At 35.9% G+C, this 144,179-nt stretch overlaps 2 protein-coding genes across 3 annotated transcripts in view; both read right to left on the bottom strand.

Moving 5' to 3' along the window:
- ST7 (suppression of tumorigenicity 7) overlaps window positions 1-9,039 on the bottom strand; it is a 330,306-nt gene extending 321,267 nt beyond the window's left edge. For both annotated transcript variants that reach the window (XM_044679523.1, XM_044679522.1), the window contains exon 1: window positions 8,601-9,039. In XM_044679523.1, coding sequence (XP_044535458.1) covers window positions 8,601-8,751 — 151 coding nt within the window. In that variant the 5' untranslated portion in view covers window positions 8,752-9,039. The remainder of the gene's footprint in view (window positions 1-8,600) is intronic.
- A 43,516-nt stretch (window positions 9,040-52,555) lies between these two features.
- On the bottom strand, window positions 52,556-109,676 carry CAPZA2 (capping actin protein of muscle Z-line subunit alpha 2). Its single transcript, XM_044677372.1, has 10 exons — window positions 109,604-109,676; window positions 79,118-79,181; window positions 71,601-71,652; window positions 67,284-67,347; window positions 64,703-64,909; window positions 64,071-64,150; window positions 59,121-59,199; window positions 58,126-58,197; window positions 55,611-55,673; window positions 52,556-53,962 (listed from the first exon to the last, which is right to left on the bottom strand). The coding sequence occupies exons 1-10, from the start codon at window positions 109,640-109,642 to the stop codon at window positions 53,822-53,824; spliced, it is 861 nt and encodes a 286-aa protein (XP_044533307.1). The 5' UTR covers window positions 109,643-109,676; the 3' UTR covers window positions 52,556-53,821.
- Between the last annotated feature and the right edge of the window lie 34,503 nt (window positions 109,677-144,179).

The following is a 144,179-nucleotide window of genomic DNA, read 5'->3' on the forward strand; positions in this document are numbered from 1 at the left end:
CTCAAAACCTAATTTGAAATGATCTTCCCAATTTTTCTCTGGTAAGAAATTCCCTCTTCCTTCCAGGAAATCAATTTGATTTTTCACTCAAACATTTATTAGGCCCTAAATACATTCAAAGCATGGTACTAGGCACCACGAAAAATACAAGAATAAGTGAGACTTAGTGGACACCCTCAAGGAATTTAAAATCTAATAATCACACAAAACTTTAAATGTGTTTCTCTTTCACAATTTTATATTGATTGTCAATCTATTTCCCCAATTATACTGTATGCTCCTAAAAGTGGATGCCACAGTCTTATTTAACTTTTCATCCCCTCTAGGGCCTCCCAGCACAATACTTTCTATATAATTAATATCTGCCAAATGAGTGAATGAATGAAAAATGATATTCAAAATGGACTCCACTCTGCTTGAAAGACAGTGAAGAGGAGGCCTTCTTTGAAGAAGAGCTAAGTTGTAGTTCCAGTTCTGCCCCTCCAAAGTCCCATTACCCAGTGCCAGTCACTTACCCGGCTGTGCCCCAGGATGCTGAGCTACAAAATAGGGATGATAATCTGTGAATGATGTACCTCAAAGGGTCCTGGGAGCCACGACTCTGAGAAGCCCTCTAGACAAACGCTATGTTCTTGTTGCAGAAAAAGATTCCTCCCCTGTAAAGGAAATGTCAGGAAGAGCCCCCAAATCACTTCACAAATGAGGCGGCAAAACTCCTCAGAGAGGTCCCTTTCCTAGAGAACCGGAAGGAGGAAAGCGCGAAGCCCGGCACGTGGGGCGGGCCAGTGTGCGGGGAGCGAAGGGTTTCTTTCCTTCCTTCCGTCACAGCTTGGGTTGGAATGACTTTCTAAGTGACTTGATAAACCATCGGTTTATTCACTGTCGTGGCTGCAGATGGCCTCGCAAAGAAGCTCCCACCTCATTCGGGAGTCTCTGAAGGTCTGGGAGGTGGGTGAGAAGCGGGTGAGAAGCGGGTGGAAGCTGGAGGCTGTCCCGGGTCGTGAACACATCAGTTTATGAAGTGGTGGCGGGGCCAGAGCTGGGGATGGACGCCAGAAATACTGAGAAGTCAGACTGCTGTCCTTCCTCATGTTTATAAAAGGTGGATTATAGGATGATGGAAACTGGTAAAACTAGTCCTAGTCTGGCAAACGGACCTTAAAAAAAGATTAAGTTTAAAAAAAAAAAAGATCGAGTACATCGACTTCCTTCATTTAACTCCGCATAAATTAGTTGCTGGGGCATGAATGTCTCCACCAGCCATGGCTAGGGCACAGGGGGTCAGGATCATGGCAGGAGCTCACTTAGCCTAGAAATATCAAAACGTTTATTTCTTTGATGCAAATATATGTATATATATGCATATATATGTGTGTGTGTGTGTGTGTGACACACACACACACATATACACTCTCCTTCCTTCCTATGCACGGGTTCCAAGACCTAAGAGTGGTAAGCGCAGTGGGGGTTATTTGCCCAGGGTTACACGGCTAGGAAATGCCTGAAACTAAACTTGAATCCAGGACCTCTGGTCTCTAGGTCTGGCTCTCTATGAGTGAGCCACGTTGCTGTCTGTACCAGAACATTTTTCAATATGTTCCTAGAGATCCTGAGCTGGAGGGCCTCCCATCAATAAAAGTGCCTTGCACAGTGATTTGCACAGATGAGATGCTCAATAAATGTTTGCTATTGAATACAGCAGAAACGAGCCCTTTGAACCAAGATTTAGTTTAACAAACTTTGAGTAGTCTTCTACCCCAAATGGCAAGAAATGGAACACTGACTTGATGCTGAGCAGCCTAATAGTCAGATATGGCTCTTTGTTATTAAAGTAGCCTGGACCCCAAATGAATTTCTTTGTAGATGCCAGAGTACTGGTTCAGACTGACAATTCACAGACTACCTGGTAAGGGCAGGGATGCACACTGACCAGCCCTGCCAAAAGGGACCACATTCTCCAAAGGCATGAAACCTCTGTGGTAATCATGCTTAAAGTTCATCTAAAAAAGGAAAAAAAAAAAAAAAAAAAAGACCATCCTGGAATTCCTCCTTCCCATTCTAGGCAAAAGAAGGGAACTTGCATGTGTGTATAGACAGAAAGACAAATAGATATCTAGACAGACACTTAAACAGATAGATAGATAGACTGACAGATAAATAGACTAATAGTCACATAGATAGAAGGATAGATACCTATACAGACTGACAGACATTCAGAGATATGTAGCTAGACAGATATATATATATACCCTTACCAGAAATATGAGAAATGTATAATATTTTTTGCCAAATTTCTTTAGTGAAAGGGAAAGGGAATAAGTATGTGTATAGCACCTATGTGCCAAGGGCAGCTAGGTGGCACAGGGGAGGGGACCCTGGGTCTGGAGTCAAGAAGACCTGAGTTCAAATCTGGCCTCGGATACTTACAGCTGTGTGACCCTGGGCAAGTCCCATAACCCCATTTGATAATGATAATAATAAGTTCAGTGTATAAACTACTAGCATACCTCCCCAACTCTGGAGACTTGTTTCCAAAAATGTATTTCAAGACCTAGAAAATTATTTGTCATTTAGTATTAAAAAATCATAATTTTTTTCAAATTGCATTTAACTTATTTTTATAATTTAATTATATAAATGATCATATGATCAGCCATTACAACCCTCCAGATAGTGATAAAAAAAGACTACCACCTAAACAACAGTAGTATGAAGTTAGTTATATCACTGGTTTTTCAGAGCCAATACTACTCTATTATTTTTCTTATTAAACAAACTCCTATTTGAGTCTTCTTACCTACAATTAGTTTTCTATATGATATAAAGTTGACCTCTGGGCTACTGTCTTTGGAAAAAATACGACATAATAAAATGGTTGGCATTTTTTTTAATCTTGTTAAAAGCTTAGTCTACTGTATTTTCAATAAAACATAAAATCATATTAACCACCATTCTCCATCTAAGCAAAGACCCAGTATGCCACAAGCCTAAACACATGCTGTAGTGTTTAACATCAAAGCTGAAGTATGAAAGCTGACCTTTGTATTCTATTGGCCTTTCCCCCCACACACCCTTCTTTTTAGCTCATTTTTCATTGCAAGGTTCAGGAGCCCCTGCAACAGAGTTATCTCTGTATAGTCTAAAGCAAGGGATGCTGGGACTTTTCCCATTTTTAACCTCTCTACTTTAATTGGCATTAGGTCAGTTCAATAAAAATACATCAATTCCTTAAAGGAGGTAGGGAAGAGGAAAAGAAGAATAACTCAAATAAGAGTAATAAATAAATAAACATTAAGCGTACACACATATATAATAATATACAAATAATATAACATATTAATAAACAATACATAATAACAAATACAATAAAACTAATATAAAAAAGCAGTGAGACTCTTAACTTTCAATATATTCTCTAATTTTCCCCAAATCAGTACTGTCATTTCTATGAGTGAAACAAGGATGGCTATTATTGCTACTACTATTCAATACTGTACCAGAAATGTTCAACTATAGCAATAAGAGAAGAAGAAACAGGCAATGAGGAAATAAAACTATCAACCTTTGCAAGGTGATATGATGGTGTATCTAGAGAATCCACCAAAAAACTAATTGAAAAAATTACTAACTTTAGCAAAGTTGTAGGATATACAATAAACCCACATAAATCATCAACCTTTCTTTATACAACCACTAAAGCCCAACAGCTTGGGAGAGATAGAGAAATTTCATTTAAAATAACCATAGATAATATAAAATGCCTGGGATTCTACCTTCTAAGACAAAGTCATCAAGTATGTGATGCAAACCACAAAAACACTTTTTAAATGAAGTCAAATATAAACAATTGGAAAAATATTAAAAATCACTCATGGATAAGCCAAACCAATATAATAAAAAGTCCTATTTTACCTAAATTAATTTACTTATTCAGTGCCATATCAATTAAGCTACCAAAAATTGTTTCATAAAGCTGGAAAAAATGTAATAACAAAATACACCTGGAAGGACAAAAGACCTGGAACATCATGGGAATTAATGAAAAAAAATGAAGGAAGATGGTTTAGTTGTACTGGATCACAACCTATATGATATAGTACCAATTATCAAAACAACCTGATGCTGGCTAAGAAAAAGAAAAAGAGTGGTAGACCAATGGAATAGATGAAGCACTCAACAGGAAATCGTAAATGATCCTATTAGTAACCTAATGTGTGACAAATCCAAAGATCTAAGCTTCTGGAGGAAGAACTGACTGACAAAAACTGCTGGGAAAACTGGAAGATAGTATGGCACAGACCAACACCTTCCTTCAAATAAGTGCTGCCATTTCTATGAAGAAACAATTAAAATTGCATAAAGGTGTTAAAAAATGTAAAGGTTACATTTTTTGCTATAAAATTTGATCTAGAAATGTAAGAATGCCGGATTCCAAAATGGCAAGGTATATAAACCAAAAAGGAACACTATTGGCACTATGCCAGGGAGACTTTCAAGAAAAAGTGACATTTTTTTGCATATTTTTTTATCACCTAGAAATAGCAGAATTGGTCCTGTTTGAAGCAGTCCTAGACAAGCTCAGATGATTTCCTTCTCAGCCAGACAGTGCTTGGAAAAGCCAAGTAGAGATAATGTTCTCAGTCTCCCAAAGAGGCCTGCATACAGGGGTCACTCCTCTCCCCCTAGAAATAGATCTCAGAAGAGAACAGGCTCTCAGGGGAATATTGGCCTTCTCTGTCACAGGAAAAGAACAACCACCAGGGGAATTGTAAACAGTAAAATTACCCATGTTGAAAAGAAATGGGGAAGGGATTTCTATCTCTTCCCATAGCAGCTTTTTCAAGAATAAGGAGATAGTTACTGTCTCAGAAAGCTAATAGATCCTTTGACATTTGTCCTTTGGAACTGAGCCTTTGGAATCAATCGCTTGAACTTAGAGACCTTTTCAAAAAAAAGAAAAAAGTTGGAAAAAATTAAATTTGAAACACATTTTTGGCAGTTTTCTCACTATTTTCTCATTTTAATTTAGGTAAAAAAAATAAATGGTCTCAGTGCTTCCCAAAGCACTCATAAAAAAATAAAATTATAATGAGATAGACTAATTTAAATCTCAAAAAATAGAAGCATCCTTAGAAGTTATTTGACCCTTTGCAGATATCTCAGTATATGATCACTAGAGCTAGGCCTGAAAGATCATCTGGTTTAAATTCATTGTACAGATGACAAAGCATTAAATTATTCACCCAAGATCATACTAAATGGCAAAGCTGGGATCACAAACCCCAGTCTCTATCTCAACTGAACAACCTTATTATTAAAAAAACAATTTATTCCAAAGTCTAGCACAATACCTATAGGAGCACACAGGAGGTGCTTATTAAATGCATGTTCATGTATTAGACTGAAATCAGCCTTCCAGTAACTTCCACTCTTGGTCCTACCCTTTGTAAGAAGAAAACAGCTTTCTTTTAGCATATTCCTTCAAATATTTGAAAACAGTATGTTCCCATCCCTTCTGGATTCTTCAAGCTAATCCTCTCCAATTCCTTCAACCAATTCTCCTAAGATATAGTTTCAAGGAATGGTGGAAGAAAACTTATTTTCAAATCATTTTTGTTTTGTTGAGAAATGCCAGGGGAACTCAATTTCTCTCTGTCCCTATCTTTTCACCTCAAATACCTGCTTCTAAACACAGGTGAAACTAATCTGTGTTAAATTGTTGCAGCCTCAGGGACAAATAAGTACTCCCCACCTTGGTTTCTATTCTAGTCCTTGTCATTCCAAGATGGGAAAAATCCACACACAAACTGCCAGAGCTATTCAGTAAAAACAGTTTTTTAGTTATTAGAAAAATAGGGCAGTTGGGTGGCTCAGTGGATTGAGAGCCAGGCCTAGAGACCAGAAGGTCCTGGGTTCAAATCTGACCTCAGACACTTCCTAGCTGTGTGACCCTGAGCAAGTCACTTAACCCCCATTGCCTAGCCCATACTGCCTTGGAACCAATATACAGAATTGATACTAAGTCAGAAAGTAAGGGATTTTTTAAATTATACATCTAATATGTGCTAGACCAGTGATGGGCAAACTACAGTCTGCGGGACTGATGCAACCCCCTGAAATGTTCTATCAACCAGGTGACATTATTCCTAATCTGACGAATACAATGAGTAGGATACAATGAAACTTCGAAAGAGTTGCCTTAGAAATAAACTGACAGATGAACATTTCCTTTCCTTTGGCCCCCTCTTTAAAAAGTTTGCCCATCACTGTGCTAGACACACTGCTAACTTCTCTGGCTACAAATGCCAAAGTAAAGCCATTCCTGTCTTCAAGGAGCTTACATTCCAAGTTCGCATAAAGTAGCAAACAAAATAATTTAAGTACACTACATATTTAGGACCAAAACAACTATTTTAAAGGAGGTTTGTTTTTTTTTTAAATAAAGGGGTTTAATATAACACACAGAAATATATGTCTTGGCCCCACCAGTTCACAGATCATTCAATTATAAAAAAAAAAAATCCACATGTTGTATAGGATTCTCAGAATTCTCAGACTGCTAGTAATCAATAGAGAACTTGTTAAAAAAAAAAAAAAAGAACTAGTGGGGATGGAAAACTACAGTACATTACAAGCCAAATTTTTCACCACTTTCTAAAATGCATCTCATTTTTTGGTGTGTGAGGCATCTGCAGGATGTTTCTGTTGCTGTGTTTTGGAGGACTGGCTGGCTAGATAATTTTCCATTTTCTTCTACCATGGCAAACCCTGAGATTTGACATTAGGACACATTTCTTTCCTCCATGGGGTGACTACATTTGTTTATGCTCCAGACTCAAATTCAGTCAGCTCTTAAAGACTCCATGCAAATTGCAGAGCTGTGGCTGATCCTCAGTGATAGAGGGAGTTTCCTCTTCAAGATTTCCCTCTACCAATGAAATCACAGGTCTGCTCTTAAAAAAAATTAAAAAAAGAAAGTCTGGACACTAATAACAAATGCCTTATATTCTGCTGAAGGAAGTGGAGGAGAGAAAGTTAGAAATTTCTTTAAAATTCCCAGTAAGAGCCCTGTAAATTCCAGATTTCCTGTCTTTATTTTTGTTCCTTCTCCATCTGCTTTAGAGATCTGTTGCTTCATTCATACTCCCTAACTCGATGAAAAGCAACTGAGGAACTTTGTCAAAACAGAGTTAGAAATCCACCAACCCATTCAGCGGTCTCTGATTTAAAGGTCGAAAGGGAGTTAGCAGAAAACAAACTTCAGGCGCTCTGGCTCACAGCGACTCACATTCACACACACGGACCTTCGAGGTGGACATGGCCATTTCCTTACACCCACCCCGCAAAACTCTACAAGTGGGGGCAAGCGGTCCTGCTCCCAAGCCGGCAGAGCAGGCCCACCCAGACTCCCTTCTCCCTGGGGTCTAGTCGGCTTGGCTGGGCACGGTTCTCTCCTCCCGTGCCTCAATAAGCCCATCTTCACCCCCACAGTCTCCTGTGGCAACACAACAACCGGGCACCACACCAGCGAGTGTCAAGCCACAACTTTCTGACAGCGGGCCAAGTAGGTGGTGGAGCCTAGGCAAAGGCGACTTATTTTGCCCGCTCTTCTGTTCCCTTTTGAATTTGAAAGGGGCAAAGTAGGAGAAAGATTAGGCGGAGATAAAGTGGGAGAGGGGGTTCACTTAGCAGCTTTGGGAGAGGGGACAGGTATTTTATCAAAGTGTCTGGATGCTCCAGGACCAACCCGAATAAATTGGGGGTTGGGGGGGTGCGGAAGGGAAGGAAAAGCTGGGATGATTCCCTTTTCCCCGAATCACCTCCCACCAGCCTCCTTCCCAGCGGAAAGTGGCAAACACTTGGAAGTGGCTGCACGCAGCTTGGGTAGGTAGGGCATGTGCTGGGCCCGAGGGGTGGAAAGGGAAAATCGGCTGGGATGATTCCCCCTCCAATGAACGGATCTCCTTCTCCCTCCCCAGGGAAAGTTGCAAACTCTTGGTCCTAGCTGCTGCTGCATGCACGCTCAGGGGGGATGGCATATGCGGGGGGCAAAGGGGGTTCCTTAGGGGCGCTTGAGTCCTGACACCTTCGGGTGCTGGACCCGGGGGAGCAGAAACCCAAAGGCTCCTAACTCTCCCATACGTACGTGGCTCCCGCGATCCCCACTCCCTCGCCATTCCCTGACCACGGGCCCTCGCACAGTACTCCTTGCCAACAGCTTCTCTTAACCAGAGGCTACAGATGAAGTTGGGAAAGGCCACCCCGGGGCAGTCCCAAGCTCCGGGGAACCCCACGCGGCCATCACCCGCGTGGGCGCCGGAGACCCGCAGGCGGTAGGACCCGGGGGGAGCCGCCGCGATGCTCATTACCAAGCTTCGCCAGAAGCCCCCACCCCACCCCCTCTGGTAGATCCCCAAGCACCCCCTACCCCCCTCTAAGCTCAAGGTCGCTCTCCTCTACCCTCTACCCCCACCCCAGCCCATGAGGCGGCCCGCAGGGACAAGGGGGACAGGCGGGCGGCGGGAGCCAGGGCCCCAGCACGAGTTGCAGGAACTTTGGCGAGTGGGGCCCGGGACTCGGGACTCCCGCCTCCTTCCTACCTGTGCTCAGGTTGTCGTTGATTTTCAGAGGCACCCGCAGGATGTAGACAAGGAAGAGCATGATGAAGAACCACACGGTCCAGAGATAGGTCCAAGACCACACGATGCAGGACTTGAGCTGCTCCAGGAACCCCGGCCCCGCTTCAGCCATGTTTTCTGGCTCACTCGCCAGGGCTTTTTTTTTTTTTTTTTTTTTTTTTTTTTTTTTTTTTTTAATCAAGAGTTGCTCCTGCTGTTGCTGCCGCTGCCGCTACCGCTACCGCCCCGGCCTCTCCGCGAGGGCTGCCCGGCTGATTCATGGGCCCGCCGGGGCCAGGCCTGCCCAGCAAGAGCACGACGGGCGAATACGCAAGGGAGGCAGGAGCGCGGGCGCCCAGGCTCAACCTCAGCCCGGGCCCCGACTTTCTCCACCCTCCCTGCTCCTTCCCACCTCGGGATCCCGGTCCCCCGCCTTCTCCTCTCCTCCTCTTTCCCCTCCCCCAGCCGAGGTCGCCGAACTAATCCCGTACACACACACACACACACACACACACACACACACCGCTTTTCTCTCTCTCTCTCTCTCTCTCTCTCTCTCTCTCTCTCTCTCTCTCCTACTTAATAGGATACTAAGAGTTATCGAAAAAAACTGCTGGTGCCACAAGAGTCTGGCAGGAGCCCCAGCTCTGGGACAAGCGCCCCCCGGGGGGACCCCGCGGGCTAGGGCAGCCTGGCCACTGACCCCTGCTCTGTCGCACGGTTTTAAAGCCTAAAACACGTCGCGGTACAAAGGAAGCCCACTGTATAGAAAAAGAGGCACATCCTCACACATATATTTGTGTGTGTGTGTTCATGTTACGAGACAGATAGAAAGACAGACAGACAGCGAGCCTGTGTTCCAAAAAGCAACCAACCTCTAGGATTACAAGGAGACTAGTAATATGGAAACACAGAGATCCACATTCATAGGGAGTTAAATAATTATACCTATATTGGGGGAATACCGTGTGTCTATATGTGTGGGTATAGAGATAGGTAATTCCAAAAAAGCATCCATTATGTAGGATTACAAAGGAAACCAACTGCATAGAAATGTAGTGCTCAGCACACAAACATACAAACACACAGGGATGCTCCAGAGGCATAAAATACCTAGAATTACAAAAGAAACCAATTCTACATAGTGAAAACTATATTTATATAAATATATATTCTATTTTGGGGACATATGTACCTTTATACATATATGCCTACACACACAGACAAGGTGTTCCTAAAGTATATTAGACACTCTGTAGATGTGTATTTATTGCTATGCATACATGTGTCAGATGTTCCAAAAATCTCTGCAGTTCATCAGTGGTAGGTTTTTACAGATCAACTAGCATTAAGAGCCTCCTCTGTACATAAAACTAAGGCTAAGCTCTAAAGAATACGGGAGCCCAAATTTCTTGTCTCTTCCAAATCATCTACTTTTTCCATGACATCATGTCCCTTCTTTTCATCCTGTAGACTCTTGCCCATGTTCTTCAATAAATTTTCTGAACTTTCTGTGTAATAGGGACTTCTTCTAAGTCTTTTTACATTTGTGAGTTCCAAGGGAGCTCTCAAATGGCTATTTCAATATATAACTAGCTCACTTTTTTTTCCAATTGTACATTTATTTTACAATCTCTCTTATACTAGCAATTTCCATATTTTCCAGCCTACCTCCTATCCACAATAGAATTAACCCATTTTCCCTGAAATGTTAAGGGAAAAAAAAATCAGAATTGCTATATTGGGGGCAATCTGGAATAAGTAAATCTTCAAGCTCAGCCAGAGTTGGAAGGCATGCACTACTTCCCTTTATTTTACTTTTTATTTTTTGTTTTACTTATTTCCTTTGGGGTTTTTGTTTTATTTGTAGTTGATGCCATGCAAGTTTTTTTGAAACAACACGCCCACCCAAAAAAAAAGTCAAAGATAACTAATATTATTTGCTTTTTCTTCACTTTCTATATCACAGATTAGATGTTTTCTGATCTTTCTTTCTTGGTCAAAGTGGCCCTTTTTAAATACAAGTATTAACTTGTGTGGATTTGGCTCATTAGGCTATAAGCCTGCTACTTTATATCCATTAAGCCAATTATGAACTTTCACTTATGCCTGTGAAATGAAACAGTGGATTGAGCACTGGATTTCCAGAGTCAGAAAGAGCTGTGTGTAAATGCTGCCTCAGACATGTATGACCTTAGACAACTCTTCTTGCTTCTTCTTGCTTCAGTGTTCCCCTAGCTTCTTGTGAGATTTAAATGAGATAAAATTTATAGAAAGCTAAAGTGCCACATAAATGCTAGCTAATGTTATTATTATGTCCCCTGCCTAAAACATTGCTACATCTCCGGGGATTTTGAAAATCATGGTGTTTTAAGCCATCATCATCATATCTGGTAAAGAAATCGTTGCAGTGTTTCTTCCAACTACCATTCAAGATGTTAGGTCATTTAGAATTCCAGTGGGGATATTTCATTTTCAGTATCATTTAATTTCTTTTTTATTTTCTCTATAATAAAATAGTGTTTTATGCTTCCCCCTGTCAAAATGAGCTTATATTACTTTGGTGCTTTAATGAATTAATGAACTCATCATTATGAATATTCCTTTCATTAGTGCAGAATGTAAGCCATCTATGATTTTTTTTTATTATTTTAAACCCTTAACTTCTGTGTATTGACTTATAGGTGAAAGAGTGGTAAGGGTAGGCAATGGGGGTCAAGTGACTTGCCCAGGGTTACACAGCTGGGAAGTGGCTGAGGCCGGATTTGAACCTAGGACCTCCCATCTCTAGGCCTGGCTCTCAATCCACTGAGCTACTCAGCTGCCCCCTCCATCTATGATTTTTAAATAAAACTCCCTATGTTCAGAGGAATATGCTAAGCACTGGAGAATCAAATACAACCAAGCAAACCAGTATATGTCTTGTGAATGTGCAATTGGGGAGAAAAAAGAAATGAATGTACAATAGAAAAAAAAATGGTGAACTAGTCAGGTATTGAGAGAGAGATAGCTATTTGTGGGCTCTCTTAGAACCCACAAAATGCTTTTTAGAAAAAAACCTAGAAAGCCTAGAGCACTCTGGAAGAATATGGGCAAGAATCCTACAGAATGAAAAATCGTACCCCTACTACATGACAGGCTGCTAGTTGGACAGTGGATATAGTGCAAGGCCCTTAGTCATGAAGAACCATCTTTTTTAATTCAAATTTGGCCACAGATACTTACTATGTGACCCCAGACAAGTCACTTAATCCTGTTTGCTTCAGTTTCCTCATCTGTAAGAAGAGCTGAAGAGGGAAATGACAAACCACTCCAGCATCTCTCCCAAGAAAACCCCAAAGGAGGTCACAGAGTCAGACTTGACTGAACAACAATTACAAAATGCTTGGCAATCAGCCGGTCAGTCAACTAGCATTTCTTAAGCACCCACTATATGTCAAGTACTATGCTAAACCCTGGGAGTAAAAAAAAAAAAAAAAAAAAAAAAAAGCAAAAGACAGTCCTTGTGATCAAAAAGTTTACATTATAATAAAAGAGCTATCATTCATTTCATTATTAAACAGCCAAAAAGTGTTTATCACTTTCTAGAATGATTTTTGCAATGAAGCTCCTTGGGAGCAATATTTTTTGCTCCTGCATCCCCAAGTGCTTTGTACCCTACCTGGTACCTAGTAGATGCTTTGAAAATGCTAGGTGACAGTTTGCTGGGCACTGGGATAAGAAATAGAGACCCAACTTTTCCTCCTGTAAGATTCTTGTCTGTGTTCCTCTGTGGATTTTTGCAAAAGATTCATCCCCTGTGTTTGGAGGCCTTCTTCTTGGTATTTTTTTACCTATGGGTTCCAGTGGCATCCATAAATTGCTTTCTATTTCTAACCTATCATTCTCAGTATTTATATAGCCTACCTCTTTTTTTCCAGATGCACCTTCTCTCTCTTTTTTAAAAGTCCTTACCTTCTGACTTAGAATCAATATTAGTATCAGTTCCAAGGCAGAAGAGAAGTAAGAGCTAGACAATTAGGGTCAAGTGACTTTCCTGGATTCCCATAACTATTAAGTATCTGAGGCTACCTTTGAACTCTGGTCTTCCTGATCCATCTTTCTCTCCACTGTCATCCAGCTTCTCTGATTGATCTTTTACTAAAGGAGCAGTTTGGCATTCTTAATAGTTCTGCAACATTTCCCAAATAAAATCCAGCCCGCTTTCTTTCTCCTTTACTAACATTAATCGAATAGACAAGCCAACAAAACTATGATGGCATAATCTGGACAACCAGACAACAACCTTTTAATTTTTCCTCTATAAATCGTTACCATGACTTTTTTTTTTAAACCCTTATCTTCCATTTAAGAATCAATACTATGTATTGGTTCCAAGGAAGAAGAGTGATAAGGGCTAAACAATAGGGGTGAAGTGACCTGCCCAGGGCTGAACCACTAGGAGGTGACTGAGGACAAATTTGAACCCAGGACCTCCCATTTCAGCGTCTGGCACTCAATCCAATGAACCACCTAGTTGTCCCAATCAAGACCTTTTCTTAGTAATTTTGGCTCTCACAGAGAACTCAGTAGTGTTTTGAGGTGCAATAAGATCACCATAAGGACATCTGCAAACAAAAGCCTCTGAAGGACCTCATCACCAATAGCATTAATTCTATGGATAGATTTCAGGAAACTCTGAACTTGCATAGAAAAAAATAAATTCTACAGCTTTGTTTTAAATATAACTGGTTCCCTTTATAATCAATGTATTTTATTTTTTACATGTTATGCTAAGAAGGGGGCCATAGGTGTAACCAGATTGCCCAAGTAGTCCATGACCCAATAAAGATGAAGAATCCCTGACCTAAAGAAGATCTCTCTGTGTAAAACATCCTCTCTAGGACAGAGGCTAGCACCTGCGGCACTATCTCCACTTGAGATATTGCCTCTTATTATTGACAATAATCCAAGGGTCATTGAACAAACTTATCTCCATGATTGCATTCGTCAAGGAATATGACATGCTCTTAGCATGTACATATTTATAATCAGATACATGAGAAACTTTTTTTTAAAAAAATGTTAAGGCTGCTTCTTATTCTACAAGCCAAATGCTTTAGACACAGCTTTAACTTGTATATATCTTTGTAAGACTACTAAGATATAGTAGGCTAAAGAGAATCATTTATAAAAGTCTGCTTGCTCCCTTCTAATATTTCCTTCTTTTAATATCTTCAATTTACATATAGATCATTCTCATAAAGATTTTATGAGATGAGAAAGTAGATGTATGGGGCAGTAATTATTGATGTTCTCCCAATTGCTTCTATTAGATATTAATATCATTCATATTTTTCCATTCTTTTGTTATCTTCCTCTCCTTTACATCTTATAAAGAAGACACATCAGTGAACAACTTGTGAATGACTAGCTCTTCTCAACAATTTAAAGATCCAAGACAATTCTAAAGCTCCTATGAAGAAAAATGCTATTCACCTTCAAAGAAAGAATTGATGGAATCTGCTTCTCAGAGTGTGCTATTTTTAACTTTCTTCATATTTCTTGTGGTTTTTTTGTTGTTTTCTTTTGCAACATTATTAATATGGAAATATGTTTACATGTTAAATATGACCTTTATATATTAAATATGTATAGCCTTTATATATATATACATATATTTATTTACATATACATATAACCTTCAAATATTCAAATTATTTCCAAATAAACAAATTGCTTGATTTCTTAGTGAGGGGGAAAGGGAGGCAAGGGAAAAGAGATTTTGGAACTGAAAATTATTTTTAAAAGGAAGTTAAAATTGTTTTTACATGTAATTGGAAAAATATTTTTAAAAATTAAAAATTAAAAAAAATTAAAATCAATGCTGTCAAGATCCTGTTAGCTGCAACACAGATTTCTTCCATGTGCTCATCCAGCATCTCTGATTCATCTTAAGTACTTTTTTTACTCTTTCCTAGAGAACATCAGAGAATAAGGTGTCAGTATCCAAATGTCGTGGTCTGCTGAGGCAAATACCTCATTGAAACATTGACAAATACATTCCATTTTACTTCTATTAGTTACCCTGCCAATTTCATCTATGAATGCTTTTGAGATTCTATGTCTTAGCTGAATCTCATGCCAACCTTTCTCTAAATTTGTCTTTGCTTCCACTGTTTTTCACTGTTTTATGAGGTGATACTACTCATAATCTTCTCCAAAGTATTTTACAAATGTGTATGATTTTTATACTTGTGTAGTCTTTGCATGCAATCTTTCACAGATAGGCAGAGATAAAGTGTTTCCTGGCTTGGGAGGTTTCTGGACTCTTGACCTCCTTGTTTTGAGGAAATTTATAACTACTCAACTTTGTAGGACATGGTGATAATTGAGATCAGTATCTTTTTTTCTGTTTTATCACTTCCCACTTTGGAATACTGGCAGGTCTTTGAACTAATGCTTTGAAGCTGCAGCCATTGTTTTCAATATTTTCAATATTTTAATTTCTTATCCTGTCTTCTAATTTGATGCTGAATTTTATTTTTGCTCTAATCAGGTATGCAAATAGTCAATTCCAAAATCAGGCAATCAATAACATTTTTAAAGCATTTAGTAGGTGTCAGATATTGGGAATTTAAAGACAAAAAGGAAATAATCCCTTCCACAAAGAAACCTACCTCATAAGGAGAGATACAATATGCATAGTTGGAAATATGGTCCAGGGGAAAGAAGAGGCAGCTACGTGGTGCAGTTGAGTGTTGGACCTGGAGTCAGGAAGGCTCATCTTCCAGAGTTCAAATCTGGCCTCAGACTTTTACTAACTGTGCCTCACTTTTCTCATCTGTAAAATGAGCTGGAAAAGGAAATGGCAAATCTTTGCCAAGAAAACCCCAAATGGGGTCACGAAAAGTCAGACACACTAAAAGGATTAAACAAAAAAAAAATAATAATCTAAAGAGTACTAGATTCAGAGTAAAAGAACCGGGGTTCAAAGACCATTGAATATCAATGGATAAGACTTTCTGGGTTTCAGTTTCCAAAAGTGTAAAATGAAGGAATTGGATTAGAAGATGTTAACGGTTTATTGTATTTCTAAATCTATGATAAATAAATACAAACTGTATATAAGGAAATTTCATGGTAATTTTAAAGGAGAAGGGTGAGCACTAGCTACTGAGAGGATCAGGGAAGACTACATTCTGGAGATGGTACTTGAGCTGAGCCTTAGAGGCTAACGTTTCTAAGAGAGGGAGATGAGGAAACATAAGAGTCAGCCTAGGCAAAGGAAAGTAATAAATGTTGGAGGGGATGTGGCAAAATTGGGACATTAATGCATTGCTGGTGGAATTGTGAATTGATCCAACCATTCTGGAAGGCAATTTGGAACTATGCCCAAAGGGCTTTAAAAGACTGCCTACCCTTTGATCCAGCCATATCACTATTGGGTTTATACCCTAAAGAGATAATAAGGAAAAAGACTTGTACAAAAATATTTATAGTTATGCTCTGTGTGGTGGCAAAAAAAATGGAAAATGAGGGGATGTCCTTCGATTGGGAAATGGCTGAACAAATTGTGGAATCTGTTGGTGATGGAATACTATTATGCTGAAAGGAATAATGAACTGGAGGAATTCCATGTGAAAATCCCCAGGGCCAGATGGATCCACAAATGAATTCTATCAAACATTTAAAGAACAACTAATCCCAATACTATACAAACTATTTGACAAAATAAGTGTAAAGATGGGATTAACTCTCCCCTTCTTACTTATAAATTTAATCAGGAAAAAACAAGATACCCATACTTAACACTTAAGTATAGGAAGTCCACAAACTACTTACTAAAGGGGTTTACCTCCAAAATATGGAAATAGGTCTTGATCAATGACACATGTAAAACCCAGTGGAATTGCTCATTGGCTATGGGGGGGGGGGATGAGGGGAGGGAAAGAACATGAATCATGCAACCATGGAAAAATATTCTAAATTAAGTAATTAAATACATAAACTTAAAAAAAAGAATTTTAGGACATGAATTTATTTTCCTTAACCTCTGTGGTTGTTTGTTTGTTTCTTTTTTTATCTTAAAAGTATAATTTGCTGAAATGATGTAGGGGACCAAAAGCATTTAAGAGGATGTGACATATATACTGTCAGACAGGATCAATGACTTGGTTAATTGCCAAACTTTTTTTTAATAAACTTTTTACAAGGAATGACTCACTAAGTAAAATGTGGAAGAGGAAAAATTTTGGAAATTAATTTGATATAAAAATAAAATACATCAGTGAAACCAAGACATTTTAAAATCATTAAAAATATGTATGTAGGAAAATTCTATTTATATGTATTTCCTTATCTGTGACAAACCAATTGATTTTTGCATTTAGTAATCTATCTAGGGTCTTGATGGAATAAAACTATTAGAGAAAGCAGTAGAGTGAATTAGAAAGACCTCTGAATATTAGTTAGGGAATCAGCAGAAAGAGCAGTTATCGAAGTAGCGGGATCTGGGTTTTTAGCCCTGATACCTATTACTTTGAGCAAGCTACTTAACCTTTCTAGGACTTTGTTTTCTCATCTGTAAAATAAAGGAGTTGAACTAAAGTATCTTAAAGGTCACTACCCTGTCTAGATCCTATGTCAAGTCTATTGCAAGTTCCTAATTTCCTGTGACATTTTATTAAATGGCATGCTAGGCATTGAATAATTCATATACCAAGAACATCAGCCAGTTAAATTATGTGATAAAAGACTGCTTTGCTATTGCTTACTCTTTACAATCATTAATAGCTGTCTTTGTTATAGACATGAAGATGTTTACCTTATGATCAGCATATCAGATATTAAAATTACTTCCCAACATACCAAGCTCTTCTTAAAGGAACAGTAATTTAAACAGATTTTGTTTTTAACAATGATTTAATGTTTTGTACATCAGAAATTGTGTGTGCTAATCTTGTAAAGACTTCCAAAGAATTTTAGTCCATAGGAGTTTTCATTAACCATTTCCATCTTTGTCTAAAGTAGGGATTCTTCATCTGTGGTCTGTGAACATGTTTGTTTCAAATATTCTGCTACTGCATTTAAATAAAATTGGTTTCTGTTTTTAATTCTATGTATTCTATTTTATGATTTTGAAAAATTATTTTGAGAAAGGATCCTTAGGCTCCACCAGGCTACCAAAGGCTTCCTTGATTTACAAAAAATATTATGAATGCCTCATCTAAAGGTCATAGACATAAATGTTTTTAGATCTGATCAATCTCTCACATACCTGTGTAAATTTTATTCATCACAAGTTATCATAACTACTAAATATTTTAATATATGCACATATTTAGACTTGAGAAACTCAGAATGCTATTTCAATGGATAATGTTTAACTATTAATATTGCTAATGCATACCTTTTACACTTGACAAACATTATGATTTTACTTTCTACCAAGTAGTGGACTTGATTTAAAACTTTATTTCAAGGCAAGTAATTATTTTTTGATAAAGATAAGTAGTATTGTAGAGTTCAAGTTTAAAGGGAGCTCAGAGATGGTATCCCCCCTCTATTGTCCTTAAATAGTGGCCATTCAGCCTCTCCTAAAAGACCACTTACCAGTAAGGGAACAACCCACCATATTTCAACACAGCCTATTTTTTTTCCACTTGGGGCTGTCATTACCAGAACATTTTTCCTTTTAATAAGATAACATATGCCTCATTTATACTCACTGCTCCTAGTTCTGCCATTTGTGGCTAAGCAGAACAATTCTAATCTTCTACCAGGTGAAGGCTTTTCAACTACATTAAAACAGGTGTCATGTCCCCTCTAAGTCTTCATTTTTCTAGGCAAAGAATCCCTACTTCCTTCAACTAGTTCTTGGTTGGCATCCTCTCAGGTTGCCTCCCTGGTGTTCTTGGCAGCTTATCAATGTCTTTCCTAAAATGTAGTCCCCAGAACTGAACATAATGCTCCATAGGTAGTCTGTCTTAAGCAAAGTAAAGTAAGAATCTCATCTCTTAGTCCTAAGCACTTTGCCTTTTTAATGTGGCTTCAATGTTTCTTGAATTATGTAGTCTGTTACGTTCTGAGGGAATATCTACATCTAGGTGAAATTCCTCAAGATCTATTATTTCTCTTCAAATTAAGGTACCTAAAATAAGATTAAAGAGCTATGTTGCTCCACACAACAACCCTGACTGGATGCCAGATAGAGAACAATGAGAGCTTTATTAAAAGAAGATGGTGGCCAGCCCTACCTCCTCCCTAAAGAACCTGCCATTTACAATGCCATGGTGAATCCTACCTTCCATTAGGAAAACAAAAATCACTAAGCTCCCCCAGAAAAGAAGTGGAAAAGAAGTAGGACCAGCGACCCTTGTGAACATATAGGAATAGTTTCTCCTTCAGAACATATAACAATTTTATTTATTTATTTAACTATTTAAAAATAAGTTCATACATGTTAACACAACATACTTTTATAAAAAATAATATTTTCCAAAAAAATGTATTGAGAAGTGACATTATTTCACATATTTTTGCAAACCTCCTCTGTGTCTGACTTCACAGAGGATAGCTGAATCCTTCTGTCTGCTATATTCAGACTCAGTGATATAATGTTTTAGTTGAAGTATATGAAGAAAATCCAGTCTCACACAGATATGAAGCTGGAAAATAGAGGTGTATTTTAATAGGCAAATAACAGCTTAGTTGATTATGAAAATAATCTTGATTTCAAAGGCCCCCTGAAAGAGGGACTTTCCCCCCAGGAGTCAGGGGTATAGCTGTCAAGTTCTGCTGGATCTACAGCTCCTTCCTCAGTCCATCCACCAGGTCAGAAGACAAGGCTTACTGCTGGACTCCTATCCCGGCTCCTCACACAGGACACAACCTCAGGTCTCTGGCATTGATCTTCAACCCCATTCTTTGCCCTGAGGTATAGCTCTATTTGCCCTGAACTCTGAACAGGACTTTTCTAGGGCTTGACCCCTTCTCCATTGCTTGCAGGCCTCTGGCAGTCTGACCTGGGCTGGAAAAATTACTGTGGCTTCTCTTTTGATTTCCTAATCCACTACACAACCTACCTTGATTTTTTTTTAAAACCCTTAACTTTTGCGTATTGGCTCCTTGGTGGAAGAGTAGTAAGGGTGGGCAATGGGGGTCAAGTGACTTGCCCAGGGTCACACAGCTGGGAAGTGTCTGAGGCCGGATTTGAACCTAGGACCTCCCGTCTCTGGGCCTGACTCTCAATCCAGACCTACCTTGATTTTTGTTGGACTAATTGTGGGAGAGAGATAGACTGTATTGCTTTCTTCTAAGCTGCTATCTTTGCTGGTTTCCCCAGAGACATTTCTGTATTTTTTTCTCCTAAAGTGACTGTAATTCCAGAAGTATTTCACATTAATACAAGATGAATAGAAAGGAAGATTCTCTACAGATTTCTATTATCTTGCTTGTGTGGTTCCAGACAACAAGTTTACCTATATCTATACAACTCTAAAACCACCAGCATTAATTTAGTAAAACAGTATGCCAGCTAGTAAAATAGATCATATTAAATTAACTATTTATTTCTCTAGTCCTCCAGATTAGATTTTAGGATTATTAAAGGACGTTCCAGTTCAAACATTCTATAATTTTGTGGCTGGTAAAATGGTAGAATTAGCCAATAGAGTCAAACTCTAATTCTACATGGATTACTTTGTTTGGATATGGTCATTCTTAGACTTTAAGTGGAATTAGTTTATAGTATTTTTATTAATTAGATATTATTCCTACTAATAAATCTGTTTCAGTTCTTTTTTATCAAAATACTTTGCTTTGCATTATAGGAATCAATTTTTCTTTCATTTACATTTCTAAAATCCAAGACTGACTGTGCAAACATACAAAAAAGAAGAAATGTATTAATTATCTGATTTATTTGACCAGTGTAGAAAAATAAGACAACTACTCAAAACTCAAACTGATTTTCTGGGCTAGGATTACATAAAATGACTATCCACAACTCTACATAACCCTTTAGTTGAATTCTGTACAAATTGATTCCTTCATTTTGGGTCGTCAATTCATTGTCAGTGACTTTTATTATTTACTGTTAATTACTAAGTACAATCCTGCCCTAGATAACATCATATAAAAATTTAACCAATAGATTTTACTTCCTTGTTAAAAAACCAGTAAGTAAATGATTAAAACTGAATAAACAATTTCCCATTGGTTGTTAATTCCCTGTCATCATTACCAGATGAAACACTTAAAATTAGCATTTGTCCCTTTGTCAAAGCCATTTGTTCAATTTTTTTATTTGAGGATGAAAGCACAAAGGAGTCTAGCTGATTAGAATAAAGTTGGGAAATAGGAGTGTCTTATATTGCAAACAAGTGCCTATCACCTACATTTAATCATATGTGCTGGATTTCCATTTACTGAGGATGTTTTACTAGTTTATTCCAAAATTATACATAGTTTTGTCTAACATGTACAAACATATTTGTCTGGTATTCTTTACACATTTATTGACAGATGCATGCTACATTATTATATAATTTTTATCTCAGCCTGATTCCATTATTTGAAAACCCAAGACGTGCGGTAATGTAAATTCACATGGGGATGCCACAATGGGAAAATTGGATTTTATTCTCTCTATAAAAAGCCACTGGAGGATTTTCCTCTCCTGTATGACTTTAGAGAGCATGTTGAGAGAGTCTCTCAAGAGAGAACCTTTGTTTCAAAATTATACTCCCGGCCTCCCACATGGATATCTGTTCTCACTGATTAGGGATTCTCCCCAACAATACAGATTGAAACTTATCTATGCTTACTCAGCTAACTAACTTTTCCAATCAGTGAGTATTGATTCTAACATGGAAAGTAAATGTTTTCTTTTTCAAAATTGAATTTAAAAAACTATGGCACTTCCTCCTCCAATAATAATCTAATTTTATTCTTATGTAGCGTACTATTCTTTTTTTTTTTTTTTTTAATTTTAAACCCTTAACTTCTGTGTATTGACTTTTATAGGTGGAAGAGTGGTAAGGGTAGGCAATGGGGGTCAAGTGACTTGCCCAGGGTCACACAGCTGGGAAGTGTCTGAGGCCAGATTTGAACCTAGGACCTCCTGTCTCTAGGCCTGGCTCTCAATCCACTGAGCTACCCAGCTGCCCCCCGTGTAGCGTACTATTCTTGATCTTCAGCCTCTTCCCCACTCTGATGAATGGCAATGTATATAGGCTCTCCAATGGAGACCAAGACTATGTTACCTGTGGTTAGTTTCGTCTAACATATGTAGGCATATTTGTCTAGTTTTGTTCGTAAATTTATTGATGGCTGCATGCTATATTATTATATATCTTTTTTTTCCTCCTTTCAAATATCCTAATTCTATCATTTTAAAATCTGAGACCTTGGGTAATATAAATCCACCTATGAAAGCCAACTGCATATTTCTACATTTAGTATCTACATGTCTATTCAAGTTCTTCCAGGAACAAAAGGAATGTGATAAACTTTTCCATTCCCAGAAAAGTGGAATGTAAAGTTGAAAAGTTAGAAAGAAAACAAGGCAGAAAGTCTGTAGCAAGCTTTGACTGGTCCTGACATCGAACTTACTCTATTTTATAAGTAATGAGCTACTCCTCACAAGATTTAGACAAAGATCTCTGATGGTGACAAGATATTAGGCAGAAAAGCAAAGTCTTAAGACCATGCTCTCTCTTAGCTTCAGAATTCCTCAATGTTCATCTAATGATTAGCCTTAAAGAAAATTTTAAGTTTAATATCACCTGGGAAATGTGTTTTAATCTATACTTCTTTGCCTTCTTGCTGGAAGAACAGCAGGGGAAAGTTAAACAACTAAACTTTTTCCTTCCTAGAATTCCTGTATTTAGTGTCCCAAATTCTGCATAGATTCCTGGCTTTAGGAATTATGGGATCATACATGAAAGATATTTTATAATGTATTGTTTTTATTGTTTCTTTACAAAGAATAAAATATTTTCTCCTTTTTTCCATTTGGATTTTTTATTTTAATAACAAATTTCTACATAAGTTTTCTGGAATTATATGATCTATATCATTTCCCTCCTTTCTTCCCTCCCCGACAAGCAATTTAATCTGCGTTATACAGGTATTATCACACAAAACATATTTCCATATTATTCATTTTTGTAAGTGAATCATCTTATAAAACCAAAACCCCAAAACATATACCCAAATAAATAAGTGATAAATCGTATGTTTGGATCTGCATCCCTACTCCAGCAGTTCTTTCTCTGGAGGTAGATGCCATTCTAAAAATAAAATAGCATAGAATGTCCAAGTATTTCTGCCTGTTCCTGTGGGGGGTGACTCTATTATGCCAAAGACACTTGACTCTTGGTGGTCAAGTTGAGTCAGTGGTCAATGGTCAAGTTGAGATTGGGCTCAGGGCTTTTCTGATTGAATAATCCAGAGTCACACTCCTCAGACTCCTGGAATCGCTCAGCCAGTAAAAAAGGCCAGAGATGGGGATTGGAACTCATTTTCTGAGAATCATAGAAAGCTTGGTACTTCTTAATCACTTCTCCCAGGAAGAAGCCCCATCACCACCAGAATGAATATGGAACTTACCCAATTTCTGATCCTTCCTACTCACTGCAATCTGGTTAATGACTAGCATGCCACCTGGTGGCAAAACTTCTATGTAAAACTTGGATGGCATAATTAAGTCGAAACCTTTTATTAATAAATCATCTTACTTCCTCCATGAATAAGTTCCTCATTGATTTCAGACTTCCTGGAGATGATGAGAATTATTTTTGGCCCTGGTTTCTCTCTTAAGTTATCTATCACTTTTCTCTCTCAACTTCAATAAATATTTGCTAAACACCTAAAACAGCTTTAGAATATTACTACTTATATTATTGCTTGCTATATGGTTTTTACAAATCAAGTTAATGCTTAATAAATTCATTCTGACACTCAAGACTCATTTTCTTTACTTCATCTGCCCTATTGGTCTACTTCATTTTGTAAAAATTTAATCTAGAGAAGTCATGTGTAAATAAATGTTTTTTCTTGGTAGACTGAATTATATTTTTAACTTGAGGAGGGAGGAGATTTGCAATTAACAGGAAGGAAAGCTGGCTGACCTATGTAAAAAGGGGAAAATTATATATATATATATGTATATATATATATGCATTAGCATTGAGTCACAATTGAAAATGCTTCCTTCACGCATTTTAAGAAAATGAAAGATCTTAGAAAAATGAACTTTTCATCTACCAAGTGCCAACCAAATGATATCCTTGTAAATGGCTATTCCTTACTTGCAAATGGATCCTAATCTCCTCCTCTTCCACTATACTGACCTGAATACAATCAAGGAATAAACTGCTTACAATTTTTCATTCAAATAGTAATTTTCTATGGAGGCAATTGGGTAGTTCAGTGGATTGAGAGCCAGACCTAGAGACAGGGAGGTCTTAGGTTCAAATCTGACCTCAGACACTTCCCAACTGTGTGACCCTGGCCAAGCCACTTAACCCCCAGTGCCTAGCCCTTACCGCTCTTCCACCTTAGAACCAATTGGTTCTAAGTCGAAAGGTAAGGATTATTTAAAAAAAATTTTTAAGTAGTAACTTTTTAAAGTGTTATAACAATATAAGTGAACAATGCCATCTCAAACTATATCCTGTCAAACAAAATTGAAAGAGCTTTTTCTTTTATATTTTAAAGGCAATGAAATTTACCAGTTTGGCTGCATAGGAAACTTTCTTTTTTGGTTTTGATTTTTGGATAGGTACATTCTAGAAATTATAGACTGATGAGTTTTATATCAATGACCAGGATCAAAAGGATTATTAAAAAGATGACTTTTAAGTGCTTTAAAAAGAATTAAATAATTAAGTACAGATTCACCATGAAAAGGAAGCAATATGGCAAACTAGAAGCAATAGAGAGGAAAGAGAACAGAACCAAGAATCAGAAAGGCTGAGTTCTAGTACCAGTTCTGCCCCTAAAAAGATGTAGCTTTAGACAAATCATTTAACCTCTAGACTTCAATTTTCTCCTCATTATAATGAAAGGGTTGAAATAATTGATCTCTAAGGTCATCCTTCCCTAAAACTTGTAGTACTCTACCCTGAATGAAAATGTCTGATGGTCTTCCCACCTCACACCCAGAAGATTGGCAAAGTTGACCACATATGAAAATAAGAAATGCTGGAAGAATTACAGGAAGAGGCCAAGCCATGCTGAAAAGCAGTTTAGTACTCTATCCAAAGCCATGCTCTGAAAGCTTTCCACTATAACATTTATACCCCAAAGAGAGAAAATAAAGAGGAAAAGGACACAAAAATACACCTGGCAGCTCTTTTCATAGTGGCAAAGAACTGGAAGTTGAAGGGGTACCTATCAATTGGTAAATGGCTGAACAAGTCATATTATATGGATCTAATGGAAGGCTGTTGTGTTGTAAGAAATGATGAATGGGGTTGGTTTTAGAAAAACTTGGAAAGATTTGTATACATCGATATAAAGTGAAGTGAACAAAACCAGAAGAAATTATACAATTACAATAATACTACAAAAACAAAGAATTTTGGAAGATTTGAGAGCTAAGATCAATACTGTGGAATCGAAAGTCACAGAAGATCATAATGAAACATCTACCCACTGTCATATAGAGAGCTGATAGACTCAAAGTGTAGGCTGAAGCACATTCTTTGGAGGTGAGTAATGCAGGTATTTGTTTTGTTTGACAATAGATTTTGTAAGGGTTTTTTTCTTGCTTTATCAATGAAAATAGAGGAGGAAGAGTTGAAGGAAAGAGAAATCAGAACTGAAAATGAACTAAAATTCAATTGCAAAATGCTTTAAAAAGAAAATGTACAGATAAAATACAGATAAAATATGATAATAAAAGAATCTTTAGGTAAAAAATTGGGAGAAGTTGTGGCCTGAAAATTCAGTAAGAGCCCAGAATGATCCCTGTCTAAACCATAATACAGATTAATTTGGCATTAATGGAAGTACGTTCAGAATATTAAGTCAATAGTAAATGTCTAAAGTAAGGGAGGAGTTCATTCCATTCTACTCTATTAGTCAGATTGAGTTCAGGGATATTATGTTCATGCTCATATATCATATTTTATGAGTGGCATAAGCAAACTGGAGCGTATCTGGGACACGATAACAATTTGGCTAAGGAATTGGAAACCAAGTCCTGAGAGAAAGGAGTAGAGAAACTGGGAATATTTGCCCTGGAGAAGAAGATGATTTTGCCTACTGGGGAAGAAATGGTTGTTGGTAAAGAATGATCAGAATCTTCAATATTTGAAGGAATACCGCCTGGAAGAGTGATTAGACCCATTTTATGATGCTCCAAAGAGTAGAATTAGGATGTGGTAGAAATTATAGGGAAGTAGATATAAGGCATCTGAAAGAATTTCCTAATGATCAGAGAATTACTAGAATAGGGAGGCAGCTGGAGGTGTAGTGAATAGTGCCCAACCTGGTGTTAGGAAGACTATGTTCATCTTCCTAAGTAATTCTGTGGCCCTATGCACATCTTATAACCCTGTCTGCCTCAGTTTCCACATCTGTAAAATAAAGGCACTGGCAAATCACTTCAGTCTCTTTGCTAAGAAAATACCAATTGAGATTACAGAGTCAGACATTACTGAAACAACTGAACTGAAAGGAAAATAATTCAAAATATTCAGGTGGAGACTGGACGATAATCTCTGGTCACCTAGCTGGCCCCAATATTCTAGTAAACCTCTAATTGTTAGGAAATTCTTCCACATATCTTATATCTGCATCCCTGTACTTTCTACCACATCCTAATTCTACTCCGTGGAGCATCACAAAATGGGACCAATCACTCTTCCTTCAAATTCCTTCAAATATTTGAAGACATTGATCATACTTCACTACCTACCATTCCTACTATAGGCAAAATGCTGCTGCAGCCAGCCAAGAAAATGCTCTAAAACACTTTTCATTCTTCCTGCCCTGAAAGCCATTGGAACCGTTTTTATTAACCAACCTAGTTTCTCTTGGTGTGATCTGGATTTGGATATTTAATTCTGTGCTGGTGGCAAAAAGTTGCTCCTGGGGTGGTTTTTCCTACTCAGCAGATTGTCTTCCTTTATAGTGTATCTTTTTTATGTTGCATGTTGCTTTGGGCATCAGCCTGACTTTTTGTCCAGAGTATGACAGTTCAGCTGATGCTTTATTGTTTATTGGTGAACACATCTTCATTAAGAGATTTTGGAAAATTAATCTAACTCAGTAATGAATTAGTTTCTTCATAATCCCCTTGAAATTATTCCTAATAAAATGATAAAATATTTTTTTAAATTCCACTTTATATCTCAGGTGATGCTCTACATGAAAAAATAGTATTCCAAATTTTCCTGGGATCTGATATGGAATCCCAAGCCTCTTGGGCCAGTGAGGCATTGATAAAGATGCCTGATGCTATGAACTTCTGGCTGGGGTGTCATTAACAACAGCGACATCTTTGCACAAGGATCACTGTGAGAATCTCTACTCTGAGATATCCTTACTTTCTCCTGTTCCCACCCAGTGACCAGCCTTTCATTTCCTATCGACCACACACAAGGAGGGACATTCTGAACTTCTTGCGATAGCAGGAAATTTCAGTAGTTGCCTTTTCACTGTATCTAGTGCCTCCCCCACTTGTCTTCTCCTACTCAAGACTACTATCTGGAAGTGGTTGGGTTGTTTTTATTTTTTTAAACTTCCAATATACAAAAAAAGATAAAAAAGCATAATCAATTTTAAAGTGGCACAAAAGCCAAGTGGCACGGTGGATAGAACATAGGATCTAGCATTGGGAAGACCTAAATTCAAATTTTGCCTCAGACATTTACTTGTTGTATGACCCTGGACACCTCATAGCTCTGCCTCAGTTTCCTCATCCATAAAATGAAATAGAGAAGGAAATGGCGAACCACTTCAGTATCTTTGCCAAGAAAACTCCAAATGGGGTCACAAAGAGTTGGGCATGACTGAAACAACTGAACAACAACATTTTTAAATGGAAACAATCTCATTGTTAAAGTTAAAATCTACTCAGTGGAACAGGAGAATGCTATGTTCCTAGTATATCTGGATTTCAGCCCCAAATTTAACAAAGTTAAACTCCACTATGCCATACTGAATTCTTAATAATTACTCACATTCTTCAAGGTTTGCACAGTGCTTTCAGCTAGAATTCCTCTCATTTCATAAAATCTGAAAATTGGAAAAAGATCTCAAAAGTTAGCTAATCTGACCCTGACTTAAATTATGAACTCTGCCTGTAACAATCACAAGTATTTATTCAGCCAAGTCGAATGACAAGGAACCCACTGCTCTCCAAGGCATCTTGTCCTTTCTCTAGCTCTCTGGAAGTTTTTTTTAGTTTAGTTTAGGTTGTTTGTTTGTTTTTATGTAGAGTTGAAATCTACCTCTGTGTAGCTTCTATCCACTGATCCTTGTTACTAACTGGACCACACGGATTAGGATAAATTCCACATTAAAGTCCTTTAGGTATTTGAAGAAAAATAGTATATTCCCTCAAGTTTTTTTCTTTTCTAAGTTGAACAATTTTTCCTTCAACTGATGCTTATGTGACATTGGTTTTGTGATATCGAATTGTTCTGTTTGCCCTCCATTAATGTACTCTGACATCACTAATTTTTCCCATGGTGCCCAGAAGTATGCTTAATTTACTACAGATGTGTTCTGTCCAGGACAGTGGGCAATAGGACTACAACCTTCTTTGCCCTGGATGTTGTTAATTCTGTTCACACAATTTGAGACTCGCTTTTTTGGCATTTACATACATAATAATGTTGACAATGTTGAACTGCATTCCATTAGAATCTGTAGGTCTTTTAAGCATTCTGTACTTATCTAGTTGATTTTTTTTAAATTCAAGTGCAGACTCTTACATTTATCACCATTAAATTTCATCTTATTAATTTCAGTTCATTATTCTAGTCTATTGATATCTATCCATCAAGTTCAGCTCCTTCAATTTTGTCTTATAAATCTGGTAACTGCCTTCTATAGTTAAAATGGGCAGTTAGGTGTTGTATCAGATAGAGTGCCAAAACTCATCTTTGTGAGTTCAAATCTGACCTCAGATATTTACCAACTGTGTGATCTTGAGCAAGTAACTTAAGCCTATTTGCCTTGGTTTTCACATCTGTAAAATGAGCTGGAGAAGTAAATGGAAAAATCATCCTCTTATCTTTACCACTAAAAACCCTAATGGGGTCGTGAAGAGTTGGACACAATTGAAAAATTACTGAATGATAACAATTGATAAAAAATATATATATGTATATATATATGTATACATATATGTGTATAAAATATAGAGCCAAAGACAGGTCTCTGAGGTAGACTATTGACAACTTCCCTTTTTGATGATATCAATCTGTTCATCACCAATCTTTGAATTCATTTAATGAAATAGTTTCTGAATCTACCTCTCTACTCTTATCCAGACAAAACCTCTCCATCTAGTCCAACAAGATATTGTGATGGATTTTGTTAAATGTTATGCTGAAAACCAGTTATTCTGTGGTACAACCATTCACATGATCCACCAGTCTAATTACCCTGTTTGAAAACAAAATGTTGGTGTGAGAATTGTTGCTGGGATAAGGCAAGATAAGACATGAAGGAAATGTATTTAATCTGACACTTTTTCCTTAATGAATCAGTTCTAGAATTTTGCTCCAAATTGAGCTAAGTATTTTACCCACCTTCTCCTTTGCGAACAATCTAAATAGCATTTGCTTATCTGTATTGTAATACTTCACCAATTCACTACATCTGATCTTTGGAAAGCCACTTAACCTCCTTTGGTCTCAGATTCTTTATCTGTAAAATGAGAATGATAAGGGCACCTTACAGAGCTGTTATAAGAGTCAAATGAAATAATGTATATAAAGCAGGATACAAACACTATACAAATGGGAGTTATTAGGAAAAATAGAAACCAAATAGGTTTGAAGAGTTTTATTTTGTGTTGTGTATTTTCATCTCTCCATAACAAACATGGATCTTTCTTTTATTAACTTCTTATTCTAAAATAGCTTTAAAAAACCTTTTCTATTTTCTTCTGCATTTGCTGAAAGTTCCATTACATGGTCTTCACAATCTTATTCTACCAAAATCTTACTCCCTTTTTTAGAGTAATTTCCAGTGACCAATCCTTGTTTCCAGGTCATCACATACGCTTTCAAAATCTGACTCATTCCATTTTCAAACACATTCTTGTCTGTTTCTGCCAAGCCTTCTCCCTTTTCTTCTTCATCAGAGTCGATTGTAACTGCGTCATCGGACTTGAGTTCTTGAGATTCTTCCTTCCCTCTTAATCTAGCTTCCTTAAGAAACAATAGCCAAAAAACCCCAAAGCAAACCAGCACATGAGTCCATAGGATCCCACCATTGCTTTTTTTTAAAAATAAATTATCCTAAATTCTAAAGTACATTCAGACTCGACATGGATTCCTATCTGTTGCATATGTCAAGATGGCTTGTTCACTCATCTTCCTGAGTTCAAACCTGGCTGTATGACCCATGGCAAGCACTTAACCCTGCTGGCCTCAGTTACTCATCTGTAAAATAAACTGGAGAAGGAAATGGTAAATGCAGAATCTTTGCTAAGAAAACCCCAAAATGGAGTCACAAAGAGTCTGACTCAGACTGAACAAAAACCAAAATTAACTCATTCATCTTCATTTAAAAACCGAAACTGCGATTTTGATTAAATGCTAGAACAAAGAACCTCATGATCAGTCCAGCAAGCATTCCAGAGATGAGTTCATACATTTCAAGGACAACCTAAAGGGAGCAGAGCTCCTCCTATGGTTGCAGACCAGCATTCAAGTGGCTTCATATTAAAAAATCTTACAATTTGTTACATTTAATTCCTCTCTCCCTCCCTTTTTAACTAAAAGACCTTTAAACATGCACAGAGCTCATTCATTTTAAAAGACCTCAAAAGACTTTAACTTATTAAGTTATAGTTAAACTGATATGTTCAATTTGGCACCTTGGAAAGACTATAGTTCTGAGATTGGATAAACTGGGTTCAGGTCTCCCCTCTAATGTCTATTACCTGTGATCTTAGGCAAGTCATATATCTTCCCTGGGTCTAAGTAAAGTTCCTGTTAAATGAGGGGCTTCTACCAATGGCTTTAGAGATCTTCCTACTTCTAAATCTACGATTATATAACCTGATGCTTTGTTCTATGCTTTAACCAAGTCAAAGTTTTTGCCATATAAGATCCCACTGATTGGATAGTCAATGTGTGAAAAGTTCTTATTGCTTAAAATACTACCTCAACTGAATTTTTACCCAATAATTATATGCTTGTACTATTTATTAAAATTGATGAAAGACCTTAGTAAATGGAGATCTTGATTATGTCTATTATTTTTCCAATAACAAGCCACATGAAATGTGCAATAGCAAGGAATTTCATCTTTAGGGAATAGTCAATTTTAAAAACCTAAAATCTAATTTTAATATTTAACAATCCATCATTGATTGCTGACAACACTTAAACAGTACATCACTGAAATAATCTTCAAATAAATGACAAACTATCCCCTGGGGAAATTAGATCTTATTCCAGGGTCTTCATCTCCTCATTATCTAAGCAAGATTTAGTCAAACAAAATTTGCCTCTTAGGAATAGACAGGCTCAGACAGAAACAAGTTTTACTGGTTAGGTCCAACTCCACCCAACCTTCATTAAGTGAGTAAGAAGCAAATCCTGCCTGTAGATTTGGGTTCTCTTTCCTGCTTTATAAGCAACTGTCCTAAGATCTGAATGCAGTTTGCAAGGGCCATTATCACCATGACAGTGAACAGTGTGGAATAAACCAAATTAACTGATGAAGAAATTGTTCTCACTAGAAACCTATCCAGATTTTCCACTTTGATCTGCGTGGAATGTACTTTTTCCTCACCTCTGACTCTTGGTATCCCTAGCTCAAGGAATAAGCTGAAATGGCACCTCCTGGATATAACCTTCCCCTCCTCAGACACCCATTTAGTATTTTTCCTCTCAAAAATTACTTATTCACTTTATATGAAATTTTTACTTACCTCTTTGTGTTTTTGTGATTTCCTTTTATCAGAATAAAAGGCTGCCGAGGACCACTATATTTTTTCTTTATAATCTTTGTTTTTGTAATGCCTGATATAGACACAAAGTGTGTTTTTTACATGTTGAACTGAAAAAAAAAGTATCTTAACCCAAAGCCCATGTATTCTAGCAACTAATGTATTTCAAATTAACAGAGGAAATCTCTTCCAGAACTATAGCACTTTTTGGTCTTAGTGCCACCTTGTTGAAATTCAACTTGCCATTAGAACCACACAGAAGAAGAAAGAGAAAGCATAGACCTAAGTTTAAGAAAAGACCGATGAGGCAGAGGTCTGAGAATCCTGGCTTTGCTGACCCCAGATGAAGTGGCAACAGAGATATGTAATGCTAGATCCCTATTTACACCTACTAAGCTTGTATCCCACCGATCTAGAACTCTTATCACTACCATCTAATACAAGACTCTTTGTTGTTGTGTTGGATTTGACTCTATATGACTCCACTTGGGGTTTTCTTGGCAAGTTGAATTTCAACAAGGTGGCACTAAGACCAAAAAGTGCTATAGTTCTGGAAGAGATTTCCTCTGTTAATATTTACAGAAAAGACATAGCAAGAACAAAAGGACAAACATTTCCCCCAAAGAGTAGGGGCATGCTTCCCCCTCTACCACCTTGTTTGTTGGGAAGAATGGAGTCAGATTTAAAATCACTTAATTTTGTGTCTTATTTTCCTCACCTGTAAAATGAAGCAGAGAAGGAGATGCCAAATCTCTCCAGTATCTTTGTCAAGGAAACTCCAAACATAGTTATAAAGTCAGACATGACTGAAAACAACTATACAACATCACTAATGAAATGTGCTGGGTCTGTCTGTGTTGAGATATAGATTTCAAACTAAAGTGTTATGAATTGGGGCAGTTAAGGTGGCTCAAGAGCTGGAGAGACAGGTCTGGAGGTGGGAGGTTCTGAGTTCAAGTATGGCCATAGATGTTTCCTGGCTTTGTCACCCTGGGAAAATCACTTAAGCCCAATTGCCTAGCCCTTACCTCTCTTCTGCTTTGGAACCAAATATAGAATCAATTCTATGACAGAAGGTAAGGGTTAAAAAAAATTAGGAGTCAGTGTTGCTGAAAGAGCAATGGGAAAGTAAGACATGAGTTTAGTTCCCATATTCCCACTAGTCTCAGGTGTTTGCTTTCCCAACCTGCCCCCCCCAGAGCATTTTCTTATGAAACAGATTTAGAAATAGTTTCCATCACTTTCATGATTTCTATTAGGAAAACTTTATTGATATGCTGACCAGATTCTCTCTTCTTTAATATGAGCCAAAGGCTTCTTCTTACTCAGCTCAACTAATAGAACTCTTCCATCCCTTATGATCCCCATTTTGCCCAGAAAGCCCCACTTTACGCACTTTACGCACATGACAGTATCCAAGGAAATCTGATTTAACTTTCTCAGTAAACCTCTGCTTGAACCAAAATATTACATACTCTGTGGCACTTGTTATGTTCCTTTTTAAATGTTTAGGGGCACCCTAAGGCTATGGAAAGAGTTGCCGTGAAAATGGACCAAGTAAAAATAAACTCCCCATACTCAAGCTTATTTATAAAACTTTGAAAGAATTTTATGAGACCACAGATGAATAAAATTTTATGACATAACATGTGATAATTAGTAGATATAAGATGGCTGAAGAAAAAATGTTGAGGGCTCTCCTTTGGAGTAATGGTTTTCGAACTTGTTTGCTAATGTTTCATAGTGTTCTGTGCATACAGAAAGAAAACTAAAATGAAGCACTGTGTATGTACTTTTAAACTGATCGTAGCTCTGTACCGGGTCCTTTCAGCTATTCAAAGAAATGAAAGCGATGATATATAAAAATACATATTTATATGTCTATGCACTCATTTTTTTGGAGACAACAGAAAACTCTTTTCATGACACACTAGCAATTGCTCAATTATTTCTTCTTTTAGAGAGATGCCCAGGACACTGAGAGGTAAAACAATAGGCCAACAACTACAAACAAGCAAGATATATGCAGGCTAAATTGGAGATAATCAACAGAGAGAAGGACTATCATTAAAAGGGATCAGGGGGTCATTAGGTGGCTCGGTGGATTTGGAGCCAGACCTGGAGCAAGAGCTTCTGGGCTCAAATATAGCCTCAGACATCTCCTAGCTGGGAGACCCTGGGCAAGTCACTTTACCCCCATTGCTTAGCCCTTACTGCTCTTCCTTCTTGGAACCAATACAAATTTTTAATTCTAAGATGGAGGATAAGGGATTTTTTTAAAAGCAGGATCAGAAAAGGCTTCTTGTGGAGTATGGGATTTTGTAAATGATATTAGAATCATAGGCTCTCAGAGTTAAATGATGCCTCTGTGACAAGTAAGTATAGGGCAGAGAAGAAGGTTCTTCAATTCAGAGGAATTGGCTTTGAATCCTAGGGAATCCACTGGCTGCTTGTGTGATTTTTGAGCAGATCATTCCATTTAATCTCTCTAGGTCTCCATTGCCTCTTCTGCAAAACAGGGAGGTCAGGGAAGTTCAGCCTAGATTATCTATAAAGTACTCAACAGCTCTAAAGCTATGGTCTAATTCAACCCATACCTGAAAAGGGAATCCCTTTTACAAAAGGCTTGCCAATATCTTAAGAGGGGAGTTAGGGGGTAGAGAGAGGGAGGGAAGGAGAGAATTTGAAATTCAATGTTTTTTGAAAAATGCTGGAAATTTTTTTTACATGTAATTGGGAAAAAAATAAAAGTTTAAAAAAAAAGGCCTGCCAAATAACTCCCCCACAAATAGATAACTTCCTGAGGTGTTCGTTTTACTTTTGGGTGGTTTGCATTGTTAAAGAGGCTTTTTCCTGGTATTGAACTGAAACCTGATTTTCCTACTTCTAAGTCCTATATTTATATAAACCAAAACTTTAGAGACAAAGTAAACAAAAGGTTTCAGTTTTAAAGGGAACATGTGGGGCTATTTTTCCTATTCCCTGTTATTTCTGCTTCTCAAAGTACTTATCAACAAAACTTTCCATTCCCCTTGCTGAAGTAGAAACTGTAAAGGTTATTTCTTCTTTTAGAGAGATGCTTCAAAATGACTAGAAATTCCCTTCAACATTTTAGCTGGGTCCATAAAGAGTGAAGGCATATGAGTATATTTGGGAATAGCTCATATCTACATAGGAGAAGGAAATATCAAACCACTTCATTATCTCTGCCAAAAAACCCAAAAACAAAAACAAATGAAATCACAAAGTCAGACATGACTGAAATGACACAATAATAACAAAGCATTTATATAATATTTTCTGATTTGTAAGACATTTTACATTTTAACTCATTCAATCCTTACAACAACCCTGACATAGATGCTATTATTATCCCCTAATATATATTGGGCTAGTCTCCCTTTATAATAGGTGCTGTTATTCTTCCTTATCTGTAATAAGGAAGCTGAGGCTATAGTTAATGGACTTACAAAGGGTCACATAACTAGTATGCCTGAAGTGAGATTTGAACTCAGGTTTTCCTGATTCCACTATAAACTGATCCTACAGAGGATCAATCCAGACAGAAAAGTTGAAGTGTTCATTTATGGGATGGGGCATAAGAATACAGATATTTTATAAACAGCATCGGGAAAACATTGTATACAGTAACAGCAATATTGTTGAATGATCAACTGTGACAGACTTTGCTACTCTCAGTGATACAGTGATCCAGGACAATTCTGAGAGACTTCTGACAAAGAATGTTCACCTCCTCCAGAGAAAGAACTATTGAAATTGGAATGCAGATCAAAGCATACTATTTTTCACTTTAGTTTATTTGGGTTTTTGGTTTTATATGATTGTTCTCTTACAAAAATGAAAAATATGGGGATATGCCTTGCATGATAATATGTATATATATATATATATATATAAAACCCAGATTGAATTGCTTGTCAGCTCTGTAAAAGAAGAGAGAGAAAAAAGGAGGGAAACAGTTTGGATCATATAACTTTAGAAAACTTATGTGGAAATTACCTGTACTTGATAAAAGAAATAAATATACAAATGATTCTCAAAAAAATACAAATTATTATTCCTTTGAGCACAATAGTATTCCATTACCAGCATATACTACAATTTGTTCAGCCATTCCCCAATTGAAGGGCATCCCCTCATTTTCCAGTTTTTTGCTACCACAAAAAGTATGGCTACAAATATTTTTTATCTTTTTATCTATGATCTCTTTGGGGTACAAACCCAGCAATGGTATGGCTGGATCAAAGGGCAGGCATTTATTATAGCCCTTTGNTTGCATGATAATATATATATATATATATATATATATAAAACCCAGATTGAATTGCTTGTCAGCTCTGTAAAAGAAGAGAGAGAAAAAAGGAGGGAAACAGTTTGGATCATATAACTTTAGAAAACTTATGTGGAAATTACCTGTACTTGATAAAAGAAATAAATATACAAATGATTCTCAAAAAAATACAAATTATTATTCCTTTGAGCACAATAGTATTCCATTACCAGCATATACTACAATTTGTTCAGCCATTCCCCAATTGAAGGGCATCCCCTCATTTTCCAGTTTTTTGCTACCACAAAAAGTATGGCTACAAATATTTTTTATCTTTTTATCTATGATCTCTTTGGGGTACAAACCCAGCAATGGTATGGTTGGATCAAAGGGCAGGCATTCTTTTATAGCCCTTTGAGCATAGTTCCAAATTGCCAGCCAGAATGGCTGGATCAGTTCACAACTCCACCAGCAATGCATTAATGTCCCAATTTTGCCACATCCCCTCCAACATTCATTACTCTCCCCTTCTTTCATTTTAGCCAATCTGCTAGGTGTGAGGTGATACCTGAGAGTGGTTTTGGTTTGCATTTTTCTAATTATTAGAGATTTAGAACACTTTCTCATGAGCTTATTGATACTTTTGATTTCTTTATCTAAAAATTGCCTATTCATGTCTCTTGCCCATTTATCAATTGGGGAATGGCTTGATTTTTTATACACTTGATTTAGCTCCTTGTATATTTGAGTAATTAGACCCCTGTCAAATTAAAAACCAAACAAAACAATCTCTACACTCAAGGAGTTTGTATTCTTCTAGGGAGTATGTACACAAGATTAGGAGATTCACACTGACTCAGGCTCATTTTGGCGACAGGCTTCCATTGGGAAGATGAGAGGGCTGGCTATGATCCTGATCATTAGTTTCCACAAAGCTAGTGTGCAATTCAAGAGAAATCCAAAGCTGGGCTTCCTGTTTGGTACTGAGATAGAGGTAGTGTTGGGGAAATCATATTTCTTTAATAATGACAAGGTAGATCTGGAATTCTTAATAATAACCCCTTTTGGAATAATAATAGTAGTAATTATCATTACTAACAATAATTTATATATTTTAAAATACAAAGATATATAATAATTACATATTTTGAAATATGGTTATTATTTGAAATATGATTATTATTACTAATATTTATACAGCCCTTTAAGGTTTGCAAAGTATTTGTTATCTTCCATTATCTGATCTTCTCTATAAACTGGGGTGGGGAGGGTGAGATAAATGGCTTTATGATCATTTTACAGATGAGGAAACAGGCTGAGAAACATTAAGTGGCTCGCTCAAGTCTCAAAGCTAGCAAGCATCTACCTTAGGGGAGGCTGAGAAGCTTCACTAATGGGACAAGGGTGATTGGGAGCAGCAGAAGGCTACAGGAGCCACCTGCTGAGAGTCATGAGAAGGCAGGAGTCCAGGAGATGACTTTGGATGCCATCTCCTGAAGAATTTATGAGCAGAGAGATCAACATGAACTTAAATACCAACAAAGGTTACTCTTAATGAAGCTGCAGAAAGCACCAGCAGGAGACAAGTCCTGAGGAGTTACACTGGAGTTCTGAACCATTTTTGTGTATTTTTAGGTTCCTTTGGAAGTCTTGTGAAGCCTGTGAACCTCTTCTCAGAAGAATATTTTTAAATGCATTGAATAAAATGCAGAGGATTATAAAGGAAATAAATTATATCGAAATGATTATCCAAATATCTATTTATGTTGTTTAGTTGTTCTTCAGTCAGGTCTGAGTCTTTGTGACCATATATGGGTTTTTGGGGGGTAAAGGTACAGAAGTGATTTGGCATTTTCTTCTCTAGCTCATTTTACAGATGAGGAAACTGAGGCAAACAGGGTTAAGGGACTTGTCCGGAGTCACACCGCTAATGTTTAAAGTCACATTTGAACTCAGGAACATGAGTTTTCCTGACTTCAAGCTCAACATTCTATTCATGTTGCCATGCTGTCACTAGCTACCCTATATGTGTATGGGTGTATATATGTGTGTAAACACATACATATATACAAATATGCACACACAAACTCATAGACCTCACAGGTTAAGAATCTCTGCACTAAGATTGAAGAATGCTTTTTAAAAATTGTGTGTGTGTGTTTTTTTTACAACATAGTTAATATGGAATTGTTTTGCATGACTTTGTATGCATAAATCAATATCATATTGCTTGCCTGGGTGAGAGGTGAGGAAAAGAGAACTGGGAACTCAAAATTTTTAAAAATGAATGTTATAATTTCTTTTCATGTAATTGGGAAATATAATAAAATAACACTATTTTTAAAGAACTTCTGCACTTGAGGCAACCTCTGACGTCACTAGGGCACACAGGACCCCAAATGACTAATTATACATTTCTCTAGGGAAGGGCTGCTCTTAGGTGGATGTTGTTATTTTCCATGAGTTCTGTGTTGAGGTATATTTTTCTTTGGTCTCTAAATAGATGTTTGTTTTTGAGGATCACAAACTGTGAACCATAGGAAGATGTCAGAGAACAGAAAAAGTTTCTTTTAGTTAATGTTGTTCCTTCTTAATTGGAGTACAAGTAATGAGCTCGAGAAGGGAGAAACTCCATAAACGATAAGCCTACAGTTCACTACACCAGTGAGTTTGACTCTAAAATTACTATGTAAAATAGAATATGCACCATTCTTATGCAAACCCCAGGGGTTCTATTTGACCTCTATTTGATAAAAAGGCAGATAGTTTTATATTAGTTGTCTGTGTAGCTAAATAATGAGTAGGGGCTCTCAAACAATACTGAAAAACCACTGGTTACCTGCATTATAAATAAAATTATTTAGATCACGTTATGGTAACTGGTCATGAAGGCTAAACAAAAAGTAGTAGATGAAATGAATTGGAGAGGTTATTTTTCTGTTATCTGATCTCAAGATAAATGTTCCCTGTCAGATTATTAGTGCCACAGCTTCCTGTAATACTGGTGAAATGGTGTTGTAAAGCTTATATGGTTTTTATGATGTCCAAAATTAATCTTTATTTTGTTATGCCAAAATCAAACGTTAGCTAGAAGATGGCAGCTCTCTTTGTGATTTGTGTATTACTAAGACAACAATAAAAACTCCAAATCTCTTAGGAATGATTTTTAAATGCCAGTTTTCAACAAACTGCTTCTCATATAATTTGTGACCAGATACAGTCACTTATCCTTTCTCTCTAAGCAGACTTTGGAGTCTTCTTTTGCTAAGATGAACACTTTCCTTTGCATCAGGTTCCTCTTTGGGTGGTAGTGTAAGGACCAGAATGTAAGGGGTAGAAATAAAAGGGTTGGACTAAATTTATGAGTGTGGTCACCAGGAATTATTATTCAATTCCAAATAATTTTTATGGTAGTTTATTTACAAAAAGAGAAAGAGTGAAAGTAAGAAAATCAGAGAGTAGATATTTACTCTGGCCTGGTCCAAACCAGGCAGGGCTTAGGAGGCCCCAGCAAAGGGGGTCCTAGAGGTAAATTAAACAGGGGATTTAGCCACAAGGCCTCCTCCAAGACGAGGGCCCTCTCCGGAGGCTAGTACCTCCAGAACAAGTAAGGAAAAGGAGTCAGTCTTTTTCACTCACCCAGGTGGTAGTTCTAAGGGAAATAGAAAAGCAGTCCAAGGTCCTCAGCTGGAGCTCCTCCAGGGTCAAGTTGAAGGTAAAAGATCTCCTCACAGGAAGTTCATACCACTTATAAAGACCATTCCTTGTGTCACTTCCTGTGCCTTCCTCCCACTTTATGTGGACCAATTACAGCTAAAGTTTTGCTTAGGACTTCCCAGGGGGGCAGTTAGTCAATTCTGATTCATCATCCACTATTGCACATGTGGATCACAGACCTTCCCTACTTAAGGATAAGTGGGATATATATGCTTCTGGTGATTAAATCTAAAAATGGTCAGGAGAGAGTTAATTCCATCTTCACAGTAGAAGGTATGGGTAGCTCAGGATAAAGCATGAGGTTGGAAGATTGTATAAGGTGAAGAACTTACAATGGTGATTTGGTATATGAAGGACAATTATATGATTGCTTTAATGAAGAACAGGTATGTTCCATTTTGGGTGAAAACTATACTCAAAATGAAGGAAAAATTTTAAATGGAATTATTGCTCATTATTATGGTTCTAAATCTTTTCTTGCATGTGGCTTTATGTGGTTTTTGTGCTTTAACCAAGCAATTCCATATTGTGTATGAGACTTGAAAAGCAGATCCCCTATTTTCTACAAGAAAATATTTAAAAATGAAGCTATAGATACCTACATCATAGGAAAATGATTGCCCTAACACCTAATATATTTACTCCTTACCTTTGACTTAGAGATTCTCCAAGTTGTCTGTACTATTTCTGGTAATGTAAAAAGATTGTCTTAATTAATTCTATGCCTGTTTAAGCTTCCATGAATTCTTAATTGAGAGAATTAATCATAATCATAATAATAATTCACTAGAGTTGATTTAGCAATTTAAGGTTTACAAAGTGTTTTTCATATGTCTTTGGAACCTCCCAATAACCTTAAGAAGTACTTCAATTTTATAGATGAGGAAACTAAGGCAAGTAATGGCCAATAACTTGCCCAGGATCACAAAGTGTTTGAGATAGGATTTTAACTCAGGTTTTTCTAACTCTAAGGCTGGATCTCTATGCATTGTACTAATTATCATGAAGATTATTTGGGATTATTACATGATTTAGTGGAAAAAACTGAATTTTAGAGTACCTAGATTGCCATTTAATGCTGTGAAGATAGTTTTTTTATTAATTTCTACTTTCTATATTTAAGAGGCAAAGGAATAATATCTTTTTTCAGTGGGAGACACTCGGCTATGCAGGTTGGCAGTTAGAGACCCCCTGATGTGCAAATTGTCAGTTGGTGACAGAAGGATGTGGCTGAGTGTAGTTTCTAAGTTGCAGACAATTGGAAAGGGCTTTTTGTCTCTGGGTCCCCTGAAGAGAGGAGTGTGTGGCTTGCTTTCTCGGGGACTGTTGGAGATAGAGAACTGAATTAAGGCCTTAATAGCCTTATTGATTATTGATAAACTTGGGTAGGTAAGGTATATAGTGGATATGTTATCAGATAGAGAGAGTAGTGAGAGTAGGCAAGGGTTTTGGCCTAGCAGAAGATACTGCCCTAGGAGGCAGATACATGTAGGGTTTTCTAGAAAAATTTATGTGATCTTATAATCTATTATAAGATTACTTTCACTTTCCTCCTTCCTATTGCCTATCCATATTTACTAATAATAAACTAAGTGTTTTGCATTTAATGAACTGTGCACTGGCTTTTGATCAAACTCCTTCCCCCAAAACTAACCCTTTATTCTGCCTATCTGGCAGCTAAGTGGTGGAGTGGATAGATGACTGTGCCTGGAGACAGGAAAACTTATGTTCAAATCTGGCTTCAGACATTTGCCAGTTGTGTGACCCTGGACAAGTAACTTAATCTTTGCTTTGGTTTCCTCATCTGTAAAATGATAATGATAGCCCTCACCTCCTAGAGCTGTTGTGAAGATCAGATGGGTTTGCAATGTTCTGCAAACCTTAGAAGTGTTATGTAAATCCCAGTAGCTTTTGTTTGTTATAATGCTATTGTAAAGGTGGGGCACCAGGGATGTTAATCATTATTATTAAAATGTAACTAAATGGTTTGTGGGTACACACTGGGTTGAAGGAGAGACAGGACCAACCAGGATAGGGAGACTAGGATTCACTGCCAAGCTTTTAACTGACACAGGAATGGCAGTTGGCCCAATGGTCACCTAGCTCACCCTAGGCCAGGGTCTATGGAACCAGCAAGCAAAGGTAAAAGTTTATACGGTTTAATTAAGGGTAACTAAATAAAGGATAGGATAGGGGATTCTACAACTTGAAACCTAAGGGCAAACCACAGGGGCAGGGAAGGACTTAACTATACTATCCTATTGACCTAAGCCAGGCAGGGCCCAAAGGAAGCACTACTGAAGTCACAGGGAAAACTCCTTCAAACCTGGTTCCAGCCAGGTTTGGTCAGCTCAGCTAAAGGGCCTGAGGGTGGCTTTGGGGTCTCACGATAATCCAAGGATGGTCACAGGATGCTAAGAGCCAACTCCACCAGGTGATCCAAGGTACCCAGGTAGGGAGAGTGAGTTTGAAATGCTGTCCACCAGATCCCAAACCACTTCCCCACTTGGTGTAGCTCGGCCGGTCTGTTGTCCACTTGCTGAAAGCCTCCTCCTCTCAGGATCCCAGGGAATCTGGATGCAGTTTTTCCCTAACTCTGAGATCTCCCAGGGTTAGCAACAGTTATGTTCCCAACCACTATTGAAGTCCCTCTCAGAGCACAAACCCCACTTCCTGCTCCTTCATTCCATCTTGGAATCCTCCAGCCCTTCCTGCTAGGTCCAACACTATTACTAAATTAATTGCTAAATAAACCCTCACAACACTATGCACCTCTTGAAGAAGCCTTGTTTTTCATCTATAAAATCAAAGAGTTGGACTAGGTGACCTTTAGGGCTTTCCAACTCTTTAAAATCATATACTACTATGAACTTTAGTAATCTCTAACTCTTTGAAGTGATTTGTATTTCTCTTCTGAAAATAAACAAACAGAGCCCATGGATTAACTAATTTATGGGAATGCCAAGAATATCTGATTTTAAACAAGATATTTTACAGTTTCTCACAATATCTTTATAAATAAGGAAAATAAATGATTAAATGACAGTATGGCTAGGTGGATTTTGAACTAACTAAAGAGTAGTATTTAATCCATTGATGTCAAACTCATATGGCTCCAGTGATCATTTTGGTGTAGAGAAATTTCCCAGTCCATTCCTCCATTCCAGATACCTTTCCTCTAATGTTATCCTTCCTTTTCCCTTAGCTCTTACTCTCTGTAATTATTCCTATTCCATTGGAGTCTTCTCTCTCTTAACCATTTGGGGAAAAGAAATATGGTAGAATTAATTTACACTAAAATGTTAATAAGTAACAAAATAGCTTTTATTCCCTATAATAAACAATAAATAAGGGTGATGGTGGTGGTGGGAAGCAATTCAGCAAAACTAACAAATTCATCAACCAAGCCTAACAGTATATATAATTGCCTACACCCAGCATCTCCTACTTTTGCAAAGATGGAAAATGAATACATTCTCATCTTTTGGGGGCTAAGCTTGAAAATAATTTTCCAGTAACTACTTCAAAGGGTTATTGTGATGATCAAATAAAACAAGGTTTTCTATTTATTTGTTTAAATAAAATATAGATCTGAAATATAGTTGTTGAGCAGTCCATAGGTATTGAGTGGACTTTCCAATCCTTTAAGACTCCAGAAATCCTACTCCTTCGGAGTATTCAATTGGAGTTTTAGTTGCTATTCCTCTTCTGAATTTGAATCCAAATATCCTTAACAAGCAGCTCTCACTGATCTTTTTTTTTCCTTCCTGACCTTCCAGAACATTTGTCTACCATATATATTGCACAAATCACTTTATCTTTTGGGATTTGTTTCCTATCATAAAAACGAAGGGGTTGGACTAGATTTGTCTATGGTCACTATCAATTATAATAGGATATGATTTTGTGATATCTGCTTTTCTCGGCAAGAATATAAGATTTTTTTCAAGTAAAGCCTGTGCCTTACATTTATTTTGTATTCTCCTATGACACAAGGCACATATTTGTTGGAAATTGAACTACTACAGTATTTTAGGGATAATGTCTGTTTCAATCTAACCCATCTCAATTTAACCCAATCCAATCCAATGAATATTATACCTTTATATCATGTGCAAAAACACCATGCTGGGTATTGGAGGTTACAAAGACAAATTTGCCTTTGGGAATCTACCAGAGGAAATACATGATAGTTTGAGAATAGAAAGGGCACTAACAACTAGGACAGTGATGGAAAACCTATGACACCATTTTAGATGACACACGACCACATACAGAGAAGTATGGGGCCACATAACAAGGATGAAACGTTTACTTTATGTAGTGTATACACTCTGTGCACTATAGATGACAATTCTATCTATATTAACTTACCTATTTTGGTTTATTAAATAGTTATATATTACAATTATACATTTTTACTATTTAAACTATAAATATTGTGAAATTATGGTTTCTTTCTCAAAGTGACACACCACCCAAGTTATGCTTGTTTTTTTGGCGAATTTTGACATACCAATGTCAAAAGGTTGCCCATCTTTGAACTAGTAGGACTAGGGAAGACTTCCCACTATAGGTACTTGATCAGAGAAGCAGGGGAAAAGGACATGATGCATCACTGGATACTGAGGTGGGAAAGGGAATTAAAAATTCAAGGAACAGCAAGTAGGTCATTGGCTAGAACACAATTTCCTGTATAAAGGATGGTATTAGGAAATAAGTATGGAAAAGTAGACTGAAGGGTTTTAAACATCGAGCTGAGCAGTTTGTTTTTTAATCTAAAGGAAAGAGGAAATCACCAACATTAAAAGTTCTTGAGCAAGGAAGTAACAAGTTTGTGCTTTTTTTGTCAAGCTGGGTATATGAAGGATTATAGAAGGGAGAAAGGGGAAGTTTAGTCTAGTTAGGAGGCTGTTGTCCAGGCAAGTGATGATGACAGTGTCTAAACTAGGGTAGTGGCTGCACTTGAAGAGAAGGGGACAGAAGGAGAAATATACTGAGGAGAGAAGAAATAATTTGGATTTTGGAGGGGATGAAGATGAAAGAATCAAGAATAATCAGGGTCTTGAACCTGGGTGAATGGGATAGTGCTGAGCTCAGCGGAAAGAGGGAAGTTGAACATGTAGAGGGGAGAGGAGTGTGAGGGAAAAGATGTTTTGCACCCACTGAACATTTAGTTTATGTCCAACAAACACTGAGATCAATCATCCAAATTTAATAGCATCCCTTCTTGCTTGGACAGTGCTAGAAAATTTGCTTTTCCTAGACTTCATTATGACCAGAATTTGCTATTATATCCTTCATCTCCTTACTTAAAAATGCTTTTTAATACACATTTTAGGTTGGCTGTTTCCTGATATCTACTTGGGCATTTGAATCTCACGTGTCTCATGGAAAAGTTACTTTTACTCTATCTGTACTGCATTTTGGGGGGTTGGGTGGGTATTGAGTGTTCAGAGGACCAGCAATCCTGGTGTGAGGTGAAACTTGCTGAGCCCTTTTTAGAGCTGCTCCCCAACCTTTGGTGTCCACCTGGCATTCAACTCTGGCCTGGGGCTCCAAGAGATTTTAGCATGATCATCAGCCACATCCTTGTAAAACTATTTTGGCAGATGGATTAAACCAGGTTGAGGGTAATTGATGACCCACAGACCAATCAGTGAGTTAGGGAGCATCTAACCAAAGCATGCAAAGATATCCTCCAGATGAGCGAACAGATGAGAGCAATTTGTTCCAACAGCCATTAAGGTGGCTGCAGTAGGCACTGTGGGGCACTGAGAACTTGGTCAGACGTTGAAGATACCAAGGTCATCTGCTGCATCCTGGGCCATCACTAGTCATCCTGACTTTTGTCTTCCCAATTGACTTCCAATGACTGGAAGTGAGCCGAGGACTTTGTGCAGTCGTTTCACTTAAATCCAATTGGTGCACAAGTCAAGACGTCACCCTTTGAAAACAAAGGATGAACAACTCTCAAGGGATCTCGAAAGGATTTGAGTGCTATGCTGGGCTGGTGGACTTCATCCTTACAATTTGTACTGCCTTGATGGGTGGTTTGAAACTTATGAACTATTTATTTTTAAATTTTGTTACCAAATTTTCCATTCCACCCCCCCCCCCAAGGTTAACCTCAGGTAATTGAATTGGTGGATATCAAATCAGCAAAAATGGGGATCCTACTGTATTTTAAGACTTAAGATATAGACCGGTGATGGCAAACCTATGACACATGGCCACATGCCGAGGATGAAACATTTGCTGTGTAGTGTAGACACTCTGTACGATAGATGACAATTCTACCGGTATTAATTTATCTATTTTGGTTTATTAGTTATATATTATAATTATTTTTGTTATTTAAACTATAAACATCGTGAAATTGTTTTTTTCTCAAAGGGACACGCCACCCGAGTTATGCTCGTTTTTTGGTGAATTTTGACACACCAAGCTCAAAAGGTTGCCCATCACTGATATAGACAGAATGGTGAAGATTATGAGCTAGCTGGGTCTGGGCTTAAACCCCAATCTGATGCCATGTGTCCTAGCAAAGTCAAGTGGCCATAAGGTGTCTCTTACATTTCCATAGGGCTTTCCTAAGACATAAATCTTCTTTGGTGGAAGGGATTCCCAAATAAGGTTTCTCATAATGTCCCAAATAAGGTTTCTCATAATGGAAAAAAAAAGTTCACAGATCACTTAGGTATCAAGGTGAGAAGACAAAAGCACAAATCACTGATATGAAGATGATGTTCAGTTGCTTCAGCTGTGTCTTAACTCTTTATGACCCATTTGGGTTTGTTTGTTTTAGCAAATATGCTGGAGTGGTTGGCCATTTCCTTCTCTAGCTCATTTAAAGATGAGGAAAGTGAGGCAAACAACTTGCCCAGATTCACACAACTAGTGTCTGAGGCCTGATTTGAACTCAAAATGAACCTTCTTTATTCCAGGACCAGCACCCTAACCACCATGCCACCTAGCCGCTCTGCTATGATATAATCTTGAAGTGTCTTGTAGCCTCAATAGTTTTCAGTTATTTGTAGATCAAACCATTTAGTAGTAGGATAGATATGACTCTCCGGTTATCTTCAATTTTGTTAAGAGTATTTCTTTCACCATAGCAGACTGCGACCCTTCTATGTCTTAAGTCTTTGAGAGTTGCAATGACTGAAAATTCACCACTGATAAGTGGAAATTTGGGAAGAAAGAAATGAACCAGAGTGAAGATTTAGAGTTGATGGAATGAAGAGAACCAGGAAGGGCAGGAGAGGATCTCGGAATCCTGGCTTAGAATTCTGAGGGAAGTAACTGCCAACGAGGAGCTGGGTTTGAACTCTGAAGGAAACATCTCCGAAACCCAGCTCTTGCCTCCTATTGACCTTCAACTGGTTCCTGAAAGAAACCAGCCATTTCCAGAACACCTTTTGATCTCATACTCTGATTCAACACCTGGAGAAGTCCCAAGCAAGAATTTAGACCGTGCCCTGAACTGCTTAGTTGCCTTTGGTGGCTAGGTCACACCTGGCACCTGTACCTGACTCCGATAACATCCGTGCCTTTCACTAGGACTATAATCTATGTGGGCTTAGCCTAGGTCAGCCAGATAGATGGGGGAAAAACTGAGACAGAGAGAAAGGAAGTGCAGCCTTAGCCCTGCTAAGGACAGAAGCAAAACTGCAGAATCAGATGGTGGGAAAAAGGAAGAATTGATTAAGAGTAGGAAATCCTCAGCCCACACACCTTAACCTATCCTAAACATTTTATAATCTGTTACCTTTTTAAGTGAAGTCAGAGTGGTTTCCAACTGGCCTAAGATAGAGAGCAGCCATCTTGCTCTCTGAACTTGAGAAGATCATCAGCCCAGACTGGGTTAAGTAAAACCCCAGTCACCCAGCTTTATCTACCATCTTACACCACTTTGTGGCCACCATGGTGATGAGAATAAGTATGTCTCCAGACAACCAAGATCCCTTTCATCACAAGGCTCTTAATCAAAGTCTTTCTCTCTTGGTAGGACCTAGTGGAGGTTGTACTCCACTGGCATAGAGCTCACACCATCATGAGTACTGAGTAATATTTTATAGTTATGGTCAATAAGTTAAAATTTAACTGCTCCGCTAGGAAAAGAATTGCTTAAAACTTTATTCCTTGACTGCTTAATAAAAATTTTCAAAAAAGTATTAATAATGACTAACCTTTTGGGGTGGTAGACCTGAGATTTCATTAATATAGAGAACTTCCGGCTGGAAGTTCTCTTTACCTGGGTTACTCCTATAAAACCTTTAGAACAGCTGGGGTCTGTGAGACCTTTTCAGGTGTCTTAAGTTGAAGCTCCTTTAATAACATTAGTACATTATTTCCTATTAAAGTGCTCTTCCCTTTTCCAACTATCTGTGTGCGGCTGGCAATCAATGAAAACATCACAACAGGATGAATGCAAAAACATGTCTTCTATCAAGTCAGAGAAAAATGATGCAAAATTACTGCTCTGGAAAAGCAGCTTTTCATTAAACTATTAATGGTTTTGTTATTTTTAAATCAACAAATTAAAAAATTTATCAGTTTTTATTCCTAAAACAGTTGATAGAAATAAAGGCTCTTTAGAGTCAATAATTTTGAGTTTAAAGGTGTACTTGGACCAAATAATTTTCAACCTGCTGCTTTAGTATTGCCTGGGCACTGAGAATTTAGGCAACTTGCCCAAGAGGAAGGATTTGAACTAAGAATCTTCTTCACTTTTATATAGTGGGCCAAAGCCATTAATTATATAATTTTAAAGTTTGCAAAGTTAAAGTTTGCATAATTCTGTTTCAGACTAATAAAAACCTTGTATAGAGTCTAGAGTTATCAGTCCATTTTACAGATAAGGAGACAACCTTAGAGATTATTAGTATTATTCCAAACTAGGATAAAATTCAGGATTCCCTTCCACAGGACAGCAAGGTAGACAGAGCACCAGGCCCTGAGTCAGGAAGAGAAATCTTTCCAAATTCAAATCTGATCTCAAGACACTTACTAGCTGTATGAATCTGGGCAAGTCATCTGACTCTATTTGCCTCAGTTCCTCATTTGTAAAATAAGCGGAATAGCAAACCACTCCAGAAAAACCCAAAATGGGGTCATGAAGGGTCATATGTGACTGAACAAAAAATACCTTACCCTAAATCATTTATTCTATCTACAACATATATATCACAATAAAAAAAAGCATAGACATTTCCTATATATTGCTGACATTTTAATCTCCCAAGATTTTAACAGGTCTCATAAATGTCTTACAGGTGTTCTCCTGTTCCTTCAAGTTGACAAGAGGCAAATGTGCATTTGGTTATAGACTGGAAAAAAGGGCCCTCAGATCATCTTTTGAAGTAGGTAGTACAAATACTATTACTCTCATTTTACATAAGAGGAAAACTGTAGAGCAGTGGTAACTGTGATGTGAATGCAGTGGAAAGGACAACAGCTCTGGAGTCTGAGGATCTGGATTCAAATTCTACATTATCAAATTTAACAGTGTGACACTGGAAAAGTTGCTTATCTCCATTGGGATTCCTTCTATGTAAAATGAGATTTGGACTACCTGATCTCTGAGGTCTACTTCAGCTATGATTCCACAGATCAACATGGCTAGTATTTCAAGTCAGGACTCAAACCATCTCTTTGAACTCCTAATCTAGTTCTCTTCCTTTCTTTTAGGATGAGATTAGGCTACTTCTCCATCCTTGGTACAGAGCTATGAATACATGAGGTGGATGATTTTAAGCAGCTAAAATCACTATCTTTAAAGTTCAAAGTTAACTCAGCAAAGCACCCATCATAGCTCTCACAGTGGTGAAAAATGAGGTTTTTTTTTTTTTTAAGGCTAGTGAAATATTTGTGATTTAAATTTTTTAAAAAATCCATCTTACTGTTTTGAAGATAAGTTCTTGGTGGTACTATTGTGGAAGATAACTGGGAGTTAAACTTTTACAGTCTGTATCTAGCAGTCTTTTACTTTAATATTAATGGGTTTCATCTGAAAAGGCTAAGCTTACCGATTTGCCACTGTGGTCAAAGGAGAAACAATAATTAGCTTATATTGGTCATAAATCCAAGACCCTAGGCAAGTGATAGGATCACTATAATCCAATTCCTCTTTCATATTCCTCTCCCCCATGTGGTGGTTAGGTGGGTTTCTCTTTTTTCTTCACCAAGATGACAAAACTCTCTCAGTACTTTGGCTTAAGGGCAAAGACTCATAAAGTCTCTCTTAATACAACTTCCAGGAGATCCAAGGGCATAAAAGACCCATCCATGGGGAGTCCACGTCTTTAAAAAATTGGCCGAAGTCCCCAAACTATAGGAGTCACCACTCTGCCCAGTTGACCACATCCACTTCTATATACAGGTGAGCAGGGTCCAGCCAAGCCAAGCACAATAGTATGCTTTTTGAAGTCAATGTTTTGTTAACTTTTGAAGGTACACCTATATTACACAGCATAATTCACAGCACTCTCTAATCAGTGAACATTCTATGTAGTCATACAAATATGTATTGCTTTTGGTCATGTCATACTAGTAACTATTTTTTTCTTCAGAAATTTGTTATGATCAAGTATGTTATAAATGTTAAAGCTATGAAGAGATAAATGTCCAACTATGTTAAAATTCCACAATTTCATGTTTTGAAACAATGAATTTAGCCTTCCACCATAACCAATGACGCAGATAGGGAACTACCATTGACAATAGAATCCCCCTCTGATAATGAAAATTCAGGAGATGCTGAAAGCCCAATTTATGTTCCTCATAAATGGAAACATTTTGGATACTAAGAATGAAAACATCTGACATTTCAAGATAATGAAATCGTTTATTGTATCCAGGAGGATAAGAGCTCTAGCCTTGGCTCTTTCTCAGGACCTATAGTTCTCTACACATGGTTCTTCTGATTGCTTTTGTAGAATCTTCCTGGTTGCTCCTGTGGAGGCAGAAGCTACCTTGTCTCCTATTGCCATTGCAATCCTGGAATTACAATTTGCCAACATAGGAGGGTAGAGACGCCATTACCACTGCCACCAAAATTGTTGCAGGACTCCGTTGTAGTGCAAGGATCTTCATCAGGTCGTCTGGAGTGAGATGGTAAAGTGAATTGACCAAACCACGCGTCTTTCCTAGCCTTAACACTGAACTTGTTTGCAATATTATAATGGAGAGGCTGCCATACAGCCAAGGAATAGTGGCCACCTTTACGTGACCTTCCTTTGCAATTTCTTCCAGTCTACTGTATCCTTCTTTGCTGCTTAGAAAAATAACCTCCTTAAACTATCACACACTCACACAGTTTCTCTCTCTCTCTCTCTCTCTCTCAACCCTGCCAAACTCATCTACACTAGGGCTGTCAAACTCAAATGAAAACAGGCACCACCAAACCATAAACACCTTTGTAGCAGCACACTGACTTAGAAAACCATATATTAGCATTATCTATGTCCTACTGTTTTTTAAATATTATTTTGTTAAATCTTTCCTAATTACTGCCTTTCTAGCCCTGATGCCCATTTTTGATACCACTGATCTACACCAATTGCCTCCATTCACTTCTCAACCCAGTTTTCGATCCCTGCTGAAACTGTTGTCAATAGTTACTGGCATTCTCTTAGCTTTTAAATCTTTTGGATTTTTTACTATCTCTATTTTCCCTTGACCTGCTGTTGTCAGATCCTCTTGATCATTCCCCTTTCCTGGATATTCTGGCCTCTTCTGGCTTCTATGATATCTTCTTTTGAGTCTATTTGTGCTTGGTGGCTCCTCAAGCTACTTTGCTAGATCATCATCCATCCCTCTCAGTCCTGGGACTCTCTTTTCCTCTCTCTCTATATAGTGCTTATGTGATGTGATAGATACTCCCATGGATTCAACTAGTTCTTTGCAAAAGACTACTAAATCTATATATTTTTCTTTCTTGAGCTGATCCTACAATACCAGTTTTCTGTTGGACATATTCAAACACTTCTCAAACTCAAAATATCTAAAGGAGAATTAATCTGCCTGCCAAACAACTCTCAAAGTTTTCTGGCTTCTTCAGAAGGCTCCACCCTCACCCTAATAACCAATAAAAGCTCATAACTGAACTCTATACAGTCTTGTTAATTCTGTCTTGCTCACATTTCTTAAAGAGTGTCCACTTCTCCACTTACCAGTGCACTACCCTACTTTAAGTCATAGGAATAGCTCTTACTTAGACTATTATAATACTCTTCTAATAATTCTCTCAGTTTCCAGGCTTTCTCCTCTTTAATCCACCCTTTACACAGCTACCAAAATCATTTCCCTAAAGTAAAGTTTCCTTCCAACTATGTCATTTCCCTGCTCCAAAACCTTCAATGGCTCTTTATTACTTCTGGAATAAAATAGAAACTCCCTAGCATTTAAGGTCCCATATAGTTGGATTCCAATCCTCCTTTCTTACTTTATATCACTCAGTTTTATGTTCTCCATATAAAGGCAAATTGGATTATTAGTTATTCCCTAAACCCTGCATCTATTAGGCCTTATGGCTGGAATGAATTCTTTCCTTATCTCCTTACCTTGTCAGATTTAGCTGATTTGCTGCCTCCACCTGAAAGTCTTCCCTAATACTCAAACCTGCTTTCTCAGTTGTCAGTGCTCTGTACTTACCTGGGTATGAGTTGAATGCTCAGCCCTTAGCACACTGTAAGTGTTTAATATACATTTCTTGCCTTGAAATCCTCTTAGAGGAAGATAGGTAGGAGAAAAAGAAATACTTGGTATGCTTAGAAATAATTAAACATGTCTACATTTCAAGCTAATGAAATAGTTTATTGTACATAATAAAAGTGGTGTTTCTTAAAAAACCATTTTCCAGCTCCTGGATATCTGCAGAAGAACATGAGGAAAGGACTCCACTCTTAAGCAAATTGAGTGTTAGTTTAGTTGATGAATGATAAATCCATCTCACTCTCTACAGCAAATGCTAAGTCACCACAGGCTTCAAACTCCTGTAGCAAAGCATCAATAAATGTATTTTTAATATTACAAACATGCTTATTAGCACAGGAAGATGGAAAAAAATCAGAATCTTACAGCACACCATATGTACGCCCAGCTTTTCTAATTTACAACCAGTAAAGAAGAGCCACAACATCCAAAGAAAGTATTGTAAAATAGTATGACTCACCAGTAAGTGACTTTCTAGTCAAATAAATAGGAAATTTTTCATTTTAATGTCACATTGAATTTTAGGACATTTCAATCCAAGTGGGAAAAACTAAGACATCATAAGTACAGGGTTATATATATTACAATCTGCCTTGTTATAATACATTTGTGGCTGTGTGATAAAGTGTAACTTGGGAGGCAGAAAGAATCCAGGTTCAATTGAATAACTGTCACAGGAAAGAAGGCATTAAATACAATTCTGAAGTAAGTATTTTTGTTTAATTTCAAAATCTCAAAATAGCATTAGATCTTGGCCTTGTTTAAAAAAAGTTTAGTTAAACACTAAGCTAGCTAAATAACTATCTTGAAAGGTTTAAACATAATTAATATAGAAAATACTTTCCCTCTAAACTCAATCTTACATACATGGAAGAGGAAAGGGGGAAAGGTAGACAATTTCTTCAGCAGCATATATGGCTAAATCCATCAACCACCTTAAACTAGAAATGGCCATTAAAGACCCCATTAAAAAGAATCTGGCAAATTTCAAAAGATTATCCACTTCATAAAAGACATCAATTAAAGGGTTACATCAAGCAAATACAGTTTTCATACATTTTAATTTTTTCTTAACCAAAAGCTAGAGGTATCACCTTTCTTCAGTGTAAGAAAAAATATTTCTTATCTAATGTGATATGCAACCCCTCGTTGGACATAAGGAAACAAAACATTGAAAAACAAAGATTGATTAGCTAAGCCTCGTGCTCTAACCAAACTACTTAATTACAGTGATTTTCAATGGCAAAAGCCCATGCTCAATGGGCAACTTGACAGTTCTGAATACTTTTGTAATATTTTTATTTTTATACATGGACACTAAAATGATCCAGTCATGCAGTGTTCATCTTAAGCATTCTGCATCTCTTTTCCAATTTTGTAACTAAGAATCTTATTCCAGTCAATCTTAGTGCGTGTAACTGGCAACTGTCGACGTAAGGCTTTGAAAGTAGTGTCCGACATAGTCTGATAATTCTCACTGATGGCAGTCTGTTAAAAACAGAATAGAGTTAGAGCTACAAAGGAAAATAAAAGAACAGTCTACAAAACAAAATTTTTTTTGCAGAAAAACACTTGTGTTGTTCGTATGTCAGCATACAATTTAATTGCTCCTAAGTATTTGCATTAAAATACTAAAATGTTTTAAAAACTGATAAGAATGAAAATTACATATAACAAAATTAGCTAAAGCAAAAGTATGTTCCTATTTTGAAAAATAAATTTATGGAAAAACAAATTAATTTTCATGGTTTTAATTCTGTATACAAATAATTTAAATTTTCATTCCTGAAAAGGATTTTAAATTTCTGTCTGTATATAACTAAATACTTCTAAGTTATAAACTAAATAGTCAAGTTTCAGCAATGTTGTCTAGACATTAATCGATTGATGTAAAGAGTCAAGTACAAATGGAGTCTGAATGGTTTGGGGAATTGTATATTTTCTATAAATTACATAACCAATTACAAAATTAAAATAATTTCATCATTCTAAAACAATAACAATTGAATTTAATGTCTTATTCTGAACTGTAAATAAGGATGGATTAAAAAGGCAACTTTTTTTTTTTTTTTTTTTTTTTTTTTTTTTAAATAAAAACCCTTACCTTCCGTCTTGGAGTCAATACTGTGTATTGGCTCCAAGGCAGAAGAGCAGTAAGGGTGGGCAATGGGGGTCAAGTGACTTGCCCAGGGTCACACAGCTAGGAAGTGGCTAAGGCCAGATCTGAACCTAGGATCTCCCATCTCTAGGCCCGGCTCTCAATACACTGAGCTACCCAGCTGCCCCCAAAAGGCAACTTTTTTTTACTTTGAAAATACTATCTTCCTCTTAAGAAATAAGCATTTATTAAATACCTATACTCTGTGTCAGGGATCCTGTTAGGCATTAGAGATACAAAGTCAAAGAATGAAACAATTCATATGCATATGGATCTTAAGTTAGCAATTAATTATCTGGTCTCTATTTTTTGAGAAAGAGGTACATAATCCTTCTAAAAAGGGCATCCACTTACATTAAGCAATTTCTCTTGATTATAGTAAAAAACATAAAGGCTATATGATCCAGAACAGAAAATTAAACTTGGTTTCAACAACACTTCCCACTCCTACCAACTCTTATTTTTTTCTTTTATTTGCATCTATGAGTTTCTTGATATAAAGAACTCCTTATAAAGAAACTCTTTAGACTCTAATCACCCATTCCTCTGCAAACTTACAGGGTCTCCAGTACTGAGTGGTTAAGTAACTTCCCCATGTCACACAATTAGGTTGTGTCAGATGCCTGTCTTAGAACACAGGTTTTCCTGATTCCAAATCTGGTCCCTTAACTACGAGACCAAATGGAATCTCATTTTCAATGTTCTAATCCAACAGTAAATATAAAGTATTGTTATAGTAAAAACCATATCTAGAACAGGTGCTAAAATATCTTAAGAGAACCGCTATTGTTTCATTTTCTCAACAACAAAAATTATAATTGTCAGAATTTTTAAGATGAACAATTATTGATTTTCTTGTGTAAAGATGTCTTGTTAGGAGAAATAAAAGATGATAGCACCATCGCTGTCGCCTAAAAACATTTTTTAAAAAAATGCTGACCTTCAATAAATGGTCTTCCTAAACCTAAAAAAACATACCTGATATTCATTTTCTGCTGCTTCTACAATCTTTATAAATTCTTTTGCTGTTTGTACTTCATTCTAAAGAAAAAAACACAATAAATTAAGCTTTAATACTCTTTTAAAAAAATCAAACATTTATATTTGAAGATGAGTTAATATATTTGACAAGTTAATAAAATCACATGATTCAACAAAGCCCTAATAGACATTTGTTCATGCATAAGCCACCAGATTAAATTTAAAGTTCTTTCTTCCTCCACTGAAATCCTGTAGCACTGTTTTTTCTTTTTTAAACTTTCACATTCTACCCTGAATTAGAATTGCTTGTTTATAAATTTTACTTGCCCTAACAGAATAAATGAAGGGACTATTCCTTCTTTGTATCTTCCATAAAACTTTGCACAAACAGATATTAAAAGAATGAACTGAACAGAGAATTAGATAATATTAATGGTTTAAGCACTAGGAAATATTTTTAGAAGCCTACATAACAATCATGACACAGGTACTTATTTATAACTTGAGTCAAGTTTTACTGATAAAGAGGCATTAGAAAATAAAGCAAAATAATTTAAACATATAGTATAGTATAATATTAAATACTAATACTTGTACAAAAATATTTATAGCTGCTCTTTTTGTGATGGCAAAGAATTGGAAATTGAGGGGGAGTGTCCCTCATTTGGGGAATGACTGAACAAATAGTAGGACATATTGGTGATGGAATACACTGTGCTATAAAAAATGATGAGTAAAATAATTTCAGAAAAAGCTGAAAAGATCTGCGGGAACTGATGCAGAGCAAAATAAGTAGAACCAGGACTACACTGTACACAGTAACAGTAATGACGATCTGGGACAATTCTGAAGGACTTATGACAAAGAATACTATTTCTTACATTAGGTTATTTATGGTCTTATTTTGGGGTTTTGGTTTTATATGAGTATTCTCTTACTATAAAGACCAATATGGAAATATTTTACATGATAATACAAGTGTATTATTCATATAAAATTTTTTATCATCTTTGGAAGAGGAGAGGGGAGGGAAACAATCTGGATCTTATAATTTTGGAACATGCATGTGGAAAATTGTTATTACAGGTATTTGGGAAAACAAAATATCTTTGCATAAAAATTGTTCTTTACAAGAGTAAGGATTATTTCATTCTTTGTAGTTATATCTCCAGCACATGGCACAAAGTAAGTGCTTAATAAATGCCTGTTGATCATTTTTCAAAAGATGATAATTCAAGAGAAGCCAGATATAGTTCAGGTTCCCATGTCACTTCCTAAGAAAGGAGACTCAGTGGTTCCCTACTGCCTCTAGAATAAAATACAGAATTATTTAAAGCAATTTACATTTTGCTTCAGGGTCCTTTGTAGGCTGATATGTCAAATTCAGCTTCATGCAATTATTAGCTATATGATCCTGGATAAATCATTTAACTTCTCTCTGCCTCAGTTTCCTCATCTACAAATTGGGGAAGATAGCATGTATGCCACTGGTATATAGTGAAGACAAAATAAGACAACATATATAATGCATTGTGCAAACCTTAAAGTGCTATGTAAATGTCAAATATTATCAGAGACAATAAATTATGACAAAACAGAGAGATAAAGCCTCTCCAAAGATATTCACCTATCATATACAAAAGTATTCCTGTACTGTCATAGATCTGCCTACTAGGATCCCGGTGGAAGGCAGCAGAATACCAACAGATTTTACAGTTCTGTAAATACTTCTTGGATAATATTGTGCTAATGACATTCAGAATATTACAGTAGTAGCAGCTTATAATTACTGTGCTTTAAGGCTTGCAATAAAATATAGGACTATCAAAAGAGACTTCCTTAATAACATAAAGAAAAAAATGGATGTAAAAGGCAGTTATCTAGATATGCAGCTGGAAGTTCACTGATTCCATACATTAACACATATGCTGATAAGAATTATACATGAATAATCCATAAATGACTATAAGGAAAAATGTGGGCTGGATCATATTTGCGAAATCATGCTCTACTTTCAATTATCTCAAAGTATCCTAGTAATGCTGTTTGATTGTAATCTTGAACCACCACAAAATTGTAAAACTAAAAATTGAATGTGATACAAAGGACAATGGAGAGATGCTAAATGGCTCAAGTAAGGAGTAGTATATTTCCGACATGACAAATACAAAAAGAGGCATTAAGGTTATCAAGTACTTAATGAGAAGAATAAGAGTAAGACAGCTTAACTTTCTGTACACTGCACAATGTGTACAAACAGCTATAGGAAGGCCTTCAGGATGTTAGGAAGATCTAAGGATCTTTGGTGAAAACATAGACAAAAATTACTCAGGATGAGAAAGCACAAAAAGGCTATGAATTGCACGATAGAAGTCACACCTCCTATGCTTGAAGTAAAAATGGGATGGGGTGTGTGTGACAGGATACCACACTCAGGGATATAGTTTGTGGACCCCCTGACCTATACTAATAAGATCACTGAACCATTAGGAATTAAAATATAACTACTTACAGACACTGTTAGAGAATCTTGTATGTCTTTATGGCTCACTAGTTGAACATTACCATCTTCATAATAGTGAACCTATTTAAAGAAATTATAGTATTGGCGTTATAGAACCATCAAGAGAGGAAAAGATTTAATTTTATCCTTTATTATTTGTAATATAAATAACTGTAGGTCAAGTTTTACAATTAAATTAAAAATGATTCTCTGGAAAAATTGTTCAAATCGTGTTCTATAAACTCTAAACTCTAAAAATTTGACCTAAGAGGTAGAGGCATTTAAAATGTCAAAAATCAATTAGCAAGACACTTAAAATGATTTAGAAAATATTCTATAACTGAGAAACTACTGAAACTATACAAGGCATAATGCTTAAAAGCTGTATATTATAATCCAAGGAACAGTGGAATAGGAGTCTGATGTGTGTGCTAGTCCAGTTCCAGAATTACCTGTGTGATACTGGGAAAGTGACTTCAATTCTCTAAGTTTCCCACATATATAACTGGAGAGGGGGCTAGATCAAGTGATTGTTAATGTCCAACCTCACCCTTGCAATTTTAAATCTTATAATTCTATTACAAATAAATTACATGACAAGCAGAAAACAAATGGTAGTTTTATTTAAGTGGGTTTTAAAGAGTTTGTCAGCTATGCCTGAAACAACAAATTGGTTAATGTAAAAAAATGTTAGCAGCAAAGAGTATACATTATTTTTTCTGTACTAATTTATACCAGGTGCCAGACTCAGAGCATGAGGAAAGCCCTGTGAATCTAACTGACAAGCTGAACCAGATAAAATGGAATTGGTAAATGTCTAACAAAAGAAATAAAAAGAAACAATAGCGGTTTTCTAAGTCAATATGCTATACACTAGGTCATTTCTGCATGAGTCTGATGCTGGAAGCCTATACTTAAGATTAATATAAAAGTTTTTTTACTTTAAGTAAATAAAACTAAATGTATTGATTTTAACTATCTTAGCTAGTTAATGGTAAACCTACCTGAATTTTCAAGATACCAACCACTTGAGTGGTAGAAGGAGTAATTGTAAACTTCCACTCTGATCTCCAACGACCATTCCTTAAAAATAAAAATAGCAGCTATAAACAAGGTAGGGAAATAATTGAAAAAACTATGTTTCAAACATTAATCTCATGCTAAAAATGGGTTGAATGTATGTAGGTGCAGGAGGAATATACATATTTGTGGGAGACTAAAGTGACACTGTGATATTGGAAGAAAATGAAAAAAGAATTTGAGATTATATTCATCTGTTCTTAGGAACAATGCAAAAACATCTTTTACAATTTTACAATCCAGTGGCACTTATTTGACAAAAATATATTCTTGTCTTAAGGCCAAACAGTCACTGATATTTTAAAGCACTTCTGTCATAGCTCTGTTTCACATAACAGAAAATTACTACTATTAGGAAAATCTAAGTGATTTATCCAAAAGAGTCATTCAACAGAATTTAATTCTAGATTCTTTTGATTCTAAATCCACATTTTATCTCAAAAATCAAACTACTTCAATTTAGGCTAAATGAGGATTTGTGACATATCTGACAAAATTAAGTATTATGAATAATTAACTAAGTAGACATCCATTTGCTAGTCATGTTTCAAAAGAAACTTCCAATAATATTCAAACACAAATGGTAAAAAAATTTAGGAGACTCTTTATCTGCTGCTCAAAGAGGGTGGTATTAAAGGCTCTCAATAAAAAGAACAAGGTATTTACCAGTAACTCTTAAAATATAACCATACAATTGTTCCTTTTAAAGCAATTTATACCATACCACCATTCCCTCATAGTTTGAACTAAATGCTACAATCTGTTTGATAAGGTTTCATCTGGGTAAATATTTGCTTCCTCCCAATTTAATGATTTATAAGTGACTCACATTTTTCATCAATTTTAAAAAAAAGTCTATTTCTACTGTTATATAATCACTTCTCCTAAAAATTGAAAAGGATTTGAAACTCTAATTATAATAATTTAAATATTTGTCTTCATGTTTAGAATATATATAGAATATAAAATGTTACACACTTTGGAAAGTTGAAGTCTCAAGGCATAATATTTTCACGAATAAAACATTTCAAACAAAAAGAGACAAAAAACTTCAGTATGGGTAATAATGATAAAATTAAAATATATTTAAACCAAACATTAATGAATACAGTGAACCTAAGTATTTTTTTCCTTATTCCACAGAAGTCTGAATAGTTTGTTTCATTTTAATTGTGGCTTGGACCTATAATTTCATTAATGTAGGGAACTCCTAGAGGATACTGCTACCAATGCAGATCTCTAATTGTTTTACAACTAACAGAGTTATAGAGTTGTCTTGGACATTAAAGAGGTCATAGTCAAAATGGGATGGAGGCTAGACCAGAACCCAGGTTTAATGACTAAAGGCCAATGTATCACAATGACTTTAGTTGAATTTGCAAAAGTAGCAAAAGATAAAAATAATGTTTGGGGAAAGTTATAACACTAGATAATATGATTCAAAATAAATGTCACAAAGTCTTAGGATTACCATAAAGGAATTCCATTTGCATTTTGGTCAAAATTGTTACATTAAATGTGACTATCTTTAGGAATAGGCTTCTGTTGACCCACTATCATTATGGCAGACACTGAGTTTACCTTCCAGTAGTGGTTTGTGCTAATCCATTGACCCAGTTTTCATGTATGCACTTGTACGATGACACAGACCAATGTTAGTGGATATATTGCTGGGCTTAGGGTCAAAAAGACTAATTTCTTGAGTTTGAACATGGTCTGACACTTACTAGCTGTGTGATCCTGGGCAAGTCATTTAACTACCTGTCTCAGTTTCTCAGTTCTAAAATGAGCACTGCAGACTGAACAACAATGTATGAAAAACCTTACTCTCAATAACATTGTGCTCAACTAACCAAAGACTAATATGCCCAAAAGACAAGTGTCATAATGATACTTCAAGGTTACCAATATATTGTTTTTTCTTAGTCCTTATCATCCAGACTTCATCCTGTAGGTCATTTGACATAGTTGATCATTCCTTTCTCCTAAACATTCTCCTTTTTTCTGGATTTTTGTGACACACATCTTGATTCTTTTCCTACCTGTCCAGGCACTCCTTCCCTGTCTGCTTTACTGAATATCATTCACTTCTCAGACTCTATGACTATAACCCCATAGTTCTGTACTGGGACCTCTTCTCTTCCATATTAATCTTCAGGGAGCTCATTAATTCCCATGAATTCAATTCCCATATCTGGGCAAATAACTTCCTAATTAATGTATGCATCTTTAGCCTCTTTACCCTGAACTCACAAACAACAAATTTTGTAGTGTAATGCATTTTAACTTGACATGCCTAAAATACAACATATTATCTTTTCCCTAAAACTTTTCCTTTTACCTCAATTCCCCATTTCTACTGAGGGCACCACCATCCTTCCATTCAGCCTGTTCTATAACCTCAACTCTTATCTCTCCCTTATCCAAGAAACTGTCAAATCTTGACAACTCTACCTTTTTGACCTACAGTTCATGTTCTCATTAACTTTTGCCTAGATCATTGCAACAAAACTCCTAGATGACCACCCTGCTTCAGATTTCTTCCTCTCTAATCCATCTTCCATTCAGCTACTAAATGGCTATTGATATTCTTAAAATAAATAATGATCATGCCACTTCACTGATCAAGGACATCTAAGGGGTCTAGGCTGCAATCTATTATCTCCAGCTTCCTTCAAAACAAGGCCTATTCTAATCTCTCGTTCAATGACTGAATTTACCCACCAAAAATTACTTTGGATAAGTATTTATTTTGTGTGTGTGTGTGTGTGTGTGTGTGTGTGTGTGTGTGTGTGTGTGTAGNTACAGTTTTGTGTGTGTGTGTGTGTGTGTGTGTGTGTGTGTGTGTGTGTGTGTGTGTGTAACATTTTTAAAATTTAGAAGTTTTTTTTCTTAACTTAATGATCCTAGTTTGTGTAAGTATTAAAAATATTAATTGGAAAGAAGAATTCTATTTCCTATTTTACAGATGAAGAAACTGAAGTTCAGAGAAGCGAACTGATCTAGAATCAAAGAGATAATAAGTGTCTGAAAAGCAAGATGCAAATCCAGGGCTCCTAATGATAAGTACCATCTTCTTTTGATTACATTAAGAATAAACAATAAAATGTGAGTTATCTAATAATGATTTTTACCTAAGTTCACTAAATCTATACACTTAAAAATGTAAAGTATATTGAAATATCTGATTAAAAAGATGTAACTAGGTCTTGAGGCTGAATGGCAGAGTTTGAAAGTGTTATCCAATTTAATATATTCAATTTTATGTGCTGGCTGTTGTGATAATGAGATTAAACCTGCCCTGCCCATTTTTAATCACTAAAAGTGTAAACACCATCACTTAATTTTCAAGTTGGGGAGGTCTGTAACCCATGTGTGCAAGAGTGGGTGACGAATAAGAATTGACTGATTGCTCCCTGGGCAGTCCTAAGCAAAGTGTTTGTTGTAATTGGACACATAAACTAGAAGGAATGCAAAAGAAGCACCTTCAAAAGAAGCACCTTCAAAAGGGAGTGACAACTTCCTGTGAGACAGTTCTTGTTCGTTTCTTTGAGCTGGAGTTCTAGTTGGAGATGCTGCTTACTGGACCTGAGACCTTGGTGAGACTGTTCTTAATCTCTTCCTTTGAACTACCACATGGTAAGTGAAAAAAGACTGACTTCTTCTTGAATTGTTCTGAAGGGCCTTTGGCCCTCGGCTCAAGGCTGAGGCTTCTCTGGCTGAGGACTAATTAGCCCTGCCTGGGTTGAGCCAAGGGCCAGAGCAAATTACTTAGTGTGTTAGGTTAGTTATCTTACCCTATCCTCTCTTCTGATGTTCTCTACTTTCACTTTCTCCTATGGTTTTAGAAATAAATTGCTAAAAAATCATTTTGGAATTGATATTCAATTCCTGGCAAACAACTCTTTTCCAATATTCAGTCCAACCAACCATAATTTTTCCCCTTTACAAAGTGGCCACATACTACACTGGAAATATAGAAATCAATATGCTGTAGAACTTACTCATAAGGACTGCATGTTGAATGAATGGAATATAGAAGGAGTGTGCAAAAAATGATGACAAGAGCTATTATTCCTCAAGGGCATTGAGACATATTTGACTCCTTTGTGACTTGGCTTCCCAGGGAGATGTCAATCAAAACATACCATCAAATGACCCAACCCTTCAGGGGAAATGTCCCTTTGCAATCAAAGATCGAAGAAGAAAGGCCAACAACTCACAAAAGAAAGATTACAATAGAAACAGTTTTCTTCATTTTATACTATACCTCTCTAGAAAACTTTTCCCTGAAACCAAGAAATGACCATTTCTTCCACAGTACCATGATGCTACAATGTAGACAGTAGAATTGTCATGGAATTAAATATATAATGATTTGATCAGGTGATTCTTAGATATTTTTTTATCTTGGCAAAAAAAAAAAAAAAAAAGATATCCAACCAATTATTATAGAGTACCTTCTCCTTGAGGGCACTACAAGCAATCTTATAATTTTCAAGGACTTTTGGATATATTCAAATAATAATGCTTGACTCATATATATATATATATATATATATATATATATATATACACATACATATACACATTTATTTATTCATTTATTCATTCATTCATTCATTCATTCATTCATTTGCTCATTCATTCATTCATTCATTCATTCATTCGTTCGTTTGTTTGTTTGTTTGTTTGTTTGTTTATTTATTTATTTATTCTCTTTCTGGTCAGTTAAGGTTGAATTTCATGCCATACTTAAGATTGATGTAAATCATTCTTAGTAATAAACGTATGTTTAAGGACTAAAGCAGACAGTGGTAAGGATTCAAACAATTTCTCATTCAGTAAACATTAAAGACATAACTTGAACTTACCAAAAGTTTTTTGCTTGAAACTGATGACTTTCTATGCATGCAATAATAGTTTGCTGTCCATCTATGGTTTTACCATAAACCTTTGTTGCAAAAAAAAAAAAAAAAAAAAAGGCGAGTCAAAACTCAGTTTAGAACAACAGAATATTAGTTAATAAGCAAGTATTAAATTTTTCGTAGTTACATATGAAAATAAATTATTCACATATGATTGACAACAGAAAACACATGTGAAAAAATATTCCGACTTATTCACAAATGCTTGTGAAAACAAAATATTGTGAACATCACAAAACTTTGATTATTCAAATAAATTAATAGAAATTTGTATGAAAAAAAGCTGAAAGAGAACTTAGATCAAAAATATAAGCAATAGAAATCTATATCTTCTTAGAAGAAAGGTAAACAAGTACTTGTCACTTAATTATGCCCTGGTATCATAAAATTTAAAAAATATATGTTTACTGCATGTAGTCTCACTCCTTTTGTGGCCTATGTATGTAAGTATACATATATTTTTCAATTCCAATGAAAATGGAATAATAAATTGTACAGTATGTAGATGAAAAGATTACCATACTACTATCAATTATGAAAAAATTGTTTAAAAATTATCTTGCCTATTGCTTACTTACTGTGCAGACTCCATTAGGGTAATGTTCTTTCACATAGGCTCTCATGGCAGTTTCCACTGAATGTCTCCAAGATTCAATGGCATTTTCACCTTCATAGGGTCTGGGGTCAGTAGCTTCCTTTCTTAAATGATCAAATTTGAAAGAGACCCTATTTTTGGGATCCAAAAATTTTCCATTTCCTAAATCACCATGCTCTGTTATTAATACCTTTGATAAAAAAATAAAATTTTGAAAGCATGCATTATTTAGTGTCTAAAAATATCTTCACTTAACTATTTTCATGAAAACTTTATATTGAAAACTTTGAAATGAGGCATACCAGGTAAATTGACAAATAAAAAGATTTTTTAAAAAAAGGTTGATAATAATACTATTTGTTCTCAAAACAAATGCTGATACATAGTATAGGATCAACTTAACTATCTATTATTGGGGAAAACAAGTCAAAGAAAGAGAAATTAAGAATTACTGAACTCTCTGAAAATCATGTTTAAAACAAAGAAGTAAAAGCCCCATGAAACTGCATTTCAAGAAATCATAAATGAATGGCTTGGTTTTATTAGAAGCAGAGAGCTTTTTACTCATTATTTCAAGAAACAAGGAAAATCTCAGAATGTCAAAGTCAAAATGCAGAACCCTATGCTATTTAAAAATGTGTATATATATGTATATATATGTTTATATATATACATATGTGTTGTTGTGTGTCTATATACACACATATACATACTGTAAGCATCCAGCAAGAAAGTAATTGAAATACTAAGGAAATACAGCCAGGGCTACATAAGACTTGGCAGCTTAAAAGAGATCATAGAATACAATATTCCAAAAGGAAAAAGAGATAGGCTTATAACCAAGAATAAGTCATCCTGCAAAGCTGAATATCATACCACTAAGAAAAAAGTGGACTTTTAATGGAACAGAGGACTTATAAGCATTTCTAATAACATGACCAAAATTAAACAGGAATTCTGAAAAAAAAAAAAAACAAGAGTAAAGAAAAGTCCAGAAAAATAAATTCATATGAATAACTGAAAGGAACTTTATGATAACATAGTGCTCACCTCCTTATAGAGAAATATGAAATGAGTAGCCCTTAACATCCTGCAATAGAATTTTCATCACAAGTCCTTTGAGATTGTATTGCTGAGAATAGCTAAATTGTTCATAGCAGAACATCTTTACAATATCGCTATTACTGTGGGCTGTGTTATCCTGGTTCTGCTCATTTCACTTATGTTAAGTCTTTCCAGGTTTTTCTGAAATTCTCTAGTTTATCATTTCTTATAACACAACAGTATTCTACCACAATCATACCGCAACTTGTTCAGTTATTCCCCACAATTGATGGGCTTCCCTTAAATTTCTAATTCTTTCAAAACATGTTTCCTGATCCTAAGGTAAGGATTTAAGGAAAGGAGAAAAGCAAACAAACAAGAGGAACTTGTGGGAAATGGCTGGACACTTGTTACATAAGTGAAATGGCATATATAATAAAGAAACGAAGAAAGACAATTTCAGAGAATTTTGGGTTGTACAAACTGACAGAGTGAAGTGAACAAAACCAGAAGAACAATTATACAACTCTGAAAGACTTAGGAACACTTATCAATCCTTTTAACAGAGGGCTAAGAATGAAAAATGTTTCCATTCTCTGACTTATTATATAGCAATCAACTGAAGAGGTATACGTTTTTATGGCTACAACGTGGATTTGTTTTAATTGTTTATGGTTATTTCTAACAAGGGTTTCCTCTCCAATCCCTTCATCTCAGAGAGCGGAAGGTTAGCAATAGTGATGTTAATAAAGGAAGTTTTAAAAAAAAATGCTCAGAACTGAACAGAAGGAATCAGAAGATGCACAAATTAACAGGACCATTTCTAAAGTAACCTGAAAGGGTCAGCTAAGTGGTTTAGTGGATTGAGAGCCAGGCTGAGAGATGGGAGGTCCTAAGTTCAAACCTGATCTCAGACATTTTTAAAGCTAAGTCCCCCTGTGCAAGTCACTTAGCTCTCATTAGCCAGCCCTTACCACTTTTCTGCCTTGGAACCAATACAAAGTATTGATTCTAAGATGGAAGGTAAGGGTTTTAAAAAAAAAAAGAAATCCGTAGTATATATAAACAGACACATACATACTATTTAATGCCTCTTGCATTTTAAAAATATTTATTAATAAATATAAACATTTATCAAAAACATTTATTATACATTTTAAAAGAGCAAGTTTTATAAAATGGAGATTTATGGTATCATAGGTAGAAGAAGCCTCTTTTTGTGTTCTGCTCTATCAAAATGGTCTTTGGCATTTTAAGTTCAGAATAAAAAGTTTTTTTTTTTAATTCTACCATTCTAAAGCACTATGTTTACTAATGAAATTCTTTAAGAAAAATAAGTAGTCAAATTCTTCAAAGATTATGTCCTTCCAATTGAGTAATCCTTAAACACTATGCACTTGAGATAAATATTTTCAATATTAAGGCTTTACAGCAGTACAAATAAGGTATTATTATAATAGGAAAACTCAACAAGTTAAACAGAAAAATGACTGCATCTGATTGTTTCACATGAATCATACCTGTTCTTCATAACCTTCAATTTTTACTGGAGTAAACTGGTCCAAGTTATACTGTGCAAATGCACTAAGAAAGGGGAAAAAAAGGCAAGTTACTTTAGAGTTGATTCCAATCATTTTTTTCCAGGTTAAATGCAATAAATGATGCATTATTAAATTCCATACAGAAAAATAACTAAAGCTAACATAAAAAAATATTTAGTAAGCTGCCACAAATGGTACCACTCCCAAATACACTGTCATCTTCAGAGGTTAGTGTTTTTTTATTTGTAATTTTTAATTAAGAAAGCTCTAAAATGTCTTTTAATAAGTTTGTTTCTTAGTGATTTAAATACCAAATAGAAAAAGGATCATTTTCTATAAAAATAGAATTTTTCATTAAAAAAAAAACACAAAATCTAGGAATTGTATGATATTACAAACATCACATTGACAGAGACAAAATATAAAACTGCTATTTTATCTAAAATCTGGGAAATTTGGTCCTTAGTTAAGTGAAAAGGCATCTAATTTTTGTATCTACCTTATGAAGCTAAATATTATTTATTCTAATCATTCTGCTGCTGGTTACAACATTTTCAGAACTCTTTTTGAAATTGCTTTGAGAATACAGTTTTTGTCCTTTTAGGGTAGATTTAACTTTTAGAAAAAAGCAGAGAATATTCAAAGGTATTTCTGATAAATAATGGGAGTGATTTCATATTTTCAGTCAAATTCCAATAGACATCCATTCAATTTAGTTTAGTCGTGTTTTGCCGGGAGCCACTCAGAAAAATAGGGTCTTTAATAGGGTCTTTTATCTGGACCCCATCAGGGTCAATTTAGCGGGCAAAGCCCTGTACTGATTCTGGTGGCCTGAAAAATCGGGCCATAGGATGGATGGCTTATCCAAAAAATCTGACCCCTCTCTGTGACTCCCTTCTGATCAGCTCTTTATGTTATTGAAAGCATTATAATCTAGTTTTTTAGGATAGCTTCAAGTCACATAGAAAACCCCTAAGTAGCCTATAGTAAGCCAGCATTTATTGAGTCAACAGCCCTTTCCCTCAGCCGAAAATAACAGAAAATAGCAGAAGCTGCTTATATCGTTTTCTCTCTGCTTCAGACATCCCAAGGACACTGCATGGCAGGCCCAAGGAAATTCCATTCTTACTTTAGTATCTTCCCGCACTGAGCTGTACCCCACAATCTTACTAAAATAAAACTTAAATAAAATAAAAACTTAAATAAAGTAAGACTCATTTTTTAACCTTGAGCACTGTCTTGTCTGGGTATAATCTACATGAGAAAAAATTTGTATGCTATATGCCAACTGTGATGTAATTCTTATAACTTTGGGTGTTTCTATACGGCTTTTGATTTCAAATGTACTTTGTAGAAAAAAACTGTTCTTGAAAAAATGTATAAAATAAACCATAAGCTCAAGGTCTTTTCGAGCAGTCATGAGCTAACGTGTTAAGAGTGACGGTTCCCAGTTTCTGCTTCATTCTTTCTCACCTAAACCGTATACCTTTCCAGAGCCCTGGAGCTGTTGGCTAGCTTCCATGTTTCTATGTTTCTATGAAAATGTTGCACATCAAATGTTTCTATAAAAATGTTGCACATCAAAAAAAATTTTTTTTTTAAATCAAAGATTCATTTTTAGATTTTAGAAGAAAAGTGAAAAGGTATATTTTTGAGCAAAATAATTACTCTGTGATACTGGAACCAAGAAATGTACATATCAAAATCATGCTAATAAAATGTCTTTAATATTAGCATAATTGTTTGTGAAAAATTTAACACATAAGATCCACTGTCAGACTCATTCTGTAAAAACATAAAAGCATGAGACTCCATGCTGATGCAAAAAGAGATCAATGGATGCCAGTTGCCTTCATCACCATGATAGTTCTGTTAGTTTTTGACTGGTAAGTTATTCTCATAGTGGAATATTTTGAATGTTCAAATCTCCCACTACTTTTGCAGAATATTTTTATTTGTCTTGTGTGATTGAATGACTGATTTGTATACAATCAAAGATATCTCTGCAACCTTCTTTAAATCTTCTGTGTCAGTTAAACCTGACTCCTATCATTTCTTACTTTTTAATTTCCATAAATTAGTTTGAAAACTGTAGGCAGAGTAAATAGAGAACGAGTGAACAAATTGTGGCATCTTAATGCAACTGAATAAATACTATACTGAAAGGAACTATGAGTTGATAACATTTTAAAAAATAAGAACTTGTTTGAAATGATGGAGTGAAAAAATAACCAAAAGAACAATAAACACTACTCAGATGAAGACAATGTAAACTACCACAAAATTAGAACTAAAAATAAATTATAATAAAACTTTAAAAATTAAAAATAATAATTAAGAATAGTATTAGTTCTAACTTATAAAACATACACACGATCTTTTTAAATAAATGGAAAGCTACTAAAGTTTGTCTCTTTGTCCTCAAACCACTTTTTGTTGTTTTATCTATTTTCGAAGATCTGTGGGGAATTTGTGTATATATAGGAAATTCTTTCTATGCTATGTTGAAAAGAAATCAGTTAAAAAAAATTCTCTTGCTACTACTTCAAATCTGTAAGTTAAACATAAGTCGTGTATCTTAGTATTAAATTTTATGAGATATCAAACAAATCTTGGCTCTAATAAACCAACTGTTATTATCAACATAAAAATATTCCATGAAGTTTCATTCCTTATAGTTGTTAGAAAATGACTGATGAGCAGACTTTGAAAATAATGCTACTGAATGATTTAGCAGCTCAGAATTCAATAAACCCAAACACACTGGATACTGGGGTAAGGACTTACTCTATAACAAAAACTGCTGGAAAAATTGTAAAAAGCAGCCTGACAGCAATAACCTTTAGATTAACATCTCATATCATAAACCAAGATAAGCTCCAAATGGATATATGAACTACATAAGATGATACGTAAATTTGATCAACAAGGAAGAAATTAATTTTTGTATCTCAGGCAAGCTAGATGCCACAGTGGAGAGAACAACAGACCTAGAGGCAGAATGAACAAGTTTAAATCAAGCCTGAGATGCTTGCTGTGTGACCCTGCGCAAGTCACTTAACCTGCCTCACATTCCTTAACTATATAACAGAGTATAATTGTAAGGGAAAAAAAGAGCACATATCTCCTAGGGTTCTCGTAAGGATCAAATTTAATAATATTTGCAAAGTACTTAGCACAGTTCCTAAGACATAATAGGAACTAAATAAATACTTCTTCCCTTCATTATTATCAAACAGGGGACAGAGATCAGTGAATTGATTCTAATTTACAAAAATAAAAGACATTCAGGGGCAGTTAGTTAGGTGGCTCAGTGGATTGAGAACCAGGCCTAGAGATGAGAGGTCTTGGGTTTAAATGTATACTCAGGTACTTCCTAGCTGTATGACCCTGGGCAAGTCACTTAACCCCCATTGCCTAGCCCTTACCACTCTTTTGCCTTAGAACCAATACACAGTATTGGTTCTAAGGTAGAAGGTAAGAGTAAAAAAAAAATGCCAGAAAAATAAAATGAGGCAATTTCTAGTTTCTTAATTTCTAATTTCTTAATCTCCACTTATGTATATGGCCTTGATAGGATGCTACCAAGAAAAAAGGCTGGTATGAATTGTCAACATTGTCCATAAAGGTATCTATGACATATCCTTAGCAAGATTTGGGTCTTTCAAAGTTTCCACTGGTAACAAGATATGTATTATAGTCTAAACACAGTGGTCCTCAACCTTTTCTAATTTTCATTTCTCCAAAATCTTTATAAAGATTGACAGGAACTAGGAATACTGACTGTAGTTATTAAGGGAGTGAGGTTGATAACCTAAAAAATGTTTTTATAACCACACCCTCTTCTCATAGGTGGAGATGTCCCTGAGTCTTGGAGAGAAAAACGATGTAGTGATTGTTTCTCATGTTAGGTTCTTGAAAAGATGTTAGTGTTCAGGAGCTATGGCTTTAAAAAAAAAAAAAAAAAAAAAAAAAAAGGAACATGCTAATGCTGTGAGGCAAAATAATTAAGTGACTTTCCAAAATAAGAATTTAAAAAATAAACTTACTTTGCACTTCCAATATTAAAGTTGAAAAGAGTTTATAGCCCTATGCCTATGCTACACAAACAATGTAAAATGAATGAATGGTGGATATTTTTTTACTTCTACCTCTTCTAGCTAAATTCATTTAGCTCTTGTTTAAAGACACAAAATAACAATTAAACTATGAGCAGATGTCTGATTCAAAGAACTATGAACACAAGAAATAAAGGTTCTGTATATATGGCAAGCAAGTATAATATTCAGTACTTACTGAGCTGCTCCTTCCCTGAGAAGATTATCATTATTAAGCAGTAACCGAACATCTGGAAAAACGTTTAGTAAAAATATTTCATTATTTGTGCAAACTTGAACAGTTTACCAAGATTATGTTTAACCACAGAAAACAATGAAAACTGGTTTGGGGTTCATTTGGGGTTTTTCCCCTGAAGAAACTGACCAGAAGAGATGGATACAATAGAAAAAAGCAAAAGAAATTAACCTATATATTTTATACTCAGGACATAATTGCAAGTAGATGCTGGAGGAATGGAATGTATTTCCAAACAACTATGTCTTAGGCCACCAGAAAGATGACGTGATAACAACTCTAATAGTGAACACTTTTAAGTACTCTACCATTTAATAAGACAATACTAGTATCAATTTCACAGGTAGTCACTCTACAAAAAAGTGATCAACAACGATACATGTAAAACCCAGTAGAATTGCTTGTCAGTTATGGGAGAGGGTGGGACGAGGGGAGGGAAAGAACATGAATCAAGTAACCATGGGGAAAACCCCAAATTAATTAATTAATTTAATGAGCTTTAAGAAGGGATCAAACAAAGAAAAAGGCTTCTCATTAGTTGCAGGCATTCTTTTCTCACTTCCAGAAGATCATATTCATGCTACACATCCATTTAATTAATTAATTTTTGGTTATCTGCCCTATCTGCTTTGTTGTCCTCGTTTTGGTTAACAGATATGGGATTGTCCTGCTATTAATCACCAATATGGTCTTATTAATAGATTTAAGGGCTGTATTAAAGGTCAGTAATTAAAAAATACTGCCACTAATGCTTGTCTCACTTCCTCATGTAATTATATCACATGTAATTTGTTTTTTATTAAAATTATTACCAAACTACAGTCTATTAGAGTCTGGAGACCTACATTAATTTGATTTGGTTGATTTCTCTAGAAAGATCTTAGTCTCAAATTATTTGAACTAAACAATGAAGGCTTCTCATGCAAGCCAACACTCTTGCCTAAATAAGTCTTCATGAACAACTTTGGGATAGAAATGAGAATTCTCTAATATAAAGAGAACTGGGATATACCATTTTAGAATTTCCTTCCATTCCTGCTAACAACTGTCCTATCTCTTCTGTTCTTTATAGCTAAGGCCATTTTACAATAGATGCCTCCAATGAGGGAGTGTCCCTCCATTAGGGAATGGCTGAACAACTTGTGGTATATGATGGTGATGGAATACTATTGTACTATAAGGAATGTGAACTGCCTGATTTCTTCACAAAGTGGAAAGACCTCCATGAACTGATGTGGATTAAAATGAGAAGAACCAGGAAAACATTGTACATAGTAATTGAAACTTTGTAGAACTATCAAATATAGTCAACTTTGCTACTAAAAGCAATGTAATAATCCAGGACAATCCTAGGGATTTATGAGAAAAAATGCTATCCACATTAAGAGAAAGAACTAGGAGTAGAAATGCAGAAGAAAAACAATTTATCACCTGTTTATATGGGTATATGATTTGGGGTTTTGGTTTTAAAAGATTATTACATAAATAAATAATATAGAAATAGGTATTGAATGATAATACATGTATAAACCAGTGGAATTGCTTGTCAGCTTCAGGAGAGGGGACAGGAGAGGGAGAGAACATGAATCATGTAACCATGGAAAAATACTTATAAATAGATGCCTCCAATTTTCCCTCTTCTTAACTATCCTATTAAAATTTGTCTTCTGATCTTATATTCCACCAAAACTGCTCTCTTGGGTTATCAATGATATCTTAACTGCCAATTCCAATGGACTTTTTGCAATCCTAATTCTTCTTGATCTTTGTGCAATCTTTGACACTATTGTTCACCCTCTTCTCAATACTCTTCTCTTTAGGTCTTTTAGCTACCACTATCTTTGTTTCTCCTTTTATCTATCAGGCTGCTGCTTCTCTTTCTTTACAGGATACTCAACTATATCATGCTCTCTAAGCATAGATGCCCTTCATGGTTCTGTCCTGGGTGCTCTTTTCTTCCTCTATACCTTATTTGGTGATGGCCACAGTCCCAATGGGATTTAATTGTCATCTCTGCTGTTAATTCTCAATTTTAGCTGGGCTGCTCCAAACTTTCTCTAATGTCCAATTTCAAGTCTCCCATCACTTTTCAAAAATCTCAAAGTGAATGTCCAGTTAACATCTTAAAATGTTTGAAACTGAACTCATCTTTTCCCCTAAATGATTTCCTACCTCCTAGCTCCCCCAATTACTATAAAAGGCAATAATACCATTCTCTTCATTCTTCAGCCTGGAAACTCAGAAGTCTTCTTCAACTCCTCACTACCTCTCACCCCATCCCCATATTCAATCTGTTGCCAAGGCCTGTTGATTTCACCTCTGTTAATAGCTCTTAAATAGGCCGCCTTCTCTCTTCTGACTCTGGCAGGCACTGCTCTATAGACTATTGCAAAAGACTGCTGGTAGATTTACCTGCCTTCCCCATTCCAATCCATTCTCCACTTAGCCACTAACATGATTTTTCCTAAATCACAGGCCTGACCATGTCACCCACCCACTCAATAAACTCCAGTAGCTTGCTATCACCTCTAGAATTAAAATGTGGTGCTTTGCATCTATATCTTTCATAACCTAGCTTACTTGTATTTGTAGCCTTGTAACACCTTACTCTGATCCAGTGACACTGGCCTCCTGGCTAGGAACAAGACACTCTATCTCTCAGTTCTAGGCATTTTCCCTGAATGCCCCTCACAGTTTCAGCTAAAATCTCATGTTTTACTGGAAGATTCTCCCAAACCCTCTTAATTCTGGTGACTTCTTTCTGTTATTTCCTATATATCCTGTATGTAGCATATGTGATATATATTGGTTTGTAAGTTGTTTCTCTTGTTAGACCATAAGCTTATTGAGGGCAGGAGCATTTTTTGCCTCTTTTTTTAACCCCCTGTGTTTAGCAAATAGTAGTGCATGACACATAGCAGGCACTTAATAAATGTTGAATGACTGATTAAAAAATGCCTCCACTAGAGGAGACATCATAGTATACCAGGAAAGAACATAATGGAGTCAAGGAAACACCTATGTTTGAACTCCATTTTGAAACTTAAAGGTATGTAATCATGGACAAGTCATTTAAACTTTCAGGCTCATATACCTTATGTTTCAATTTTACCTGAAGTATCCACTTCACAGGACTGCTATGAGGCTCAAATCAGTGTAACACCAGGCCTGGAGTCAGGAAGACTCCAAGTACAAATCTGACTCTGATTCTAGATGTGTGAACCTAGACAAATTACTTAAACCCTGTCTGCCTCCATTTTCTCATCTGCAAAATAATCTGGAGAAAGAAATGGCAAACTACTTCAGTATCTTTTACCAAGAAAATCTCAAATGGAGTCATGAATGAGTTGGACTCAACAGCAACAAAAGAACTATATAAAATCCAACTACTGTTATTATTAACAGCTCAAATTTCAAAAATAAAATTATCAACAGGAAAAATAGTTTATTTCACACTTTCATCTGGAAAAGAGATAGCAATATAATGTCTTAACAAGCTTGCTTAATTAGTTTTAAAATGTTTTTAATGGTTAATACTAGAAGAAGAAATATGCTACGATATGATAAGAATATACTACAACAAAGATAAAACAGGAGAAAAACAAAGCTGGCAGACCATGGTTACAGAATCTTGTAATGTCTGCTGAGGCTAGTGGATTAGTTGATATTGGGATTTCTAATTTGATAAAGAACGAAATCCCAATGAGTGGCTAGAATAAATCTAGCACCAACATGGTAGTCTCAAGGAATGCAAGGCCACTAGGCTGCTTAAGGAGAGGCAAACCAATAGGATGGAAAAACAGAGCAGGTCCAACCTTAGGGTACTCATCAGTATTGGGAGCTGATCTATGAGGGGCTATTGCACTTAAAGGCTAGATAAGATAAAGAGGCCAAAAAAAACTGTCAAAAACAAACAAAAAACCTGAAAGTGGAGGAAAAACAAAAAGGAAACCACACTCTCATTACCATTTAAAAATGTTTTTTAGCAAAACAAATATTGTAATGCAAATAGCAAATAAAATTATCATATTGTGATTACTTTTTTCAAATACATAATTATTTTAGCAAATGGTTCGTGTTTAATGACAACCATATTTTTCCCAAGAAAAAAATTGATTTTCTGTCAGTTTTGAAGACCAAATTTTGTTGAAGATCAACCTAAAAGAAATTTCAAATAACATCCAGACAAATTATTACTATCCATTTCTTTTTGAGCCTTTTAATCTGTGGTATAACATTTCTTAAAGAGTGTGTTCCACAAAACTTATCACAACGAGTGATACAAGTAAAAAAGAGTTCCATTAGAAGTGTGAATGCTAGTGGTATTCTCCTTTTAGTAATATCAAATTATTGATACATCAAAGAACTTATTTAAAAAAATGAGGGGCAGCTGGGTAGCTCAGTGGATTGAGAGCCAGGCCTAGAGACGGGAGGTCCTAGGTTCAAATCTGGCCTCAGACACTTCCCAGCTGTGTGACCTTGGGCAAGTCACTTGACCCCCATTGCCTACCCTTACCACTCTTCCACCAAGGAACTAATACACAGAAGTTAAGGGTTTAAAAATATAAAAAAAAAAAAAAAAAAAAAAAAAAAATGAGAATCTTATAACCAAATATCATACTGGTAAAAACTTCACAGGAAGAAAACTGACTAAACAAGTCATTTCTTTCATTATGATCTTTTTTGTTTAAAATGTTATTGTTTTTATATGACTGTAAATATATCATCTCTTTTGCTTATAATTTTCCACAGTCCCCAATTATTATGGCAAGTTTTTCCTTTCAAGAAATTCTGTATATATTTTAAAGTTATGTTAGTAATTTTAAATTCAAGTGTTCCACTGCCAGATTAATTTGGGAAAAGCTGCTATAGTACAATGCATGCATGCATGCATGCATGCATGCATGCATTCATTCATTCATTCATTCATTCATTCATTCATTCATTCATTCATTCATTTTTTTTTTTCATTTTTAAAGACCCTTACCTTCCTTCTTGGAGTCAATACTATGTATTGGCTCCAAGGCAGAAGAGTGGTAAGGGTAGGCAATGGAGGTCAAGTGACTTGCCAAGGGTCATACAGCTGGGAAGTGTCTGAGGTCAGATCTGAACCTAGGACCTCCCATCTCTAGGCCTGGTTCTCAATCCACTGAGCTACCCAGCTGCCCCCTATAGTACAATGTATTTAAAGCAGGAAAAACAAATTCACTGAAAATTTAAAATCTCAAAAATAGTCATCCTCAGCTACTTATTAATACTTTCTGGAATGGATAAAGAGATTAGTGATTTTCAAAAATGTATAAATGGATTTATAAATGTTAAATTTTAATTTTCCCCCCCATAATTTTTCAAGGGCCAAGAAGGGTGGTAAATTGCTGTTTTTAAAATCCCAAACCAAACATGTTAAATACACTTTTACTTAAAAATAGATGGAAACTCCACAATACTACAGAATATAGATTATCTGCATTCTAAAGTATTTGGAATCATAATTAAGTAATCAAATAATGTATTAACTATCCTTAACTGTGAGGGAAATGCTTCTATGACATTGTCATCCAGCAATTACCTTTTCACAATACTAAATTATGTTTTCTGACCTCAGGTTGAACCCTTCAATAAAACATGATTACTGGTTTATTTAAAAAAAGAACCATGACAATGAACTAGTCAAAAGTGTAGCATTTTTTTAGTGATAGCTTCTGTTGGAAAGAATGTTTTCTTTCTTTGGAGGCTCTTGTAGAGGTCTGAACAATTAATTTGATTCTGGTTTCAACATCCATACAAAAAGAAATGCATTTTCATTTTTAACTAAAATATATTAGTTTTAAAACTACTTTTGTTATTACTAATAGATTCTTATTGAAGAATACATACCAAGAATAATCAAAAGTTCCTTTAAATAAAACAATCTAAAGTGATCTTTTTGTTGTAAAATAAAGCATTTATTAAGCACTCCTCTCTGTGCTCCAAGCAATAAAGGAAAAAAATAGAGGGAGGCTAAACTCACCAGAAATATTTATTATTAAATTATTTAGGAGACAGTTTCACAAGCATATACCTTCTATTTGTTTAATTAAATAAAAACTGAACCATCATTCACCTCTGTATAGTTACAAAAGTATGCTAAAAAAACTTCTTTATAAGGTATGCTGTCTAAAATTAAACACAGATCTGTTATTAAGAGTATAAATCAATGTTATGCCAAGTAAGCATGTGTGGTAGAAGAAACATATTAAAAGGAGTCTTCCTAATCATTGATTTAAATTGGTTCCAATTTATTATCTTCTCAAAGGATAAAGGAAGGGCAAAGTAATAAAAATTCTACTTGAATCCCAGATTGCTTTTATTCTTTTATTCCTTTGATAGGTTCTGGCCTTCCACGATCTTTTGAATTTTATAAGCAAAAAACCTGATTTTATGCACTAAGTAAAACAGCTAAATATGCTATGGGCAGTTATTTCCTTAACAAAGAGAAAATAGATCTTTTGGACTTATCAAATCCCTAAAATAGATTCAATTCATATGAATGTGCTACATAGATGACTAAAAAAAACTGTAATTTCTTTAAAAAAATTTAAAAAGGGGGCAGCTGGGTAGCTCAGTGGAGTGAGAGTCAGGCCTAGAGACAGGAGGTCCTAGGTTCAAACCCGGCCTCAGCCACTTCCCAGCTGTGTGACCCTGGGCAAGTCACTTGACCCCCATTGCCCACCCTTACCAATCTTCTACCTATGAGACAATACACCAAAGTACAAGGGTTAAAAATAAAAAAAAAAATTTAAAAAAAATTTAAAAAACTTTATGCAGAAAAAATGATCTCAAAGATTCTACAATTCTGCTTTTTTAATTATTATAAAATAGTGAATTTGGACTGAAGCATTATACAAATTAAAAAGAACAGAAAATAGCATTCTATAAATTAAAATAAGCCCTAACTTTCTGGAGGCAATATGGAATCATGGATAGGGAACTGGTTTTATGGCTAGGAAGACTTTTATTTAAGTTCTGCCTCTGATACCTATCAGTTGTGGACCCAGGGTTCTGTTCCATCCTAAATAGTCACTTCAACTTTTCAGTGCTCTAAGCAATTACTTATGAAGCTGCAAAGAAAACTGAGAAGCTCATCTACCAGATGCTGGTGACCAGGTAAATTTTATTATTTTTCAGTCAAAACAATTCATGAAAATAATCTATTGTCAATTAAAGTTACAATTACATTATGTTTTAGTTTAGGAACTATACACTGGTAAAATCATGACTTACAGATTTAGTGCCCAAAGAGACCTCAGAGATCATTTAAACCAAGCCTGCGATTTTAAAGACAAGGATACAGGCTCAAAAAGTAGAAATAACTTATGGCTAGAAATTAACAGAGTTGGGATTTGAATTCAGGACTTCTACATCAAATCCAGTGTGCTTTCTACTACATTAGCCATTAAGTTAGCAATAAAAATACTCACCATTAAATACCTCATTAAATTCTCCTGGGGGGGCATGGATGATGAATTTTGCTGCTATGCGCACCTGAAATAGAAATGAAAATATGAAAATTTTATCACATCAAATGAACAATGCTACTTTGAAATTGAACTAAAAAAAAAATACTGGCACTGAAACCTTAAAGACTCAAGCCCTATTGAAAATACTATTAGACAATTCTACTGGACATGAAAAAAATTAATTCCAAATTTTAGTAATAAATATTAGCTATGTTATTTAGAATCTGGATATTAACAATAAATTCATTTTTAAAACAACTTTTTAGGTATTTTGGAATATTTTTGAGCATAAGGCAAAGAAATGTGAACTTTTCATAATTAGATGTATGTTATTTAGGTACATGAAAAAAGTTAATCATGATTCAGTGACTATAAAGGGTCTGCCACAAAGTAGTGGAAAATTAAACAGGAAGAAGGGTTTAAAGAGAGGCATCAAGTCGTGCAGAGTACAACTGAAGCCAGAGCAGCAGCTGACAAATTTCAGTCACAAAATAAATGGTAGGGAAAAGAGCATTAATACAAATAAGGAACCATATTTCAGGTAATTATAGACTAATAGTTACTTCCATCAATAGTAATCATTATCTTTTAATCTGAGCATTTTAGTAGTTGATCACAATAAAGATTCAATATGTGTATTTGTGAGGGCAAGAAATCAAGAAGGCAAACAAAAAACTTCCATCACACCTGTACACACACACACACACACACACACACACACACACACACACACACCCCTCTCAGAACAATAGCTAAAGTACAACACTGGAATTTTAAGGTAATGTCTATTTAATTTCCAACAAAAATGGGGTAAGACACACAGAAATTATCTCAGAGAAAAATTTTCAGTTTTAAAACAGCCAAACCTCAAACTCCATCTAAAATTTCAACATACTGTCTCAAACTTTGCAACCTGGACTCTGGTTTGTAAGCACTTAATAAAAGGCCTATTATGTGCCAGCCACTGTAATAAGCATAGGAATAAATAATAAGTAAAAAAACAATTCCTGTCCTCAGGAAGCTTACAAATCTAATAGAAAGGCAGTGAACAACTATGTACAAACAAAATATACACTGGGTTAACTGAAAGTAATTCAGAAGGAAAGGCACTACATTAAGGAAGCCTTAGAATTTTAGCTGAGACTTGCAGGAAGCCAGGAGGCAGTGAAGAAGATTTCATTCATGAGAGTCAGTCAAAGAAAAGGAACTGTGTGATGAGATGGAATGTCTTGTTCCAGCAACAGTAAACAAGGACAGCATTGCAGGGTTTTAAGTACATCAAAGGGAGTAAGGTATAAGAAGACTAAAAAAGTAAAAAGGGTCAAGGTTAGGAAGGATGTTCAAAGTAAATAGAGGTCCTAAACTAAACCATCATGAAAACTGAACATGCAAAAAAGAGTAAGGTACAGAACTCTCTGGCACTTAGTACAGTAGTGACTGTTTTAAAGGTCCAAAGTATACATTCAGTTAAAAAGGAGTGTCTTAGGAAGCAAAGTCCTAGGACAAGGCTAAGGTCACAAAACAATCCAGATCCAGAAATCTAATATGCCTGTGATATTCACTGATTTGTTGAGGGCTTGGCAGTGTCTCAAAGTAGGTGTGAAAAAATTTAACTCAGAACTTTCTATAAGCCTCACCAATACTCTGTGTTTAACAATTACAAGCAAAGCTCTCTTCCCAAATAGGAGATCTACAAGTTGCTAGATTTGCAAATTAAACTTCAAATAGCTTTCAGAAGACAATTATAAGTAGTCTCAGAAGCAAAAAAGAGTGGGAGGTGGGAGGGAGGGAAGAAAGGAGAAAAACCAATTTTTTTTTGCAGTTTCTATCACCATTTTATTTATTCTGGGGAACTGAAGGCTAATAGGAAGATAAACCTTTAAAGCAGTGATTCCCAAAGTGGGCGCCACCACCCCCTGGTGGATGTTGCAGCGATCAAAGCAGATGGCCACAGGTGCATTTATCTTTCCTATTAATTGCTATTAAAATAAAAATAATTAATTTCCAGGGGGCTAAGTAATATTTTTTTTCTGGAAAGGGGGTGGTAGGCCAAAAAAGTTTGGGAACCACTGCTTTAAAGTATTAGATCATTCCAGGTGGCTAGTATCCTAATTAGACTTTCTTTTGCACTTACCAACAACCTTCTTTCTATGTAACCTCTAATTAAGATTAACTTATTTCCTTGTTTTTTTCCTAGGTTACTACATCAGTTCTGCAAATTTTAAGAGTAGGCTAGAGGTTGAGACTATTCATTTAAGCAACACCGTAAGTAACTAGCATTTAACTTGTGGATTAGGCTATATCAGAATGATTAAAGAATAAAATAACTTTTAACTTTAGTAATGGAAAAGACAAATAAATTAAAGAGGTATTACATGAGAATATTAATATTCACTTTAAACTCTTTTTTACTAAATAATGTTTTATTAGAAAGAATACAATGATTAAGTTCATATAAATTTTCCTGTAAATACTTCTGATTTTTGTAATACACATTAGATATCACACAAACTAGACCACAGAAACTTCTAATGTAGTCAAAAGTTCACCTTTCAATAGACAACTTAAAAAAAAAACAACTCCATCTTGTTATATAATCAAGCCTAATAATGTTATTTCTTTTACTCAAATATTCTTTTGTGCACACTATATAATAAAGATAAATGAAATCTTCCACATTGCTGCTTTCTTTTTGTTGACTCATCAAAAACCAATATTGGATATAAAGTTAGATCTTAAATAATAAGTACTTTATCATAAGGATATATTTCTATACTAAAAATACACCCCAAAATGTTAGAAAATAGCTCTGAAAAAGTGCAATAATTCTATTAAAAACTGCCCAAACGAAAAAAGACAATTCTTCTCATGAAAAAGTAATTATGCTTAGGGGTTTCTGTTGATATTGTCAGAAATAAAAATGTTCCTTATTCACAATCACGTTTTAAAAGATGAGGTACATTGTCTTCATTTATATTTAGCTACCATTTACAAAATGCTTTAAGTTTTGCATGGTACTTTGCATGTTTCTTCATTTGAACTATGAAATAAACCCAGAAAGTAGGTGTCTTTATTATCCCCAACTTGCAGAGAAAGAAACTGGGACTGAAAAAGGTCAAGTGATTCGCTTAATGTCACACAGCCAGCTAGTGTTTTGGCAGAATTTGAACTCAGGACTTGAAAGCCCAGCACTATCCATCGTGCCATTTAGGATCCTTTTATATATATATATTTAACAAATATTAAAACCACTTCCTACATATTATAATCAATTATTAGAAGTTTCTCTAAAAAGTCATTCAGGAAAAATGAAATATTTCATATGCTCCATTTAGAATGGGGAAAAAATCCAAATTTCTATTTAGAATGTAATTGTAAGTTAACGAAACTAAAATCAATCACCATCTCTCTCTAAAAACTTCAAGTTTCAACAACAAAAAAATAATAGTAATGGCTAGCATTTATAAAGTCCCTTAAAGTTTTGAAAGCACTCATTTCACCTCTATAATCTTGTAAAGCAAGTACTAGTATTATTTCAATTTTGCAGATAAAGGAAATAAGGTAGGTTAAGTGATGTGTCCAGGACCACAATGCTAGTATGTGTCTGAGGTAGAATTCCAATTAGGTCATCCTAACTCCCAAGTCCAGCATTCTATCCACTGCTACTTAGCTGCCCCATGCAATATCAGCAGTTAGGGCTACTTTAAAAAGGAAAACAAGTTGTTATACAGAACTCTTAAGATCTATATCAAGAGCGGGTTAAGATAGGGGCAGAGAAGAGGCAGGGCAACTTTCTCTCCTTACAAACAGATATAGCTTACCTCCAAAGGACAAGAAAACAAAATCCAGATGAAAGGGACCCCACAATAGGGTTTAATATTGAAGGTACGTGGGATTTCGGACATTAATGCATTGCTGGTGGAGTTGTGAACTGATCCAACTATTCTGGCTGGCAATTTGGAATCATGCTCAAAGGGCTGTAAAAGAATGCCTGCCCTTTGAACCAGCCACACCATTGCTGGGTTTGTACCCCAAAGAGATCATAGATAAACAGACTTGTACGAAAATATTTATAGCTGAGCTCTTTGTTGTGGTAAAAAAACATTGTACACAGAGACTGATACACTGTGGTAAAATCAAATGTAATGGACTTCTGTACCAGCAGAAAGCAATGACACAAGACAGCTCTGAGGGATTTATGGAAAAGAACGCTACCCACATTCAGAGGAAGAACTGCAGGAGGGGAAACACAGAAAAACAACCACTTGAACACATGGGTTGATGCAGGCATGGTTGGGAATGTAGACACTAAAGGACCACACCAAAGCAACTATCAATAATATGTAAATAAGTCCTGATTGATCACGCATGTTAAAACCAGTGGAAATGTGCATTGGATATTGGGGGTGGTGGTGGTGGTGGTGGTGAAGGGGGTAAAGAGGAAAGTAAAAACAAGAATCACGTAACCACGGAAAAAGTTTTCTAGAAAAATAAAACATTATTAAACCAGGGGAAAAAAAGATCTATATCAGGAGAATGGAAAAACCAATTCAATTAGTCTGCAAGTATGCCAAAACTCCCTTCCTTTTCACCAACTGCTGACCCCTTTGAATTGATTGTGGTAATCTAGACCTAGTAAAAAAAATTCACTTATTTTCAGACATATACATATATATAATAATAATTTTGTGGCCATTATTCCACCTAGATATATAGATATGTAAGGGCTAACTTTGAAGACTAAGAGGTAAGCTATTCTATTCTAAGTTAGGCTGGACTATATGATCTAAAGGTGACTACTTTCTCTACTAATAAATTAATATCTAATCCTTTTTTAATTTCCCTTAAATCTAGATCTGTACATAGTTCCTTATTTTTTGTATTGTTGGATGGTGTAACAGCATGACTTGAGTGCAAAAAATAATTAATCTTTTTAAAAAATTCTTTAACTAGTTTCATTAAGAAGTTTCCCAAATCAAAGTGATTTCTTTCTTGTCTTTCATGTATTAAAAAAAATGCCAGGTAATGTTTAAGACATTTTAAAATAAATTTATGGTGCCTTCTAAAATAGAATTCATAAGTGTTCTTCCTCATAGTGTGTCACTGTTATAGATTATACATTATATATGTTCAATAGTATTTATTAATTATTTTAAATTAAATTTACCAAGATACTTATAGAATGAGGTATTCTATTTAGCTGAATTAACCAAAAATCTTTTTGCTTTAACATTTATTGAAAAATTCTACTAAACCCCATGTCAAATTTCTGAATTTTAATGTAGAATATAAGTAATATAATTTAAAAACATCTTATCTTCAGTGGTTCTCAAAGTGTAATCCAAGAATCTCTGATCATCCCCAAAAACCTTTTAGGGGAGGCCCATGAGGTCAAAACTATTTTCATACTAGTAAGATATTATTTGCCTGTTAAAATACTTCTTCCTTTTCTGGTTATATATCTGTGTAGATGAAGTTTTCCTTCATCAATTTCAACCAAAAAATATTATCAGGACAGATTCTATGCAGAAGTAGATACCTGAATCCAGGTGTCTTTTATTAAGTGAGACATTAAAGTAAATAAGTAAAATAAGTAAAACTCCCACTCTTTTCACTAATATTTTTTATTTGGGAAAAGGTCTTTTTTTAAATTAAATATTGCTTATATTACTATGTAATGGTTTACTATGGTTTTTTAATGAATTAATAAACATTTTTACAAGTAGTAGCATTATTTTCTATTTGTGGACATAACCAACATAAAAAAAAAAAAAAAAGTAAAAAAGTCCTGAAAAAGTTTGAGAATTGCTAAATGAATTATCACAAGTCTCCTAATTAGTTTCCCTGTCTCAAGTCTCTCATCACTTGATAGAGTATAAGTTCACTGATTCGAATACAGGATCAGGCACAAATACTAGCTATGTGATCCTGTATAATTCACTTCAGCTCTCTCAATTTCAGTTGCCTCATATGTAAAACAGAGATGATAACAGCACCTACCTCCTAGGGTTTTGGTGAAGGTAAAAAGACACATTTGTAAAGCACCTTGCAAACTATAAAGTACTATACAGATGCTAACTATTTCTATTACACACTGGACAAAGTAATTTTCCTTAAGCAGAGATATGACCAAGTGACTTTCCTATTAGGCTTCCCATTCACATAAACTGTTTAGTTTTAAAGTCCTATAATACAATCTTGTTCCAACTTATCTTCTTTGTCAATACTTTTCCTTTCCCACAGGCCATTCCATCTCTGGCTAATTTCCACAAATATGGAATACTGTGCAATCCTTCCTTACTGCTCACTTGCAGTCCTTGACTTCCTTTAAGATGTAGCTTAAATACCATCCTTTCCAAGAAGTCTCAAGTTGTCCCCATTATGCTACTGCTCTTTCCTCCAAACAACCTTGTCTTTCATTACTTTATAAATACTGGCATTTACTCACTTTATCTGTTCATACTTACATATGTACTTGTTTCTCTCATTAGAATGAGAACAGGGTTTGTTTCCTTCTTTGTACTTGTACCCCCAGTGCCTGTCACATAGCAGACCCTTAATGAATACCTGTTGATTGATGCTTGTTCAGTTTTTACTCTATATGTATTTTTCTCCTAATAATCAGTGCCTAGTACCTGAGAACAAAATTGAAGTTCAAATTTGGTTAAGAAATTTAGTAGGTAATAGTAATTATTAGCTATTAAGTTTAAAATTTTAAAATTCATCATCTTAAACAAATCCCAAAGTTATCATTCTTAGCCAGTTATCACACAGTACTCATTTATTAGGCCATATTTAAAGTACAAAGTTTAGGGCATTGTCTAGAATATAGTAGGCATTTTAATAAGTATTTATTTACTGAGTAGGTCAGACTACCTCTTATAAAAGACAATGGGGTCCAGCTGGTACAAATGGGGAACTAATAACTAAGAGAGTTCACTAAACCAAAATACAAAATTTATTTAAGCCTAGAACCCTTTACTCCATAAACTAATTATTTCTTTAATTTCAATTTCACTTAAAAAGATATTTACTGAAATTAAATTGTATATGCAGGAAAAATAATTGTATTATTTATATTGTTATTCTGATGGTGGTGAAATTATGGTGTGGTTATGTTTCTAACAATAAGATAAATTCTCTACTACACTTAATTTTAAAAGAAATTCTAGATTTCCAACCCTTTTGCTTTTATGAAGTCACTGCTTTCAAAATCCTCAAAGACTCTCAATTTTTATCCTGAGAAGGGAAAAAGAATGAGGTTTTTCTCTACAATTCTACCACATGTTTAACACTTGTGAAGCAAAGAACATAATAATTGAAACATCATGCCAATGTACTTTAAAAAGTTATCCACACCTATACATGAAATAATACCAACATTTTGGTGATTACAAAATGGAAATATTTTTTGTATTTTATATAATAAAGGGGATTTACATTCTGTCTCACTATCACATTACCTGCTTCCTCAAAATATAATCACATCTTTATAATTATTTTGTATTGAACAAAAAGAAGAATTTTAACTAGCCTAAAAACCTAAAATGAAATAATTTTCCATCAACAAAATAAGCAATAGATAGATGGGGAAATGAAATGAATTACAGAGCAACTTTAGGACTATTTAAAGTAATTTATTTCAAAAATTCTCTAATATGGTTAAGACAACACAGTATTTTCTTCTCATTGAAGATTCTTTGTATCCCTCCTCAAAAGGCTAAGGTATATAACCTTCAGAATGAACTTTTTTTAAAAACATATTTGCCTATTCACAAACTAGAATTCTTTAAGCAGTATAATTTTATTGGTGACAGTATCCACTTGGACAGATGAAGACTACAATCTCTCTATAACTTACCTGATTATTTTCATGAACTAGAAATTTCAATTCATCATTCTGAGGTTAAGTCATCTGGTCTAGTCCTTCATCAGACCAGCTAATTACAACAGTTCTAATTTTTCTAGGATTTTATGGACCAGTATCTTTCCCTTCACCATTATTGCAATTCAGCTCCACACAACACAGTAAAATCATTTTACTGTCTTATGGGTTTTAGAGCCCAAATAGGAATTAACATTTTTACCTGCTATTTAAAAGCATAACTTTGATCACAAAAGATGTTCATTTATAATATTAACTGAAATTGAAGGCAACTATAAAATCATTTAGATCAGTAGTTCCTAGCCAATATTATTACTTCAAAGTCAATGCAGTCATGTATCTTTTAAGTCAATAGACTGTGCCCTAACCTGAGGACACTCCCTCATCTTCCCTATTTGAATACAAATGATTTAGATAGGGACACTTTGGTTCTGTACTTTTCTCTCCAATGCTAATAACATGGAAAAGTTGTTCCTTCTTGGGATCATTTATTCATTAAACACAAATAACACAACTACTATATAGGAAAACCTTGAAAATTTGACATTAATAGGTACTTAGACTAAAAAAGACAAGGCTTATTTCATAATAAAGATAGCAAAAAAAAATTATTAAATCAAGTTGGATTCTTTGTCTTTTTAATTGTGGTAAATGTGAATTCAGCTTTTTGTTTGTTTCTGTTCATATGCATTATGAAAAAAGTATTAAAAAATATCACACACATTTTGCCTGTTTCTAGTACTATGTGGCCCAATGGGAACTCCTTTGAATAAATTCTGGCCTTCTAAATAAAATAAAGAGGTTCTTAATCTCTGGTTTAAGTAAGTTTAAGGTTAGAATTAAGGTTGAGAATGAACCAAGGTATACTGACACTTGCAACTTAAAAATGTACATCACAATACATATCATGATTTTCAATTTCTGAAACTCTCTAATTTTGGAAAAATTAATATTTTAAAATAAAAGTTGTTTGAATTTATTTTTTTCTTGTTTTGGTCTTTTATTTTAAAGGTTTTCTTCTATTATATACTCTAAAGATAAAAAAAGAATAGCTTCTAATTTCTCAACTACCTAATAAACAAAAAGATAAAAAAAAGAACTATTAGAAGTTTAAAAACCTAAAATTTTCATGCTGAACATTTTACACCGATTAATAGCTCCAGAAGATTTAAAAAAGTAAACATTAATCTTGTGAAAATTCATGATAAAATAAGAAAAAGGAATACTTAGACTTTGTGTTATAAATGAATTTTAAAAGGCATTATCTGTCACTGAAGTGACAAATATTAGGCTAAAAAATATATCTACAAGTGCATTATTTAGATCACAGCTTTTTAAAGTGCTAAATATTTATGAGACATAATAAAAACAAAGGAAAACCTATATTGTCCAACAGTCTACACAGTAAATTCTTGAAGATCAATTAAAGACAACTATTGTATGTGTGTGCATGTGTGCACATGCCCATCCTGTGGCAGCTGTGATGTAGTAGGAAAAAAATGAGTTTTGGAATTAAAAATCCATTTTAATCATCTTTAAAATGGAGATAGTAATATTTATACTATCTCATGTGGTTAAGAAGTTCAAGAAAGATAACAAATACAATGTAAGCTATTATTACTGTATTTATCACCCATTCTTATCTATATAATATACCTCCCAGAGAACAGATACTCTCTCACTCACCTACCCATGTATTTTTTCCATATTCTTTTCCCTAGTCTTCTCATCTTTTCTTCCTTTCTACTTTCAATGGACCTCTCCTCTCCTGATTGTTTCTTCTTTTTCACTCACTTTTTTCTTCCTCTTCCTTATTTTTTTCCTTCTGCAGGTTTAATTTCTACCACAATAGCAAGATATCTATTAACATAAGAAATGACTACATATATACATGTACTACAGTTAAAAATGTGTTTACATATACGAAAGTCAATAAACACATTTAAAAATGTTTCAGTAACCGTATGTTAAGACTTTTTCTTCTGGTAAACATGGGATACACTGAGTTTTTAACATGAGGTGAGGGGGCCCCCAAAAAGTGCCTATACATATCTTTAAGAGTTCCACAAACTTGGATGGGGGGGGGGGGGGAATTACATCTTTAGTTTCATTTATTTCTAGGTAAAAATGTAACATTTCCTTCAATTAAGAATTTTAAAGAAATTATCCTAATTCCATTGGCTTTGCCAGACTACTAAAGGAGATGAAGACGCAAATAATGTTATCTCTTCTAGGTCCATCAGTCAAAGGATTCAATTGTTCTCTCTTTTTAAACAGATCCAAAGAACTGACTAGAGAAACCAAGTTACTAATTAAATGAGTATGTTAGTTTTAAAATTAAAAAGCTCCCCTTATATCAGCCACTTCACCCCCTTATTACAAAAGTAATTTCTCAACAAGGTGTCAGAAGTTTTTATAGTAATTTACAAGTAAATTAAAGATATGAGACAACTTAAAATTAATTTTGCTAAATTTCTAAAGAATGGTTCCAAGCCAGAACACTGTACACAGTAATAGCAATATTTTTTGATCATCAACTGTGAAAGAGCTGGTTATTCTTAGCAATACAATGATCCAGGACAATTATGAAGGACTTATAACAAAGAATGCTATCCACCTCCAGAGAAAGAACCTTTCAGAGTCTGAATGCAGATCCAAGCATACTGTTTTTCACTTTAGTTTGTGTTTTTACTTTAGGGATTTGGTTTTATATGAATATTTGCTTATAAAAACGATGAATGTGGAAATGTTTTGCTTGATTGTACATTTAAAACAAAGATCATCAAACTGCTTACCAACTCCAAGAAGGGGTGGGGAAGAAAGAGAAGGTGATAATTTAGATCTTAAAATTTCAGAAAATGTGTATTAAAATTATTATTAAATGTAGTTAGGAAAATAAAATATTAGTAAATAAATAAAATTGGGTTCCCAAGTTCCTTTAGCTCCATTTCCCAATTTTATAGCCAGCCACAGTATGGAATGGGTCAGGTCCCTGACATTCATCTTCTCTTTGAACAGTATAATGCAGAAGATTATGAGTCTGCTAGACGAGGAGGAGAGGATTTGCAAAGGACATTCGGTAAACTCTCATAAAGAAGGTAGGAGAAGTCCAAGGGAGAGATGGGCAGAATAGGACAGCTGTGTCTTGACCTTTGGGATACCTTGTTCACATTATTCTGATCTCTTGCTAAGATTGTCAGCACTACCAAGACTATGTTGGGGGGTTTCAGCATCCATCCAGCTTCAAGGTATAAGAAACCCAATGCTCGTGCACAGTCTTGAAGAATGATCATACTGCTGCTACCTGCAAGACTTCAAGAGGGAAGGTAAAGAGACATTTGGGAAAAGGCATATAGAACAGTTAATATCTGATTCAATTTCCTTCATTTCTTTTTTTATTCTGTTTGGTTGTCTTTTGCTTTAAGTCACCTCTTTTGTCCTGGAAAAAGAAGCAGCAATAGGGACTCATTAATTCATGGCATTGAGAATATAAAGGCAATGTCAAAAACAGTACTTTCCCACAATTATCCTATCTACTTTCAATAAGGACTTTTATAGATGAATAATCCAACAATATTAACAGACCAGGGTGTGGTTGAGAATAGGAGGTTTTTAATAGGTAGAAAGGCCATCCAGAAAAAACAGAGAAGATGACTTACTTCCAATAAGCCAAAATAGAAACTCAGGGAAGCTAAATACATTTTTGAAGGAAAGGGATGATAATCCAAGATGAAAAGAAATCATAATAAAAGGTAAAAACTGATTTTGTAGAAATAAATTACAACAAAAAAGTAACAAAATAACTAAGAAAATAAGCATATAAGGAAGTATAATCTAATCAACTGGGTTAAACAGAACTGCACAGATGTGAGAAATGGAAACAAAGAAGTTCATAAAAATTAACAATTTGATGAGCAGTTATTGGAAAGAAATTCAGGTGGAAGACTAATTTGGGCCAAATTCTATCACTGGATTATTTGCTTATATTTTGGGATAAAATCTGAGTTTTTTAAACATATTCTTCTTTCTTTTAATACCTAGCCAATTCTTGTATATAACATCACACTAATTCTGTTGTCATTATCCTGTTTGTTTGCAATTTAGAGTGCTCTAATAATATTCCATTAGCTCTATTAGTGTCCTATTAGAACACTGGGTTTTCCTAGATATGATTTTTGAAAATATTTACTGCAGGCTTTATGAGATTCTATTTTTTCTTAGGAATTATTTGTATATTTATAAATACAAATTTGTGTATTTATAAATTAAGTAAATGAGAAAGCACTAACAAATTTTTACTTTACATACAGTTATTAAATTCATTTTAAATTTATGTATCAAAGGAACATGTACATTAACTGGATTATTCTGATAAAATATTGATAAGCACTTCTACAGTACTATAGAATTTACAAAATAATCTGCATACATATCTGACCCTTACAACAACACTGTGATATAAGTACTACAGTTGTTATCCTAATTTTATAGATGAGGAAACAAATTCTGAGAGTTTAAGTGACTTAGAGTCACTGAGCTGGTAAAAATCAAATTTGAGCTCAAGCCTTTCTTGACTCTAAATCACATGCTGTTTCCACTATCCCACAACAGTACCTTTCTACAAGCATCTCTTTAAAGGACTATTTTAGTCAAGAGTTAACATAAATAATTAGACTGTAAGCAGATTATTAATTTTCAAAGAGAGCAAATTTAATAACCTAACATTAAACTACGCAGATTATAATTTAATTTTTCTTTGATGATGTGTCAGGAGACATTCAGAGAAATAGGGGTCTTTAATAGGTACTTTTATCTGGACCCCATCAAAGTTGATGTAGCTGGCAAGGCCCTATATTGACTCGTCTGGCCTGAAAAGTTCAGGCCATATGGTGGATGGCATATCTGAGATAAAAATCTGGACCCCTTCCAGTGGCTCCTTTTATTATTGAAAGCATATCAATTTAATTTTCTAGGATAGCCTCAAATTTTATAGAAAGTCTCTAAGTACTGTATAGTAAACCAGCAGTTAAGGAGTTAACAATCTTTCCCCAAGCTGAAAAAAGCAGAAATTAGCAGAATCTGCTCAGGATCTTTTTTTCCCTACTTTTAAGACATCCCAAGGACACTGTGGGGGTAGTTCCAGATGAATTCCATTCTCACTTAAGTACTTTTCAAAGACTAAATACATCCTGCAATCTTAAAGGCTTCTTCAACATATCTTTTGAAGTATGGAAGCTTTTTACTAAAATATCATTTAGATAAAGTGAGACTCTTTTTTCAACCTTGGATGTTGTCTCATCAGGGCATAATCTTCATGAGAGAAATTTTTTGTACGCCATATACAAAGCATGAGGTAACTCTTTAACCCTGGGTGTCTATGCAGCTGTAAACTCAATTGTGCTTTGTAAGAAACTACTCTTTGAAAGGTATATAATAAAAAAAAAAGCTCAGAGACTTTTTGGAGCAGTCTTGAGCTAACCATTAGCCTGGCTGTTCTCAATCATTCTATTTTGTCCTTATCGATTCAATGTCATCCAAAAGCCATTCAAACCCCTGTTATAGAGCTGGACCTCCTTCCAGGAGGTATTTCTGGAATCTGTATCCTTTTTAGCCTCATGATTATAAACTTCTATTATGTTATAAAATTTAGGAATTTCATGGGTTGTCCCAATGAGATCCACGGTTAATCTAAAAAGATTAGCCTAGCAGAAAAAAATGAACTAGATGAATGCATAAATAAATGGATGGGCAACTCCTTGATTTAATAATCCATTAGCACCTCTATCTTAGGCACTGTAGATGAATGATGAACTAGGCCATGCAGAAGAGCAATTATGGAGGACTACATGCCCATTTTAATGATTCCAAACTGTTCTCTGATGCAAAATCCCATCTTTTTAAAAACCAACATTTTTTGTGTTGTTATAAGGATATAAATAATGGTAGCCATTAAGTAAGCACCAAAATATGCCAGGCAATGGCCAACAGTCTAGGCTAGGTGCTAAGGCTAAAAAAACACATGAGAAATAGCTCCTATCTGTAAGGACCTCATATTCCATATAAGGAGACAACATGAGAACATAAAAATATATATAGGAGCCAAGTCAACAATCATTTATTAAGTGTTTAATTATGTATAGTCATTGTGCTAATCTAGATGTGAGGTGATAAGGACCTGCACAGTGTTGGTGGTGACAGTGTTAGAGGAAAGAAAAGGTGGAATATAAAGAGATGCTATAAAGGTAAAATTGACAGGAGTTGAGAGGGGAGAGAGTAGGAATGGATGACACCTAGGTTGTAAGCCTCTGTGACTGAGAATGATAGTGCCCTGACAATAGAAGGAAAGTTAGGAAGAAGGGAACAATGCATTTAGTACATCTATCAAACATCCAATAGACAGTTGGAGAGGTAAGACTACAGGTCAGGAGAAGGGAAAGGTTGGACAAATAAATACGAGAATCGTTTACATAAGAGATGTTGAACCCATGGGGGGGGGGGGTGTTGATGAGATCAAGTAAAATATCTCTCTAGATATATACAAAAATAAGTACATGATAAATTGAGGAGTCACTGAAGATGTTAAGGATTGGGAAAGGCTTTTGTACCAGGTGGTGTTTTGGCAGAGCTTTGAAAGAAATTATGGGTTCTAGGAGGGTAAGAAGGATGAAATCAAGGCATCAAGTCAGGAGAATGTTATGTGTTATAAACAGAAAGGTCAACTGGTTGAAATGAATTAATGAAGACTTATAATAAGGCTGGAAAAGGAGGTTGCGGCTACACTTCAAAAGGCTATAAATGCCAAACAAAAGAGTTTGTATTTGATTAGAGAGGTCATAAGGAGCCACAAGAATTTATAAGTAGAAGAGTGACATGTTTTGAGAGGCAGCTAGGTGGCTCAGTGGAGATATCTATTTAATTTACCTTAATTTACTGTAGAAGAAAATGGCAAACGACTCCAGTACCTTTATCAAGAAAACCCAAAAAGGGATCACAAAGAGTTAGACACCACTAAATAACAAGTTAGATGGAAATGAGGCACCTATACCAAGGTACTAACTCTATGAATGGAGAAAAGGCAATGGATGACAGAAATATTAGAGGCAAAACTATAAAGACTTTGCAACTAATTGGATATTTTGGTTGAAGAAAGTAAGAAACTGTGAGACTCTAAAGTTGCAAATTAGGGGTAGCTGGGTGGCTCAGTGGATTGAGAGCCAGGCCTAGAGAAAGGAGGTCCTACAGATACTTCCTAGCTGTGTGACCCTGGGCAAGTCACTTGGCCGCCACTGTCTAGTCCTTACCACTCTTCTGCCTTGGAACCAATACACAGTATTGATTCTAAGATGGAAGATAAGAATTTTAAAAATAAAGTTGCAAACTAGCAATACTAGAAGGATGGTACATATGCTCAAAAGAAATGGAAGTTCAGATAAGGGGTGAGTGTACCAGTCTTTGAATAATCAAAACTACAAGTGACTCAAGGCCAATGCAAAAACTAACATTGGTCTTGGGCTAACATTACAGCATAAAAAGCATAAAAACTTTATCAAGACCATATGTGACCAAAAAGAAATGTGCAGGTCATATAACAAGAACAAGATGTAGTGATGCAACAAAAAGAAAGCTACATTTAGAGTCAGGAATGCCAGTGAGTTCAAGTCTATCTTTTTCTCTTATTGGGTGATGATGGGCACATTTAGTCTTTTGAGGCCTCTATTTTCTCATATGTAAAATGAATGGAGAGGCTTGGACTAGACAACCTGAGATTCCTTGAAGTTCTAAGTCTAAAATTCTGTGATACCAGACATGTACTATACTGATATTCAAGAAGTATCCATAGGGGGCAGCTGGGTAGCTCAGTGGATTGACAGTCAGGCCTAGAGACAGGAGGTCCTAGGTTCAAATCTGGCCTCAGACACTTCCCAGCTGTGTGACCTGTAATGCAAAAGATGCAAGAGAGGTTTTTGCTCTTGCAGGGGGCCAACTGAAAACTTCTGGCAGTTAGAAGCCTTAGAATTCTGAGAGGAGTCAGTTGGTTCCTGAGCCTTAAACAGAGCGGAAGGATCAACTAGAGCTCTGCTTTGACTTTTGATTTTGCTTTCGGCCTGTGCTTTGTCTCTGGACAATTTGAACATAGCTAATTTCTCTGGACCTCTCCCTGACCTTCTTCATACTATTTCCCTGTTTCCCTGCCTGTTTTCCTGGGGCTCTGGGAGGCAGGGTGGCTTTTGGGTTTTAGTGAATAGATTTTGTGGGTTTAGTTTCCGCAATAGGTAAGTAGGACATCCTTGAATTCAAACTATCCCTTTAGTATACCCTCTACTTTAAAAGCAGCCAAATCTTCCCGGGCTGAGAGAAGCAAGTCCTCTCTCAGTCTAACCTATTCCTGTGACCCTCCCCCATCTTGAGTTTCTCCCCAGCAGCTGTCAGAAACCCCAAACCCCTCTCTCCTTCCTGACCAACCCTGAACATTAATAAATCCCTTTGTTACCTAATCAAACCCTCTGGAGAATCATTGTGTTGAAGAATTGGACAAGAGTTGAAAGGGAAGGAATATTCTCTTTATTTCCTGGGAGAAACTGGAGGCATCCATCTTGGGAGGAAGTAGTTGGCCAACACTTCCTCCTGAATCCCTTCAGTTTCACTGACAGGAAGGATTCTTGCCACTTCTTTGAGGACTTGAGAAACTGACAAGAAAGCCCTCAAGTCATATTTCAATTTTTGACTGGCCCTATTCCTTGTGGCTGTAGAAGTACCTTTCCGGCTTGGAAGGATTCAGCCTATTACCCACAGTATCCTCTGTCTCTAGCTTGGGTACCTAGTCTGTGTTAGCTGCCTCTCCTGAACACCTCACCCTGCACCCTTACCTTACCATCTTAATACCCCCTTGTCCATTACTCCCTAAACTCAGCCATCCCTTTCATTCCTCTCCTATCACCACAATCACTTTTTACCCCTCCGTCACTCAGCAAGGGAAGGAGAGCACCCCCCAACTTTAGTGTCCCTCTTTATATCCATTACAGACCCTGGGCAAGTCACTTGACCCTCATTGCCCACCCTTACCACTCTTCCACCTAGGAGCCAATACACAGAAGTTAAGGGTTTAAAAAAAAAAAGTATCCATATAATGCCTCTAACAGGATTATGGGAAAATAAAGACAAAAACAGTAAAATGAGAAGGCTTTGGATGGGTTTTGCTTTGCATTCCTTGAAGGAGTACACAACTTTGTAGAATTACAGATCCACTTAAATATAAAAATATATACCAGGGGGCAGCTGGGTAGCTCAGTGGACTGAGAGTCAGGCCTAGAGATGGGAGGTCCTAGGTTCAAATCTGGCCTCAGAAACTTCCCAGCTGTGTGATCCTAGGCAAGTCACGTGACCCCCCATTGCCTACCCTTACCTCTCTTCTGCCTTGGAGCCAATACACAGAAGTTATGGGCTTAAAAAAAATTAAATAAAAAAAAGAAGTATATACCAGTGATTCCCAAAGTGGGCGCTACTGCCCCCTGGTCGGTGTTGCAGCAATCCAGGGAGGCGGTGATGGCCACACTTTTTTTGAATTACATTCTATTCTGAGTCCAATAAATTGTTTCATAATTTCCAGGGGACGCTAAGTAATATTTTTTCTGGAAAGGGGTGGTAGGTCAAAAAAAGTTTGGGAACCACTGGTATATACAGATTGGTCAACATTAGTCCTCTAACTACCTTGAAAATTGTTTTTAAAAACCTGATAATTTGTCAATTTTATATTTTTCTAATAGAAGTAAATCATGCACTTTGTCAAATTCAATAATTTTTTTGGGTGGTTGAATTATGGATAAAAACAAATTTGCCACAATATTTTAAAGAAAAAGTGCTTGTTATTCAAAAAAGGCAGCTAAGTCAGTAAAAGTTAAAGAGTTAAAATCTGTATTGCTTATAATTTTAGAGACAGATCTTAAAGATTATTTAGTTTAGTCCTCCTTATTTGACAGTAAACCTCTCTGCTAGTGTAAGTAAGCAAATGCCTAAGATAAAATATGTATTTTCTTAAAATTTCTACTACTACTTAATCCAGGAAGGTGACATAAGACTCTGCAGATAAATCAATCTTTCAAGACTAAGATCACTTCTAGTTCCAATTACATATTTATAAAATTAAATAAAAAATACTTATACAAACTGCTCATTACTTAATTTCACTACCAAAAATTATCTAGTCAAAATAACATTATATAAGTTATTTGAAGTGGCTCTCAGACAAGATTAAACCATTTTCCTGATTATCAAAATTGGACTAAAAATCTTACAAAGTAGATTGCTAAGTTCTGCCCCCTTTGTGACACTTTTTTCAAAATTATAAAGTTCAAGTTGACCCTCGAATGAGGCTAAGGTATCTAAAGGTAACTGTACAAATGTATAAACTATGAAATACTAATCCCCCTTCTACTTTCTGCCTCAAACCCAAATTTCAAAATAGTAAAATATCAATAGCAATCCCTGCCTACACTTAACAATTTCTAGTAGCCAGGAATCCTATAAATGACATTTCAAATATACTGGCAAGAGAAGAAAAATAAGAAATCTTATACAAGAAATGGAAACAATTCCTATCATAGCTCTTATTTCCTGAGGGTTTCTCTGGGCAGCAAAAGTTCTCCTCACTTCACACTCACTACTACATATTTCCATACTCCCCACAGATGTCCACTGATGATAAAGCAGGTGAGAGCAGCATTATTCATCTGATGTTGTTAGCCTTGTCCTTTAAGCATGTACCCATCTCCAAAACTGATAGTCAAATCTCTTAAAAATCTAAATTTCATGGATCATTTGATGAAATAATACTTTCAAAATGACTGCTTAAGAGTTCTAATACCTAATGCCATAAATATTTAATAAATATTGTTGAATAAAGTAAAAAAAGGTCTACTTTTAAAATTCTCTTAATTTCATGTCCAATACCAATGTTTTCATGCCTTTACAAAGTTTTTCTAAGCCTCTATTTTCCCTGAAAGTAAATGTCAGATCCAGTTTGTTTTCCTTTATTTTCTCCAATCTCTCTACTTTGATAATACAGTATTTGCAACACCCAGAATATCTTATCTTTTTTCCTACTTCATAAAAAGTAATGAGTAATCAAAATTTATCTTTAACTAGATAGTATTTTGGGGTTGAACATGTGTTTCTATGACCAATGGATTGGGAGATTTTTGTTTCCATATAAGGGGAAAAAATGCAAACAATTAGAACTATCCAAAAAATGGAATGGTTGTTCTGGGAGGTAATGAAGACCTACCACTGGACTTCCTGAAGTAGAAGCTAAATAAGTATCTAATGGAGAGGGATTTAAATTTATGCTTCTGATGGGACTCAAAAAACTCCAGTAGCTTCTCCAAGATCAAATATATAATCTTTCTTTGGAGTTCAAAGTTCTTCATTATCTGCCTTCTCTTCCATTCTTTTTATACCTTACCCTTCCCCAAACTTTTCAATGCAATAACACTGGACTCTTTATAGTTCCTTGAACAAAGCAGTCATCTCCTGACTCTATGCATTTTCAATGGCTCTTGTTCATACCTGGAATGTTCTACCTACCCATATCTACCACCTGGTTTTCATCAAGTTGCAACTAAATTATCTTCTATAAGGAAGTTTTCCTTATCATTCTTTATTCTATGGCCTTCCTTCTATTAATTATTTTTCCAATTTATACTTTCCTCTACACTTTAAGTAAAAAAGAGTCTTAATAAGTTGCTGCAGCTCCAAACTTGGCTAGGCCAATCATTGAATTTATAGGCATGAAGTTTGGTTTCAGGCTATATTAAAATCTTTTCATTTTGGAAAGATCTTTTAGTTTGTTTTGAACCCAGGTCACCTCTATGCTATGATGGAGCAATGGAGGACTTGAACATTTGTTCTTTATAGGAGATAATATTTGGTTAAAAAAAAAAAGCCAAGGACATATTATCATTTGGCCATCTGTTCATTATTGTATGCTACAGATTGGCAGAACTTGTTTTACATTCTTTTGCAATCCACCAAGAACATAGGTTCACCAAGAATAGGGATTTCTCTGACAAATCATTCTATCAAAACACCGACATTAAGCAATCATTAATATTACATTTGATTATAAGGGTAATGTTTTAACTCCCATAAAATCCTAAAAGAATATATACTCAGGTTACTCAGGTATGTAAAGGACCTTTGAGGTCATTTTTATTCAACCCCTTATTTTATAGTTAAATAAACTGAGGCCCAGAGAAGCTAGTTAAGTGACTTGGGCAGAAATGGGATTGAACCCAGGTCTTCTGACACCATACCTAGCACTCTTTCCTTGTACCCAACCTCGTGTGAAGAGATCATCACTGAGCTGGCTGCAGAATGATTAATTTTTTTTTTGTCACAGTAATTCTTAAAAAGATCATCTCTTAAATAATAGAAGGATTTTGACCTGCTTCTGTAGGGGGTGCACCAACACTAAAGAAATTACATATACTTGTTATGTAGAAATGATGTAGACCCATTTATAGCTGCACTTTTTGTGGTGGCAAAAAACTGGAAAATGAGGGTATGTCCTTCAATTGGGGAATGGCTGAACAAATTGTGGTATATGCTGGTGATGGAATACTATTGTGCTCAAAGGAATAATAAACTAGAGGAATTCCAGGTGAACTGGAAAGACCTCCAGGAACTGATGCAGAGCGAAAGGAGCAGAGCCAGAAGAACAATGTACACAGAGACTGATATACTATGGTAAAATTGAATGCAATGTACTTCTGTACCAGCAGCAATGCAATGGCACAGGACAGCTCTGAGGGATTTATGGTAAAGATGCTACCCACATTCAGAGGAAGAACTGCAGTAGAGGAAACATATAAGAAAAACAACTGCTTGAACGCATGGGTTGAGGTGGACATGATTGGGGATGTAAACTCGAAACTACCACACCAATGCAATGATCAACAATTTGGAAATAGGTCTTGATCAATGACACATGTTAAAACCAGTGGAAATGTGCATCAGCCATGGGTGGGGGGAGCGCGGGGGGGGGGGGTAAAGGGGAAAGTAGGAGCATGAATCATGTAATCATGTTAAAAATGAATATTAATAAATGTTAAAAAAAAGAAAGAAATGATGTAAACCCTCCCTCTCAAGAGTTACAACCTCCCCAACTTTCATTTCAACATTTTAGTTAGATACTCAGAAAAAACATACAACAATGAAGCTGAAAATTCAATAAATGAAACTGAGAAAGAAGGATAGAGAAAACTCTGGCATGTTTGTATAAAGTAGGGAAAGAGCTAGGGTAGGGAGGATTTTTAAGAAGATATTTTATTTTCCCAATTACATGTAATAATATTCAACATATGCTTTCCAAACTTTTAAGACCCCTTCCCCCAGATGGCAAGCAATTTGATTAGGGTTATACATGTACTGTCATGCAAAACACATTTCCATATTTTGGTCACTGTTGTAAGAGAATACTCATATAAAACCAACCTCCCTAAATAAAAAGACAAATAAACTAAAGTTTAAAACAGTATGCTCTGATCTGTATTTGGACATCAACTTGGGAGTTGGATAGCATTTTTTTTTTTTTAATTTTAAACCCTTAACTTCTGTGTATTGACTTATAGGTGGAAGATTGGTAAGGGTAGGCAATGGGGGTCAAGTGACTTGCCCAGGGTCACACAGCTGGGAAGTGTCTGAGGCCGGACTTGAACCTAGGACCTCCAGTCTCTAGGCCTGGCTCTCAATCCACTGAGCTACCCAGCTGCCCCATTGGATAGCATTTTTTGTCTTAAGTCCTTTAGAATTGTCCTGGATGAGAGTAGCTAATTCTTTCACAGTTGATCATCCTACAGTAATATTGCTCTTATTTTCTACTTGTATATTGTAGACCAGTGATTCCCAAAGGGGGCACTACCACCCCCTGGTAGGTGCTGCAGTGATTCAGGGAGGTGGTGATGGCCACACTTTTTTTGTATTACATTCTATTCTGAGTTCAATAAATAGTTTCATAATTTCCAGGGGGCGCTAAGTAATATTTTTTCTGGAAAGGGGGCGGTAGGCCAAAAAAGTTTGGGAACCACTATTGTAGACTATAGTCTCCTGGTTCTGCTAATTTCACTCTTCATCATTCATGTGGGTCTTTCCTGCTTTTCTAAAATCATCCTGCTTATTGCTTCTCATAGCACAATAGTATTCCATCACCATCATAAACTACATTTGTTCAGCCATTTCCCAATTGATGAACATACCCTCAATTTCCAATTCTTTGCTACCACAAAAAGAGCTGCTATAAATATTTTTACATAAACAGGTTTGTGTCATTCTCCCTTTAAAATCTCTTTGGGATACAGACTTAGTAGTGATATTACAGAAACAAAGGGTATATGCACAGTTTTATAGTTCTTTGGACACAGTTCCAAATTGCCTTCCAGAATGACTGGTTCAGTTCACAACTACATCAAAAATGCATTAGGGTCTCAATTTTGTCACATTCCCTCCAACATTATTTTCCTTTACTGTCATATTGGCCAGTCAGATAGGTGTGAGGTGGTATCTCAGAGTTGTTTTGATTTGCATTTCTCTAATTATAAGAGATTTAGAACATTTTTTCACGTGCTTATTGATAGTTTTGATCTTTTTATCTGAAAATTGTCTATTCATGTCCCTTGCCCATTTATCAATTGGGGAATGGCTTGATTTTTTTATACAATTGATTTAGCTCCTTATAAATTTGAGTAATTAAGACTTTTGTCAGGATCCTCTGAATTCTTATGGCACTTTATATTTCATCTTCAACAAACATTTATTAAATTACTTCTTATGTCAGTGCTCTGGAGATGCAAATAGCAAGACAAAAATTGCCCTTTCCCTGAAGGAGAGAATAATATTGGATTATTTACCATTTGGGGGATATAGAATGTTATTATTTCTAATAATATTGCTGCTGCCTTTTCTTGTTACTATTTATACCCATTTCCCCCCCTCCTGCTACTTTTTAAGCACCTAGAAGGCAAGATCTAACCATCATCTTTCTGTTCCTTATAGTAGTGCCTTTAATACAGATGCCTAAATTGCTTTTTTAAATGAATTATGAATTTATAATGGGAAGAAAAGGAAAATATAATAGGTAGAACCTAAAAAATTAGTTGTGCTATGTGGCCAGCTTTTGGAAAAGAGTAGGGATGGAAGGAATCAACATTTTTTCCCCTAAATTGTGTTTCATAACCAAAAGACTCATACACAGTCAAATGAAGTGCTTCATACACTTTGAGATGCAGATGGTGTTGCTGGTTATAATCCAATCACAAACATTTTTTGTTGCTGTGAAATCATTCACATTACTTAAAACTATTTTTTAAATATTTCTGACTATTTGTCATTTATATTTGTATTTATATATCATAGAAAGTAGGATCAGGATCTTTTCAAGGAGTATCTTAATCTTTAGTTTTACTATTCCATTGAATGTTTAAGTTCTATAACTTAGACAGATGGAAAAATCAAGATACTTTGTTTTTATCAGTAGATTATATTCACAAGTACATGAAGAAATTTTGAGGACCTTTTGCTAAGTGAAACTTAATTTTTTCTATTAGTTGATAAGTAATAACTTATAGTTATTTAAGGCTTGCAAAGTGCTATCCTTGCAGTAGCACTATGATTTAGATCAGTGGTTCCCAAACTTTTTTGGCCTACAGCCCCCTTTCCAGAAAAAATATTACTTAGGGCCCCTGGAAATTAATTTTTTTAAAGTTTAATAGCAATTAATAGGAAAGATAAATGCACCTGTAGCCATCACCACCACCCCTGGATCACTGCAGCACCCACCAGGGGGTGGTGGCGCCCACTATGGGAATCACTGATTTAGATAATGCAAGCATTACTTTCATTTTACAGTGAGAAAACTAAGGCTCAGACAATTTCAGTTTGATTGCTTGCTTCATTTTCCCTATTGTTTAATTCTTTGAAGGGTAAGAACAGGTCTTACTTATATATTCCTTTAGATGATATACTTATATGGGCTTTGGGGGCTATAAAAATGATAACTTTTTAAAGGAAAAAGTTGGTGGTATTGACTTTAGGACTATCATTAAAGCCTGTATTTGTTAAGCCTTAATAGTGTTTACAATTGCATTCAACACAATTAATGATCAATGATGGCTTATTTACAAAGAAAATTAATCCTTATACTAGACCTTAAGAATCTTGGAGTTTATGAATGCATGCACCCTCTCTTGATACAGATCATAACCCCTCTTAAAAACATCTTCTCTAAATGCAAATTAAAACAACTTTGAGATATCACCTCACACCTATCTGACTGGCCAATATGACGTTAAAGGAAAGTAATTAATGTTGGAGGGAATGTGGCAAAATTGAGACCTTAATACACTGTCTGTCTCTGTCTCTCTCTTTCATTTATTCCTTTATTATTACACACCTCACACCTAGCAGATTGGCTAACATGACAGCAAAGGAAAGTGATAAATGTTGGAGGGGTTGTGGCAAAATAGGGACATTAATGCAAATAGGGACATTAATGCATTGCTGCTGGAGTTGTGAATTGATCCAACCATTTTGGATGGCAATTTGGAGCTATGCCCAAAGGGCTTTAAAAGACTGCCTACCCTTTGATCCAGCCATACCACTGCAGGGTTTATACCCCAAAGAGATCATAAGGAAAGCTGCGCTCTTTCTGGTGGCAAAAAGTTGGAAAATGAGGGAATGTCCTTCATTTGGGGAATTCCTGAACAAATGGTGGTATCTGCAGGTGATGGAATACTATTGTGCTCAAAGGAATAATGAACTGGAGGAATTCCATGTGAACTGGAACGACTTCCAGGAATTGATGCGGAGTAAAAGGGGCAGAACCAGAACATTACACACAGAGAAGGATACTCTGTGGCACAATCGAATGTAATGGAATCTACTAGCAGCAATGCAGTGATCCAAGACATTTCTGAGGGACCTATGAAAAAGAATGCTATTCACATCCAGAGAAAGAACTGTGGGAGCAGAAACAAAGAAGAAAAACAGTTGAACACATGGGTTGATGGGGATATGATGGGGGATGTAGACTCTAAATGATCAGCCTAGTGCAAATATCAATAATGTGGAAATAGGTCTTGATCAATGACACATGTAAAACCAGTGGAATTGCTCCTGGCTATGGGAGGGAGGGTGTGAGGAGGGGAGGGAAAGAACATGAATCATGTAACCATGGAAAAATGTTCTTAATCAATTAAAAGAAATTTTAAAAAAAGAATTCAGAGGATCAAAAATTTCTAATTGTCTTGGAGTAAACAGAAATAAGATAGGACATATTCTAATTGGTTCTTAAAAGAATTATCAATTTTTAAAATAACCAATATTTTAGGGACAGGAAGGAAAAAATAAGAAAACTTTCCAGGTATAGAAGTATCACTAACAAAAGTAAGAGACAAGAAAGTACAAAGCATGTTTAGTAAATGGCCAGTATTCTCAGGAGAGGTTAGAAAAGTGCTTTGTAAATTTTAAACTACTATGTTCAGAATAGTAAAGCAGAAGTGATACGACTGGAAAGGTTGGTTGAAAGGAGATTCTGTAAGGCTTTAAACTGCCAGGCTAAGAATATTAGAAGTTATTTGGGAGATAGCAAAGGAGTGTCAATATCAAAGCATTGCTTTGCAAAGATTAATCTGGTGGTGGTATGAAGGTGAAGAGACTAAAAGCTAGGATACCAGAAAGAAGGCTATTGTCATAGTCAGGAATGGGATAATAAAGACCAGAATCTGAATGGCTGACAAATGAGAAGAGGGACAGGGCAGAGAGAGACAGATAGCAACACAAGACTTGGTTACTGAGAGGATACAAGAAAACAAGGGAAAAATAGATGACTTGAAATTTATAGGTCTGAGTGATGGGAGGCAATAATGCAAATTGGTATTTTTGGATAAGGGGCTAGTTTTAGAGATTATAAACTTGCTTTTAGATATGGTAATTTTGAGATATGGGAAGGGTATATCTATGTAAAATTGCCTAAACAGTTTAAGTGTGTGACAGGAGATCCATGAGAAAAGACAAAGATTAGAAACAAAAAACTGAGAGTTCTTCATGTATAAATGATAGTAGAAAACATGGATGGATGGAATCATTACAAAAAAATGTAAAAAAAGAAAAGGGATTTTTCAGTTATTGTTTAAGGTACTTTCTTGAATTTCCTCATTATTATCAATTTCAGAGAAGTTGGACTTGATTTGGAAATCAGGAAGATCTGTACTTGAATCTCAACTTAGACATTTACATTTACTAGTTGTATGACCCTGAGAAAATAATTTAATCTCTCCAGGTCTGACCTTGAAGGTCTCTTTCAATTCTATATCTATGATCTTAAATGTTTGGTATGGTTCTTTTTGTAAGCCTAAAATCACAAACCTTCAAAGTGAAGATCTCACTAAATAGTTTCACAAGCTGATAGAAGAGAGCTGACCCTTCATAGTCTAGGAACCAAAGGATTAAAATTGTGCTGAATTCCTTCATATGAATGCAGTAGTGACTCCAGGGAACAAAAGTTGGCCAGTACCCATCTATATGACCCTTCATATTTCTGCTGTTACTTTTGGTTAGGTAGAGATGATTCCCAGAATAGATTATATCCCCTACTCTGTGGCAGCTGTAAGAGAACCTTTAAAGTAAGGATTCTTAACTTTTTTGGGGGGCACAGATTTCTTTTTGCTGTCTGGTGAAGCCTAAGAACCCCTTGTCAGAATATTTTTATATGCATAAAATTAAAACATGGGATAACAATGTAAACAAATTGTAGTGAAATTCAGTTGTAAAAATGTATTTTAAAACAAGTTCATGGGCCCTAGTTTGAAGAGTCTATGTCACTGCCTTTTTCTATACAACAAGCTGTCTATGCTACCTTCTATTCTGCCCCTTCTGGGGCATATATGGATGCTGTAGGTCTGGAAATTTCCATGCAAGACACTTCCAATTTACTAGTTAACTATCATCTCAAAGATGGGAACCCAGTAGTATCTTGACTACCCAATATGAATCATCTAAGTAACCCTTAAGCATGAAGTGAAAGTGAACCCAGGAAACCCAGTGATTAAGTAGCTTGACACAATTCCATATAGAACCAACATAAACTCTTTCTTCCCCATGGACCCAAGATCATTATGACTGAACATTAGCATGGGTGACCCTGCGCGCGTGTATGTGTGTGTCCTTTTCCTAGAGTATCTTCTGCTAAGACAAAACAGGTCTTTCATCATTGACTATAACTTTTAATTCTATGAAGACCCTTTAGATTCAGCAATGGCAATGGTCCCCAAAAGGCTTTTTGCTTTTGTGCTGGTGTTATTGAACAAAAACTATGTGTGTGTGTATGTATATATGTATATGTGTATATGTATATATATATGTATGTATAAAAGTTACCCAAAAAAGAAGAAATATTTTGAAAACTCCCATGTAAGGCCTAGATAGATAGAGATAGAGATAGAGATAGAGATAGAGAGGACCTGAAATAGAAGTTATAATGTTGGGGGCAGCTGGGTAGCTCAGTGGATTGAGAGTCAGGCCTAGAGAAAGGAAGTCCCAGGGTCAAATCTGGTCTCAGACACTTCATAGCTGTGTGACCCTGGGCAAGTCACTTAACCCTCATTGCCTAGCCCTTACCATTTTTCTTGGAAAATATACATAGTCTTGGAACCAATACACAGTATTGATTCTAATGCCAAAGGAAAGGGTTTAAATAAAAAGTTATAATGTTAGCACAAATAACATTTTAAAAGTGGAACTTTAAAAACAATTATTAAATAAATTACTAATTATAGAAGATAGCACTTTGTTTTTATTTATGATTTTTTTAAGAAGGAGATTGCTTTCCCTCTTATCAACATAAGGTAATATAAGTAAAAGCAGAAAAAGAAAATTGTATTTTTTTTTCGCTGACTCACAATAAATAAAAGAGGAAGTACCTGAAATTACTAAAGATAACTTTGTTTTGAGAGACAATATGGCATAGTTCTAGTACATAGAGGGGTGGGGGTAAAATCAGGAAAAACCTGGATTCAAGTTAAACCTCTGGCACAGAGGGCAGTAGTATGCTGTGTATGACAAGCCATTTAACTTTTTCAGTGCCCCAGGCAGGCAACTTTCTAAAACTCTTCCATAAAGGCTTATCTAATTGCCCCCTCCCAAGCAGTTATATATTACAGAGATTCATGTATGTCATATATACCTCACTAGATAATAAACTCTAGGAAGTCAGGGATCTAATCTTTTATCCAAACTTTTTTCTTCTACAATACATCTCTGTCTTTAAACCATGTCTGATGAATTGAATTGCTCTTAACTGTAGATTTGGCACTAGCTATCATTACTGTTACAATTAATGTCTTCTAAGTTTAAAAGTTAGGATAAAAGAAATTCAGGGAAATACTCTTGAAAACTACAAAATAGGAAGCAAAAGTAACAAAATAATTAAATAATCCCTAAACCAAGATATTATGGTAGAGAATTCTCTATGAGGACCTCTCTCAACCCATGTTAAGTGAGCAGCATCTTCTCTGAAATTATAGTCTTAGAGTTGCCTAGAGCACTGAGAAGTTAATTGCCAAGAGTCACAGAGCCAGTCTGTGTGAATGGCACATACAAAGGCAGAACTGAAACTCAGGAGCCACCCTGTCCTATCAAACAATTCTTGACTAAAGGGCTTCTACTTTCAGTTTCACAGAGCTAATACTCTTTCTAAAAATGATATGATTCAGATAACTGATCTGGAAACAAAAATATCACAACTTTCATTTAAACATTATTTGAATTTGAGTCTGAGCAATGAATGACAAGTTTATTGCAAATCTGTACATGCCTATATAAATTACTAACAGAAAATCAGTATTTAAGAAAGGAAAATATTTTTCTTTCTAAATGGAAAGACTAATTCACTTGAACCAATTTTTGTAGTAGGTTTCCATTCTGATGCTAGTTAATGAAAAAATATAGCCAAAGAATTTTTAAAGGTATTTGCTACTTTAGAATGGCAGGTCTATATTAAACACCCAGACTACAAGATCCCTCAACTATCTGGTTTCTGAGAAATCCATCAGATTATATTCTAAGTTTATTAGAGATTTTCCAAGATAGTAACGCAGAGATTCTAAAACAGTTCTTTTGACTCCAAACTAGGGGGGTAAACGGGGTAGGGGGAGGGAGGTCATCTTTCCACTCCATTTTAATTCTACTTTTCATGGGGTATGATGCAACATTGATCATCTTTTCAATGACTGCCAACTTTCCCCCCAAAATTCTAATTGCAAACTCGAACAGATAATGCAAAACTTCAGGTGTTCAGGGACAGCCTAGCACTTTTGTAGTTGTCCTTCTTTTGCTTTTTTTACCCCTACTTTTGTCATTCATTAGTCTAAACTTTAACCAAAAAATAGTAAGGAAGACAAAATGACAACCCAAAGTTTATTCTGGGTAAGAACATTCACACTGGTGAAATTAGTGGTTTAAATCAAGTCTTTGGAAATTGAATCATTTCCTTATTTGTACATTATATTGACTGATTTAGATTCCAGAGCGATCCTACCAATACTTTCCCCAATTACCCATAATAATAAAAAGTTTTTTGAGGTGGTGAGGTGAAGGGGAACACTGTCAGTTCCTCCAAACGGCCAGATAATTGTAAAGCATTTAAATCCTAGCGAAATACAGTCTTTTGTACAACGATAGACTTATAGTTACTAAAAGTCTGAAAAATCGAATGCTGGTCTTGCTCCTGTGCTGCCAAAGCATCATCCAACTGCCAAAGACAGAAAGTGAACTGCACAACTCCCCCATTTCTCAGACCATCCAGACGCCACAACATCAGCACCCTTCGGTGGTGCTGTGGGGAAATCTGGAGAGGTCGCAAGAAGGGGGGGGGGGGGGAAGCTCCTAGAAAATAGAAGGTACTTTGCACCTTCTTCGACCACAGTAACTCTAAGCATGGTAAGTCCCAATTGGCCCGGCACACCCTCAAGCCCGAACGGAAAATAAAACCCCTCGAGAAGAGGAAGGGAAAACATCGGGGGGAAGGGGAGGGGAAGAAGGATAATTGGAAAAAAAGTGGGAGTGAAGAGCAGTTCGGCCGGAGAGGGTGTCTCTCCAACCCTTCTTCCGGCTGTGCACTGCCCTCGGGGCCGCTCCCCACTCCGGATGCCACCTTCCCCTCGGTCCCAGGGCCCTGGGGCTCCGCCCGCAGCCCTGGCAGGCTTGGGGAGGGTGGGGGCCGCGGAGCAGGAGGGAGGGCCCCCAGCATCTCAGTCCACTTCCCCAGGTTGGGGCCCCTCGCCCCGACTCCAGCTTCCTATTTTGGCTGCTCCCACACCCTACAAGGAGCTGAGGGAGCAGGCGAAAGGCCTCCAGTGACTGACAGAGGCAGCGGCCGAGGCGGGCGGGCAGACAAGCGGCGGACCTTCCTCCCCAGCAGTGAGTTACGGAAAAAGCTCTCTTCCCCTAGTCTCCCAAGCTCCGGGGTTCTCAAGACTACGGGCTCGAGATGGCTCCGCCGCCTTCACTCCTCCTACCTTCTCCTCATCCGACAACTGTTCCTCCAGATCCGCCATCTTCCTTCTGGCGACAAGCGGCGGCGGCGGCGGCCACCTGACTTCCCTCTTCCCGTACGGTCCCTGGCGCCGCGCGCCCCCGCAAGGGGAGGGGCCGGGGAGCCGGAGACCCGCAGTCGCGCGCTTGCGCGTGCGCCTTCTTCCCCCACCCACCCCGTCCTACAAGAGACCGCCTCCCTCTAGTTTGGAGGATGCGCGGGCGGGTGCTGGTGCCTTGGGCCTAGATTGAGAAGGGAGGAATTCAGTGTCTCCGCCCGTCAGGAATTAGTGCTGCGGCTGTGGCTGCCTTTTTCGTTTTCACTGGGAAAGCAGATAGTTTGGTTCTCTCTTCTCCCTCCCACCCCCTTTCTCGCTTAGCCAATGAGACAACTTTCGTGGGTGGACTAGACGAGGGCGGAGGTGCTGGGAGCTGTCTCGGAGTGGAGGAGAGGCGTTGATTGCCATAAAAGGACTGGAGAAGCCGATCTTTTTTTGTCCCCAGCCCTTTTCAAACCTGCTGTGGGGGCTCTTTCGAGTCCAGCAGGCACGGGGACTAGGCTCATTCTGGAGAATGGCGGTCTGCAAAAAGTACATCCCAGACGCTCTCCCGTGTCTGATCTTTGCTGACATCTCTCGTCTATATTAGGGAGCAGTTTAGATATCCTTTGGGGGATGTAGGGTCAAGAAACATTGGTGAAGCTCCTACTGTTTGCCAGATACTACTGTTAAAAGCAACAACGGTCTTTACCCTCAACGAGTTCATGGTCTGAGGAGACAGCATGCAAATAACTATGTACAAACTAGAACAACTGGAGGCAATTTAAAGTCACCAAGCATTTATTAAGCTCCTATTACATACTGGGCATTGTAAATGCACACACACAAAAACACACAAAACCGAGATAATTTGGGGATAATCTAAGAGAAGATAATCTCCCTAGCAATAAGGGGAATTTAAAGAAAGCAAGCATTTATTAAGCACTCTAAGGTGCCAGGTACAATAGAATACCAAGGGGGAAAAATGCTAAAAAACAGTCCTTTCTCTATGGGACCATGCAGTCTTATGGGGGATGGGGTCGAAGGCAATAAGTAAAACACTGGTTTATTAAGTGCTTAATCCATTAAGGACATAAGATTTGTTTGCAATTAAAAACAATTCAAATTGGGAGGCGAAATTTTATGAGAAGTACAAAGAGGCGTTATGAAAGTTCACAGAAGGAAAGGAGCTCTTGAAAGGGTAAGGTAACCAGGGAAGTCTCCACTCAGGAAGTGGCATTTGAGCTGATAAACGGAGTTTACTGAAGGTCGGGTGCTGGGGATTGAGGGAAAAGGAAGTAGGTTTCTAAGCTAAAGGATTCCAATGAGCTAAGGTATGCAGGTAAGAAGGCTATGTCTGGGCTACTGATGCCCGGAGCAGTGAATGGACAAGTTAGGTCAGAGTGTAAGAAAGACCCTGGGGAAACTTCATAGAAAGGTCCTCAGAGACCAAATAGCCTAACAAATCACACAATTACAAATTATAAAAACTCCCACTACAGCATCTCTTAAAAACCGAACCTTCCCTTGAAGACTTACAGTGAAAGGAAATCTATACTATCTCCTGAAGAAGGAAGACTATTCTACTTTTGGCTCTAGCTGCTAAGGAAGGAGAGCTGAAGCACTGGGCTTGGCATCAAGAAGATTCATCTTCACGAGTTTGAATCTGGTCTCAGACACATCCTAGCCTTGGGACCCTGAGCCAGTCATTTAACCCCAATTGCCAAGCCTTTACTACTGATTCTAAGACAGAAGGTAATGGTTTAAAAAAAAAAAAAAGGGGGAGGGGGGATATGTGACCACGATTTTCAGTTTCTCCACTCTTCAATGGAGATTACGACTGCCATACCTCACCGGCTGTAAGGATTAAATGAAATAATGTAAAGAAAGATTTTGCAAACTGTAAAATACTTTATAATTTTTATCTCCTCTTATGACCTTGGTCTCCAAGGTGAAATAAGGCCATAAAGGTAGCCTGAAGTTAGATTGTATAAAGCCTTGAATGAGTCTAAGAAATTGACGCCTATAGGGGAGTGATACAGGTAAACCTGTGCTGTTGGATGATTCACAGGGTAGGCAGTTCTTGGATTTACCAGAGGGAGAAAACAAATGAAGGCAGGGGAGACTAGAATAGTAGAACAAGGGACAGGACTTAGGTAGGGCGGTGCCAGTAAATTGAGGAGGAGGGAACAGATTTTTAGAGGTAGGATGATTAGGATTTGGACAGATTGGATAGAGTGGGTGAGAGAGAGGGAGGCATCAAAGGCTGACTAGAATGATGGTAAATTTGAGCACAGTGCTGATAATTAGCACAATGCTAATAAGGTTAAAAGTTTCAACACTATACTTTACCTTTGCTTACTTTTGCTATTACTGCTTTCATTCTTAACTCCTGTCAACTATGGGATGGTCCTGACAAGATAGTCTGAATTGATCAATGAAAATGCATTACCACTAACACATAATATATAGCATAATAACTGATATACATTTTATTATTTATTTATTTTTGGGAAGATCTGTACCTTCTGTCTTAGAATCAATACTGTATATTGGTTCCAAGGCAGAAGAGCAGTAAAGGCTAGGCAGTGGGGGTTAAGGTGCCCAGGGTCACACAGCTAGGAAGTGTCTGAGGCCAGATTTAAACCTAGAATTGCCCATCTCTTAATCCAATGAGCCACCTGCATTTATACACACATACATACACATACACATGTGTATTCACTTCGCTCAAGTGAAAAACATATATAAAAGTACTTAACTTTTTTAGCATTTAACTTTTAACTTACAGTTGCATAGTTCTTTGAAGTTTGCAACACATTCTTAGAATACCCCTATGAGACAGGCAAGAGATTATTTTCTATATTTTAGAGATAAGTAAATAAGTTCAAACGAGAGGCTCATTATTATAATCACAAAGTGATTATTCCTTAGCCACAACAAATAAAAGTATTAAAGGAGATTATAGAGTTTTATTGATAAGTTGCCATTGATACCTTCATTTTTTAAGTTTATTTCTCTTTATAAAATGGAGGTTCGAATCCTGGGTCTACCACTTATTAGATGTATGACACTGGGCAAATCATTTTACCTATCTTGAATCTCAGTTTCGTCGCCTGGAAAATAGGGACAATAATCCTGTGGTGATGAAATGTGGTGATGAAAGCAAAATCCAAAGAATACAAATAAATGCTATGATAATAGAGATAAGGGATTTATAGTGACCTATGTGTGCTCTTAACAACTCTTTCTTAGAATTAGGATTATGAGTGAGATCTGTAACCACAGAATAATAGCTAGACTAATTGTTACACAAAATGTGGAAACCTATAACTTTGTCTTTATTAGCACTGGGCTCTAATTTATTATCATCCTAGTTGGCAGATAACCTTGGTGTTTCATATATATGGATGGGGGGGATGAGAAGGAAGATTTATGTATATATTATATGAGGCAACATGTTATAATGGATAAAAAGCTGAAGAAGTCAGGAAGATGTGGGTTTAAGACTTGCCTCTGACACATATGGGTTGCATGACCACAGGTGAATCACAACCTTAATTAAACATAATTGTACTTTCCAAATTAATGACGATTTTACTGAAAATAGGGCATGGATTTTGAATGATTTTACCTGAAGATTTTGCCTTCAAATCATATGTTCTGTGTCAGTGATGATGGGGCTTCTTTTGTGACCAGTTGACTTCTTTTAGGTATGAAATCTATCAGTATAGAAGGAAGCAAAGCCAACAGACCAAAGTCAACAGAGGATTCAAACCCACAACTCAGCATTATGTTCTTACTCGACTAAAGGTAAAAATAATTAGAGTAAAAAAAATGAATAAACTGCCATTTATCCTTTAAAATAACTCAATTATATAGTGTTTTTCAGAATCACTTTTCTTCTCACAACCATGTGAGATACATAATATAAATAGTATTATCACCATTATATGTGTGTTGTATAATTGGATATCTACTATATATATGTGTGTGTGTGTATATATATGTGTGTATATATATATATATGTCTCTATATATGTATATATTCAGAAATAGATATAATCTAAAAGCAGCTAGGTGGCATAGCAAATAGGGTGCCAGGCCTGGAGCCAGGAAGATCTTAAGTTCAAATCCTACCTCGGATATTAACTAGCTGTGTGATTCTGGGCAAGTCATTTAATCTGTTTGCCTCAGTTTTCTCATCTTTCAAATGAGCTGCAGAAGGAAACAGCAAACAACTTTAGTATCTTTGCCAAGAAAACTCTAAATGAGAGGATGAAGTCAGACAAAAATAAAGACTGAACAACACTATATAGTAATCTATCTCAGTGGTTCCCAAACTTTTTAGGCCTACCGCCCCCTTTTCAGAAAAAATATTACTTAGCCCCCTGGAAATTAATTTTTAAAACATTTTAATAGCAATTAATAGGAAAGATAAATGCACCTGTGGCCATCACAGCTCTCCTGGATCGCCGCAGCACCCACTAGGGGGCGGTGGCGCCCACTTTGGGAATCACTGATCTATATATTAATTACATATTTTCTGTATAATTTCTAACTATACACAAATATACACATAGTAGGACTCAAAAAAATTAAGTAATTTGTTCATGTTCACACAACTAACTGGGTCTTGGACTGATATCATGAGTCATAGGCTTAGAGGAGCCTAATATACCATTGAGCCAACACCTCCCTTTTTAGATAAGGAACCTGAGGACCAAAGGGGTAGTGATCTATTTGCCCAAGGTGGTAAGTGGCAGAAGCAGGAATCAAACTCAGATCTTCCAATTTTAAATCCAATGATCTTTTCATTACACTACAGTCCTTCTATCTTGACTCTATGAATACATATATTAGGATCTCTAGAAGGTCAAATAACTGAAAATAGGTTTTAATAGGGGAACTTAGGGGAGAGGACATAATAATACTGGTTGGGGTGTGGGAAAGTAGGTGCTTTCTGCCTTGAGGACATTAAAATACAAACTCTTTCTGAATAAGGATTATTTTTTTCATAGAACATATCCCCAGTGGTTGACTGGCACAGAATAGGTATTTAATAAATACTTAGAGATTAATTGGCCAGGTGTTGGTAGATAAAAATGCCACTTTGTTATTGTCAGTTCTGTATATGAGTCTATGTTCTATTCTTTCCCCTAAAATAAAAATTAGCAAACACTAATTGCCTCTAGCCTAACTTCAGAAAGAGCCAAAAAAATGTTTAGTGACAGATGTGCCTTTCTCTTTTTTGTGACTCCCAAGCATGGCAGGAATTGCCTGCAGGTAGCTAACATGCTGCTTCTCTCAGTAGACCTAAACAAAGAGGGGAGAAAGGATTTTCACCAAGGACTTTCCCCTCAGATCATTTCCAGTGTTTCTGTGAAATCCAAGATCTGAAACTTTGTTTCTTTTATGTTTAGATTTTACTCCCTGTCTGTCAGATCTGTTCTCTTACCACAGCTAACAAGGGCTGGTAGTACCACTATCTTCTACTCAGCAGATCTTCAGTAAATTTTGACCAACTTCCCTTCTTCCTAGCAACCTCACCCATAACCGATAATATTTTGCAATATTTGAGTCACAGTGTGTAGACTTTACATTCTGGTCTCCATGGTGAAAACCAGTAGTAACATATATAGTTCTTAATAAGCCTTTCTGTAACCAGACCACTCCCACCCCTTTGAGAGAATTAAAGAGACTCATAAGATGCAGCACACTCTAGCATTCTTCATTATAAATAAGATTCTTCTCCTTTAACATTGTCTGGGGGACAGCTGGGTGGCTCAGTGGATTGAGAGCCAAGCCTAGAGATGGGAGGTCCTAGGTTCAAATCTGGCCTCAGACACTTCCCAGCTGTGTGACCCTGGGCAAGTCACTTAACCCCCATTGCCTAGCCCTTACCACTCTTCTGCCTTGGAGCCAATACTCAGTATTGACTCCAAAACAGAAGGTAAGGGTTTAAAAAAAAAACACCACAAAAAAACATTGTCTGCTGACATTCTCTACCAGTATGCTTGGAGATGGGTCTCCCATAGGCTTGTATTTCTTTTACAAATATGTTCCAAGAGTCTATTGAACTTAAAATTTTTGTTGCTGTTCAATCATTTCAGATTCTTTTGACCATTTGGGGTTTTCTTGACGTACATATTGGAGTGATTTGCTGTTTCCTTCTTCAGTTCATTTTATAGACGAGGAAACTGAGGCAAACAGTGTTAAGTGATTTATCCAGGATAACACAGGTAATACATGTCCAAGGCAATATTTGAACTCATCTTCAGACCAGGTATTCTGTCTACTGCTCCACCTAGCAGCCCAATTTTTTACTCATGGCAATTGAGCAAGCTGTGAGATTGTATTTAACTGTTCACATTTTCACAGGTCCTCAGAGGAATGTAATTGTAGGAAGCAAACAGATGAACATTGATCACATTTGTAGTAGAAAGAGTGATAAGACCCAAGTTCAAATATTGGTTCTTTCATTTACTGTTCATGTGAACTTGGGCAAGTCAATTAACATCTTAGGGCTCTGGTTTCCTCACTTGTGTTTGGGTTTGGACTGCTTAGCCTCTCAAGTCCTTTCCTGCTCTATCTAGATCTATGATTCCATGAAATTTTAGCTCACAGAAAAGAGTGCAAAAATCAGTTCATCAAAATGGGAATCAGCTCAATCAGATGGTGTAGTGGAAAGAACATTCATTGGACTTGGAACTGGAGCATCTAAGTTAAAATTCTGATTCTGCTACTTACTACTTTTGTGACCTTAGGCAATTCTTTGTGCCACACAGTTTCCTTATCTGTAAAATGTAAGTATTGGACTAGATACCTCTAAGGTTCCTTCTATCTCTAAACCTATGGTCTAAAGTAACTCTTTTGCTAGAGAAACTTATATTTTAAAACTTCTAACAGTTACACATATAGACCAATTCAGATAAGAAAGTCACATACAAAAGGAAGATAAAGGACTAAAAATCATGAAAGGGAAGAATCTCTCTTTTCCTTGCTCCTTCTCTCTCTCTCTCTCTCTCTCTCTCTCTCTCTCTCTCTCTCTCTCTCACACACACACACACACACACACACACACACACACACACACACACACACACACACACACCCTGAGAGATAGATTCTTGGGAACAAATGATGACTGCCACAAAGAATGGGAAGATTGGACAAGGTAAAAGGGTAAAAGATAGGTACCTTTCCCAGGGCCTTATTGGAATCTCTTGATGGAGTAATTGTTGTAATTCCTGGTTAGGCAGAAAATTCTAGAGAATCTCTGAGCCTGAGGGTTAGTAAAAATACTCTGAGAACAAAAGAGAAGAAAAGGCCTCTTCTCCAGAATAAGCTCAGAGGATGGGGTCCTTGCTTCCTTATAAGTTTGCCTACTTGCTTCCCTAGGAGCCTGCTTTTAGGGAGATGAGACAGACAGATAGATAAAGACAGAGACAGAGAGACAGAGATAGAGAGAGATAGAGACAGACAGAGACAGAAAGAAAGACAGAGACAGGAAAAAATCAAACAAAAACTAAAAACTTAACTAAAAACTGCCTTCTTCAAACTAGAAGCAGCATAATAAAGAAACATTTCTCTTTGGCTTTACATTTTTTTTTCAAACTGCAAAATACACAGATACTCCCTTCTATCATATCTCTTTTTGTTACAATATAGCCCTGCAAATATTTGTTGTTTTTTTTCCCCAGCATATCCAAGTCAGCCAGTTGCACGGAAGTTCACTGTAGAGCACAAAAGTAGTTTTTTTTCAAGGACCAAAAGAAGATATCGTGGGAGACAGAGGACAGATTGTGGAGAAATTTCATGGATTGTGAACTGTCAGATTCTAGTCTGAGAATTATAAGATGGACTTTGTCTAACCTACTTTCTTTTACTCATGTCTTCACCTGGGGGAAAAGTTTGGTCCTAGAATTGTCAGTTCATGTCCTTATTTTTAAAGAGAGGATATAAATGAATACCAATATTCTACCCATTTTCTTATATGGCTTCCAGACAGTACAACAGCCTTAGAAATATGGAAAGTGACTGTGATATAGAGGACAACAGACAGATTATTCAGGAACAAAATCAGGCTCTAATACCTAACAAGAAGTGAGAAACTTTTAAGAAGAATATAAGTAAAACATGTCATAGGAGAAAGATTATTATTGTTGTTATTATTTTTGTTTTTGTTTGTTTGTTTTAAACCCTTAACTTCTGTGTATTGGCTCCTTGGTGGAAGAGTGGTAAGGGTGGGCAATGGGGGTCAAGTGACTTGCCCAGGGTCACACAGCTGGGAAGTATCTGAGATCAGATCTGAACCTAGGACCTCCCGTCTCTAGGCCTGACTCTCAATCCACTGAGCTACCCAGCTGTCCCCTTGTTTTTGTTTATTTTTAATTTTTTTTTGTTGTTTGTTTTTTGAAGAGGACCAATGACATCAAGAAGGTGATTTCTTGATTAGGGTAATTTTATGATTAGAAGAGAAGAAAATTGGTTAAAGAGGACAAGGACTAACAGTGTTCTGTTGTTAACCTTGATGTGGGGAAAGCAAGGAAGGCCTCCAGCATACTGAATGGACTCTCTGTGGTGAATTTATGGGAAGATCTGGACAAATCAAACGGGTATAACTGTAAGACATAGATTGTTATCCGAATAGGGAACAACTAAATCTATGAAATCATGTTTGTGATTGATAATATGATATTATATATTATATTATAGTCAGGTCTATCAGGATTCAATCAAATTTGGGTTATCTCTCTGAAGGAAAAGAAATAAAGGGAACTTCAAAAAAGAAAGAGAGGCCAAATACTCTTGCTCTTCCCTCCTCCCTCTGCATGTCTGTCTAGGACCAATTCAGCAGTCAGATGAGTCCCTCATCACCATTATTATGACTTCAGTGTGTCTTTCAGGAACATACCAGTAAAGCAGCATGTCAGCAAAACAAAGGCTACCAGTAATGACATAGAACAACTGCTCTGTAGCTAGAAATACAATTATCCTATAAAAAAAGTAGATAGACATAATAATCAGGGCTTTGGGAAAATAACAACAACAACAACAAAAATAAGAACAAAACAAAAACCAAACCAAACCAATATCACTTCTTCCTTGCCAAGGAGGAATTTTTTTTAGCTTCATATACTTTTAAAACCTTATATAGGGGCAGCTGGGTAGCTCAGTGGATTGAGAGTCAGGCCTAGAGACGGGAGGTCCTAGGTTCAAATCTAGCCTCAGACACTTCCTAGCTGTGTGACTCTGGGCAAGTCACTTGACCCCCATTGCCTACCCTTACTACTCTTCCGCCTATGAGCCAATACACAGAAGTTAAGGGTTTTAAAAAAAAAAAAAGTAAAAAAAAAAACCAACTTACATAAATATATTTCCAGGAAACCTTTCCTGATTAACCCTACCAAACCATGATAAATCATTTTATCTTTTCCCATCACTAAATATTGATAATCAAGAGATCAAAAAAAAGGAAACCAAATTTTAAATATTCTGAACATAAATACTTGAAATTTAAGATTAAAATCCATTAATTTCAGCCTATAGGCAAACTAAGAATATTTTGTTATCAGGTATGTTCCTGGAAAATGGATACATTGACTTTAAGTTGCATGGATATGGTAAAAGAATCAAGTCATCAATAAAAATATATGACAACCATAGAAACATTTAGAATTTCTCCAGACTTAGGATGATAAGTTTAGAACTAGAAGGAACTTTAAATAAGGTTGTCTAGTACAACCCTTTCATCTTACAAATTAGGAAACTGAAACTTTGAGAGGTTAAGTTTAAGTCCAAGATTTTCTAGTGTAGTATATGATGGAACTGGAACTCGAACCCATTTTCTCTTATTCTAGCATTATTTCTACTGCACCACTTAAGAAATTCTGTTTATTTTATGTTTCCTGGAAAAAAACCAAAAACCAATTTGAAATGTTTAAAAACACCCTATTTTAAACCCTTATCTTCTGTCTTAGAATCAATATTAGGTAAAAGTTCCAAGGCAGAAGAGTGGTAAGGGCTAGGCAATTGGTTGTCCAGGGTCACATAGCTGGGAAGTATCTGAGGCCAGATTTGAACCCAGATTTGAACTTCTGTCTCTAGGCTTGTCTGACTATCCACTGAGTCACCAAGCTGTCCCCATAAATAGAATTTTAAAGAGTTTCCTTTACTGTGAAAGAAAATGTTCAGTTTGTCAAGCTAGTAAACATACTGAAGAAGCCAAGGTAGTATGAATGAATGACTAGGCTTATAGGATGAGCACATACAATAACAACAAAAAGTTATTACACCTAACTCAATAAACTATCATGTATGACTTCTTCAACTAGGACTTTCTCCAACAGAGAAACAGAAATGCCCTATGGGTAGGATTTTCCCCCTGATGTTTGTTTTTCCTTTCCTATGTGGCAGCTTATATAGATGTTAATGACTCAGGGGTGGGTGTTATAGAGTCAGGTAATTATTGATAAGAGAAGGTAGCATAGTTTTACCCTACTTTCTCTTCCTGCTTTCATAGGAGCTCCTAAGGGAATGATACTTTTGACTAGTGGCAGGTCAAAAGGCAGTATATTTTAATTTTTAAGTATTAAAATGAGGAAAAATACTGTAATTTATTACCCCCTTCCTTTTTTTTAGTGACTGGAGTTTTAAGAAAAGTGACTCAGTAATAATATATAAAAGAAACTACTATGCTTAGATATTTTTTAGATCAAGGCACTAAAGGGACTAGAGAATGTTAAGCCTTATTTAAACAGATCATATTCTCTAAAACCAGTTTAACTATTAGCAGAGTGAAAGATGACTTTGGAATGTACATTTGTAACCCAGAGAAAGTTCTCTGTCATACTGAAAACTGCAGACAACGGGAATATAAATAAAGGAGCCAACTCTGATGACAGGAAGAATGTAAAAGATACTGTGACCTAAAATGAACAGATTGTATGTAATTCAGTCTAGAATTGTAGCTAAAATGCTATTTGACCTATCCAAAATTGGGCATTTTCCTTGGGGAATTAGTTGCTTTCCATCCTTAGTACTCAAGTGGAGGTTGGGACACCGCTTATGAGAAATTTTGTAAAGAGAATTCATGTTTTGGGTTATGACCGTTAAGGTCTCTCCCAGCTCTGTGATTATATGATTTGGTGATTAATTACACATCAAGACAAACTATAGAATAAAATGTGACAATAATTTGAGCTATATAAATCATAATTAAAAATAAAAATAATAAACACAATTAATTATTTAAATTCAGCAAATGTTTTCATTTAATTTCAGCAAACATTCACAGTGCTAGGCCTAATACTATACTAGGTACTATAGTGAATGAAAAAAACAGAGGTTTCCCTCCTACTCTGTAAATTGGCACAGATATTAAAAAAAAGTCAAAATTAAGGGATTATTGGAGGACAGACACATTAATGTACTGCTTATAAGCTATGGAATATTCTAACCATTCTAAATATTAATTTGGACTATACAAGTAAAATGACTAAACTTTCTACATGCTTTTGATAGAAGTGGGCAATGGGCAGTGAAAGAAACAGGACCCTCATGTTCTGAAATCTTGTATTTCTCACTAGTTAGCACTAGCTAAGCATAAACTGCAAAATCTGTATTATTAATCAAACATTCTGCATTGTTAACTACTCATAATGGTTTATTCTGTTCTGTACCTTGGTTCTGAACTATTAGACTGTTCTGTGCACCATTTCTGTCTTGTTCTGGATGGTCATTATTCTGTATTTTCAAAATTGCATTTATTTATTTAATTAACTTTGAATATTTTCCCATGGTTACATGATTCATGTTCCTTCCCTCCCCTCCTCCTATCCCCCTCCCAGAGTCAAGGAGCAATTCCACTGGGTTTTTCATGTGTCATTGTTCAAAACCTATTTGCATATTAATTGTTCTGTTTTTACCTTAGTTCAGAATTGTTGGACTGTATTGTTGACCATTTGCATTGTTCCGTATTTATCTTATTAATGTCCCCACCTTGAATGAAGATATTCCAGAAGGGTAGTGAGACCTCTTCCGCTGCTGACAAATGCAATAAATAAGCAAACCTTGAACTACCCCCAAGAAGCTGCCATTCCATCAGCTCCAGAACTGCTACTCCACCAGCTCAGAGGTTATTCCATCAGGCCATGATGGGGATGCTCCATGAGCTCCAGGGCTTTTGGACTAACCCATCAGCCCCAAGGCTATCCAGTTATCCCCCAAGCTGTACCTTTCCCTATTAGGCTTTTATACTATCTTAAAACCCTCTTCTTCTGCAAATAAAATTATTTTCTTCTGGATTGACTCTGCTATGAACTTGCCTGTGTTTTTTCCCACAACACTTTAATCTAGAGATCTCACTTCAATATATGTAGCCCAAGAAAGTCCAAGTCAGAAACAATATATACCAAATCCAATATATATCAAAACATCCGTATCAACGATATCTGCAATAGAAAAGAAATGGGAGAAAGTGAGTGTCCATTAATTGGGAAGTAGATGGAAAGAATTATGGTATTTGAATATGATAGAAAATTATTTTGTAATAAGAAGTTAAAAATAGGAGGAATTCAGAAAAAAATGTGAAAACTTATCTGAATAGGGAAAGAAATAAACAGAACTAAGAGAACAGCATATCTAATGAGTATCACGGTATAAATAAAAATTATTAAAAGAAAGTTAAAAAAAAAAAGAAAGTTAACAGTTAGTAATAGAAAAACCAATTAATGTCCCAGAGCCTAGAAAATAAAACATACTTCTTCCCTCATGTCAGATGATTGATTAGGGGATTATTAGTCATGAATATATAGTCAGAAGTGGTTAGAATCAATACTTTGTATCTATTGATTGTATTGATTCTAAGGCAGATGAATGATAAGAGCTAGGCAGTGGGGGTTAAGTTATTTGTCCACAGTAATACAGCTAGGAAGTATCAGAGGCCAGATATGAACCAGGACCTCCACTCCCTAGGCCTGGCTTTCAATTCACTGAGCCACCTACCTTATTCTATAATATATATCTATAGGATATTTATGCTTAATTTTTTTTGTCACAAGTGAGTGTTTAGTCTGGAGAGGGGGAAAGGTTGAAATGGTTATGATATAAAAACAAAAAGCATAAAAAATGCATTCTAAAATAAAATTAAAAATAGACATTATCTGTAGCACATAAAAGCAAATAATGAAGTTTTAGAAAACATGAAACAAATAGGCAGTAAAAGTAAATTCATGATAACAGAACAAATCACAGTATAAGAAGGGCCTTTATGGGGTGAGATCACTAGGACTTGACAATTTAGCAGAAATGGAGCAGAAGGGACAGGGAGGGACTGAAGACTTCAGATCTACTACTAAGTATTAGTATATTAAATCATTTAACCCTGCTGGGCCTGCTTCCTTCTCTACACATTACAAGGATTAGCACTCCAAAGTTTTTCTAAGTTCTAAATCTGTGATCTATGACTCAGATTTGGAGTCAAGGCAACTAGAGGAATAATGGTGCCAATAACAGAACTAAAAATATTAAGAAAAGGGGCAGATTTTAGGGAGAAGATACATTCAATTTTGGACACCCTGAGCTTGAGGAGCTCCAGAGAAACCTAAGTGGAAATGTGAGTCTGAATCTCCTTCCTACCTTTTTTTGTTTTGTCCTTTTCAAAGGTTTCCAATATTATCTTTAGATTTTTTACTCAAAGGAGGATGAGGAAAGAAGGAGAAGAGATCTTTCAGATTGGGTATGCCTATGAGAACCTTCATCTTTCCTGAATTTCATGAGAGGATCCAAAACTTTGGGAAGGGTGGAGTAAACATTCTTGGTGATAGCAAAGATTCAGTGGGTCTTCCTAAAGTGTGATGCCTTGATTGGTGTCTTGAGAACTTTAAGGAGTTATAGGCAACATTTATAGAAATATTTAAGTTATAAATCAGCTGACTGTATTAATTGAATACCTAATGTGTTTTTTTGAGGTAGCACTCTATCTGAGGGAACACAGAACTGACAGCTGCAGAACTTTCTGGGATATGAAATCATGGCAACCAGCCAAGTCCTTTAGTTACAGTTTCCCAGGATTCTAGCCATGAAGCCTAGATACTGTAGAAGCCTGGATCATAGATCATGAGGACAGCATCTTCAACTCAGCAATACATAGGTATCTAGTTACTTTTGAAGACTCCTGCCTCCCAACCTCACTCTTTTCAGTCTAACCAAAAGAAGGGAGGTTACAAAGTTAGGAGGCTGTGGGTAAAATTTTGAAGCAGATAAAATTTGCCCTTAATTTCCCTGTTCAACACCCTTTCCATATTAGTGGTACCTTATTTCCCACCTACCCCCATTCTTCCTTCCCTATCCCCAGTGAAAATCTGCCTACAGATCCTTTATTCACATTCATGAACAAATTTTCTTAAAGAATTATTTCCCAAATGATATTTATTTTTAATAAAGGAATCAGCAACTTAGAATCTCAAGTCTATTGGATATGGAATTAGTAAACCTGAATTCTAATCTGTATAACTTCTCACTTAAAAAAAATCTGAAGAAAGTTTTTACAAATTATGTTTACTGTAGTTTCTGATTGGTATGTGGAAGATTTATTTGATCTGAACCATGCTCATAACCAGATGAATCAAGACTTTTCTAAACTTCTACTTCCTCATTTGGAAAATGGAGGAAAGAATATTGGGTTGTTATAGGGAAAGTACTATGTAAATTGAAAAGTGCCCTATGGATGTGAGTTATAGTCATAATTATTATTCAAGAAAAAGGATTTAGTGGAAGTGAGTTAAGCTGGTGAAAATGAATGGGTGATGGATTGGTAAAAAGTTGGTGCAAAGACTTTCTGTGAAGGGGAGGTTGGTATAATCAGAGGCAGGAATACATAAGATGTTAAAGGAGCATTCAGAAGTCTTTTTGTTTTCTCAAGTTCCTCTATTTAGTAAAGAGATGACTAGCTTGTGAGAAGAGGAAGTTTGTTTAAATAACTGCTGATCATCTACATTGCTGGAGAAATAAATACATGTGATTCCATCCTTTCTCCAGAGAAGGTCCCTCTTTACAAAATATTCCTAAGCTAGTTTTTTGATTGGGAACATACATAATTGGAAACTTCATTAAAAGCAAAGAATCTTCGTATCAAGTCTAAACTACATGAGCATTCAAAGATGAGCATCAAAGAATCAGTAGAAGAGCATTCTAATGATCTACCTACCATCTACTTTTCTTTTGTCATTTCTTTTATCAGGTGATGTTCTTCAAGCAATTGGATTGACACTTTGAAAGCCATTAAGTTCATCTTTGGGGATTTGTAAAAACAAAGTCACTTATAAGAAAATATAGTAGTACATTTTACAGTGTCAGAAAGTCAAAACAAACTAAAGAAACCATGTGCAAAGTACTGAAGAGATTACACAGAAGCATAGATGGTGATTTTTTTTCTCTTTTAAAAAATTTTATATTTTTAACTTGTTTTAAAAACAATGCAGGGGGCAGCTGGGTAGTTCAGTGGATTGAGAGCCAGGCCTAGAGACGGGAGGTCCTAGGTTCAAATGTGACCTCAGACACTTCCTAGTTGTGTGGCCCTGGGCAAGTCACTTGACCCCCATTGCCTAGCCCTTACCACTCTTCTGCCTTGGAGCCAATACACAGTATTGACTCCAAGATGGAAGGTAAGGGTTTTAAAAAACAAACAAACAAAAAAAACCCAATGCAACATGGATGCTCATTATCACCAATATAATTTAATATTTTATTAGAAATGCTAGGAATAGCAATATGAGAAGAAAAATAATTTGAAGGAATCAGAATAGGCAAAGTGGTAATAGAACTCTCTTTTTGCAGATAACATAACATATATATGCATATATATAATACTAAAAGTTCAGCTAAAAATTAGTTGAAGCTATCAATAATTTTAGCAAAGTAGCAGCATAGAAAATAAACCCACGTATATCATAGCATTTTTATATTTCACCAACAATGTTCTGCAAGAGGACATAGTAAGAGATAACCCATTTAAAATAACCATAGATAGAATATAATACCTAGGAGTAGGTCTCCTAAAACAAATCCAGAAACTATATGAACATAATTATAAAATACTTCTTTATACAAATAAAGCCAGATTAAAATAATTGGAGAATATTAATTATTCATGGGCCAGCAGAATCAACATGATTAAAATGACAGTCTTGTCTAAACTAACCTACTTATTCAATGCTGTCCCAATTAAATTAACAAAATTTGTTATTAAATTAGAAAAAATAATAAAATTAATTTGGAAAAACAAAAGGTCAAGAATATAAAAGATAAGGAAAAAATGAAAAGAAGGAGACTTGGCAGTACCAGATTTTGAACTTTATAATAAAGCAGTAATGATTAAAACTATCTGGTACTGGCTAAGAAATAGAAAAATGTATCAGTGGAATGGAATAGACATATAACAAACAGTTGTGTTAAGATTAAAATTCTCTGGAGACTGTCTTTTAATTCATATGTATATATTAAATAATTTAAAAATGTGTATTTATTAAGTCATTTTAAAAGTGGGCCAGAGATAGAAAGGGAACCTGTTTCATGTGGCTGCCTATTCCCTTCCCAAGCCTCTTCCTCCGGCTTCTCAGCCAAATCTCAGGTGTGCTCTCCTAGGTAGCCCGGAGACAGTTTGTGTGGGTGTACATGCGTGTGTGTGTGTGTGTGTGTGTGTCTGTCTGTCTATCTGTGCCTGAGTGTGTGGTGCCAGGGCTTTCCTAGCCAACACTCACCCACCCTGGCATTCTCCTACCCACCTCCCCTGAGCCAGCCATGTGGCCACGGTTTGGATGCACCAGTGCTCTCCTAGCCACCTCCTCTCTCCATGGATCTGAGGCAAAAAAGCCCTGTCTCTCCCCTGTCCAGTTTTACAATCCTTGTGATGTCACTTTCCTGAGTCCCTCTGATTTGGCAGATTCTGACCTCATTCCAGATCAGAAGTGGGTCTTCCAGATGCCAAGAGTCATAAGGGATAAGAGGCAAGCATCATACATGTGCCAGGGAGGTGCAAGACCTCTGGGGGTCCCCCCCCCAAAGAGTGTAACCTCTATGGCTTCTACTGTTTTATTTTTTTTGGTATCATATCTTCCTAATCATCTTACTTCTACATCTTCTCTCTATGTATACTCCTAATTGCTCTACAAATGATAAAATTTTTTTAAGAATTACAAATTGCCTATCTTAAAATCAATTTCTGCCAATAACTTTAAATCAGGACAACTTCTCCTAATTCAATTCAGCAAACTTTTTTTTTTATATTTATTTTTTAGAAAAGTTAACATGGTTACATGATTCAAGCTCTTACTTTCCCCTTCACCCTCCCCTCCCCCTCCATAGCCAATACGCATTTCCACTGGTTTTAACATGTGTGATCAATCAGGACTTATTTACATATTATTGATAGTTGCTTTGGTGTGGTCCTTTAGTGTCTACATTCCCAACCATGCCTGCCATCAACCCATGTGTTCAAGCAGTTGTTTTTCTTCTGTGTTTCCACTCCTGCAGTTCTTCCTCTGAATGTGGGTAGCGTTCTTTTCCATAAGTTCCTCAGAACTGTCCTGGGTCGTGGCATTGCTGCTAGTACAGAAGTCCATTACATTCTATTTTACCACAGTATATCAGTCTCTGTGTACAATGTTCTTCTGGCTCTCTCTGCTCCTTTCGCTCTGCATCAATTCCTGGAGGTCTTTCCAGTTCACATGGAATTCCTCCAGTTTATTATTCCTTTGAGCACAATAGTATTCCATCACCAGCATATACCACAGTTTGTTCAGCCATTCCCCAATTGAAGGACATACCCTCATTTTCCAGTTTTTTGCCACCACAAAAAGCATGCAATTCAACAAACATTTTAAAGCATAATGCAATTTGCTAGTAGTCAGTGATTCATACCCCCCAGGAAGTATTTACAAGGTAGACGAGTTAGGAACAAGAGAAAGATCTAGGCAAATCTCCAAGAAGAAAGAAATCTATTTGTTTGGGGCAACCAAGAAAGTTTTCATGATAGAATTAGTATACAAAGAGGAAGGAAAGTAGTATTAACATCTAAATTAGGCATTAAAGGAAAATAAGGATTTTAGTAATTTTAGGAGTTTATTCTAGGAATAGGATTTGGCTTCTCTGGATTCATCAAGTTGGAAGAGAAGCTGACAAAATTGGATAATAATTCAGTTTGACTGGAATACAGATTTTTATCAAGAATGGTTTATGAAAACTGACACTTAAATATAGCATTTTAAAAAGTTGTGAAGTTTCACAAACGTTTTGTTTGAGCCTCACAATAAATAGCACTGTGAGGCAGGAACTGCTGATATTACTGTCTCCATTTTACAGATAAGGAAAGTAAAGTTCAGAGAGATTTTGTGATTTTCCAAGTCATATCCAGTAAGTACTAAAAAAAGTGGTTTGAATTCTCATATTACTGATTTTATTAATTAATTAATAATAATAAAGTCCAATATTTTATCCAAACAAAATGTGGGGAAAAAAAGACTGGAGAAGTAGGTTGGAGACAGATTTTGTAGGGCCTTAAATGTCAGGCAAAGGAGTTTTATACAATAGATCATAGAGAATGAAAGTTGAACAGTTTTCAATAGGCAAGTACTATGGTAAGATCTTTGCATTAGAAATATCTTGGTGGCTGTTTGAAGGATAGATAACAGGGGCAGGGAAGCAGTGCAATTGGAGAATTTATTAAGAGGCTATTTTGATAATATAGGCAAGAGATAATGAAAGTGTGACCCAGGGTGGTAGCTACAGGAGTAGAGGATAAAACAAATTCAAGATATATTGTGGAGATAAATTCTCTAGCTAATGATTGGATATTAATCGTAAAGAAGAAATAGTTTTTATTTCCCACCTAGCTGGGACTCCTACATCATATTCCAGGAACCTTCAACCCTCAAGAACACATTAGCCCTGGAAATTGCACATCCTTAGTATCCTCTGCCCCTGAGGCCTCTAATTGGAGGAAAGAGACTTCTCTCTCTTTTATTTATGGAGAAAGTCCAGTAGAGCCATCTCTTCATTTCCCACTCAGCTGAACTCTCTATAATGCCCTCTCCCACCTTTTCTGTTTCTTTTTGTGCTGTTTCCTCCATTAGAGTGTAATCTCCTTGGAAGCAAGAATTATATTTTGCTTTTCTTTATACCTCCTGGAAATGCTGGAGTGTCTTCATTTTAACTGCAAATAAGAAGTAATGTGTTAGGGGCAGCTAGATGACTCAGTGAATAGAAAGCCAAATCTGGAATCAGGAGATCATGGGTTCAAATATGACCTGAATGTACTTCCCAGCTGTGTGACCCTGGGCAAATCACTTAACCCCCATTGCCTAGCCCTTACCACTCTTCTGCCTTGGAGCCAATACACAGTATTGACTCCAAGATGGAAGGTGAGGGTTTAAAATAAAAGAAAAAAAGAAAAAAAGAAAAGAATACGTTCATATGCAGTTAGCAGTATAAACTTCCTATATTTAAGAGAATGTGAAGATGGGATTATAATTCTGGCTGTTTTCTCTCATCAAAATGGTGCCAGAATTTGGGAACTGGGAAAGAATTATCTTTCTTTCTAGAGCTGAAAGGAAAGGGGAAATATAATTCATTGTGTACTGATGCTATTTTCACTATTAGGTCCCCCTATAATGATTTTGTACTGGCTTCCTTAAATACACAGGAATTTCACTTCTTTTTTAAACCTTTATCTTCCTCTTAGTATCAGTTTTAAGACAGAGTGTCAAGGACTAGGCAATTAGGGTTAAGTGACTTGCCCAGGCTCAGACAGCTAGGAAATGTCTAAGCAGATCTGAACCCAGGTCTCTTAACTGTAGGTTTGGTATTTTATCCTATGTGCAACCAGACTGTCCTTATCTTCACTTATTTTCAAAGAACATTATTATTGCAAGGTTTCAGGAAAATCAATACTGAAAATCATTCATCTCAGGTCTCTCATTTTTAAGAGTGACCCCATTTCCCAGAAGGGGAAAGCATCTCATGATCAGAGAAGAAACCTTAGGAGGGATATTCAAGGTCATTTTGTCTAACCCCTGCATTTTCCAGATTGAAAATAAAACAATAAGCAGAAAAGTTAAATGATTTGCTCCAAATCAGTGAGTCAATGACAGAACCAGCATTGGAATCCAAGTCTTTCCAGTACAGTACTTTTTCTATTGTACCCAGAGGTCCCTTGTTAATAGCCTAGAAATTAAAAAGATGAGGATTAGTTTGAACAAATGATTCTTCTTGAAAACTATAAATATTATTCTACATATCATACTACTGTGTGACAAGCAAAATTCTGGCTAATAAGTTATTTTCCCTTTCCATGGAAGTGGGCCAATACCTAACAGGTGGCGGAGGACCGAAAGAAAAGCAGATTGGAAGCAGGTGTTTTCATCTTAGGTAATTATTTTATTCATTTTAATACATTGGTGTTTTGTTGTAAAATATAATTCATATTAGTCATTTTGGACTTAGAACAATTCAGTTATAGAAGAAACAACTAACTAGTCTGAGAATACTGAAAACAAAAACAAAAAAATCACAGAATGCTTTTACTCTAGCTGCTAAACAAATTCAAGGGAGCTCAAAACCTTATTTCACAGAACCTTGGCCTCTAACCAAATCTTAACTAATTTAAAGGGGAAAAAAAACCTGTAAAAACTTTACCTTCTATTTTTCCCCTGTAAATCTTCTGGTATGAGTAGGTACTAAAGCCTGAAAAGAGTCATAACAGGTTCAAATAATCTTCCAATTATGTGATTAGTTTTTGAATACTGATATAAGCAAATAATGTAGAATACCCTAAATGTCCAATTGTGTTTTTAGCTTTAACACTAAAATCTTTTGGCTAGAATTTTATTTAAAAATGAGAAATATAATTTAGGTATATAAAATATGTAAATGCTAGTTGGGATATTACCAGCAAAAGAAAGAAGTAAAAGAAAATGATAATAAAAATAATAGCTAACATTTATATAGTCCTTAATATGTACCAGGCACTGTGCTAAGTACTTTAGAATTATTATCTCATTTAATCCTCATAATAACCTTAGGAGGTAAGTGCTATTATTATCCCCATTATACAGAAGAGGAAACTGAGGCAAATAGAAGGCTAAGTGTGACTTGTCTAGGTTCATGGCAACTATTAAGTGCTGAAGCTGAATTTGAACTCAGGAGGGAGAAAGAGAGAGAGAGAGAAAGAGACAGAGAGAGAGAGAGAGAGAGAGGGGGGGGGGAAGGAAGGAAGGAAGGAAAGAAGGAAAGAAGGAAAGAAGGAAAGAAAGAGAGAAAGGTACTTATTGTCTGCAGTGTGCAATAGCAGGGCAGTTAATAAGACTTGGCCATCTTCAGTATCACCAAAAGAAATAGAATCAGTAATTCACATCTCTCTAATCCATATGAGCAGTCAAATAGTCCAGATGGGTTCTCAGACAGCCCTAGTCAGGGAAAAAGCACAGGTTGGGTCAGGCTGGGGAGAGAAGAGCAAAAGAAGAAATGTAGAGGAAGCCAGAAAGCAGAAACAGGCATAATTTCCCCTCTCTTGTATACTTCCCCGACAGTTTCTTCTTCCTGTTACCAGGGAGAGGAAGAACTACAAAAATAGATATCGAAAATAAACAGAAACCACAGACTGAACAAGAAAGCTCGTGGAAGTTAGAGGGCTTTGACTAGAGAAGACAAAGTTAGAAAATAATGGAAACTGGTCAGAGATGTTTTCTATGGGCACTTCCCTTTTTTCATTGGTAAAACAAGGGAGTTAGACTAGATGATCTCTAAGGTCCAATTCAGGTCTAAATCTTTTAATCAAATAGATCAAACTATCCTGAAACTTGCAAAATCAAGTACAAACTATTGGAGGACTTGACTACAACTACAGACAAATGAATTATGATGAAGCATCCTAATGAAAAACAACTAAAAAAAGGAAAAGTTAAAGCTTAATGAGAAAGTTTCTATATTGTACTTTATAGTTAATTTTGTTAAAGTATGGGGACTTGTAATTATTAAAACAAATATAAAACAAAAGTATTTTATTTATTAAAAGAAGTAGAAAATCTTTTGGTTAAACTTTGATCTGAAACCAAAGTCTGAGAACAAATACTACATAGTCATGTTTCTTCTCCAAATGGAGATGTCAACCCCAAATATGTGAAGACTTCCCCCAGGAGAATGGGTAGATAAGAACAATTTGTTCCAAGGACCATGAAGATAGCTTAGGGTTTCTTCACTCTGGAAGAGAGAGTGAAACTGAGGAGTTTGTGCAACACTACCTCACTTAAATCTAATTCATGCACAAGTCAAGACGACACCACATGATGATCATCTTCCATAAAAAAGGACAAAAAACAAACACGGAGACTGCAGTATGATAACAACTATCTACATTTCAGGAGCCACTTTTTGAGAGGTGAATAAACTCTGCTAAGAAATGAAGTTTTAAAACCTAAGTGAAGAAATGACCACTTAGACATCTACTTCTTCCATTTCATCTCTACTCCTTAATCCCATGTATACTGATTTCCATTCCCATCATTCCACTGAAATGCCTCTTCATAGCAAAATCCTATGATCAATATTCTGAGGTCCAGTCTAGCTCTAGATCTATGATCATATGAATTTTCTTCAGGCACCATTTTCTCTGATAGCTATGAAACATTTTTTTTACATTTCCTTTTATTATGAACTAGGCAAACAGGAACATTTTCATATAGAAAAAATGGAAAAATGATTGTATATGAAACTGAATTTCTATCAGTTACAGTTATTGTTTTTAAAGAACATAGTAAATTTTCTATGTTACTTCCAACCTTGTCCAGCTTTTATCTATTGAATTTCTGTTCTTTTCTGATTAAATGTTTAATTCATATTCCTTTCTTTCTTTTTATTTTGGCAGATTGAATGCATTTTAAACTTGTTTATCCAAAGTTCACTCTTAATGTGAAGGATTCCAATGACTTCAGTCATTTTGAGTTGTCTCTTATTACTCTGACTCATTTGCCTTCCAGGTAGCACCTTAGAGTGTTTGTGGATTGCATATTCTCCTAAGAACTGATCTTCAGCTTCCCTTAAAAGCACTCTTTCTTATTGGACTTCAACATAGGACAGATTTTATTTACATACATTGTATTTACATTTACATGAAAAGAAATGACTTCATTTGAGACCATATAGAGTTGCCTTTAAATTTTCTTTTTTTAATTAACAAAAATTTTCTTTCCTTCCTTCATTCCTCCCCCAAAGAAAAATAAAACATTTGTAAAAAACATGCAAAGTCTAACAAAACAAATCCTTACACTGACATGTTAAAAAAAATTGTTTCAATCTGTTCTTTGAGTTCATTATCTCTCTCTCAGGAGGTGGGTAGCATTCTTCATTCTGGGTCCTCTAAAATCTTTGTTGTACATTTTTGTTGATCAGACTTCTTTGGTTTTTCAAAATTATCTTTGCCTTGTTGCTATTGTATATATTTTATATTTTTTAAGTTAACTTAATTTTAAAAAAGATATCTTTTTTCCAATTACACATAATAACAATTTTCCACATAAGTTTTTTGAAATTATAAGATCCAAATTGTCTCCCTCCCTCCTTTCCCTCTCAAAGATGGTAAGCAATTTGCTCTGGGTTCTATAAGTGTTATCATACAAAACATATTTCTCAGTTGGTCATTCTTGTAAGAGAACACTCATACAAGATCAAAACCACCAAATAAAAACACAAATAAATTAAAGTGAAAAAAGTATACTTTGACCTGTATTCTGATTCCTACAGTTCTTTCTCTGTCTTTGTCATAAATCCCTCAGAATTGTCCTGGATCCTTGTAATGCTAAAAGTCACTAAGTCTTTCACAGTTGATCATAATACAATATTGCTGTTGCTATGTCCAATGTTCACCTGGTTCTATTTATTTCACTTTGCATCATCATTTCTTGTAGCACAATAGTATTCCATCACCATCATATACCATAATTTGTTTAGCCTTTTCCCAACTGGTAGACATCTCAATTTTCAATTCTTTGCCACTACAAAAAAAATGCTATAAATATTTTTGTACAAGTAAATCCTCCCCTTTATCTTTCTAAAATCTCTTTGGGATACAGGTGTAGTAGTGGTATTAAAAGATCAAAGGGTTTGCACAGTTTTATAGCCCTTTGGGCATACTTTCAAATTGCCAGCCAGAATGGTTCCATCAGTTCACAACTCCACCAACAATGCATTAATGTCTCAGTTTTGCCACATCCCCTCTAACATCTATCACTTTCCATTATTGCTATATTGGCCAATCTTATAGGTCTGAGGTGGTTCCAGAGAGTTGTTTTAATTTGCATTTCTTTAATCAAGATTGATTTAGAATGTTTTTTCATATGATTATTGATAGCTTCTTCTGAAAACTGCTTATTCATATCCTTTGGCCATTTGTCAATTGGGGAATGATTGGTATTATAAATTTGACTTAGTTCTCTACATACTTGAGAAATGAGGCCTTTACTAAAGAAATTTGCTATAAGTTTCCTCTCCTCCATTGTTTCCCTTCTAATATTGGTTATATTGATTTTCTTTATATGACACCTTTTAAATTTAATATAAACTAAAATTATTCATTTACATCTTGTAATTTTTTATCTTGTTTGGTCATAAATTTTTCCTCTCTATAGATCTGACAAGTAAACTATTCTATATTCCCCTAATTTAGTTAAAGTATCATCCTTTATGTATATATCATTTACCCATTTTGACCTTATTTTGGTATGGGATATGAGATATTGGTCTATATCTGGTTTCTGCCATGTTGTTTTCCAGTTTTCCCAGCAGTTTTTGTCAAATAATGAGTTCTTATTCCCAAAACTGGGATCTTTGGATTTACCAAACCCTAGATTTTTAAGGTCATTTATCCCTATATATTGTATATTTAATCTATTTCATTGGTCCACTATTCTATTCTTGGATAGTATCAGATTGTTTTGACAATTACTACTTTATGGAACAGTTTGAGATCTGGTACTGCTAAGCCACCTCCCTTCACCTTTATTTTTTTCATTTCCTTTGATATTCTTGAGCTTTTGTTCTTCCAGGTAAATTTTATTATTTTTTCTAGTTCTATAAAATAATTTTTGGTGGTTTGATTGGTATGGCACTAAATAAATTAATTTAGGTAGAACTGTCATTTTTATCATATTAACATAGCCCACCCATGAGCAGTTAGTATTTTTCTAGTTGTTTATATCTGATTTTATTTGTGTAAAAAGTGTTTTGTAATTGTGCTTATACAATTCCTGTGTTTGTCTTGGCAAGTAGATTCCTAGGTATTTTATATTTTCTAGAGTTGTTTTAAATGGAATTCCTCTTTCTATCTCTTGCTGCTGGATTTTATTGGTAATTTATAGAGAAGCTGATGATTTATGTGAGTTTATTTTGGATCCTTCAACTTTGCTATGGTTATTATTTCAACTAGTTTTTTAGTTGATTCTAGGATGCACTAAGTATACCATCAGATCATTACCTATTTTAATTCCATCACTTTCTTTTTCTTCTCTTATTGCTAAAGCTAGCATTTTTAGTACAATGTTAAAAAAAATAGTGATGATAATGGGCATCCTTGCTTCACCTCTTATCTTACTGGGAAGGCTTCTAACTTATCCCTATTGCAGATAATTCTCGCTGATGGTTTTAGTTAGATACTACTTATAATTTTAAGGAAAGATCCATTTATTCCTATGCTTTCTAGTGTTTTTAATTGGAACAGGTGTTGTCTTTTGTTAAAGGCTTTTTCTGCATCTATTGAGATAATCGTGTTTTTTTTTAATTATTATTATTGATGTAGTCAATTTGCTGATAGATTTCTTTTTTTTCTTTTTTAAAACCCTTACCTTCTGTCTTGGAGTCAATACTGTGTATTGGCTCCAAGGCAGAAGAGTGGCAAGGGTAGGAAATGGGGGTCAAGTGACTTGCCCAGGGTCACACAGCTGGGAAGTGTCTGAGGCTAGATTTGAACCTAGGACCTCCCGTCTCTAGGCCTGGCTGTCAATCCACTGAGCTACCCAGCTGCCCCCATTTGATAGATTTCTTAATATTAAAACAGCCCTGAATTCCTGGTATAAATCTCACTCACTCATAGTGATGATTCATGTAATTTAATATAAAATACTTTGCTAGTATTATATTAAAATTTTTTGCATTGATATTCATTTAAAAATTTTTTTATTTTATTTTGAATATTTTCCCATACTTACATATTTCATGTTCTTTCCGTCTCCCCAAAACCACCCCACATCCCTCTAGCTGACATACAATTCCACTGGGTTTTACATGTATCATTGATTAAGACCTAATTCCATATTACTGATAGTTGGACTAGAGTTATCATTTAGTGTCTTCCTCCCCAGTAATATCCCCATAAGCCCATGTGTTCAAGCAGTTGTTTTTCTTCTGTGTTTTTACTCCAACAGTTCTTCCTCTGAATGTGGCTAGTTTTCTTTCTCATAAGTCTCTTGGCCTTGCTCTGGATCCGTACATTGCTGTTAGTAGAGAAGTCCCTTATGTTTGATTGGACCACAGTGTATCAGTCTCTGTATATAACGTTCTCCTGGATCTGCTCCTTTCACTCTGCATCAATTCCTGGAGGTCATTCCAGTTCACATGGAATTCCTCCAGTTCATTATTCCTTTGAGCACAATAGTATTTCATCACCAGCAGATACCACAATTTGTTTAGCCATTCCCCAATCAAAGGGCATTCCTTCATTTTCCAATTTTTGCCACCACAAAGAGCATGACTATAAATATTTTTGTACAAGTCTTTTTCCTTATTATCTCTTTGGGGTATAAACCAAGCAGTACTATGGCTGGATCAAAGAGCAGACAGTCTTTTGGCATAGTTCCAAATTGACATCCAGAATGGTTGGATCAATTCACAACTCCACCAGCAATGCATTATTGTCTCAATTTTGCCATATCCCCTTCAACATTTCCCACTTTCCTTTGCTGTCATGTTAGCTAATCTGCTAGGTATGAGGTGGTACCTCAGAGTTGTTTTGATTTGCATTTCTCTAATTATAAGAGATTTAGAATACTTTTCATATGTTTGTTGATAATTTTGATTTCTTTATCTGAAAATTGCCTATTCATATCCCTTGCCCATTTATCAGTTGGGGAATGGCTTGGTTTTTTGTACAATTGATTTAGCTCCTTATATATTTGAGTAATTAGACCTTTGTCAGAGTTTTTTGTTATAAAGATTTTTTCCAAATTTGTTGCTTCCCTTCTAATTTTACTAGCATTGATTTTGTTTGTACGAAAACTTTTTAGTTTAATATAATCAAAATTACTCATTTTACATTTTGTAATTTTAATAACTCTTGCTTGATTTTAAAATCTTTCCTTTCCCAGAGATCTGACAAGTATGCTATTCTGTGTTTACTTAATTTACTTATAGTTTCTTTCTTTATATTCAAGTCATTCACCCATTCTAAATTTGTCTGGGTGTAGGGTGTGAGATGTTGATCTAGACCCAATCTCTCCCATACTATTTTCCAATTTTCCCAGCAGTTTTTGTCAAATAATGGGTTTCTGTCCCAAAAGCTGGGTTCGTTGGGTTTATCATAAACTGTCTTGCTGAGGTTGCTTACCCCAAGCCTATTTCATTGGTCCTCCCTTCTGTCTCTTTACCAGTACCATATTGTTATGATGACCATTGCTTTATAGTACAGTTTAAGATCTGGTACTGCTAGACCACTTTCCTTCATATTTTTTTTTTCATTATTTCCCTTGATATTCTTGGTCTTTTATTCTTCCAAATGAACTTCGTTATAGTTTTTCTAATTCAGTAAAAAAGTTTTTTGATAGTTTGATAGGCTAAATAAATAAATTAATTTAGGTAGGATGGTCATTTTTATTATGTTAGCTTGTCCTACCCATGAGCAATCAACATTTTTCCAATTGTTTAGATCTAGTTTTAATTGTGTGGAAAGGGTTTCGTAGTTGTGTTCATATAAATCCTGTGTTTGTTTTGGCAGATAGATTCCTAAGTATTTTATATTGTCTAGGGAGATTTTAAATGGAATTTCTCTCTCTAACTCTTGCTGCTGTGATGTGTTGGAAATATATAGGAATGCTGATGATTTATGTGCATTTATTTTGTATTCTACGACTTTGCTAAAGTTGTTGATTATTTCTACTAGCTTTTTAGTTGATTCTCTAGGATTTTTAAAGTAGACCATCATATCATCTGCAAATAGTGATAGCTTAGTCTACTCATTTCCACAGTCTTGCACCCCTCCACTCTAGGTCTGCGCCCAAGATCTGCCAGGCTCAAGGTCTGCGTTCAAAGTCTGCACTCTTTAGTCTCTTAGGGTCTTAAGTCTTGCTGCTCTCAGAAGCAAGCCCCTGGTGGTCCCAGGTAGCTGCCAAGAACTTAGTGAATGCCCCATGCTTGCTCTAACTCTTGTGTGCTGGCTTTGCTGACTTTGGCATTGTAGGTGGTGGTGGTGGGGAGTAGGAGGGGGGTTTGATCAGCTTGCATTTTAGTGAGAGCTATTTCACCCCCTTATAGTGAGAAAATGCCCAAATCCAATGTACCTTCAATGCTGCACCCTACTGTGGGGTCCCTTTATTCCTCTGGATTTGAACTACCCAGCTGCCCCCTACAATTTGTATTTTTGTAAATATTCATCCATTTCACTTAGATTATCAGATTTATTGTCATATAACTGGGTAAAATAGCTCCTAATAATTACTTTAATTTTGTCTTGATTGGTGGTGAGTCCATACTTTTCATTTTTGATACTGGCAATTTTACTTTCTCCTTTCCTTTTTTAAATCAAATAAGCCAATGCTCTATTTAATTTGATTTTTCATCCATAAAACTAACTCCTAGTCTCATTATTAGTTCAATAGTTTTCTTACTTTCAATTTTATTTATTTCTTCTTTGATTTTTAGGATTTCCAATTTAGTTTTATTTGGGGATTTTATATTTATTTTTCAGGTTTTTTTTAGTGGCATGCCCAATTTATTGATCTGCTTTTTCTACATTTTTTTGATGGCAGTAGAAAAGTCTATTACATTTGATTGTGCCATGATGTATCAGTCTCTGTGTACAATGTTCTCCTTGTTCTGCTCCTTTTGCTCTGCATCAATTCCTGGAGGTTGGTCCAGTTCACAAGGAATTCCTCCATTTCTTTATTCCTTTTAGCACAATAATATTCCATCACCAACATATACCACAATTTATTCAGCTATCCTCCAATCGATGGACACCGCCTCATTTTCCAATTTCTTGTCACCACAAAGAGTGTGGCTATGAATATTTTTGTAAAAACCTTTTTCCTTATGATCTCTTTGGGGTACAAACAAATCAGTGGTATGGCTGCGATACTGCTCTTTTTCTCTCCTATTGTTCTGATTCTCTTCACAAGTGTTTTGCTTTTAACCTCCCTGTCCCCATCCAATTCCCTCTCCTTTCATTTACCCACCTCATCCTTGCCTTATTCCCCTCCTACTCCTCTAACGTGAAAGATAGAATTCTATACCCAAATGAGTCTGGTTATTATTCCCTCTCTGAGTCAATTCCAATGAGAGTATGGTTTAAGTATTGCCTATTACCTCTCTTATTATCCCCTCCACTCTAATAGTTTTTCATGCCTCTTTAGGTGACATAATTAATCCCATTCTACCTCTTCCTTCTCTTTTCTCTCATTGAAGTCCTCTTTTTCACCCCTTATTTTTTTCATATCATGTCATCCTAATAAATTTATTCCTGTACCCTCTTGCTATGTATATTCTTTCCAACTGCTCTGATAATGACAAAAATTTTAAGTTGCAAATATTGTTTTTCTATATAAGAATATAAACAGATTAATCTTATTGAATCCCTTAAATGTTCTCTTTCTTATTTACCTTTTCATACTTCTTTTGAGTCTTGCATTTGTACATCAAGTTTTCTGTTTAAATATGGTCTTTTCATCAGGAATGCTTGGATATCTTACTATTTTATTAAATGACCATTTCTTTGCCCTGAAAGTATATACTCGGTTTTGATGGGTAGGTAATTTTCAGTTATAAACCTATTTCCTTTGCCTCCTGATATACCACATTTCAAGACCCTTTAGGTAAGACCTGTGTAATCCTAACTGCAATTCCATGATATTTGAATTGTTTCTTTCTGGCTATTTACAGTATTTTCTCCTTGGCCTAGAAGCTCTTGAATTTGGCTGTGATATTCCTGGGATTTGTCATTTGGATTTTTATTTCAGGAGCTGATTAGTGAATTTAAAAAATGTCTATTTTTCCCTCTTGATCAAGAATATCAGGGCAGTTTTTTTTATAATTTCTTGTAGTATGGTGCCTTCCCCTCTTCCTGAGATAGCAAGCAAACTGATAAAGATTTTCATGTGTAATGATGTAAACATCTTTCCAGATTAATTATTTTGTGAAAGAGAACTCAAACAAAATAAAAAATAAAGTAAAATATAGTATCTCTCAGACTGCATTCAGATTTCATCAGTTCTTTCTTAGGAGATGGATGGTATTTTTCTTCATGAGTCCTTGAGGATTGTCTTGGATCACTGTATTACTAAAAATAGCTAAAGAGTGCTTATGAAAGACATAATGAAGTCTTTAATAATTGTTCTGTGTCATGTTACTGAATATTTAAGCTATAGGTACATAGGTAAGTCTCTTACTCTTTCTGGAACTCAGTTTCTTCATCTATAAAAATGAGTAAGTTGTGCTAGATGGCTTCTGATATTTCTTCCAGTTCTGATCTATGTTCCTATGAGCCTAAAATTGAAAAAGTAGCTCTGTTAACATAATGGAAGTTGGACTTTTCTGAAGACTCCATTATTTACCCTCCCTTGAAAGGGATAGCCAAAACTTGACTGACCATAGGTCTGATTTTCCCCTCTTTGTTTGTATGAAGAAATATTGCACAAATGAATAGTTCTTGAACCAAACTTTAGTCAGTATTACAAGAAAAGAGGCCCAGGAAAGGCCCTCTGCAAGGCCACTTTGTAATTTCCAGATCAAAACTTGGCAGAACAAAGGTAATGGTATACATGGGATCCTCTCTTCCAACCCCTCCACAACAAAATAGTTGAAAAATATTTCTAGATGGTCTATAAAAATGCTTCATGCATCTATCTAACATGTATATATATGTTGTTGCTGTTTATTCATTTCAGTTGTGTCCAACTCTTCATGAACCCAGTTGGGGTTTTCTTTGCAAAAACATTGGAATGGTTTGCCTTTTTCTTCTCCAGCTCATTTTTCAAATAAGGAAACCGAGTTAGACAGGTTAAGTGACTTGTCCAGGGTCACACACAGATAGTAAGTGTGTTGAGGCTGGATTTGAGCCCAGGTTTTTCTGACTCCAGGCCTGGTGCCCCATATATTGTGCAACCTAGCTTCCAACATGTATGCATAGAGGAATAATAAAGGTTTTCTAGGCCTGATAGGCTGAAAGAAAAAGATAGGTCAGAATAAAAAAACATACAATATGTGTGTAAGTATATATTTCTTCTTACCATGGGAAAGTAAGGGGTGACAATGCCCTTATGTATTCTGCAGTTTGAAATCTGTTTTATTTGTAGTTCTCCTTTTATGCCCTTTGCCAAAAGATGCTAGTTCATCAGGACAGAAACTTTTAGTTTATTTGATGCACTAACCATGCCTTAAAAGAGTCTTACCTCCCCCTTGCCCTGGAGGAGAAATCTCACAAGAAGAGAGATGTGGGCAGGAACGAGCTAGGAGCAAGAAAAGAGAGCCACACTGGAGAAGTATACAGGTGGGCAAAATATCCCTTTGGAATTGACCTTGACTGCTTCTGACTCAGCCTGAAGCTGCTGGGAAAACAGCCCAAGGCAAGTGGGCAGAAGCTAAGAGGCATGCAAGGAAGGCCAGTCATTTTAGAACTGTCCTTTCTGGAGAAATGATACCAGATGGTGATGTGTGCCTTTCCTCCCTCCCCTTTCTCTCTGGCTGGGAGATCTTAAAGTCCAAGCTTGCCTGTTCTCTAAAGTTTGCTTGCATTTCTTTTCAAATTGCATGGGAACTTGGCATAAGATAAAAATGTACTCAATTAGCAGGTTTTTATGTGTTTCATTTGGGAAAATAGTAAACACAGGAAAGGGAGGTGACTAGAGAGAGAGAGAGAGAGACAGACAGAGAGAGAGAGACAGACAGACAGAGACAGACAGAGACAAAGACAGAGACAGAGAGAGAGACATAGAGAGAGACAAAGTTAGAGAGACAGAGACAAAGAGAAAGACATAGAGAGACAGAAAGACAGAGAGACAGAGACAGAGACAGAGAGAAAAAAGAGAAAGAGGCAGAGAGACAGAGACAGAGAGAATAAACTCAGCTGGAAGTCACTAGTATCTGTCCTGACCAAAGGGACTCTAGAACTAAATTAAAAGAATTATTCATTTAAAATTCCATAACCTCCTCAAAGAAGAAAGATTAAGTGAATCCAGACTTATGACCCCAGGCAAGGTCTAAGCTATGAGTAACTTTTAAGAAGAAAATGGACGTTTGGTGAATGAAAAATGGAAGAAGTTCCTTCAGAAGCATTGCTCTTCAGCTGTCCTTTGTAAGGTGGTGAGACCACTGGTGATTACAGATAAAGCCACATTTAGTGGGAGGAGAAGAAGGACTAGAGAGATCATTACATCAACACAGGATTGAGGGTCATCTGAGAGGGAGTAGCTGCCTGTCTACTTTATCCAAACAACACTCCCTTTCAAACAACTGCTACATACTCTAACACGTGTGCAAACACACACATGCTCCTACGTGCATACACATACACACAATACGACTATATACACAGCACCTGCCTACATGGAATACACATGTATACACAGACATATAGGTAAGTGTTATGTATACATTGTATAAGTACATGGATAATATATGTATAGGTTTACACATTTGTAATATACATTTGTACATTATGTACATAAATTACATATGGATGTATTTTTTTACCCATACACACCTCAAATTCATGTACACATGCTGAAGAATAGAAATCAATTTTATGCTTTTCTCAATGCTGCTTCCTGTTTTGGCAACTTCATGCCAGTTTTTTGCTGCTCTTGCTGTTGTTGCTTGTTTTAGGCAATTTTGCATTGTTCTTTATTTTTATTGTTCTCTGGCTTGTTGAGGAGCTTGCAGCACACTCACTCTGTCCCTTCCCTCTCCCCTGACTTGGTTTCAGAGCTCTCTTATTTTCCATCTGAGGGCTGAGGCTCAGAGTCTCTCTTGCTTTCATGCTCAAGCAGTGCTACAACAAACCTCAATATTAACCATTAAATGGGATCTAAGTCCAGGAATGGAATCTTCATTGTTCTGTGTTGTCTTCCCACAAGTTCCATTTTCAGTCCGAGAAGTTGTAGTAGCCACATGTGTCCTGAATATTCTCTCTGTGTGTACATTTATGACTATATTTCCTCCTTTTCATGAACCTGTTTAGCCCTTTTCTTTGTGTCTTCTTTATTCTATAAATTGGCAAGTAATTTTTTCTAGTGCAAAGTATTTGTCTGAGCTAATTCTTATTTTAATGAACATTTTGAAAATTTGTCTGAGCTCAAATTTCCTCAATATGATTAAGGTTTATTTTATTCCCGGATGCTTAATAAGTTTGCACTTCTCTTTTCAGGGAAAGACCTACATGGATAAGAGTAGTTTAGGTGCAATCTGGCAAGAGACACTCCTGTCAAGGCTTAAATCTTCCAAGTTCATTGGGATGAATGTAGAAGCAGCATATGCCCATGAGAAGAGTTTCTGGGAATACGTGTAAAGGAAGCATATGTTCACGTAAGGAATCTTGCTAATGGTTTTGGTGGTAAGTGTGGGCAAGCATGTGTATATGCATTGCCACGAATTTTATTAGTGAAGAGAGAGTACTCAGGCAAAACAATGTGGAAGAGCTTGTGTCATATGGAGAGACCACAAACAATAGTAACACAGTTATATTCTTGGCTAGGTTTGGCCTGGTTTTCATTTCTATTAGTTTGCTGAAGAAGTATTTATCTACATTAATTGGGAAAGAATTTTGAATGCTAGATTTTAAATATTTCTTGAAATGTGCTACTTAGAACTATGTTAGCAATGCTGTGAAGTTTCAGTCTTAAAGCTGGAAAGTTTTGGTCTGTTGATGAACATCTGAACAATGACTTGCTTGTGAATTGGACTTAAATGAGGCAGAGTTACACAAAGTCATTTAGCCTCACTGTCTCTTCTGGAGTCATCGAGGTCCAGTGCCAAGACAAAGACCGGCAATGGCTTGGGATGCGGTGGATGGCCTTGGTATCTATGATATTTAAAGACGTTCTAAGCACTCCCCAGCACCTGCTTCTACCATCTTCATGGAGGTAGGAACAGATTATTCTCATTTGCCCCTTCTTCACACTCTTGGAGTAGACATCCCCCTAAGCCACCAATGGATTTGAGGATTTTGGTTACTCTCAGCCTAGTTTAGCCCATCTGCCAAGACAGTTTTATT

The sequence above is a fragment of the Gracilinanus agilis genome, chromosome 5, assembly GCF_016433145.1.
Source record: "Gracilinanus agilis isolate LMUSP501 chromosome 5, AgileGrace, whole genome shotgun sequence".
NCBI lineage: Eukaryota > Metazoa > Chordata > Mammalia > Didelphimorphia > Didelphidae > Gracilinanus > Gracilinanus agilis.

What these genes read in the sequence shown, in the direction of transcription:
- CAPZA2 (XM_044677372.1), bottom strand. Translation starts at nt 109,642, where the DNA reads ATGGCGGATCTGGAGGAACAGTTGTCGGATGAGGAGAAG. An exon ending in CTCAGGGAAGGAGCAGCTCA is followed by an intron (nt 67,348 to 71,600) that starts GTAAGTACTGAA and finishes CCCCTTTCTTAG; the next exon opens with TGCATTTGCACAGTATAACT. An exon ending in TTGGTATCTTGAAAATTCAG is followed by an intron (nt 58,198 to 59,120) that starts GTAGGTTTACCA and finishes TTCTTTAAATAG; the next exon opens with GTTCACTATTATGAAGATGG.